A 144,179-nucleotide genomic window follows, 5' to 3' on the forward strand; every position below is an offset into this window, starting at 1 on the left:
CACTCCAGTGGTGAATGTGGAGCCAGAGAGGCCTCCTACACATGCCAGGTTCCCAGAAGTGGTGGTGTCCAAAAAAAGGCAGTGGAACCTAGGTTTGAAGCTGTGTGTGAAGCAAAAGAGCAAGGGGGCCAGTGAGGGCCATAGGCATGGTAAGGACCATGGGGACTGTGAAGACCATGGGGACAGTGAGGATCATGGGGCCAGTGAGGACCATGGGGACAGTGAAGATCATGGGGACAGTGAGGACCATGGAGATAGTGAGGACCATGGGGATTGTGAGGAACTTGGGGATTGTGAGGAACATGGGGACAGTGAGGACAATAGGGATGGTCATGATCATGGGGACTGTGAGGACCATGGAGATTGTGAGGACCATGGGGACAGTGAGAATCATGGGGTCAATGAGGACCATGGGACTAATGACACCCTTTGTTCTGGGATTTTTGAGTGTCTGGTTTTTTTTTTTTCACACATCAGCAATGGGTTATGTAGGGATATCTTGAGGTGAACTAATGATTGGGAACAATTTTACAATTAGGGGAATAGATTTTTCTGAATTAGTATGTAATCTTTACATAAAAAACACTGAACATGTTTCTCTTGCCCTTACTGTAAGCATTTCCTTCCATCTGTATTTTAAGATTCCATCTTGGTAAGTAGCAACCCCATTTAAAGTGTGGGGTGCAGGGGAGTGGGATTGTGTGGTGGCTATCAGATGTTTATGAGTAATTTAATGTCTAACCTTTAATGCCTCTGCCATTCTGCCATCACTGACAACTATGATTAAGTAAGGGTTTTAACTTAGATAAATGTGACAGGCATTCAGGAAAGACAAAGAGGTTTGCTGGTGAGCATTACTCAAAGCAAGACTTCAGTCAGAATCTATGCAAGTAAGCTCTTGGAGTAAAAATGATTTGCTTCTCTAAGGACTCGAAATAATTCACCTACAGAGGAAAATGGATGGGAGCTGTTGGGTGGTGCGCCCTGCTCTAAGCAAAGCATATTTCGCAAAGTTGGACTTTTACAAAGGATACGAAAGTGAAGGGTGCTTTTATATTTTAAACAGCTTTTGGTAGATAACAGCTCCCTAGAGAATTCATTCAAATTCCAAGTCTTTCTCCAGTCAGAACATAATTTGATTGTTAAAAATGTATCTCAGGCAACTGATTCCACCGGGCAGGCACAGTCTCAGTGCAAGAACGGGGCCTCCCTGGTTGCTGTGGAGCCATCCTCTTCCCAGGAAACCTGGCAGCAGGGGCTAGCAAGCATGCCAGGCAGCCCTGGTTTGTGTGGGGCCTTGGTCTTCGGTGGCTGGGCAGAGCAAGGCAGGACTCACTGGGGTCCTTCTGACTCAGTCTTGGCTACACTGCAGTGACTGGGGGAAGTGAGGGAGTAAGTGATTGATTGATTGAGTGAATGAATGAATGAATGAGTGAATGACCCTGAGGAGCTCACGAGGCAGGGGAAATTGTAAGAACAGGATCGTATGCTTCCCAGGGAGTCCCTCATGAATACTTTGGACCCTTTAAGTCAGCTAGGGTGTTTACTACCGGCACCCCAAAAGTACCCCTGGCAGGGCAGCTGTGCTGTAAGATCAGGGAAGAGGAGGTGGAATAGGGGTTGATGTGGGGTGGGGAGGTCAGTGGGGCCCTGCCCTTGGCCCGGAATTGTCACCCCACCTGGTTTGGTCTTCTCACCATGGCTTATAGGTCACCCCATGCCCTCCAGTCCAGAATTCTGCTATACCAAGACAAAAGAAAACACTCAAGAGTGGCCTAAAGCACCTGGTTTATTCTCACCTGTAGCTAAGTTGCATCTTTCCCTGTATCACTACTCATGCCTGCACCCAGGCTTGGAGAAAGCCTATGGAATGCAGGCCCTAGAGCAGGCCCTACCACAACCCAGCTTCACTCTTGGCAAATAATTGGGTCTGTGTTGTCAAAGAAAAAAAATTATTCGTTTACTTGCTAAAGCACAGATAGGCTTTAACCAGCACAATAGTGTAAGGTCCACTGCAATGGGGTCTTGCAGTGGGAAGAGAGATTGGGCCCAACTCCAAATACAAGGGAAAGTGGGAGTCTACAGCCAAGGGGCGAGGTGGGGAGGGGAGTAATCAGTGGATGGAAAATTATTAAGAGGAAATCTCAGGTGTGGGGGATTCTGGCTAACAGGCCTTTTGCTGAACGCAGGCCAGGGTGACCAGACACCACCGGGGGAGTAGCGGGGGATGGGGAACCCAGATACTGAGAGTGATCAGATATCAAGGGTGGGGTTTCTGACAATACCAATTTAGCAAGATTCTTGCTAAAATCAGACAATGCAGAGACAAGCATGAGAGTCCAAAAGTCAGGCCTAGTTGGAAAAGAGTTCAGCAGAGCCTGGGTAGAGTTTGGTCCAGGAGAGAATCTTTGCTGTGTTTTCTCACAAATAAAATGAGTTGAAGTAAATGATCTCTAACAATTCTATGATCATTTTGTTGTCCCTTTAAGGCTTCCTTGGAGCATTTCTTGTTTTCTCAACTAGAATATTGCTGTCTCAGGGCAACACCGTGAAACCCACATCATTCCACAGCCACCAACAGAGGCACTTAGTGGACGCTCGCCACGTGTGTCTTTACTGGATTGGGAGGTGGCATGGGTTCCGATCAATCCAGCTGCTGGGATGATGGGGAAGCTTCTGAAACATTTGCTTCTGTTTAAAAGAGAATATATGATAAGCGAGAAAACCTCAGCTGATGTGGGAAGGGCAGCAACAATCTGAAAAAAGCAGCTTGGGACTTGACTCAGTGCAGCAAGCTGGTTTGAATTCAACCTCTGCCTCCTACCATTGCTAATTCATTCCCTGGGGGAAATGTGTGTTGTTCCTGTAGCTCCTGCTTCAGTTCCCCATCCGTGTGGAGAAGTTTCAGTTATATACAGAAGTAGAAAGGATGACACAATGAATGCAGGTATTCCTGCTGTAGCAGAGGCCACTGTGCCCAGCCCACGCCCTTGGTCTTGGCAGGTCCCAGCACAGTTCTCTTGGGTGCTGATGGTCCTGCCCTGCTATGAAACAGCCTGAGCGCAAGGCTGGCCAGACACCCCAGGGGCTGCCATCAGCTGGTCAGAGGGGCAGAATTGGCTAACAAAAACCCCTGCCTCTTTGCCCTCGAGGAATGGCTCCTTGAGGTCCTGCAGTCTCTTAGAGTGTTCAGATGTCCACTCCTTAAACCCCCACATTTTGCTTTCTTTCCTCCCGTGACTCACTTCCTGTCTCCCTCATGTGTTTCTGGGTCACCTCCCAATTCCTGTGTCAGAGCTGGCTTCGGGGAACCCAAACCGACACACTCCCACTCAGGACTCAAAAGTTATCACGATTTTGCCACACTTACCTTATGCCTTCCCTTTCTTCTGAAATATTTTAAAACAAATTCTAGACATCATGAAATGATCTGGATCTACTCCAGGGGGGTAAAAAATAGAGCCACCTCCTGGATATGGCTCCCACACACAGGATTGCAGGTTCATTCACCTTTCCTACCCCTTCCCTCATCCGGCAAGTGGGCCCAGACTCTGTATGTGCCATCTGGAGACAAGTTGGGAACATGCCAATCCGTGTAGTGCTATTTTTCTTTTAACACATAAACCTAGAATCTTAAGTTGTGGGCGGGTGTGATAAAGTATGGGAAGAGTCACTTTTAAAAAGGTCATCTTTCATTAGACAAAAGATATGGAGTTGGGAAGAGGATCGGTCCTTAGTGAGCCAAGTCCAAACTGCAGCCTAAGTGGTAGAGGTTGGCTTGCTATAAAAGACCAGCAGAAAGACATCACTTGGCACCAATGTTGCTTCACAGGGCATTGTTTCATGAGGGCCAGTTCCCCTCAGTTACCTGCATTAATGCAGTGATGTGGTCTTGACACGTGGCCTTTCCCTAAAGCAGGCCTTTTCTCTTTCAGCCTCCAAAGAGGCTTGGTGAGGGTGAAACACCATGGCTTTCTCTCTTTCAGCAAAATCGAGAGGCCAGTTTGCAAAGAGAGGTAGGTTCTTTCCATGTTGTCTTGAGTTTCCTTTGCCGTTGGCGTTGGTAGTGAGAGACATAAGGGCGTCAGGACATTTCGACAGATGGCAGGGACAAGCCTCCTGTCAGCCCTGTCCTCTGAGTGGTGGAGTTGAACACAGCTCTCCTGCTCTTCACGATTGCATATGGCGTGTAATCTTTGGACTTTGAGCAGAAACCCTGTCTCGGTGTGTCTGTGACAGGTGAGCAAGCGGCTTTGCTCTGAGGATTTCATAATGCACATTCCCTTGTAGAGACAGGTCTTGTCTTCCTGTTAAACAAAATGCTGCTTACCTCCTGGGTCCAACCAGAAACCATGTGTTGCTGATCACTGCCCAACTTGGAGACAAGTTCTCCCTGGGGTGGGGGTGAGAGAAGGTGGTCAGTGTGGCGAGTAAACAAATGGGGATGCCCAGTGCCCGCTGGCTGTGGTGTCTGCCTGCTGTGAGTGCATGACAAATAATTTTTCATCTCTCAGAGAGCCACTGAAGGTGTCAGTAATAAAATAAGATGTATATTTTTATTTTACTTTCACCAGAAATCAAGGAGAAAGAGAGGGAAGGTAGATGTGCTTAGAATCTCCATTTTACAGTTGGGGAAACTGAGGCCAGGGCTGGGGTGCCTTGTTGATGGGGACGGACTTGGTTACAGTGCTGGGAGGCTGGGCATGGTATCTTTTTTTTTTTTTTTTTTTTTGAGACACATTCTCGCACTGTAGCCCAGGCTGGAGTGCAGTGGCGCGATCTCGGCTCACTGCAACCTTCGCTGCCTGGGTTCAAGTGATTCTCCTGCCTCAGCCTCCCACGTAGCTGGAATTACAGGTGCCCACCACCATGCCCAGCTAATTTTTTTTTTATTTTTAGTAGAGACGGGGTTTCACTATGTTGGCCAGGCTGGTCTCAAACTCCTGACCTCGTGATCAGCCCCCCTCGGCCTCCCAAAGTGCTGGGATTACAGGCATGAGCCACTGCGCCTGGCTGGGCATGGTATCTTTTAATCAGTTTTGAAATGCAAGCGCTTGGAAGCTAGGATAGTCATCCTGCCTCTTACTCACCTCTGTCCAGGCTTGGTGGCCCTTCTGCGGAGGTCACTGTGTGGCGGCCGGGAATGCCCCGCTCCTGCCCCGTCAGTGGACATCGGGGGATGTTCTCACGGCTGTGGGTGCCGTGCATTGGAGCTTTCCCAGTAGAGGCCTCTTCACAGCAATGCCCCTGGAGGTGAAGACGAAGCCAGGGCACTGTTGTGCGTTTGTGCTCCCAGCTGATTTATGAGCCTGGGTTGGGAACATTTCACATGATCCACAGTACAGCGTGGGAAGTGAATCACAGTACGGTTTCCTGACACAGAACAGCATTACTGACAAAGGCAAGCCAGGGTGTCCGCAGGCTGGCTGAGAATCTGGGAAGCCACCCCAGCACCAAACGAGGTGGGGGGCAGTGATGTCTGGGGCCCTAGTGGATGAGGGTGCTGGCTTCGGGGAGTGGGAAGCTGCCGTGAAGAGGCACAACCCTAAATGTACAGCACCTCCCCTCCTGCTGCCTGCTCCTGCCCCTTCCAGTTCCCCCAGAAGGTGCTGTCCTGCAAGAGCAACCGATCCAGGCCAAACGCTTATTTGGAACAACGTTTGAAAACAACGTAACAATACAAACCCACAAGACTGGAGAGAACCACAGGGCAAATTTAAATTTAAAAAACTTCTGTTACATCAGTTTTCATTCAAAACCTTTTGGTAGGAGGTTAGTTCTTTGAAAATAATAATAAAAAAGTAAATAAGGAAACAAGTTAAAGGTGGACCCATGGAAGAGGAAGAGAAACAAACACTTTTATCTCCTCTCTGCATCTACAAAAAGGTGCTGCCTCCCTCAATCTGTAGTCTATAGGCTGAGACTGAGGCCGAGAGGCCACACACAGTGCTTGAGGCCATGCGGCCCCAGCCTTGCTCTCTGAGAGTCGCTGGCTCTCTGCACTGTCTCTGGAGCCATCAGAGAAGCTGCAGATGGGAAAGGCCGCGGAGCCTCTCCTCCCGCAGCGTCGGGGCCCCGGGAGTCAGCGGTGCTCTGTTCTTTGAGGCTCAAATATATTACTCTGTAAACTGCCACTCTTTGACATCTTTTAGGGCCAGCTTCTCCAGATTGACAGATGCCATCTACTATAGGATGAACTGTATCTCCCCAAAATAAATTGAAGCCCTAGGCACCAGTGCCTCAGAATGGAGATGGGGTCTTTATGGAGGTGATTAAGTTAAAATGAGGTTATGAGGTTGTGGCTGGGTGCAGTGGCTCATGCCTATAATCCCAGTAGTTTGGGAGGCCGAGGCGGGCGGATCACCTGAGGTCAGGAATACGAGACCAGCCTGGCCAACATGGCAAAATCCTGTCTCTACTAAAAATACAAAAAATTAGCCAGGTGTGGTGGCACACACCTGTAATCCCAGCTACTTGGGAGGCTGAGGCAGGAGAACTGTTTGAACCTGGGAGGTGGAGGTTGCAGTGAGCAGACATTGTGCCACTGTACTCCAGCCTAGGCAACAGAGTGAGACTCTGTCTCAAAAAAAAAAAAAAAAAAGAGACAGGTTTTATGGGTGACCCTAATCCATCAGGACTAGTGTCCTATAAGGAGAGGAGATAAGGTCACAGACACACACAGAGCGATGACCATGTGGGGACGCAGAGAGAAGCTGCCTGCAAGCCAAGGAGAGAGGCCTCAGGGGAGCCAACCCTGCTGCCACCCTGTCTCAGACTTCCAGCCTCCAGCGCTGTGAGATAACGTGTTTCTGTTGTCTAACGCACCCTGTGGTGCTTTGCTTCGGCTGCCTGAGCTGACTGAGACATCAACCACGGTTGTGCAAGTGTGTTTTCTTGAGCCAGTTCTGCCTTCTCCACAAAGCAGAGAACTGGATTTCAGGACACCCACAGATCACTGAGCTGGCTGCGGGGTATTCACTCAGCCTGTCACTGATGAGTCCTTTCTATCATTCTCACTTACTATTATTACGCTGTGAAAGATGTATTAGTTAATACTTTTCCATTTTTTTAACCCATAAACAGAGCCTGTGAGTAGCACAGCAAGATTAGTTTTATATGCAACATTGATGGAATTTCAAAACGAAAACCAAATAGTTTTGTCAGCAACCTTGGTGGTCAATGTGTAAGTTCTACCAGGCTGCTTGAAAATAGCCTGTGGATGGGCGTGGTTGGCTTTTTGTCCCCTAGACCAGACATTTGGCAAATTTATGCCAGGAAAAGGAAAACCAGAGAAAAATCCAGGGCAGACACGCACATCTAGCTCTTGCTGAACCACGTGAAGTCACTGCTGAAAATGCTAACACTAAAGGAAAGTTGTTCAATGAAAAATATTTCCATGAATGTTAATGGGGAGACTTTTGAAGCGTTCCATCCCACCCAAGAGATCGAACAATTTTCAGATAGAAAAACAGGTCAATTGAACAATGAAAACAAGTTTATAAAAGCAATAGGTAATCCTTTGAAAGCAAATAATAGAGTCTGTACAAAATATACAGCTTAATGAAGCGTCATTGTTCTGGATGAAGGAGAAAGCTAAGACCCGCACGGGTGGGGGTGGAGCTGGAGGATGTGGGAGGATCTCCTGGTATGTGTCTCCTTCTGTGTCCGGAATTGGTGAGTTCTTCGTCTCACTGACTTCAAGAATGAAGCTGCGGACCCTCACGATGAGTGTTACAGTTCTTAAAGATGGTGTATCTGGAGTTTGTTCCTTCTGATGTTCGGACGTGTTCGGAGTTTCTTCCTTCTGGTGGGTTTGTGGTCTGGCTGGCTTCAACAGTGAAGCTGCAGACCTTTGCAGTGAATGTTACAGCTCATAAACACAGTGTGGACCCAAAAAGTGAGCAGCAGCAATATATATTGCAAACAGCAAAAGAACAAAACATCCACAGTCTGGAAGGGAACCAAGCTCATTGCCACTGCCGGCTTAGGGCAGCCTGCTTTTATTCCCTTATATGGCCCCACCCACATCCTGCTGATTGGTCCATTTTATAGAGAGCTGATTGGTCTGTTTTACAGAGAGCTGATTGGTCCGTTTTGACAGAGTGCTGATTAGTGCATTTACAATCCCTGAGCTAGACCCAAAAGTTCTCCAAGTCCCCAGTAGATTAGCTAGACACAGAGCACTGATTGGTGCATTTACAAACCTTGAGCTAGACACAGGGTGCTGATTGGTGTGTTTACAAACCTTGAGCTAGACACAGAGTGCCAACTGGTGTATTTACAATCCCTTAGCTAGACATAAAGGTTCTCCAAGTACCCACCAGACTCAGGAGCCCAGATGGTTTCACCTAGTGGATCCCTCACCAGGCCGCAGGTGGAGCTGCCTGCCAGGCCTGTGCAGTGTGCCTGCACTCCTCAGCCCTTGGGCAGTCGATGGGACCCGATACCACGGAACAGGGGGTAGCGCTTATTGGGGAGGCTCTGGTGAGCCCACAGCAGCGGGGAGGCTCGGGCATGGCAGGCTGCAGGTCCGGAGCCCTGCCCTGTGGGGCAGCAGCTGAGGCCCAGTGAGAATTTGAGTGCAGCGCTGGTGGGCCAGCACTGCTGGGGCACCCAGTGCACCCTCTGCAGCTGCTGGCTCGGGTGCTAAGCCCTTCACTGCCTGGGGCCAGTGGTGCCGGCGGGCTGCTCCGAGTGCAGAGTGACCCAGCCCACGCCTACCTGGAACTTCGCAGCCCCGGTTCCCGCCCACCCCTCTCCCTCCACACCTACCCGCAAGCAGAGGGAGCCAGCACCAGCCTCGGCCAGCCCAGAGAGGGGCTCCTACAGTGCAGCAGCGGGCTGAAGGGCTCCTCAAGTGCACCTAGAGCACTGAGGCCGAGGAGGCACCAAGAGCCAGCGAGGGCTGCCAGCATGCTGTCACCTCTCACTTCCTTATCCATTCTTTCATTCTTTTATTCCTTTACTTTCTTAATAAACTTGCTTTCACTTTGCTGTATGGACTTGCCCTGAATTCTGTCTTGCAAGAGATCCAAGAATCCTCTCTTGGGGTTTGGATTAAGATCCCTTTCCGGTAACATCTTTCTGGTGACCATGGAAGGGACAATACTGGGGAACACCCCTGCCCCCCATCACCCAAAGGCTAACTTTGGGTAAGTGGTGGGGTCTGGTAACATCTTCCTGGCACACCACCAAAGGGACAATACTGAAGAGGTCCTTTACCCAAAGGAAAATCATCTGCATCTTTAGCTTGTTTCTTTTTGGTATTTTTTTTTGTTTTTTGTTTTTTTGGAGATGGAGTCTCACTCTGTCACCCAGGCTGGAGTGCAGTGGTGTGATCTCAGCTCACTGCAACCTCTACCTCCTGGGTTCAAGTGATTCTCCTGCTTCAGCCTCCTGAGTAGCTGGGATTACAGGTGCGTGCCACCACGCCAGGCTAATTTTTGTATTTTTAGTATGGACGGGGTTTCACCGTGTTGGTCAGGCTGGTCTCAAACTCCTGATCTTGTGACCTGCCTGCCTCGGCCTCCCAAAGTGCTAGGGTTACAGGCATGAGCCACCTCACCCAGCCAGTTTGTTTCTTTATTGACTAAGTTTTTTAATTTTTATTTTCAAAGAGCTAACTTCCTTCTAAAAGGTTTTGAATGTAAACGGATGTAACAGAAGTTTTTTTAAAATTTTAATTTGCCTGCGGTTCTCTCCAGTCTTGTGGGTTTGTGTGGGCTTGTGGGTTCAATTGGCCAACTTCGGGTAAGTGGGGTGCATTTATCCTGGTAAAGGATGAGATTGGGTTAGAGGCCCTACTTAGGGTAGTTACAGCCTCTCCTAAGACAGAGTGGGTGAAAGGCCCCTCTTAATAAAAGGCAAGGATGCTTGACTGAATTTGGGTTTGAGGCCCACCTTAGGAAGGTTAGAATGATTCCTAAGATTTAAGGGGTTAGAGGCCCCTTTCAGTAAAGTCCCTCTCAGCTAAGAATGAGTTTGGCCTTATGGGATGTTAACAGATATTCTCTTTGGAATAATCTGCCTTAGACTCTTTGCTGATGGCTGTAGGTGATGGGACTAGGCATCTACAGGATCATGGGACATGGGGAGCTTTTTTCTCCCCAAAAGGGGAAACTTGAGAGCTGATGGAACTACTAGAAAAGATCCCCTCATGGCTGACAAATGTCCACCTGAACTTTCGATTCAGTGTTGCTGCAATGGGTGGGTTTTTCCCCTGGCCTCCCTGAACGCTTTGCCTTCCCACTCTGCCACAGGCAATGCTTTTCTCTCTCTCCATTCCCTTTCTTATCTTTTCTATTACTCAGGGGGACGATCTTGCCCAGAGACCACATGTTGAAATTTCTGGTCGGAGTTTGGATTAACGACGACGGGGCCCAGTGGAGTACAAGTTTGAGCCATAGCAGTTTGATATTGGGTACTAAGCAGGGCAGCTAGTGTCTGTTTTGTTGCATGTATTTTGTTCTCGCCAGAATGGAAAAAGATCATTTTTCTTTGTGTTGTGGCTTGGCCCCCAGGGCTGTGGTGCAGCTAGCTGGGTCACCAGGGCTGCTCAGGGAAAGGGATCCCAGAAGCCTGGCATGGCGGCCAAAGGGTAAGAATTTCTTACCAGCCAGACTTCTGGCCTCTCCCTCTCTCTTTCTGTGCAAACTGGTTGAATTAATGATAAAAATTACTGTTTATCCCCTCTGTAAGTTTTGATTAATGAAAAGAAAAGGATTTGTGAGGCTAGTCTTAACATATAGTGAATCTGATGTGCTCTGTGTGTCTTTCTGTATTGTTGTGTCATAAAGAGGATAGAACACGGGCCTAGGAACTTATAAGCCCAGTGTTAAAGAAGGTCTAGTAAACTGGTCAGGTATAAAATTTGCTGCAGGTCCCTGAAAACAAACTGGATGAGCTTCTCCTGTTGTCTTGTTCTATGTCCTTGGGAGCTTGACCTTGTAACCACGTGGCAGTATTTTCAATTGGTCTCCACCATAACAGTGGCAGCCTAGGTTCAGGATTCCATTCCTGGCTTAGGGAATGAGTCCCTCATTTTCTGTCTGTCTGTGTATTTACATGTGTTGTGTGTGTGAAATGAAAGAGCTTTGATTAATTGGTTTAAAAACAATAAGAGCTAGAATCAAATATTTTTGTGAGAAAAGTAAAAAGTGTAATGCCTTTCAGTTCATGAGACTTTAGTAATCTTGAGGAAATAAAGTCAGTTTTAAAGATTATCAGTTAAATAAAGCTATCTTAAAAAATGTAAACATTTGGTTGAAATGAGACAGATCAGATATTAAGTTTACTAAACACTTTAAGGTCACAAACTGCTTCTTCGACTTTTGAAAATTATTCAATTGGCTGACTTTGGAGCATTAGATTCTAGATAAGGCCTAGGGACATGTGGAGAGCCTTGCCCCTTAGCTATGCTGGAAAGAGTCAGCCCTTATCTGTACTTCTGTCTGATGTCCTAGGCTTCACACCTGGGACATAATTACCACCACTTACTAACCAAATTTTCACCAAAAGTAAAAGTTGCTAAGAGTTAACATTGTAACATGTAGTTGAGACTACTGAAGAAACAGTTTTATATGTAAGACATGTAAGGAAAGTAGAATATATTTTGGCCTAGAGTAAAAGGTTAAAGGATTGTTTTAAGTCAAATAGGGTAAAGCTGAAAGTTTGAGCAAGTTATGAAACATTCGTAGGAAAGTTAGGAAAAATTAAACTTGTGAAAAGAAATTCTGTGTGTGAATGTGTTGGCTAAAGTTAAAGGGGTATTCAGTTTTTCCATAAATTGAATATTGGAATGAAAGTACAACAGGTTTTTCTTAAAGAACTGATCTTCTCTTTAATGAAGAAATTTTCAAGGGTTGTAGAAGGTTTATGAGCAGGCATTAATGTTGGATACATTTGTCTGTAAGGTTTTATTAAAAATTGGATTTAACATTAATAGTATACTAACGTAAAGGTGACATTTGGCTTACTTGGTGTAAAAATCATACAGGAAGCACTGTCAAATATGAAATGGTATTTGGCTTTCTTTGGGCTGTATTTGTATAACTGTTATTGGTATGTGTTTCAAAATTATAGTAAGCTCCTATAATTCTGATATAATTAAGTGTATGTTATTAATAATTATAAATGTTACATAAAATTATTGTATACCACAGAGGTAACGAAATTTCTTTGTCAATCGTGTTTTCCATTATTACTGCCCTAAAACATTTTGTCATTCACAGGCATTTGTTGTCTGTTTTGGTCCTCTTCAAAAGGTGGTTTTATAATCAACTCTAAAACTCTTAACAGGTGTTCTTAAATGCAGGTTTCTGATAACTTTGGAGACTGTGACATTGGAATAGAGGAAAAACACTTTCCGAACTTTCATGGAGTGCTGCAATGTTCACGAATGTCAAGTAGAACAGGAGTTAACTGCACGGACTAAACTAATAAAAGCCTGACGTAATCTTTTTTAACCTTTTGCCTAAAACATTTCTGATCCTATTTTGTTTTTCAGAGATAAGGAAGGAAACTTTTCTTTCAAGCTATTTGTAGCTTAACAATTGAGTAAAGTGTACTTCTGTGAACAAAATCTGGACAATATTTGTTTTTCTCTACCTGATTTCTCCGGAATTTGGAAACTGTGAATATTCTTAACTTATGGCAATATAGTTATTTGCATAAGTGCGGTAAGAATCTGCTTTCTTTTCTAACAGGACACAATTGAAGAAACTGGTTATTTTACCAAGGCTTTGACTGGAATGGTGTACTTTCCTTTAAGGAATCAGACTTAACTTGTAAAGCCAATAAAAGTCCCTTGGGAAAACTGGCCTCATATTTTGTCTACAATAGTCCCTATACAGGGTTTCTGACTTGTAGTAAGTAAAGAATGCCATTTTTTTGACAGGTCCAAGAGCTCCACGTTATCTTGGGACCTCAAGAGGAGATGAATTTACCCCACTTATAGGTATTTGAGGGTACAAACAGGGCTGGGCTCAGCTTAAAAAAAAGTTTTATCTAAGATTCCTTCTATGGAACAGAGTTCCATCAAAGCCAATTTAGAAAGAGCTTATGTGAAAAATTATTCTTGCTGTATTTTATGCAAATAATCAGGCCAAGTATAATAAAGCAAATTGGTCATATCATAATTTGTCTTTAGTAAAAATGAGAAAATGGAGACAGAAATATTGTGTTTCAAAAACTGTGTACACCTCTTATTAGATTCTAGTCTCATCAGATTTTGTTTTTGTTTTTGTTTTTCTGTTTTTGTTTTTTCGAGACAGAGTCTCCCTCTGTCTCCCAGGCTGGAGTGCAGTGGCACAATCTCAGCTCATTGCGAGCTCCACCTCCCAGGTTCAAGCGATTCTCCTCCCTCAGCAACTCCTGAGTAGCTGAGACTACAGGTGTGTGCCACTATGCCTGGCTAACTTTTTTTGTATTTTTAGTAGAGACAGGGTTTCACCATGTTGGCCAGGCTAGTCTCAAACTCCTGACCTCAGATGATCCACCTGCCTCGGCCTCCCAAACTGCTGGGATTATAGGCGTGAGCAACTGTGCCTGGCCCTCATCAGTTATTTTTAAGTTTTTTTTTTTTTTCCTGCAATTTAGACTAACCCTGTTTGTTCTTGTGAACCAACCAGTGATCTATAACTCCAGCTCAGAAGAAACAAGAGGATTAGGTAATGTAAAAATCTGGATCAATATTCTAATTCTGGGCACATTGTAATCAGCTAGCAACCCTGTATCTGCTTTGTTCCAACAATTGTTCAGTTCATGGAAAGCCTTCTAATTTAGTTTACTTGGAATAATTTTACTTTATTTTGCTTTGTTGTGGAATATATTGCTGTTATACTCTTTGTGTAGGAATGCAGAATAAGCTTACTCAACATTTTCTTAAATTGAACACTTATTAATCTTCCAGATATCACCTTTTGTCAGAACTCAAGAGTCACGAATGACCCTCAGCATACCGACACTTTCTGACTGAGCTCCTCTCTACCTGGAATACAAGAGACTCCACTAGTTAGGCAGGAGTATCATCGTCCCTATTCAGCAAGAAGAAATTACAGAAGATGGATTGTCATCACTCTGTAACCTTTAGGATAAAGGGTTCCCTTGTAAAAGGGACGGGGGAAATGTCAGAGGCGTTTGAACCAGAGCAATTCCATCTTGAATAGGGGCTGGGTAAAATAAGGCTAAGGCCTACTGGGCTACATTCCCAGATGGTTAGGCATTCCATCACAGGATGAGCTAGGTCAGCACAAGATAAAATATATAAAGACCTTGCTGATATAACAGATTGCAGTCAAGAAGCTGGCTAAAGTCCACTAAAATCAAAATGGTGACGAGAGTGACCTCGGTTGTCCTCACTGCTACGCTCCCAACAATACCACGACAGTTTACAAATGCCATGGCCACATCAGGAAGTTACCCTATGTGGTCTAAAAAGGGGAGACATGAATAATCCACCCCCCACCTATTTTTTAGCATATAATCAAGAAATAACCATGAAAATGAGCAACCTCAGGGCTTCTCCGTCTATGGAGTGGGTAGCCACTGTTTTATTCCTTTACTTTCTTAATAAACTTGCTTTTACTTAAAAAAAAAAATAGTAAGATGGTAGCACAGAAAAACAAGGCAAAATAAAGGGTGCACCCAGAGTGCTTAAAAACAGGTGGAGATAGCATGGAGCACCCAACAAATGAAGGGGTCATGGGGACTCTGCCCCTTGGCCCTGGCCCCTGGTGCTCACATGCAAAGCAAAATGTTTGAGTTCAGCCATCAAGGCCCCACCACCCAAACTGATTTCACGTGATATTTTCTGATTGGACACTAATGTCAGCAAAAATTGGTGCATGTGTTGTGTCTTTGCTGGAAACTGTGGAGTCAAAACCTTTCATGTATTAATTTAATATGTTTTAAGGTGAAAAAAGTCATTATAGCAAAAAATAAGTCATCATCCGTAAAGCAGTCTTATGTTCTGAGTCATAGCTGAGCAGCTGTGTTGTGTTGGGAAGCACCACTGGGGTGGCAGACAGGTGAGTAAGTGTGCACAGGCTGAACAGATGTGAGTGTCCACCACAGGTAATATTGGGGTGGCAGCCACTGAACTTGGGGTTCTGACTTCAACTGGGGGTAATTGATTCTCATCTTTGGCAAAGTTGCTCTTCTCTTAAAGATCAGGTTGGTTTGCCTTGTGGACTCTATAATGCTTGTAATTAGTTGGTTTTCCTTGGCCAGTAGTCAGTTCAGAATCCATGTGTGTCTACTTGGTGACCAAAGGCAGGCCACCCAGGTCACCCACCCACCAGGCCACTCAGAACTTCACCTTCCCTGCTGCCTCCTTGCCTTGGACTTTCATTTTCCTGTCTTCCTGATTTCTCTATCTTTGGGTCTCTCCCATTATGATGAATATATTTCCTCAAGCCTTTTCACTTATTTTTAGAGTAAGGAAGAATACAAGTGATAGAAACATTTTGTTGCTGCTTTGCATGAGGAAAAAAACAGCAAAAGAAGACAATGTTTTATTTCTTTTTTGAGAGGCCTTCATTTTTTATTAGGTTTATAGATCAGCCTTCCTTTCAAATAATCACTTCATGTGTTTTTGTTGTTGTTGTTTTTCACTAACATTTGGCCAACTCATCAGTTATGATGTATCTAAAGACTGGAAGCCAGATTTCCTAAAGTTCAGAAGTGAAACTATGTGAACAAACATGGAGGGAGCTGAGTATATTGACCAGAGAGGAGGGGAAAATGCTGCCCTCTCCATCGAAGCCCCATTTCTTCTGCTCACATACCCAGGAAGGGTGGCAGGTGCAGTGAGGTTAGCAGTAGCCCTGAGGAAAAGGAGAAATTCTAGACTGCTTTATATCAGAGCCAGGGATTGCCTGCCAGAAATAACTGAGACTGTCACCCTGATTTGGCCTCTGAAAGCATGTTCATTCAAGCAAAGGTGGTGAAACTATGCAGCCAGAAAACACTTGCCTGGGGCTGTGGTTCTCAAACCTGAGACAGGAGAACCCCCTGCTTGGCTACAGCCAGGGGCTCCGCCACAGCAGGTGTGGGCTGGGCTGGATCATCTGCATGTGTAACAAGTTCCTGGATGATGCCATGTTGCTGGTCTGGTGTGTGGCTGTGCAGGACATGGTGACTCTGCTGGACAGAACATACATCCTTTCCCTGAGTGTCCAAACTCCTGACGTCAGCTGGTGGGTGGCTCAGGGGAAACAGTTCTCTCTGCTGCCTCCCAGCAGAGCCCCTCCGTACCCAACTCAAGCCAACCAGAAATATAGTTTTTTAAAAAAACTTAAAGGTTTGCAAAGAGGAGAATTCAGCTGTGAAGACTAGTAAAACAGACCAAAAGCTAGTTAAGAAGTCTGCTTCTAGAGAGAAAACTTGTCGTCAATTAACAAAAGCTATTTTTGCTTATATTGCTGATGCTTTTGTTGTATGTCCAAAAAATCATTACCAAGACCAATCTAAAGGAGCTTTTTCCCTGTTTTCTTCTAGGAGTTTTACAGTTTCAGGTTTTACATTTAAGTACTCAATCCATTTTTAGTTAATTTTTGTATATGATGTAAGGTAAAGGTACAATTTTATTCTTTTCTTATGTGGATAAACAGTTTTCCCAGTGCTATTTATTGAAGAGATTATCTTTTCTCGATTGTATTCCTGGCATCTTTGTCCAAGAGTAGTTGACCTTATATGGGTGGGTTTGTTTCTGGGCATTCAGTTTGGTTCCATTGGTCTATATGTCTGTTTTTATTGTTCCATTGGTCTATGTGTCTGTTTTAACAGTACCTTGCTGATTTGATTACTATAGCTTTGTTATATAGTTTGAAATCAGGTAGGTGATGACTTTAGTTTTGTTCTTTTTTCTTAAGATTGCTTTGGCTATTTGGGGTCTTTTGTGCTTCCATTTGAATGTTAGGATTGTTTTTCTTTTATTGCAGAATTATTCACAATAGCCAAGATATGGAACCAACCTAAGTATCTGTCAACAGATGAATGGATAAAGAAAATGTGTCATATATGTACAATGAAATATTTTTAAGCCATAAAAATAGAAGGAGATCCTGAAATTTGTAACAACACAGATGAACATGGAGGACATTATGCTAAGTAAAATAAGCCAGACACAGAAAGACAAATACCATATGATCTCACTTACAAGGAAAATCTTAAAAAGTTAAATTTATAGAAGCAGAGAGAAGAATGGTGGTTGCTAGATGCTGGGGGCTGGGAGAAATGGGGCGATGTTGGTCAAATTGTACAAACTTGTAGTTGTAAGATGAATAAGTTCTGAGGATCTAATGTACAGCATGGTAATATAGTTAGCAATACTATATTGTATATTTGAAATTTGCTAAGAGATTTGATCTTAAGTGTCCTCACTGCCCCCTATGCGCACACACCATGATAATTGTGTGAGGTGATAGATGTGTTCATTAATTGCATTATGATCATTTCACAATGTATGTGTATATCAAATCATCACATTGTATGCCTTAAATATATACAATTTTTACCTGGCAATTATACCTCAATAAGGCTGGGAAACAAAACCAAAAACAAACACCCCCCACCAAAAAAAAAAAAAAAAAACAAGTGAAATCAAGAGAAGTTCGCACTGTCCATGGCAAGCAGTGGTAACAGGAAGATTCAGCCTATTCCCTGGGGATGAGTAATAACCATGGGATGAGAAGTGACCAGAAATAGCAAAGCGCAGCCGCTTCTCCCAGCTGGTTTCAGGAAGCAGCAGACTCTGCGGTAGGGGCTTTAGAGCGCAGACCACGTCCCGCACGGAGCAGGGGAAATTGTCATTATTCAGGAGTGAAGGCTTCTCTGTACCATCTGTCTGTCCTTGACAGAGTATTCTAAATATTCCCCTTGATTTGAATATCTGCAGCATCCATTTCCCAGCCAACGAAGACAGCGTAGTGAGGAAGCAGACGTGTCACAGGCTTCCTGGAACTTGCCCAGAACCTGGGAACCTGTACGGGTTCGTCCAGGCAGCATCTCTGCTTGCCTTTCCCTCCACTTGATTTTTACCAACATCAGCCTTTTCTGTCCCCAGTAGAATGTGCAACATCCCCCTGAACTCTGCCCTGCTCCATCTTCCTTGGAGGATCGTGGTTGCTCTGGGCACCATAGAGCCCCATGGATCCAGAATACTGAATGAGAAGAGGGAAGGGCTTGGGAAGTCATGGGAATCTAATGGAGGAGCTGGGGATGTGTCCTGTAGAAAGGAGAGCTCTCATTTCAGGCCTGTCCTTCCTTTTGCTCTTAAGGGCTCACTCACGCACACCGTGCAGACTTTCAAGGGCCTCTGCAGAGTGAGAGATGTCATAGGCACAGGTTGCTCTTGTCCTGCATCGTGGCAGGTGGGGAGGCTTCTGTCTGGGAGTCAGGCGTCGTCCAGTCCAGGTGAGAAAAGCTCTCTCGAGGGACAGCCCCATGACAACGTGGGGCCGGTCAGGACCCCCTTGCATGCCTTTCTGAGAACACGTCCAGGTGGAGGCTGGTCACTGTCCGCCAGGGTCTTTGCTAAGGGACTTCCTTCTAATGGTAGAAGATAAAACTAAATTACCTTAACATTTCTTCTAACCTGGATTTAAAAACTTGATTTTGTGCAAATACTTACACTTACAAAAAATAAACCATTGAAATAGTTATTTTAATAGAAAAAGAGAGACCACTGGCATGACAAAACTTTGAGGATAGCAAACAAAAGCCGTAAAATATTTTTGTGAAGCAATGAAAAGATTCATACTTAAAAGATGAACTCTTTCCAAAGAAATAGCTAGACGTTTAGGGTATTGAAATGGAGAATATCTACCCTCCTACAAGTTTTGCCCAAGGGGATGTAACTTCTGACAGGGTTCCTAAACTTTTAATGCAGAGTGTACGCTTTGTGATTTAGTTTTGGTCAGTTTCTTGGGAAAATTATCATTTTTCTTCTAAAATAGCAACACTTGAAGTCTAATTTTTAATTATAACTTGTAGCTAAAGCTGTTTTCCATGGGAAAAAATGTCTGATTTTATCATAGAAATCAATGCAGAAATAGGGTTTAGTTTCCTGGAGCTTACTTTGCAGGCTATGGAGCAGAACTATTCTTAAAGCCAATTGGAGAACCCTGGACTGATGGCCTCAGTCCCTGGGCGTCATCTTTCAGACTGAGCATGTCTCACTTTGGCATGGCCTTCTCTGCAGCTGGGCTGGTGGTCCAGTCATGGACCCCTGTGTGTGGGGGCCTTGAAGCCCACACAGCTTCCTCCAGATGCAAACGCATCACCACCCTTACAAAGCAGCAAGAACAAACCTGGGGTTTCTTTCGGATAGTTTTGAGGGTCTTCATGGGGAAAAAAATAGGAGGAGAACAAGTAGGCTTCTAAGAGACTCTAAAACATATTGAATTAGTGCTTCCCTTGGACACACTTGTCAACCAAGATATGCAGGTACTTCTGGAAGGTGAATCCCATCAAACCTCCTTCCAAATTTAAGAATGGAGCTGGGTAGAGCTATGTGGGTGTGCAGTGCTTCCCACCAACCAAACCACTCAGGACGCTGCTTCCCCAGTGATCAGCACCAGAGTTTACCTGGCACTTTCCACCTGGCCATGTCTGCAACTCAGAGCAGAGGCTAAGGGAGTCCGCCTGCACAGGACATTCAGAAACATGGGAGGGTTTCAAGGTTCACGCCTCTTTGGCGTTTCTCAGGCTCCCCTCACGGTGTCGGCAGTGCCCACATCGCAAACTTCAGGAGATGGGAGCGAGAGGGGCCTGTTGGGCGACCAAGCTGTCATGGCTGCTGGGTTCCCTCTTCGCTGCCTGTCAGCCTCACCCCTGGGCATCCCCCACCTGCTGGTCACAGACTCCGCCTGCCTTAACTCTGGCTCTGAGGGGCAATAAATGAGCAGCATGGGTCCTTGGCCCGCAGGGAAGAGGGGGCAACCCTAGGGCTGCGATGTTATTTTATAACATTTATTTTTTTCTCGTTACAGAATGAATATGTGTTCATGGTGAAAAAATTGTAAGAATAGAACCAGGAAAAAAAATGGGCTATACCTATTCTGGCCCACTCAGGTCACCATCGTCTCCTTGCTTCTACTTCAAAGCCCCGTGGCTGCCTCCCACCCAGTGGTGGGGCGTCATTTAAAAGGGACCATTTTTCTACTGAAGCCCCTCCATGCACTTAGTATGAAATCCAAATCCTCTGGCCTGGTGGACGTGCCCTCCTTCTTTCGAATGTTGTTCTCACTGCCCTTTACCTCTGTGCCCCTCATTGTCTGTGCCGTCCCCATGTGGGAGACATCCCGTCCCCTCAATCGTTAGAGCTGTGGAGAGCTGGCCCCGTACCCTCCACTCCTTTCTCTACGTTGCACCTGCTTTACTCTCAGAACAGTCTTACCACCATCTGCAGTTATCGTTTTTAGTTACTTGTTCATGGCCCTTTCCCACTGAGAGGGTCAGCGTCATGAGATCAGAACTCGTCAAGTCGGTGCTTCGTCGGCGAGGTGAGGAGTGAGCTCCTCGAGGTCACCTGTGGGTTGGGGATGTGACAGTTTCTGAGCGGCAGTGTTAAGTTGTCCTCCAAAGAGTCTGCACCAATTTCCACGTCCACCAGCATGCTCGGGAGCGTGTCCATTTTCTCTACCCCTTGCGAGGCCTGTGGGGATCTTGGACCTGGTTCCTGTGAGCAGCCTCTTGCGACAGCCATAGGTTGATGTTCACTATGTCTGTGTGGGTTCTTGGTTACCCCTGCATCAAACATCAACTCTGTGATGAATCCACTCATTCCCAACCACTGCTTTTCAAAGTCACCCCGTCTTCCTTCCCCTTTCCTCTGAGTTTCCCTGAAAGAGATGAAATTTCTCAGAAGGATTCGGTTGCCTTTAAGGTGCCATGATGTGCCTGGTGGCCCTGAATTAAACACCACACCACATGGTTACACCCAGGCTGACTGGCTGCCCATGCGCCTCTCACGAACGGCACGTGCTCCATACTTGTGTGTGTTTTCTGCTTCCATCATCACTGCAACCCAGAGACAGAGTTTCTATATTTCCTGTTTTGCAGATGGAAACTGATTTTTAAGCTGCACAGCTACTAAATGCGTGAACCAGGATTTGAGTCTAATGTCTCCCTTGCATTTATGACTTCATTCATTCTGTGTCTATACCATGTGCAGCCCTGCTATGTGGGAGTGTGAGATGCACTGTGCCGAGTGCTGAGAATGCAATTCTGAACAAGACATACTTCCTGTCCTTGCAGAGTTTACACTTCAGTAGGGAGGACTGCTGTTAGACAAATAACTATAAGCTTTAAATCACAACTGTAATAAGTACAACAAAGAAGACATACAGAGAGCCATTAAAACATAAAACAGGGCTTGGGAACCATTCTAGGGGTTCAAGGAAGGTTTGGAGAGAGAGTCCTGTAAAGGGGAGCTGAGGTGCCCCAGCCACCCCAGTCCCCAGCCCCCAGCCCCAAGACCTTTCAGCCCAGCCCATCCTCAGCTCAATTTAGCCACATGAGTGACCCTGAGCAAAACCAACAGAGGTCAAACCACTATAAGAAACACACACGATTGTTTTTAAGCCACTAAGTTTTGGAGTGGTTTTATACACAATGATAGAAAACCAAAATAGAATTCAATGGCTAAACAGAAAATTACATCTTACATTTTTGCTTGTGGTCACTTGGACTGAAGTGCTCAGTAAAGTCAATGTTTTTGCAGCTCATTTGCTGCCATTATAAGACAGAATATAGCATATTAGCCATTGAAGCCCTCTAGGTCTTTAAGGGTAGAATGATTACTTTTACAGGCACTTGGATAAATGGAAGAAAAAGAAGTTCAAATCCCAACATATGTCCCCAAACCAAGGTCTTCTGAAGGTGTGTGTTAATAGAATCTCTTCTTCCCACAGGGTGATAGTGGCCAAGAATCAGAAGTAGAGTTGGATCCAGTGGCTTGCCAAGCTGGGGGATAGAGGCACTGAATGCTGGAGTAGGGAGATACGAGGGGGATGGGAAGCCTCAGAGCACCTGAACCCAGCCACTTGCAGGCATACACTCCCCATGTTTCTTTTTGAAGATGCTGTCATGTCCTGGCCAGAGAGAATTACCCTGAAAGAGGACAGATCTACAATTATGCTCAATCCTTGGGTGGGTGAATTTCAGAGTCAAATCACACGGGAGAAAGCGTTCTGTGGTAGTTTTAACACGTCTGCATTTCCATGTGGTCTCGCCTTGAACCTGGGTGGGCCTTTGTGATGCTCTGTGACTTCTGAGGCTTGGCGAGCTGAGCCCACAGAGCTGTGCCTGTTTCTCTTGGGACATTTGCTCTAGGGACCTCCAGCTGTCCTGTAAGAAGTCCAGCTATGCTGGGGCTGCTGGGTGACAGGAATACATAGATGAATGGGTGAGAGGCCTCACCAGTGGCAGCTTCCAGAAGTTTGAGTCTTTCAAGCCCAGGAGCCAGACATATGAATGAGGAAACCTCAAAGGCTTCTTGAAGATGTCCCTCCGTTGCTACCGTCTGACTGTAACCACATGAGAGACCTTGGTGAGAACTGTCCGGCTAAGCTCAGTCAAGCCACAGAATGAGGAGAGGTAATAATAGTGTGTGATTGTACTGTTCTGAGCCACTCTTTGGGGCTCAGAAAGCTGGAACACTCATTTACCAAATATACTGTGTGACAATGCTGGTTTACACAGGGGATATCTTGGTAATAGGTGTATAAACCTGTGCTAAGGGTTCAGAAAGCAGCAAGTGTCTTAAGGAGGAGGGAGGAGAAATATTACAAGACAGTGAGATGGCTGATTTTATGTGTCGACCTGGCTAGGCTATGGTACCCAGTTGTTTGGTCAAACACCAGTCTAGATGTTGTTGTGACGGTACTTTGTGGATGGCATTAACGTTTACAATCAGTTGATGTTAATTAAAATAGGGTACTCTCCCCATAGTGTAGGTGGGCCTCATCCAATCAGTGGGAAGCTGACTGCAACACAGAAATCTTGCCTGACTTCCCAGCCTTCAAACTCAGGACTGCAACATCAACTCTTAGCTGAGTGTCCAGCTCTGTCTTAGAGTTGCCAGGCTTGCCAGCCTCGCCAGCCTCGCCAGCCTCCACAATCATGCGAGTCATTTCCTTAAAACCTCTCTAGATACAGATAGAGATATAGAAATAAATTAGATATCAGATGTAGATATAGATACAGACATAGATATAGAAATAGATTAGATATACAGATGTAGATACAGATACAGACACAGATATAGAAATAGATATACAGATGTAGATACAGATACAGACAAAGATATAGATTAGAAATACAGATGTAGATACAGATACAGACATAAATGTAGAAATAGATTAGATATAGGTTAGACACAGATACAGATACAAATGCAGATATAGATCTAGATACCCTATTGGTTCTGTATCTCTGGAGAACCTTGACTGATAAAACAGTAAAAAGCTTGGCACATGTGTGAACTTGGCTGAGGGTAATGGCAGCACATCCTCTCCAAAGGGAAGGACATTTTACTTGTCCTCGCACCCGCATTGCTAAGAAGGAAATATGATTCTGGTTTGGCTTGTTTAAAATGCAGTGGCAGGCCAAGTGTGATGGCTCACACCTGAAATCCCAGTGCTTGGGGAGGCTGAGGCAGGAGGATGGCTTGAGGCCAGGAGGAGTTCAAGATCAGCCTGGGCACATAGTGAGATCTTGTCTCTACAAAAAAATGTTTAAAAAGGCAGCGGCAACAGACACAAAGTTTGGGTATGTCTGTGGGTTCACCAGGAGGCTGGCAGCTGTGGGTGAAGCTCAGAGACACAGCAGGCTCTCCAGCTGGACAGGGAAGCATAGCCATGGCTCTGCCATGGGCCTTGGAGACATTGCATGTCCAAGCGGCTTAGGGTCCTGTGTGGAGTCTCTGGCCATCCCATAGGGAATCACAGGGCAGCCCCATGGCATTTGAAGCACACCAGAACCATTGCAGCTTGATGGCAGGTGGTTCTATTGCTTCAAGGAACTTAATTCTGCCAACAACCACGAGAGCTTGGAGGAGGACCCCAAGCCTTGTGTGGGACCCAGCCCTGGCTAGTCCTTTGACTGCAATCTTGTGAGTCCCTATGCAGAGATTCCAGCCAAGCTTTACCCAGACCCCTGACCAACAGAAACTGTGACATAGTAAATGAGTGTTTTCTTTTTATTTATTTATTTATTTTTTGAGACAGGGTCTCACTCTATCGCTCAGGCTGGAGTGCAGTGGCATGATCTCTGCTTGCTGCAACCTCCACCTCCTGGGTTCAAGTGATTTTCCCATCTCAGCCATCTGAGTAGCTGGGACTATAGGCATGTGCCACCATGCCCGGCTAATTTTTGTATTTTTAATAGAAATGGGGTTTCACCATGTTAACCAGACTGATCTTGAGCTCCTGAGCTCAAGTTATCTGCCAGCCTCAGCCTCCCAAAGTGCTGGGATTACAGACGTGAGCCACTGTGCCTTGCCATAAGTGAGTGTGTTAAACCACCAACTTTGTAGAAGTATGTTATGCAGTAATATAAAAATGATACAAATCCTAATTAACCATACAGCCTTGGCTGCTGATTGAGATTCCAGCATCCTCTAATTCATTTTTTGTTAAAGTTGGGAGTATGCACAAGCACTTGTCACCTGGTGGCGTTGGTAAATACTGGATGGGGCTTGGCCATTCCCTGAAGGCATCAATTCTCACTCACTCTCTCTGTCTCTGCAAGCTAAAGGGGAGCCAGATTCTCTCTTGCCTGCCTCCTGAAAGCTGGCGTGGGGTTAAAAATCTAGGCCAGGGCAGCTGGAAGCCCCCACCAGGGGTTCTTTATTAATGATGCAAAGATGCTGGGTAACTTAGAGACCGTTCCTGGGGGAGGTGGCTGAGGCAGGAGGGTGGCCTGGGGGTGGAGGGAGACTGTGGTGGTGGCAGTGATTCCTCCTGGAGACAGGAGACTCCTCTCACTGCTTGTGCCCTCGGCTACCCACCCCTCTCTGCTCCTGTTCTGCTTCTGAGCCTGGCTCTCCTGATCTCCCCTCAATTCCATGAGTTGCCTACTAGTCTTCCAGTACACTGCTGAAGTTAGCATCTGTCTGCCTCTAAGAACCCTTCCCAATTCAGCTGAGAAGTGCTGGCTCCTCTGCCCTCCTTACTTTTTCTTATGTCTCCTTACTTGGATAAGTATTGGGTTACTCAGATTTGATCAATGACATCTCCATAAATCTATCCAGTTGTTGTGTCTAAAATGAAGGCCAACTCAAAGCAGAAACTGAGTGATTTAGTGCTGCTGGGATAGGCGGTTCTCTTGTCTTGGTCCCTGTGTGGCCTGGTACAGCTTGCCCAGACAGCCTGCTCTGATCATGCAGTGAGGGAAAGAAAAAGTCTTTTTTCTGCTTGAGAGAATCTTCTTCCTTCTTTCTGCTTGAACTGTCATTGCTTCTTCTCCCTCTGTGGGGCTATATCTGAAGAATAGGTGATATTTTATATATAGAACAGCATGAGATTTCTCCAGAAGCAGAAGAATAGGAATGTCCTTAGTGTGGAGTGAACTAGCACCTGAGTGATATTCATTACAGAAATGCGTTTCCAGAAGGGACCAGAAATGTCCCCTTAATGGAAAGAAATCGCTGCTACGTTAGGATCAAAGATGAAAGGGGAAGGTAATGCGTGCTTAGAAGGAGAGCTTTCCATCTCACACACTGTTCGTGTTGGCTGCAGAACTGGAGGGTGTCACAGGCATCTAATGGATATATGCTCCCTGGGCACCACACACTGGGCCCTTGACCACTGCTAGAGCATGGAGGAAGGGGTTTGCGGGGCATGATGAAGAAAACCTGACTTGTTGTATTCATTAGTGCTTCCATAAGTCAACTTTCTGTAAAAGGCTGCATAATAAATATGTTAAATGGACAAAAGATTTTTATGGGAGTATTTTATCACTGACATTATTTAGGTCTGTTGGCTCAGGATATTAATAAAAAGAAGACCCATACGAAGTCACAATTCTGGTGAGCGGAATGAGCAGCCCAGGGGATCAGAACCCACAGAAAATGTTCATTTTGACTGCGAGGTAGGTAATAGAGTTTATTGACTTCTAGGCTAGAAGCCAGAATGTAGACAAAAGGCATAACCCAGAAATGGACTTCGGAGTGGGTCATTAAGGTACAAATACAGCCCAGCCACTGAGTGAGGAAGAGCAAGGGCTGAAGCCTTGATGGCTGAAATAGAAAAGCCAGAGCTGGCAGAATTTAGCATCACCTGAAGTCCACCACTGGGAGGTGAGGCCCCCAGGCCCAGGTCAGCTGCCTAGGACATCAGCACTTTGTTTGAAGCTGAAATTTTCTCTTAACTGGAGCTTCGATTTTTGAATTGAAAAACTCAAGCCAAAAAAGAAATTTACTTTTTCAGATAAAAGAAAAAAGAATGGTTCAGAACTAGGTGTACACACTGTGTATAGATATTATAATAAAGCAGGAAGGTGAGTTTGACACAGTCATTTTCCCATTTAATTATTATTAAACACTGAATTCACACGAGAAAATTAATTCTGCAGAAAATTTTATTTGATTAAGTGAATACCGATGATAGAAAGAGTGATCAGCAGGCCAGGCATGGTGGTTCACACCTGTAATCCCAGCACTTTAGGAGGCTCAGGCAAGAGGATCACTTGAGGCCAGGAGTCTGAGACCACCCTGGCCAACATAGCAAGACCTGACCTCTACTGAAAATACAAAAAATTAGCTGGATGTGGTGGTGCATGCCTGTAATCCAGCTACTTGGGAGGCTGAGGCACAAGAATCGCTTGAATCTGGAAGGTGGAAGTTGCAGGGAGCCGAGATTGCTCTGCCGCACTCCAGCCTGAGTGACAGAGCAGGATTCTGTCTCAAAAACAAAAAACAAACAAACAAAAAACAGTGATTAGCATTTCAAGTGGGATTGTAAGGTAAGGAAGAATAAGAAATGGTTTGCACCTGGCTGGGGACCAGGCAGGGCCAGTGGCAGCATCTCAGTGTGTTCCTGCGCCCATCACAGAGCCTGGATGTGCTGCAAGTGAGCAAACATCCAGGATAGGATGTGAAAAATGCCAGAATGAGTGACTGGGATGCTAAGTGTAGTATTAGTTTAGAGAGGTGAGGAATAGGTTGGTGTTTTAAAAAAGATTGTATTCAAAGAATAGGTGGGAATTAAATCAGAATCTCAGAATATCTGGGAAGGAGCCCCGAAATGATATTTGTTCTGGGCCTTGTCTGGTGACTATTCAGTCTACTTTTTAAATAGTCCTTAATTTAAAATACAATCTTTTCTTTTGTAGCTGTCACCCTTGGGTCACAAGAGGCTCTGCTGCTTGGAATTCTATAAATAGAATGAAGGTTCTACATGGCAGCCATTTAAATAGTTGAACCCAGCAACTGTATCTCCCTTTCCCTCCCTGGAGGCCAACATCTCCGGTTTCTACAAACGTGTCCATGTGGCATGGTGCTCAAGACCTCCTTGTCCCTCTCTGGGTTCCTAGAACTGAACAGGTACTACAAGAGGTGTGAACTTCATCAAGCACAGAGGGACATTCACCTCTTGTGGCCAGATCAGTGGATTGCAATATGGCGGCCATCAGAATCAGCCCTGGGGGCCAACCTGGGGCTTCTGGGGTAACCGGTCTTGGGGGCAGGCACCTCCCATGATCCCAACGTGCAGCTTTATCAGCCCAGCTCGTGGATGGCTCCTCTGAGTTTACTGTTGATGAAATCGCCCTGGCCAGTACTTGAAGTATAAGCTGCAGTTGTTGTGTCTTTATTTTGTAATTTTGCAATTGATTGATTGGACTATAGGAGGTTTTTTTGGGGTGTCTTCTCAGAACAACTGTCCCTCCTCACTGCCTGATATGGCAGTGGATTTGACCACGCTGGGGGCCCATGGGTGAGCTGGTCAGAGGCCCAAGATGCATGTGACAGTGCTGAGAAGGACAAGTGAAGTCACTCCAACCCCTTCTCTTAGGATTTGTAGCAGGGTGTCTGGTGGTGGGTCTTGGAGCTGGGAGTTCACATAGATGCTGGTAGCCATTTGAGGCCTTGTGCAAAATGGATAAACAGAAAAATCCACAGGGTTGGCCATTTTAGTGGTCAGTATGGTGGCAAAAGTAATATGCATGTGTAATATTGTGTGACATAATGAAAAATTGTTGTTTCAAATGTATTCACTGACATTTGTCATTAATAGCTGCACTTGGAAATTTTTTCATGTCCTTTACAGTGGTTTCAAAAAAGTTCTTTTTAAACTGGTATATATGGCCTTGGGATTTATGTATCCACTCTTATTAATCTGTGCATCACATAAGTGCAATGATATGACAGCTTACTGCATTAGGGATCTCAAAATGTTGACCTCAAAGACAGGCGCTGTTAAATCAAAGATCAGAGCTTCTAGTGAAGTTGGCCCCAGATGGTCTCTCTTTTTTTTGTTTTTTTGAGACGGAGTTTCACTCTTGTTGCCCAGGCTGGAGTGCAATGGCATGATCTTGGCTCACCGCAACCTCCGCCTCCCGGGTTCAAGCTATGCTCCTACCTCAGCCTCCCAAGTAGCTGAGATTACAGGCATGCGCCACCACACCTGGCTAGTTTTTTGTATTTTTGGTAAAGACGGGGTTTCTCCATGTTTGTCAGGCTGGTCTCGAACTCCCAACCTCAGGTGATCTGCCTGCCTTGGCCTCCCAAAGTGCTGGGATTACAGGCGTGAGCCAACGCGTCCGGCCCCCAAATGGCCTCTTGAGGACCTTTGAGACTTGCTCCTGACGAAGGGGGAGTTTTTCCTAGAAACTGTAATCTCTGATCATTGAAACTACAAGTTATCAAGCATCTTGCTCCACCAACCCTTCTGCCAGGCCCTTCACATATATTAATCAATCTGGTGAGTTTTTAGCACAAATAATCATTATACTAAAAAAAATACGCATAGGAGGGATATACACTGAAAAAATGATTTGTTGTTTAAATTTGAACTTAACAATTTAACTGGGTGTCGTGTCTACTTATTTGTTAAGTCTGGCAGCCTTACGGGATGCAGGACAGAGTGCTAGCCTCACTGGGTTTTGTTAAGTTCTTCCTAGCAGAAAAAGACTAGCCCTTTGCTGCGATGATGCCTCCCCGTTGGGGTGCGGCTGGTCCGTTTGCGAGGGAGGTGGGAACACTCGACTCCCGGCTCATCTCATGCCTGGCACCAGGCAGGTCGCGCCAGCGCTCTGGGGCCCTTCACCTCCCCAAGTGCGTCTGACTCGCTCGGCCTCTCAGGGGATGAGAGGGGCTTTGTCAGAGCCGTGCCTCATTTGCCACTTCAGAGCTTCATGTCTGTTGACATTGCAAAATAGCAGAAGAATTCGACAACAGGCCTTTTCAGAATGTGCATCGCGACTGGACAAAGGACAGTCCTAAGTGGGTCAGTGGCTGCCCTGGAGAGTTTTCCGGGTGAGGAATCACATCTGTTTACTCAGCCTTCACATGACCTCCATTCTGCCCACCTCCGCTGCCCACTCGGCCGACTCAAAGGGACAAAGGCGCCGGGTGTGTCCCTCCCTCACTGCGTTGGCGTGCAGCTCCAGTCCCTGCACTGAAGGGCGCTGTGTGGGAGGCTCCCTGCATGGCCTCTGACACTTTCCAGTTCAGTGGCATTTAGTACCAAGTTAACGCATCAGTTGTCGGGGAGGTCCGGAGAGCCTCCGCCTTGTGTGTGGTGGACGCTCACCCGAGGCTGGAACGCGAAGGGAGGAGAGCCTTCAAAAGGCTTCTCAAGGCCCTCCTGCCACTGTCTGCGGGGAGTGGCCACATTCCGCGCTAAGCAGGCCTCTGCGTTAACACTGTCAGCTTGCGAGGGCCTAGCAGGGGACAGGACATCTGCAGAGGGTGTGCGGTGCCGGCATGGCGCCTCGCTGCGCTGTGGAGGCAGGATGGGCTGGCCACTGTAGGGTTGGTGTGGGGCCGGGGACAGTTCACAACCAACAATCAAAGGTCCCTGTTGGGGGAAGCTCCTGAAGGTTGGCACTGCGCCAGCCCAATGTTTTGTGTAGCAGAATCTTCCCCTAATTAATTTATCTAAAAGAGAGTGGCCCAGGAGGTTGAGATACTCCACAAATTTTCATATTAGTGACATGGGCAGCCTTCCATTATAGGACCATAGGACAAAGCTGTTGCTCTTGGATGATGAGTCACAAAAGCCACACTTTTTTTTACATCAAATTATTTATAATTAATGATCGTTTGCAATAAAGACATAAATAAGCAATTTATGCCAGAAAGAAAAACATCCAGTAACATAAAGCTAACCTTACTTGAAATCAAATAAATTCATATTAAAATAAAATATTTCACTTACTAAATATTACTTAAAGATCATAATACTCGGAACTGAGAACCACGTGGAGAAAAGAGCCATATCCTATATTGCTGGTGGGAAAATGTTTGGTATAATCATTTTAAAGCACAATTTGGTAGCCTATACCCAAAACCTTAAATATGTTTATATTCTTTGACCCAGCAGTTCCACTTCCAGAAATTACTCCGGGGAAATAAATATGGATATGAACAAAGTTTTAGATACAAAGAAGTTCATAGCAATAAAAAGGTTGTAAATTCCAGTGGTCAATAAATTATTGTATATCCATGTAATGGAATATTTAAATAACAATGCAGATGTAGAAAAGCAACTGTATATGAATAGCCAAGAAAATTCTGAGAAAGATAAAGGAAAGGAGTTTGTTATATGAGCACATACTACAAAGCCAGACATTAAAACAGTGTGATATTGATTCAGCAAGGATAGATAGATAAATGAAATAGAGAAGAGTTCATAAACAGAACCATTTATATATGTGTGTATGCAATTTTGTTTGATCACGAGGTGTATCAAAATACTAAGAAGAGGTTTTGGAATAAATAATTATCCATTGAGACTTTTACTATAGGCTCAAAAATAAATTCCAGGTGGATTTAGAGAACATCACCTGTAAACAGTAGAGAGGAATACAGAAGAGAGAAACATTTTTCACTCTTTGCAGCTGGGGAAGGATTTCTGAAGCAAGACACAAAGCCAGAAGCTGTGGCAGAGACTGCTACATCTTCATCAAATGGTGCCCCATTTCTACAGGCACACACGAAGACGGCATCTCCTACCCTTCCCTGTGTCTGGGTGAGAATATGTGAGTGAGTCCTGCCTGGTGGAAAGTAGGGGAAAGGGATATGTACCCTGCCTGGCACAGCTCTCACTGACTTCTAAGTAGTGTTGCCTGCTCTGTCTGTCTCCCATGGCCAGGGGGAACACCTCTGGGATGGCAGAGAAAGAGCTCAGATCCCCGAGTCACTGCCTAGAGGAGAGCAGCCAAGAATGGCTGCTGGAACAGAAACATCTGCATTAGAAATAAAAATAATGTGTGCATCTACTTACAATAGCAAAGACTTGGAACCAACCCAAATGCCCATCAATGATAGACTGGATAAAGAAAATGTGGCACATATACACCATGGAATACTATGCAGCCATAAAAAAGAATGAGTTCATGCCCTTTGCAGGGACATGGATGAAGCTGGAAGCCATCATCCTCAGCAAACTAACACAGGAAGAGAAAACCAAACACCACATGTTCTCATTCATAAGCGTGAGTTGAACAATGAGAACACCTGGACACAGGGAGGGGAACATCATACATTAGGGCTTATTAGGAGGTGGGGGGCAAGGGGAGGGAGAGCACTGGGACAAATACCTAATGCATGCAGGGCTTAAAACCTGGATGACAGGTTGATAGGTGCAGCAAACCACCATGGCACATGTATTCCTATGTAACAAACCTGCACATTCTGCACATGTATCCCAGAACTTAAAATGAAAAAAAAAAGTGTGTGTGTGTGTGTGTGCGCGTGTGTGTGTATTCATCAGGGTTCTCCAGAGAAATAGAACCAATAGGAGATACAAGGGGAAATTTATTATTCGGGGTATTGGCTCAGAGGATCACAGAGGTGGAGAGGTCCCACAATAGGCCATCTGCAATCTGCAGAACTGGAGCAGCAAAAACAGTAGCATGGCTCAGTTTGGAAGTCTCAGAACCAGGGAAGCAGGTGCTGTAGCCATCAGTTAGAGGCCGAAAGCCAGAAAGCCCCCAAGGGTGAGAGAGGGAGAGACAGAGAGAGAGAGACAGACAGACAGAGACAAACAGACAGCAAAGCAAGCTGAATACCCACTTCTCCCAGCTGCCTTGTCCTGGATGGTGCTCGCCCACATTGTGTGGGTTTTCCTCTCCAAGTCCACTGACTGACATGTCAATCTCTCCAGGAAACACCCTCGAACAATGCTTCACCAGCCGTCCAAGCCCTCCTCAATCCAGCCAAACTGACACCTAAAATTAGCCATCATTGTGTGTGTGCATGTGTGAAGTCACTGACAATGGAGTTTACAAATAAATCCACAGCTAGAACTAAGAAATAATAAAAAGAAAGATTGTCGGATTTGGTCGCATGAAAATTTAGATGGCCGGGCGTGGTGGCTCACACCTGTAATCCCAGCACTTTGGGAGGCCAAAGCAGGCAGATCTTTTGAGGTCAGGAGTTTGAGACCAGCCTGGGCAACATGGTGAAACCCCATCTCTAAAACAAAACAAAACAAAACAAAACAAAAAAATACAGAAATTAGCCAGGCGTTGTGGCACACACCTGTGGTCCCAGCTACTTGGGAGGCTGAGGCAAGAGAATCACTTGAGCCAGGGAGGCAGAGGTTGCAGTGAGCCGAGATTACACCACTGCACTCTAGCCTGGGCCACAGAGAGAGCCCATGTCTGAAAAAAAAAAAAGAAAAAAAAAAGGAAAAAAAGTTAGAACTTACATATAGCAAAATAGGAGATAAGCAAAGTTAAAAGACAAGTAATAGATTGGTAGAAAATATCTGCAACATATTTAAAAGATAAAATATTGGTAAAAGAAAAGTGCTCCTATAAACCAATAATAAAAGGTAAAACAATTAAATAAAAAATAGGTGAAGAATAAAACAAAGATATTCACAAAAACAATATAAAGGACAAATATGAAAATATGATCTACTTTATTTCTAATTGTAAAATGCAAATTAAAGCCACACTATACTCAGTAATTTGCTCATGCAATTGGGAAATTTTAAAACATGTCATTATATTCAAACATTTGCAAATTATGTGGGGAAAGAGGCATCTATATGCTGCTTAGCTTTTTTTCTGAATTGTTTTGGCGGTATGTTGCAAATAAAAAATGTTTTGACCTTGAACACATCAATTCCACTTTTCAGAGTCTCCAGTAAAGGAGAAGCTTAAATAGATTTGGACACCTTCCTATATGGCATATAATACAGTGGTATTAAAAAAAACTCAACTACAAGGAAAAAGGAGAGGCTTTTTTTTTTCCACACTGTTACGCAAAATGCCTTGCAATATTCTTTGTATTTCTTCTATTTATGTAAATTTTCCCCAAAATTTCTTTGGTGAAATATATAAGTATGTCAGCATGTGTGTAAGGGAGTACAGGGTGTGGAGGGAAGGGCCACCACCAGGGTGGAGACAGCTAGGGGTGGTGTAGGCAGTGGAGGACAGAGTAGCTGTGAGTCTGTAGGCTTCTGGATTGTTTGAGTCATGTTACAAGAATCTGCTAATGTATCATTTGTAAAATTTAAAAAGAAGAAGATCAGCTGAGGTCAGGAGTTCGAGACCACCCTGACCAAAATGGTGAAACCCCAACTCTACTAAAAATTCAAAAAATTAGCTGGGCGTGGTGGTGGGCACCTTTAATCCCAGCTACTCTGGAGGCTGAGGAGGAAAATCTCTTGAACCAGGGAGGCGGACATTGCAGTGAGCTGAGGTTGCACCACTGCACTCCAGCCTGGGCAACAAGACTGAAACTCTGTCTCAAAAAAAAAAAAAAAAATGCTGTAAGTTCTAAAAAGTTCATGGGAATGAAAATGAACAAGTAGAGGAACTGGCATTAGAATGATAGTAACAAAAGCTGTATAACAACAGGAAAAATGTCTATAACATGATATGAAAAAATTAAAATTATGGATATGCTACGATGGTTAAATAGAGAACATATTTGCCTGGGAACAAAAAACTGAGAGGAAATATTGCGGGACCCTGGCTGATTTTTAAGATCAATTTTCTAAGCTTTTATTTAAGTATTAAAATGCAGTTCCTCTCTCCCTACACCTTGTTTCTTGGAGGAAGACAAAGGTTTTTCTGGTCAATATTTAACAACCCTGGGAGGGCAGGTGGAGGAGCCGTGATTTGCAGTACCTGCCAGTTTCTGTGGTGTAACTATTCTCACAATAGCTGATTTCAAGCTAGCAACTCAATGTCAACCAGCTTCTAAAATTCCTGGCAAATTAAAAATTGGCTCTCACCAACTCATATGAGCTGGCTCCAGTACATCACTGAAGATGGGATGGGGGTGCATAAGGCATGTCTTCTCTTGAATTTCTTGTTTAAGAAGATGTTTCAGGATGACTTGGGATGTTTCAGGATGTTTTTGGATGACTTACAGTAGTTAATTGAGTATGTGTGTGGTTTGGGATGTCAACTGTTGTGGGGGCTGGAGTACTTGGGCATGTAACAGAGATAATATTTAAGAGAAGATTTTCGGGCCTATCTTGTGTAAGTTTTTGCTCTGAAATTTTCCACCCTTCAGAACAATGGGTTTCAGTGTGCTGGAGACAGGCAGTGATGAGCTAGACTGAGACATGGCTCAGTTGAGACTGTAGGTGATGATAGTGATGGTGATGGTGATAATGGTGATGGTGGTGGTGGTGGTGATGATGGTGATGATGATGATGATGGTGGTGGTGGTGGCAATGATGGTGATGACGGTGGTGATGATGGTGATAATAGTTATGATGATAGGTGATGATGGTGGTGGTGATGATGGTGGTGATGATGATGGTGGCAATAATGGCAAGGATGATGGTGGTGATGATGATGATGATGGGAATGATGGTTGTGATTATCATAGTAATGGTGGTGAAGATGATTTTGACTTCACATCCAGATAATGGGTCCAGAGCTAACTATTTTTGAGAAAAAAAGGATTTTGAAAATTTACTGGCTATGTCAAGAGATAAACTTGGTGGAGTAGATCACAAAGATCCATGTTTGAGAGGTTCCAACTAGAAAGAAGAAGAGGGCAAGGCCCTCCTTCTGGCACGTTGTGGGAAGAAGAAAAGAGACAGAGGCAAATGGATGAGTTTGAGCACAAATGGAACTTCAACTGTGAAAGATACGTAGCAAGTATGACAAAATTTATGAAGTTTGGGTTGTGAGTGCATGGATGTCCATTATAGTTCAGTGTGTTTTAAATATTTTCTAATTTACAAGTGGATCACATAAAAGCAAGTCCTGTCTGCAAAATCACTATATTTATTCAATATATTCAAGAAGGCCATATCTCATATTCATAATTTTGAAGATCTCATTATCACTGTACTTGCAGCTGAATTCTGTTGCAGTGAAATGAGGACAAGTGGGTGAGCAGCTAGGAGAAATGAAGGCAGGCCTAATTGATGGTTCAGTATCTGTTTGCCAAAGAATTTTGAACCCGAACTTTATAACTCCCGACATTGTTCAAGCATAGTTTGCATGGGCTGGAAGTGACAAGGAGTTGAATATAGAGCTTTGACCACAACTGCTGAGGCTGGATGCTCAGTTTTGGCCACGTCCACAGAAAAGGGGAGCCATGTGGGGTGCTTTGATGGGGTCCAGGTACCCAACTTTTGAGGTAAAATCTCTATGAGATGAAAGCTGATCAGTATTCATAGCAAACAACTGGAGTCTACAGAACATGGTTGGGGGGCAAAGGCAATTTGGAAATCTCTATATGGCTAATGGGGATCTGCTCAAGCACTCTTTTGGTAATTTGTGTGTAGTTAAAAAAAAATCCATATTGATTATTTAGTTGCCAAAGCCTCAACACACAGAATTGGCACAGATGAAGAGGGAAAGGTACATGCATTTGTGTGGGTATGTGGGTGTGTGTGCACGCATGCATATGCATATATATGTGTGTATATTGGTATGTGGGTATTGTATGTGGTATGTGCCTGTGTGTTTGGGGTGTGTGTGATGCATATGGTATGTGCATGTGTGTGAGCACACCCACAGGCAACTGTGCAGATTGAGAAGTCATTTCCCTTCTTGTACCCTGCCCAGTGGTTTGGACATAAACCCCAGTCTCCCTACTGTTTACACCTCACCTTTCCAGTTAGGAAAATTCCAATGTGAGTGGCAATCAGAGAGTTAGGAAACATGAAGCTGAGTTTTCTGTCATGGATTTGGCTATAGTTAAAAATGATCACAAGGTGATTGGAGATTTTTTTTTTCGTGGTAGTTTCCATTTGAGGTTAAGTAAATACAGGTATTTGGATTGGACTGGATTTTGTTTTGGGCTCAGCAATTTAGGTGAGATAAGAATCAGGGGTTACTTCTGTAATGAGGAGAAAAGAAAAGATACCAATTTTTAGGGGTCTGTGGCCCCTGTTATCAGCATCCCCACTACAAGGGTGGGTGCAAGGCAGGTGGTGGGATAGGGAGAGTGAGAAAAGAAAGATTTCTGGGTCACATGGCTGGCCTTACTCTTTAATTTTTTTCCGATAGACTCCAGGGAATGTCGGAACAGAACAATGGGGAAAAATCCCCAAATAACACAAAACAAAACAAAATACCAACCTCAAACAAAAACAGAAAAGTTAAAAAACCAAGGAGGGAGGAGGGAGAAACAGGGGCCTGTGTAAGCTGGATTTGTATGTGTTTGGGGAGCTTGGAAGACAAAGGACGAAATGTCTGGGGAGATCCGTGTGTGAGAGAGACATTTCAAATGAGAGAGATGTGGAATTTTAAAGAGGTGTTTTTTTGCGTACTATGACAACACTTTCTTTTTGGAAATCTTAATAGGTTGTAGTAAAATGTTGAACCTTTAAAAATTTTTGATGGGGCTGAATTGATGTTTAAAATGCTACCTTCTGCTGAGACGGGGCCACAGGATGGCTGGAATGCATTTAAGTTTACTTTGAATTGTCAGCATTTACTGAGCACTCTCTACAGACAGGAGAAGGAACTAGGTGTTGAAAAGATTTACAAACTCCTTTTAAAAACATCACCATTGGCTGTTGTAGACAATCCCTAAGTCCTGCCTTGCCCTCAACCCTCATGTCCAGGTATCCAGACTTGCCTCCAAGCCCCCAGGTCTCTTTTGGCCTGGCCTACATTTCTGGATCCTCCCTGTGTCCTCACTGTGACTCTGCAAGGGCTGGTCCCATCAACCCTTGCCTGGACCAGTGCCTCTACCCTCTCCCTGTGCTGGTCACCATGGACACAGACTCAGGACATAATTGCCCTAAATGGTCACTCCATGCCTTTTATCCTCTCTCCCTGTGTTCTCCTGTAGTGTCTGATTATCTGCAGAATAAGAACAAGTACCAATGATAGTAATCATCATAGTAGGAAAGATAACTGATGTCCAGAGTCCCTAGTACGTGTGTGCTCCTACCCCAAGACAGGTACTGGCTGGGCACAGTGGCTCATACCTGTAATCCCAGCACTATGGGAGGCTGAAGTGGGTGGATCACTTGAGGTCAGGAGTTTGAGACCAGCCTGGCCAACATGTTGAAACCCCATCTCTACTAAAAATACAAAAGTTAGCTGGGCCTGGTGGTGAATACCTATAATCCTAGCTACTCAGAAGGCTGAGGCATGGGAATCACTTGAACCCAGGAGGCAGAAGTTGCAGTGAGCTGAAACCACATCACTGCACTCCATCCTGGACAATAGAGTGAGGCTCTGTCTCCAAAAAAAAAAAAAAAAAAAGACAGGTACTATTGTCATTCCACTTACAGCAGGACGATAAGGCACAGTATGGTGAAATAACTTGCCTGGTATCAAGGAGGAAGAGCCAGACTTTGAAACTGGATACTGTGGCCCCCAGAGTCCTCTATCTTAACCACTTCCGTTGCTAGATTCCTTTATTTTATCTCATGTGTCCCCCACAGAAGCCCTTTGATTTTCTTATTAGTCCCCAAACATGCTAAACACTTTTTGTGTGTGTGTGTGATCACTTGTTCACACTCTTTGTACATTCCTTTCTTTCTATTTATCTGAGGCTGGCCTTCAAGCTTTGTTCAATACTTTCAATTGCCTCTGGTTGGTTATTTAATAATATCCCCTCTTCAAGACAATCTGCCTTGAGCATACATTTTCTTATACGCATTTCTCTTCCAGGTCTACATGTTTTCCCACCTAGTAGAGTGTGAGATCTTTGAGACCCACACCCATAGTCTTATATCCTATTTTATCTCCAGCATCTAATGCAGAATCTCTCATAGAGCTATGGTTGCACAAAGCACTGGTTTCACAGGGAGTTGTTCTTTAGTTCTATAATGCCCATTATCTCTCTGCCAATCTTTGAAATTGAATACTTTTCTCAAGCTTATTGACAAGTGACTGGAATTCTCTCTCTGGCTTTTTTGCATATTTACCTTGATGAAGAGGCCCTGTCAAGGAACTGAGGGTATCCTGTGGTCAGCAGCCAGAGAGAAACAGAGGACCTTGGAATAACAGCCTTCAAGAAGCATTATTTTGCCAACAGCCATGTGAGTTAGCTTGGATGCAGATCATTTCCCAGTTGAACCTTCTGATGAGACTGCAGACCCAGTTTCCACTTGATTGCAGCCTTACAAAAGACTGAAGCTGAGGACCTAAATAAGTCATACCCAGATTTCTCCTCCAAAGAGACTGTGAGATAATATGTGTGCATATTTTAAACTGACAAACTTCAGGGTACTGTGATTCATAGCAACAGATCAGCAAAGCACACACTAAGTGTCTCAAATGTTCATGATATAATAGCATAAAAGTAATAAAACAAGTGGACAAACAAATCTATGATCAATGAATGTCATGAAATGTCTCAGAGACAACTGGGTAACCACGTGAAGAAGTTGTCCCATGTACATGTGAGGGCCAATGAGTTAAAGGGGCCCTAGTTAACTAGTTTGATTTCATGGGGGTTACTCTTGGTTGCATAAATTTAATTATTTATTTATTTATTTTTTGAGATGGAGTCTTACTTTGTCACCCAGGCTGGAGTGCAGTGGCACAATCTTGGCTCCCTGCAACCTCTGCCTCCCAGGTTCAAGCAATTCTGCTGCCTCAGCCTCAAGAGCAGCTGGGACTACAGGCACATGCCACCATGCCTGCCTAACTTTTGTATTTTTAGTAGAGACAGGGTTTCACCATGCTGGCCAGACTGGTCTCGAACTCCTGACCTCATGATCTGCCTGCCTCAGCCTCCAAAAGTGCTGTGATTAGAGGCATGAGTCACCATACCTGGCTGGTTGCATAAATTTATACAGTATATTTTACTTCTTTGTCTGACTTCCTGCTATTTCCCTCCCTACTGATCGTTTTCTGGGCTGATTTTTTTTTCTAATTTTAATTGAATCATGTTATGCTGTATATGAAGTGAAACCTTTAATGGGATAAATCAAACTAAATAAAATGTTTACTTATAAGGAACTCATTTTTGAGGACTCATTTGGACCCAATTCTCTTCCTGGATCTGGTAGCAAATTGAAAAATGTGCCATCTTGGTCCAATTCCCAGTTGTTACAGTCTTTTTGATATGATTTAAATGCCAGTGTAGAGTTCTGAAAAGAATTTGGTCTCCTCTTTGCCTGCAGTTTATCATTCTGTCTCCTTTTGGATGAATTGTGTGTCATTCCTATAAAAATACCACAGTTGAAAACAAGCATTTCCCAGCCATGAGCAGTATGCTTCCTGAAAGCATATTCCCTGGAAGGGAATGACATTGCCTATTTTTTCTATTAATCTGAGACATAGTGGGTAGGACAGAGAGCAATTAAAGAATTGGCATAATATAGGGTTTCTCTGTCTCAGCACTTGTGGCATTTTGGACCAAATAGTCATTTATTGTGAAGGGCTGTCCTGTGCACTGTAGGATACTTACCAGCATCCCTGACCTTTACCCACTCATTGCTAGTAGCACTCTCAGGTCATGACAACCAAAAATGTCCCCTGGGGGTTGAGAACCATTCACATTATTCCACCACACGAACAGTCTGCCTCTACTCTGATTTATTCGACAATCAATAATAGCAATGGCTATAATCTAATAATACATCTACAAATTCATCTACAAATACAACTACAAATTATTTACTATATGTCTTATTTATAGATATTTGAGAATTCATATTTCCACTTTAGGGGGCAAGGGTAGTATGTTTCTCTGGCATATTAAGTTGATGTTCACATTTCAAACAAAATTATAATGAACAAATATTCCAAATACTGCTTTAAAAGAGAAGATACAAATCTCTTTATTAAGTGATATTTTAGACCTTTTTTCAGTGTTTTAAGAATCCTGTACTCTCTTATCTAGTGAGGAGGCAAACAGTCTGTGTGTGACTTTGTCATTTTTGGTTGTATTCAATAAAAATATTCTGGGAGCCTCCATTCAGTAAATGAACTCCATTTGCTTGAAATCATTTGGCAAGAAAACAGTTTTCACTTTACAGCTTTAAAAGCTCATAGTTTTATTTTTAAAAGTTAGTCATTTCCATTAGCAGGCAAGTAGCAAGTAAATAAATACAAGAAAACAAAAATAAATGTTTAGTATATTTTCCCCCTAGTTTTTGATTATTGATTTGGTTCATTTTTGGTTTGTGGAAGCAAAAGAGCACGTTAGAAATTTTATCCTTTCTGATTTGCCTCGTGAAAAAATTTTAAGATGCATTATATGGATTTAGTATCCTACTGAAGAGACATGGAGGGGGTGGTCATGGAAAATCACAGTCTTCCATGTCACATGGACCTGAAATTCAGTCTTCAACTCCCTTAGCTGTAAAATGGGACAGTATCATCCTCCTCATGATGTTCCTGGGAACATTCAGTGATGGACCCAACCTTTGTGAAGTTATTTCTGATTTTGTCCTGCTTTGATTTTTGTGGCAAAAAACACATTACCTAAATTTAACCTCATAATCATTTTAAAGTGTATAATACAGTGTTGCTAACTACAGCACATCATTGTACAATAGATCACTAGAACTTTTTCATCTTGCAAAAATGAAACTCTATATTCATTAAACAACTCTTCATTTTCCCTTAACCCCTGGCAACCATCATTCTACTTTCTGTCTCCATGAGTTTGACTATTTTAGATCCCTAACATAAGTGGGGTAATACAGTATTTGTCTTTTTGTAACCACTTATTTCACTTAGCATAACGTCCTCAAGGTTCATAATTTACTTCCTATACCACATTTTCTTCATCCATTCATTTGACAATGGACATTTAGGTTGCCTCCATACCTTGGCTATCGTGAATAATACTGCGACAAAAATGAATGTGCAAATACCTCTTTGTGAGTCTCTTCAATTCTTCTAATATAAACCCCGCTTGTTCTACTTTTTAACTTCCTAGTCTTGTGAACATAATTTTATGATTAGAATAATAGAATCTTCTGTAGTATTTTTGGGCCCTTTTTTGGTATCTCTCTTTTAAAAACATGCCTATCTTCTCCTACTGGTCAGAGTCATCTGATGTCAGGGACTGTGTCTTATTCATCTTTGTGTCCCCAGCACTTAACTAGTCCTCAGTAAAGAATGTTGCTTGTCTGACTAATTGGATCAACACATTATTTAATTGATGAGTGTAAATGGAGATTGTGGCATAGAGAAACCTCTTGATAAATGTAATGTTTTCTCCTTCTACAAGTTAGAGTCATGAAGATGGGATTGTAACAAATGCAGTGCAAAAACATCATTCAATAACATATTCTCCATTGCATGTAAGTGACAGAGAACCTTCTGTCCAAATACGGGATTTTGAAACATAGCAATACATATTCTGGTAAAAATCAACACTGTAGTTTGAAGGATACATGATTAGTGCCTTTTTTCAATGCATTGAATAGCACAGCAAACAAAGTAGAACCAGTTAAACACCAATATTTAGTTAAAGGAAGACAGGCCACACACTAAACTGAGATATTCTTATTAAAGTAAGGAGAAATTCCTGTTATCACCTTCTTGGTTGAGTTTCCACATGCAGACTTCCCTGCGGTTAAGTCAGAGAAGGTCTGCATCTATTTACTTGTTCATTCATTCACCCCTGTGTTAGACAAATTTTTGTCCTGCACTTCCAACATTTTCCCCCAGTCTCTGTGTCTTTGTGGGATTTAAATATCAATGGATATGAACAATGTCCAAATGATTTCCAGAAGTTTTAATGACATTGATTGATAATGTATATGGAATTCCCATCATATGGAATTGACTTTTTCTTTGAATGGAATCAGAACAGTCATGTCAGAATCCAGTATTTGAGAAAAGGGGAACATTAAACATCTTGCTTTGTTTTCTGTTTTGTCTTTATTTGGTTGTTTTATGTAACGTGGCGCTGGTTGGTATACCATCTAGTGCTCTGCCAATCTGGTATTTATTTCAAATGTTTTAGCTTGTCCTGAATTAGCTGTGGTTTCTAACATATGTAATTAAAGGACATCAGTACTGGTCTCTACCTGACCAGAGGCATGCCACAGACAGATGATTCTTTGCAAATTGCAACCTTGAAACCAAGGAACTCTGTTGGGCTCCCTCGCTGGTGGCGTAGAAGCAGTGTGGAAGTCTACCATGGGTGTATCATGAGAAACTGATGCTGATAAATTTTATAACAAAAATAATACGATTATAATAAACATACTTTACAAGTGGACACGGACTTATATTTTACAAAATGATTTCCCAGTCTTACCTGACACTCATGACCTCCTTAGGAAGCAGGTTTAGACTTCAGAGGAGGTAAGTGACCAAACCCATGCTCCTTCCATGCTTGTTAAAGTAGAGCTGTTGGAAATGTTTGGGTAATTGCCCAGCATCACCTGCTAATATGAGGGCTGCCTGGTTTGTGAGGAGAACAAGGAAGGCTTTGGATTCAAATATACCCAAGTCCAAATCCTTGTTTAGGTGCTTATTAGCTTTGTAACTTTGGCAACTTCTTAGTCTCTTTGCTTCAATTTCTTCATCTACAAATTTGTAATATAATAGTTAACCTGAAGGGTTGATTTAAGTTTGAAATTTTCATGTTTTTTCCCTGACCTCAAGTAGTTGTATCTTTTTCAATATTACTCCCCCAACTCTATGGACACCAACTGGGTGTCCTACAATTTATCTCATCCTGTCACTAACTCCTAGAGTTATTGCAGACCCAAAGGTAAAGGGCTCAGACCCACAAGACTGCCCCTACTTTGGATGCCAGCCACAGTGGAGTGCTCGGATTATCCACACTTCTGCTTAGATGGCTACAGATTCAGGGGTTCCCTTGATATCCTCCCTCCCGCCACCACCTGGTTTGAGAATTTGCAGAATAACTCACAGAACTCAGAAAAACAGTTTACTTATGTTTACCAGCTTATTATAAAGGATACAACTTAAGAATGGCCAGATGGGGCCTCGGGCAGTGGCTCATGCCTGAAATCCCAGCACTTTGGGAGGCTGAGGTGGGCAGATCACCTGAGGTCAGGAGTTCGAGACCAGCCTGGCCAACATGATGAAACCCCATTTCTACTAAAAATACAGAAAAAGTAGCCGGTCATGGTGGCGTGTGCCTGTAATTTCAGCTACTCAGGAGGCTGAGACAGGACAATCGCTTGAACCTGTGAGGCGGAGGTTGCATGAGCCGAGATCACACCACTGCAGTCCAGCCAGGGCAACAGAGTGGGACTTCCTCAAAAAAAAAAAAAAAAAAAGAAGAAGAAAAAGAAAAAAAAAGAATGGCCAGATGAAAGAGATGCATAAGGCAAGGTATGGGGAGTAAGGAACATGGTACTTTCGTGCCCTCTCCAAGGCACCTCATCTCCCAGCACATTGAGCATTTACCAACCCATAATTTCTCTGAGCCCCATCATTAAGGGGTTTTGTAGAGGTTTGGTTACATAGGCATGGTTGATTAAGTCGTTGGCCATTGGTGGCTGAACTCAATTTCCAGCCCCACTCTCCTCCCCCAGAGTGGGTGGGACTGAAAGTTCTAACCCTCTAATTCCAGGGTTGTTTTTTCTGGCAACCGGACGCCTATCCTGAAGCTATCCAGGGCCACACCCACCAGTCATCTTACATCAGCATATAAAAGACACTCATCACTCAGGAGACTCCGTGGGTTTTAGGAGCTATGTGCCAGGAGCCAGGAACAAAAGCCAATGTATATATTTTATTATGCTTGCAGAAATGGAATAACATCCCAAAATCCTGCCTCCAATGAGGACTTAACAGCACTGTTCCTTTTTTGTAGTACAAGGTTGTTACCAAAAAGGGGCCCCTATCCAGACCCCAAGAGAGGGTTCTTGAATCTCATGCAAGAAAGAATTCAGGGTGAGTCCATAGAGTAAAGTGAAATCAAGTTTGTTAAGAAAGTAAAGAAATAAAGAATGATTACCCCATAGGCAGAGCAGTGGCATGAGCTACTCAAGCTGCTTAACTTACCATTACTTCTTGATTATATGCTAAACAAGGGGTGGACTGTTCATGAGTTTTCTGATTAAGGAGTGGAAAATTCCTAGTACTGAGGGTTCCTCCCCCTTTTAGACCATATAGGGTAACTTCCTCCCTTTTTCATGGTATTTGTAAACTGCCATGGCACTGGTGGGAGTGTTTCTTAGCATGCTAATGCATTATAATTAGTGTATAATGAGCAGTGAGGATGACCGGAGGTCACTCTGGTCACCATCTTGGTTTTGGTGGGTTTTGTCTGACTTCTTTACTGCAAGCTGTTTTATCAGCAAGGTCTTTGTGACCTGTATCTTGTGCTGACCTCCTATCTCATCCTATGACTAAGAATGCCTTAACCTCCTGGAAATGCAGCCCAGTAGGTCTCAGCCTTATTGTACCCAGCCTGTATTCAAGATGGAGTTGCTCTGGTTTAAATGCCTCTGACAGGATAGAGCCAGTACTGGGCCCCAGGCCATCTAGCTGACCTCATATTTCCACCTACAGCAAAGTCCTACATCACAGGATTGACAAGGTAGAATAAAGGAGTCCTACATTCCCACTCTGTGGAGCTCTGGCTCTAACACCATTTCTAACACATGCTAAACAGAGTAATGGAATCTTCATTGACAAATATTGAGGGCACAGCATTAAGAGGGATTTTCCTGTTATGACTCCTTATTTCCGCAAGATGTGGAAGGTTGTGCAAAACAAAGCCAACACACACACACGCTTAGGTCCTTCCTGAGAGCCTAGATTAATTTTATTGCAAACAGAAAGTAGGGAGATATGAAGGTCCATGGCAAGTAGGATAGTATAACACAACACAGTACAATATGACATAATCACAGAATATTTTTCATTAATGGATAAAGAAAATATAGTGTCATATACACAATGGAATACTATTCAGCCTAAGACAATGAAATATTATCATTTGGGACAATATAGATGAACCTGGAGGACATTACGCAAAGTGAAATAAGCCAGGCATAGAAAGATACATGCCACATGATCTTACTCATCTGTGGAATCTAAGAAAGTCCAACTCAGAGGAGTGTAAGGGAGTACCCCCATTTTTCTAAGAGGTGGTTTATTTTTTTTTCCCTCTATCACTTTTTTTCTCACTTCCCTGGCTCCCTATTTCCTACCTAGCCCTTCAGAAATGCAGATGTAACCTTTCACCTCCCCCCTCACCAGACATTCCTTACAGGGCAAGTTCATCTAACTATGCACTCCAAGATGGATCTCTCCTGGAGAGCTGACAGTTGATTTGCAGACCAAAGCACACCCCATGGAACTTTCACTTGTAGGGGGTTGCCTCAGAACTTTGATCCACTAGAGGGCATATGGAAAGCATGCCTACTTGGCCACTTTTACAACTTACATCTGCCCAGGAAGGTGCCAACTCAACTGTAGATAGACAAGGCACCAACCTAACAGGGGGAACCCTGCCCTTGATCATTCCCCACCCCGCCACCTTATAAAAGTGCCCGCTTTCTGCTCCAAAGGTGAAGCAGTACAGTAGGACATTTGTGCCTCTTCCCCAAGCTAGCTTCGGAAGAAATTCACTTTTTTAGGTATCAGATCTTACTTTTTTTAACTGGACTCTAAATGCAGCAAGCAACTAAGCTGCATTTTAGTTACAGAAGCAGAGAGTTGAATGGTAGTTACCAGAGGCTGGGTGTTTTGTGAGGGATGGGGAGATCTTGGTCAAAGGGTACAACTTTCAGTTATGGAGGATAAATAAGTTCTGGAGATTTACTGTACAGTTTGGTGACAATGGTTAGTAATGCTTCATTGTATATTTGAAATTGACTAAGAGAGTAGGTCTTCAATGTTTTCACCACCCCAAAAAAAAGTATATAAAGTGATGTATATGTTAATTTTCTTGATTTGATAATTTCATTATATATACATATATTAAAAACATCAGGTAAATATATGTAATTTCTAATATTAATTTTAAAAATTTTATTTTTAATTGACATAATAGTTCTATATATTTACAGGGCACAAAGTGATATTTTGATATATGTTTACAATGTGGAATGATTAATTCAGGCTCATTAACAAATTCATTACATGGTTTTCATTTTTGTGGTGAAAATATTTTAAATCTACTCTCTTGGCAATTTTAAAATATATAATGCATTATAAATATAGTCACCATTCTGTGCAATAGGTCACTAACACTTATTCCTCCCTATTTAACTGCAACTTTGTACCTTTTGATCAACATCTCTCATTTCTTCATATACTCCTCTCCCCCAGCTTTTGGTAACCACATTCTATTTCCACTTCTATGAGTTCAACTTTTTTAGATTCCACATATAAGTGATATCATGCAATACTTGCCTTTCTGTGCCTGGCTTATTTCATGCTGCATAATGTACTCCAGGTTTATCATGTTGTCTCAAATAACAAGATTTCCATCTTTTTAAAGGCTAAACGGTACTCCCTTGAGTATATAGATCACACATTCCTTATCCATCCATCTGATGGTGGACACCTGGGCTGCTTCCATATCTTATCGATTGTGAATAATGCTGCAATGAACATTGGAGTGCCAACATCTCTTCAACATGCTGATTTCAATATATTTCTATTTGTTAACTATACCTCAATAAAGCTGGGGTGAGGAAAAATATATCAGCCACTTGGCAAATTAAAAAAAAGAATATTTCCCATGTTCTTTGTCCTAAAGCAAGAATAAATGTAATCAGTTATTTCTGGGAGTACACAAGAACTGTCTGGGATGTGAGAACAGTCCTCTGTCACATATCAGCACTTATTTTCCTCATCAGCTCAGGGCTCACTAGCTGTGACAGGCACAAGCACGTTCCTGCCAAGTCCTTCATCAGAAAATGTTTTCCTAACTCAGGCAGATGGAGATTATCATCAACTTCAAGACCGTCCAAAAGAAAATCCGAGTGCTTCAGTCACTGGGACTGCATGGAGAAGTGTTCAGACAGAGGGAACCTTGAGCAACTGGATGCTGTGTGAGCCAGCGGAGACGGCCAGGGGAGGGTTCCATGGAATCAAGCCAGAAATGCTCTGTCCAGACCCTTCTTGCCATGGGCTTAAAGGACAGAGCTTCCTTATTGGGCAACTCCCTTCATCTTAACTCCTTCTATGTATTAATACATGTTGAAAGTAAATTTATTTCCCTGGCTGTTTTTTTTTTTTTTTTTTTTTTTTTTTGAGACGGAGTCTCGCTGTGTCGCCCAGGCTGGAGTGCAGTGGCTGATCTCGGCTCACTGCAAGCTCCGCCTCCCGGGTTCACGCCATTCTCCTGCCTCAGCCTCCCGAGTAGCTGGGACCACAGCCACACATCCACCACCACGCTTGGCTAATTTTTTGTATTTTTAGTAGAGACGGGGTTTCACCGTGTTAGCCAGGATGGTCTCGATCTCCTGACTTTGTGATCCGCCTGCCTCGGCCTCCCAAAGAGCTGGGATTACAGGCGTGAGCCAACGCGCCTGGCCTTCCCTGGCTGTTTTGAAATATAGTGCAGTGGGAGAAAATTTGAGGCATAGTAACGCCAACAGGTAAGAATATGACTGCCATTGAAAAGATAGTTTCTCACAGTTCCCAAGAAGAAAGCCCACACCATGCCACCAGGTATATATGGAAATACCAAGATAGGCCATAGGCAGAGGAATCGAGGGTAATGTGGGCAAGAGCCTTTATTTTGTTTTGTTTTTGTGGGAAGGGACTGGTGAGGCAGGGTAAGCAGGCTTGGGATTGGCTAGTATGAATCATTTCAGTGGGCTCTGGGGTGGAGGGACTCTCCCTGGTTGTCTGGTACCTGCCCTGGGGTGATTGGGGTAAGGGGATAGTGGCCCAGAGTATGAGAGCCCCATAGAGGGGGCAGTGGGGTGTGGGCTCTGGGTTGGTTGTTTTACATATGAAAGGTGTACTCACAGGGGTCCTTTACTCCCTCTAGGAATCAGCTGGTCCTTGGGGCTGGGGTGGGGAGAACAGTTCCTCCAGGGCCAGCAGCCCCCAAGATGTCAAAGCATCAGAATACAAAAAATAAAATACTTGGTAATACACTGGCCAAATTTTTATATTATTATTGCAAAACCATCCCAGATTCACACTGGACAGAAACGAGTAGCCTTGTCAATGTCTAGATTGGGCTTTGTAAGAAGCCTGGTCATCAAAGGCTCAGCCCAGGCATGGCTTTCTAGGGAACATGCAGTTGGGCTCAGTAGTTATGTGTGGGGCTGATCAAGGAGCCCAAATCTTAGGGGTCCCTTTGGTGAGGGAGGCTCAGCTGAGCAGCACAGAGAGGGCTTGGTGGCAGTTCTGACCTTTTAGATTTAATTGAGTCTTGGATCAGTAAACTTTATGAAATATGTCACATACAACCCAATTTCAGAAGCATTTCTATGTCCATTTTATGAAGATATTAAATCACTTTTTGAAACTGAGATTTTTATCTGGAAACCTTTTCATGACTTTGTTAATCCAGAGCTGCCTTTTGATTTCTTCTTTTCTTCCTTTTCTTTTTTGAGTAGAAGAGTGATAACAGGACCTGAATAGTAAACACTGTTTTGTTTTGTTTTTTAACTTGAGAAACACTAGCCCAAATAATAATTTAAAATCTTCAAGAAAAATAGAGATTTTTTTTCTCCCTCATCTAAAATTCACACGGCTGGAGCTGTACCTTTAAGTATTAAGGCTTGATTCTTTGTAAATTGGCAGGGAATTGACCTGCAGTTTTAAAAAGAAGCCTGTTTTTTCCTTATATGGACGTAGAATGTTCATGTACATGTTTAAGGCAACTGCAAATAGTCTCCAGGTGATATAAAATAAAGGGTGTCTGAAATCTAAAGTAATTATAGGGATATAGTATGAAGAAAGGGTCATATGTAAAAATCAGGATTATACTCTTGTGCTTATCAAAATTCTCCAGATAATAATGTTTAAAGATAATTCAAAAACATCTACTAGGCAATTTTATAACTTAAAAAACTCTTAAAATAAATGGTTTTAACCAGATCAATATAAATCTCTGAATCAAATTTAACTTTTAAATTGTGCCTCCTGTAAAACCTTCCAGGTAAGATATAAAGTATTTGAATATTCAGTAATAATCACGGCAACGCTACCTGAAAAGTCAGAGCAGGGCCTCAATCTCCTCTCTAAGATTAGAAAAAATGCCCCTTTGTTCTCTCTCCAGATATTCTTCTGATTTCTGCTAGGACCCAATTTTGTCTCGCTTTCCCTCATCTACTTTTCTTTAACCAATAAACATTTATTATGTACCTACCTATTGTTGACAAAAAGAGTCAAACTGTAAAATATTTGAAGACATTTATTCTGAGCCAAATATAAGTGACTAATGGCTTGTCACACAGACCTCAAGAGATCCTGAGAGCATGTGCCCATGGTGGTTGGGACACAGCCTAGTATTATACATTTTAGGGAGACAAGAGACAGCAATCAAATACATGTAAGATATACATTGGTTCGGTCCAAAAAGGTGGGACAACTTTAAGAGGGAGAGGGCTTCCAGGTTTTGGGTAGGTGTTATAAAGAATTTCTGATTGGCAATTGGTTGAAAGAATTATTATCAATAGAGATGAGTGTCTGGGTTACAGTAAGGGATTATGGAGACCAAAGTTTTATCATGCACATGAAACCTCCAGGTAGCAGCTATCAGAGAGAACAGATTCTAAATGTTTCTTAACAGTCTTAAGGTCTGTGTTGATGTTAATGCTGGTTGGCTTTTCCTGAATTCCAAGAGGAAGGAGGGCATAATGAGGCATGTTTGACCCTGCCTTCCCGTCATGGCCTAAACCAGTTTTCAGGTTAACTTTGGAATATCCTAGCTGAGAGGAGGGCTTGATTCCAATGGTTAGGGGGGCCTTAGAATTTTATTTTTGGTTTAGTCTATGCAAAGCCTTCATTACACTAGGTCCTGGACATACAGCATTAAACAGGGCAGACACAGTTCCCAACCTCATATCCTTAGCATCAAATGAAAGAAAGATAATTACAGGAGCAATTTCAGGTTATTCATATGATAAGTGTTATGATAGGGAAGTACAGTGGATGATAGACCAAAATGTTTGAAAACATTTTGAGAGATGATTTAATAAAATTTAATGTAATTTAATTTTTATGTTTTAAATAAAATTTAATTTAATAAAAAGAGAGTAATCTATTGTGGACTTTTGAGGATCAAAGCTATTGATCATCAGTGGTAGGTGGTCTACCGATGTACTCCTTTCTGAGGGAAACCCTGGTCTTTTGTGCAATATATGAGAAGAAAGACTGAACCATCTGGCATGAGAAGGAAGTGATACCCTGGTTTGCTGACATGCATCCCACCATCATTAAGGGAGCTGGCCTTATGATAGATCCTATTCTGCAGAAAACAGAAGGGATGGTAGAATGAAAAGAACATTCTAGAGGTAGTGAACATATGTGCAAAGGCCCATGGCTGGGGATTGAGAAGGAAGAGAGGGAAGTTTGCAGGGTTGTAGAGGACCCTGCCTGTTGTCTATCCTCAGGGCAGTGGGAACCCTCTCAAGGGTTTTATTAGCTGTTGTTGTTTAATGACATTGCCCTGCAGGAGAGTCACTTTGGCTGCAGGGTGAGTTCAACAGGGGTGAAGGAGACTGGTCACAAGGCTGTTCTGGTAAATCAAAGAAAGGTTCTCAAACATTTTGGTCTTAGGGCTTCTTTACACACACAAAGTATTGAGGATACTAAAGAGTTTTTGTTTTGTGGTTGTACCTACCAATATTTGCCAAATTAGAAATTGAAACAGAAAATTTAAAAAGTATTTAACTCATTAAAAATAACATTAATTAAACCATTACATGTTAACTTGACTTTTTTTTATAAAACAGAACTCTATTTCAAAAACCAAAAATCTAGGCTAATAGGATGCCATTGCTTTACATTTTTGCAAATCTCTTTAAAGTATAGTCTAATGGAAGCCTGATAGAGTCTCATTTGCTTTCACTGTCAGTCTGCTGTGAGTGCTTTTTAGTTTAAGTACACAAAGAAAATCCGGACTTATGCAGATGTATACTTGGAAAATGGAGAAATATTTTAATGGTCTTTTCAGATAATTGTGCATATTATTCTTTGATACTACACCAATATTCAACAGATGGTAGTTTCTTAAATGTTAGTTGCAAAGGGGAATCTGAAACCATATCAGTACACTTAAATTCTGTACATTGAAAACCATTAATTTCTCTTGAACTTTGAACGGGTTTTATTCATGCATGATATGATCTTGTAGATACCTGCAAGGACCTTGGAGATAGATCCCTAGGGGTCCCTGAATCATCTCTTGAGAACAGCTTCAGAAAATCAAAGAAGCTATGATAGGAACCTGAATGAGGGAGGTAAAAGGAACAGTAGAGATGTAATGAGAGATGGATAAACACAGCATTGCTGGAGAATTGAAGATGGATCTCATTTAGGGAAAAAGGAAGAGATGCCTCCCAGGTTCTGGCCTGGGTGAATGATGGTGCATTCACTGATAAGAGAGCACAGGTTGAGAATCAGGTTTGGGCAAAATGAGGTGAATTCTTTTGGGCGTATTAGAATTAGAGTGCTTTCAGACATTCTAGAAGTGATGCACACTTGAGCCTGAAGCTCATGAGAGTCCTCGCTCAAGGACAGATTTGGGTTGAAAATCTTAAGTGTATGCGACAATAAATAAAGCCAGAGAGCAGGCAGGGTAACCAGCAGAGAGTTCTCCACAAGCTCAAAGAGAGGTGACTGAGGGCGGAAATCTATAAAGTACTGACATTTATGGGACAAGAAGGAGGAAGAGGAAATCTAAGAGAAGACTGAGATGAAGAAGAAAAACCAAAAAGATGTCATGCTGTGGAAAGCAAGGAAGGAAAGGGAGTGCTTCCAGAAGAAGGAAGTGGCCCATGGGGGTACGTGCTGCAGTGGTTCAGGAATATACAAACTGATGTGCTGCTGAGCTCAGAGCATAGGCCTGCAGTAGCAGCGCATTGGGGAGGGAAGTGCAGGGGTCAGGATACTTCATCCTTCACTCCACGCTTCATACCACTTGCCTTTGTTGAACACCTGCTCAGGTGTAGGCATAGAATTTTTCTAACATGTCCCTCACTTTTATGATGGTTATAGTTAATACTGTGGGGAAAGTAGAGAATAAACAAGTCAACCAATATGTGCTTTTAATCTTACAGGAATCCCCAAACAAGCTCTAAAATGTAGAGAAGACAAATTCACATTTCCTTACATTCAATGCTAAGATCCAAAATGCTCTGGAAACTAAAAGGTTGGTCATATCTCATTTGGTGGCAAAACCAAACTGAGAAGACTTTAGGATGGTTACAGTCTCTTTTTAGCCCATTAAGTTACTATTTACACTACTCAATAAAAATAGTCAGTGTTCTTGTTTTGTGGTGCTGCCTCAGACCCAGCTGGAGGTATATATAAATTACATCACCCCTTTGAAATCTGACAATGTCTGAATCCCTAACAAATCCACAAGGATTGCATATAAGAGATCATGGACCTGTTCTGTCTCTGTTTTACAAATGAGTTAAAAAAGAAACAAAGGTTAAATAACTTCTTCATATTTACACAGCCACACTAGGCTACTGCACCAAGCTGTCTCTTAAGTAGGATATCCAACATCAAGTAAAGTAGCTCATATATCCATCCACCTATCCATATGTCCATCCATCCACCCACCAACTCACCAACCCATCCATCCATCCATCCACCTGTGCATCTACCCATCCATGCATCCATCCATCCATCCATCCATCCATCCATCCATCCACCCAACTGTCCATTCATCCATCTACTCATCCATCCACCCATCCTTCCACCTATCCATGCATCTATCCATCCATCCATCCATCCATCCATCCATCCATCCATCCATCCATCTATCCATCCATCCACCTGTCCATTCATCCATCCACTCATCCACCCACCCATCCTTCCACCTATCCATGCATCTATTCATCCATCCATCCACGCATCCATCTACATCTACCCATTCATCCATCCACTCATTCATCCACCCATCCATCTACATCTACCCATTCATCCATCCACTCATTCATCCACCCATCCATCCACCCATCCTTCCACCCATCCATGCATCAATTCATCCATCCATCCATCTACCCATCCACCTGTCCATTCATCCATCCACCCATCCATTTACTCATCCTTCCACCCATTCATGCATCCATTCATCCATCCATCCACCAATCCATCCACCCATTCATCAATCCACTCATCCATCAGCCTAGCCATCCACCCATCCATCTATCCATCGACCTGTCCATTCAGCCATCCACCCATCCTTCCACCCATCCATGCATCCATTCATCCATCCATCCGTCCACCCATCCATCCACCCATTCATCCATCCACTCATCCATCCACCCACCCATCCATCCATCCATCTACCCATCCACCTATCATCCGCCCATCCTTCCACCCATCCATTCATCCATCCATCCATCCATCCATTCATCCATCCATCCATCCATCCATCCATCCATCCATCCATCCATCCACCTACCCATCCACCCATCCATCCATCCATTCATCCATCCACCCATTCATCCATCCACTCATCAATCCACCTATCAATCCACCCATCTATGCATCCATCCGTCTACCTATCCATGTATTTATGGATAAGTATCCATTCATCCATCTATCTATCCACCCACCCATTTGTTTGTCCAAAACATTTACTTGAGACTCTGTTATGTTTCAGACTGTTGAGGCAATGGTTCAAAGTTACTGGAAAAGTGGTGAAAACTCCTTTTTTAAAAAATAGGAGCTGCAGAAAGCATTCTTCTATAGATGCTACTCAAGGGCTCTGGGAACGGAAGGAATGATTGTTTGTTTGTTTGTTTGTTTATTTATTTCAAGACAGTCTCACTCTGTCGCCCAGGCTGGAGTGCAGTGGTGTGATCTCGGTTCACTGTAACCTCCACCTCCTGGGTTCAAGCAATTCTCGTGCCTCAGTCTCCCGAGTAGCTGGGATTACAGGCACTCGCCATTATGCCTGGCTAATTTTTTTGTATTTTTAGTAGAGATGGGGTTTCACCATGTTGGCCAGGCTGGTCTCAAACTCTTGGCCTCAGGTGATCCACCCACCTTGGCCTCCCAAAGTGCTGGGATTACAGACATGAGCCACTGAGCCCAGCCTGAAGGAATGATTTAATAGTGAGCTGCATCCTGGCTGTATCCGGTATCGATCAACAGAGTTCTTCCAGCTCTCTTACCATTTACTCAAGGGCAAGGACCACATCTCATCTCCTGTGTCCTTTATATTATCCTTACGGGGCCTATTTTAGTGTTTGGAGACTGTGGTCTCTCAAAAAACAACTGGGAGGAATCGAATGATTGATTTTCTATGTGCTGTAGGAGGCAGAAGGATAAAAACAGGGCAGTACAAATGCATTTCAGACGGCAGCCTCCAAAGGAATTGCAGAACTATTTTCTGAAAAACAGAATAAAGAAAGCATGCCTTCAAATGTCATTAGAGAAAACTACTCTCCAAGGGAGACGAAAGGCTATGGGAAAACAAAATAGAAAAGCAGTACAACTAAGTGCATATTCTTGCAATTGTGGGGAGGCCTGTGGGGAAAGGTATATGTAAGAGTCACAGAGGGAACAACACACTCAAGAGGTTGTAACATCACAACAGAAGTGCTTCACAGGCTCAGAGCCAAGAAACACATCCCTAAGTTCGTGGAGGGAACAGTAGATGAGGACATTCAGTGTGGAGAAATTGAGGGCAAGGGTAAAGTTGCATTCCACGACAGAGAACAGAATGACATCTACTCTGGAGAGCTGGGCACAGGATCCAGTTGCCTGGGAAGTACCCGCATCATTTCTGGGAATTTGGCTGAATCAGATGCAGAGACCTCGAACTGAAACTTCCCACAGCTGTTGCCTGGAATGGAGTGGCGAGCTTTGGATTTGAATAACTCCATGGATTTAACCTGCAGGTTCTGGAGAAGACCAGGACATTTTGCAAAAGCATAACGCAAACCACTCTTGAAGGAAATGACTCAGACAAACGAAGTCTTTGCTCCAATGCTGGTATCATGTCCATTTTTGACTCTTGACCAGGGGCTCACCCATAGATCTGGTGCTGGGACATGCCCTGCTTCCACATTGAGGTCTCTTGCCCATGTTGGACCCTGTGTTCACCCTGGAGCCCCACCTGCCACCTGGTCTTGGCTTAGCATCTTTGTCTTGGGACAGCACGTCCCACGTCCTGAGCTATGAACAGGAAGGAACCCTGAATCTCAGGATGAGATTGTTAACTTTAAAACTATTTTTTTTTACATGAGAACCTCACCTTTTCCCACAAGAAAATCTAGTGCCCGACCCCAATCCTTAAAACAGATAAAAGTAGAGGCTTTTGGGTGGAGGTAAGCAGTGGTGAGGTGGAAGGGGGTTAGCAGAATGAAACCCATGCCCCTCAGCTTTCCAGGCCCTGGGACCTGAAGATACAGTAATGTGGTAGGTTACTATTTTAATGATTTACATGGAATTTTCATTGAGAAAATCATCAAGGGTGTACTTGTATACACATACACAGTTTTGATATGTATATTTTCTGTATTCTGCATCATGCTTCCATAAAAGATGGAAATACTTCACCAATGAAAAGATAAAAAGGAAAGAGCCAGATCCTAAGTATGCATTATCTAGTTGAATAAAATTAGAACTTAGATTTTCCATATCACATTTCAGATGACATGCTGTTTAGAGAAATTAGAATCACAAAGTTGAATCTAATCCTTGTATGTGTTGCCTATCAGTTTCTGAAAAAGGTTATTTTAAAAATCATATAATGTTTCTCTGGATTCTGTAGTGATTCCAAGGAAATTAAAATGAACTTTAGAGAACCCTTTAACCTCCTCTCCCCAAGAATAGTTCTTGAAAGGTTTGCTTAAGAATTCACCACCACTGCTCCCCACTCTCAGCTTTAATTCATTTTTCCTGATTGTGGGGGAAGAAATGGAGCTTTAGGGATGGGGCAAGGGATGAAAGAACCAGAAACCCAAAGCCAGAACTGGGCTTTACTTTCATGTGACTGCACCAGATTACTCAGGAAGAGGGGGAAGCTCAGTTTTCAAACAGACATGCTCACTCTGCAGAGGTTGAAGTGGGGAGATGTTAGAGATCCCAGGAAGCAGGGGGTGCCCGGGATTACTCAGTGTTCCCTGAGGGTGAAGACATTTCACAAAGTGGGGTTGCTTAACAACCTTTCTTCCCTTCCTTTCCCAATTTTACAAACCATCTGTTGCTGTCTGGGACACATCGACCCTGTTCAAAGCGCGGCTGTCCCAGGGGAGCAGGCCTTGTAACAGTGGGCATGCCTTGTCATGGGTGTCGTCAGCTCGTTACTGATGGTGTATGTTTGCCAAAGAACTTGCTTTTTCTGCTAGTATTGCCAAGTTTTATTGGAAACATGTGGGTCCTATGTCTTTTGGAGAAAACAGAATCTCCACTGTGCCAAGAATTTTACATGCATGATCTCATATATGTCTCACAAATTCCTAGGAATGGCTATGATTGTCCTCTGTGAAATCAAGGTTTGGAGACATGAAGTTGCCTGAGATCACACAGTGAGTAGGCGGTGGAGGCAGGATTCCTACTCAGACAGCCTTAATTAAAATTCTGGGACTCTTAATGATTTCACTAGCCATGCAAATGAAATACTTTAGTGTGGCAGGAAGAAAGAAACTATATACCACTCTAATTAGTCACTGGAATATGTAGTTAATGTAGGCAATGACCTCATTCATTTGTAAGCGTTTGATGGGAGGAAAGTTCCACTAATAAAATATAGTTTTAAAAAATGAGATTGAAGACTTCATTAGGAAAACATATTAACTTATTTTCTTGGAATTAGAATACATGTAATGCTTTATCTCAGTTACGTAAGCAGAACAAAAAATTAATAGGCAGTAAAGATCCAAAAAGGTGAAAACAGAAAAATAAAAACTCCCACTAAAGCAGTATAAGTAATTGATAGACAACCAGGGGTTTATTTTTCTTTTGTGGAAGTAAACAGCCTCAGATCTCTCTTCTCCTGCTTGCTTATCCTGTACAGACATTTCCTTTCAGGACTGTGAAGATGTCATGCCATTATCTTCTGTTTTTACTGTTTCTGCTGGGAAATCAGCTGTGTATATGTCTTACTGTTGCCCCTTTGAAGTTAATATGCCCTTTAAATTTTTTCTGGATGCTCTAAAGGTTTTTATCACTGTTGTTGGTTTCCAGCATTTTACCATGATGTTCTCTAGGTATGGTTTTCTTTGTATTTACCCTGCTTGTGGTTCACTGAACCTCCTGCTTCTATGGGTTTCTGATATTTGAGAAATCTTCAAATATTGTTTCCACCATAATCTCTTTCTCCTTCCCTTGTAGCACTTCAATTGTATATATATTAAACCACTTCATCATGTCACATTTGTTTCTTATATACTTTTTTGGTATTTTATACCCTTTTAAATTCTCTATTCTTTATTCTGGATTTTTCTATTGGCCAATCTTTCAGTTTCCTAATCTTTTATTTGACTGTGACTAATCTCCTGTTAAATCTATTTATTCAGCTCTTAATTTCAGTTATCGCATTTTTCAGTTCTAGAATTTTCATTTGGTTTATTGATTTGAGTTTTCTGCTAAATTCACATTTGTCTTCTAATTTCTTGAATATATGAATCTTAGTTATTTAAAAATCTATTTTTGATCATTCTCATATCTGGATCTGTTTCTATTACCTATTTTTTTTCTTTTGGTCCTACTTTCTTGTATGCCTGGAAAGTTTTCATTGCATAGTAGATATTGTATATAGGAAACTGTAGAAGCTCTATCTCTGCTGTCTGGTAGAGTAGCTGTAGGTGGCGATTGAACACTTGCAATGTGGGTTGCTTTTGTGTCAAGTACCCACTGGTTCATATCAATGTGCTCCTCTTTCCTTGAGACATTGGCCAAGTTCTAGCTACCAGGTGTCTTCAGACAGATCCTTTGGCATTTTGTCCAACTTTCCAATCGGGCATCAGCAGGATCAGGCTGCTACAAACCAGACTCTTGGAGCCAGAAGTGGGCTTCCATGGCCATCTCCTGCACTACTTCCTCCCTCATAAATACTAATCTACTTGCTTTTCCTCTTCTCTGTTTATCACTTGGATTCAAAAAAATCTACTAGAATATGTCCTCCATGGGGAAGTTTTCCAAAGTGAGACTGGACTGCCCTGTATTCCTCTGAAGGTGAAGCTGCTTAAACAGAACCTGACCAGTCAGGTCCCCAAAGAGGATCAGGCTTGGACTCTGTTGGGAAAAAATATAGGAATTCCGACATCAGCAGCTGCACTCTTGACTTTTGTTACACTTGCTTTAAAAACTTAGAAGCGATAACAGTAGCTGGGTGGTGCATACTTGTAATCCTATCTACTCAAGAGGCTGAGGCAGGAGGATTGTTTGAGCCCAGGAGTTTGAGACCCGACTGGGCAACATAGCAAGATCTCATTTCTATTTAAAAGATTAATTTTTAAAAAGTAAATAAAAAGATATTTTGAGGCTAACCTCCAGATCATCTCTTATGTTATAGAACTTTGGGAGCTGGAGTGAGTCCAGAATTACTTGTTTGCTGTCTCTAGAACGTTCTTTCCACTCCAACATCCCTTCTAATGTGACAGTGGTGACCAGTCTGTCTGCCCAGGTTGACACTTAGATGTTCACAGACAAGCAGTGCCCTCCAGCTCCAGCCAAGGAGTATGGCCTTGAACTTAGTGCTGCTCAACACGGGAAAAGCTAAGTGAAGAATGGGCATGTAGCCCAACTTTCCTCTTACATACCCAACATCTGTGCTTGGATTAAATCAACCACATACTACCCTGAGTGTACCATAGTGCAACCAACCAAAGAATCTTTATTGAATTTCACTTTGGATGAATGCCATTGGCAATGATGGAAGATGGCAAAAGAAAGCTTATTTCGCTTGTGGGAATTTTTTGTTTTGTTTTGTTTTTTAACTGAGACAAGGTCTTGCTCTATCGCTCAGGCTGGAGTGCAGTGGCATGATCTCAGCTCACTGCAACCTTGACTTTCTGGACTCAAGCGATCCTTCCACCTCAGTCTCCCAAGCAGCTGGGAGTACAGGTGTTTGCCACCATGTCTGGCTGGTTTTTGTAGTTTTTGTAGAGATGGTGTTTCAGCCTGCTGCCCAGGCTGGTCTTGAACTCCTAGGCTCAAGCAATGTACCTGCCTCAGACTCCCGAAATGCTGGGATTTTAGACATGAGCCACCACACCCAGTCCACACTCTTACTGCTATGGCTACTAATTTTCTCATAGAGTTATAGCTACTGCAGCTCTTTCCAGTCTTACCTCCTCTCCCCAATGTATTATCTACACTAGCCAGAGTAATTGTATTAGTTTTCTAGTGCTGCATAACAAATTAGCTCCAAACTTAGTGGCTTAAAACAACAAACGTTCATTTTACCATGTTTGTGGATCAGGAATCTGAGCAAGGCTTCACTGGTGCCTGACTCAGGATCTCTCACAAGGATGCAGCAAAGGGGTTGGCTGGGGCTGAGTGATCTGCGGGCTCAACTCGGATAGGATGCGCTTCCAAGCTCACTCACGTGGCTGTTGGCAGCCCTGAGGTCTTGGCTGGCTGTTGGCTGGAAACATCAATTTCTTGACCCATGGATCTCTACACAGGGCAGCTCACCACATGGCAGCTGCCTTCCTTTGGAGTGAGCAAGGGGTAGAGTGAGAGAGAGAAGCCAAGACAGAAGCCACAGGCCTTTTGTAACCTAATCTCAGAAGGGCCATCCCATTCTTTTGCTTGTATTTTATTCATCACAAGCAAGTCGCTAAGTCTAGTCTGCACTAAAAGGAGAGGATCACACAAAGGCATGAATTCCAGGATCTGCGGATCACCAGGGGCCATCCTGGAGGCTTTCTGCCACATCCCCTGACTACACAAAGCCAGCACGCCTCTGCTGGAAATCCTCCAGGGGGTCCACCGTGCTCTTCAGATGGAGTGCAGACCCTGTTGCATGGCTGGCAGGGCCATCCAACCACGCCACTCACCACTCTGGGCTTATTTTGAGAGGCTTCATTCCTGGCCCATTTGTTTTTTCTACAAAGAAGAAAAATGGATTCCATTAAGTTTCATTTTTTTCTCTGTCCCAGATGATATTTTCAAAAAGTAGCAAACTTACCTAAAAAGCCCAAAACAGGATGCTGAAAATGTCACCAGACTAATGTACAATCCAAGAATGGGTCCCTGAATAATTTACAGTTCCCTGTAACTGAACAGAAATGGGTAAAAGCAGTCAGCGGCTAGCACTTGCTACTGTGTCAGGTACTGCCCAGACACCTTTCCACGGATTGACCCATTTACCCTCCGAAAGCCCTAAGCAGTGTCCTCATTTCACAGATGATGTGCAGGCAGGTCAGAGGCGGGGGGCTGGCTTGGAGCCTGCCCCTGTGCCACGTGTGCTGCCCTGGCCCATGGATGCTCCCAGACCAGGCAGGCGACTGCGTGGAGTCTACAGCTGCTTCCTGTGCATTTCACAATGCCCAGTACAGCACTCAGGATGGGATTTGATTCCTGAAAATAGCCTTTGTTAACTACTTCAGCCTATACACAATATTTTAAGTGAAGGGGTGGAAACAGGTTTTTGAAATATTTTTAATGTGTATTAGGATTTCATCAATTTGATAACAGAAAAAGCCTTTTTGTAGTTGTTTTTTGTTTTACCTTTTTTCCTAAGTAATCCTTTGAAATGTGGGCATTTAAAGAAGAAATTAGAGTTTCTCTGGACACAAGATTCTGCTTTAGAAGAATTTCTCCAGAGAGTTCTCAAATCGATTCTTTTCTTTCCTAGAAAAATGTAAACAACCACAATTGTTGGGAACCATCCTGTGTTGGAAGGTTTTGCCATTGATGGTCTGTCCAGGTGATTTTAACTTTCTCTTATCTGTTTCTTCATTCATCTTTTAGCACCTGTGATGATATTTTTGGGATTAAGTAGCAGATAATTTTTCAATCGAAGGAGTGAGTGACATGAAGACGAGGCTGGTTTGGGCTCAACTTCAAGAACTCTCCTGTAGCAGGGCATGGTTTATTTACAATGGAAGGAGCCTGACTGCTGGATGGCACCAGCAGAGAGAGGTTGCCCCCTCTGATGCAAAAGCTGGAACTCCTTTCCCAGCTCTAATTCTAAACCACTTACTTTAAAATGACTTCCATGTGGTATGGACAGAAATGCAAATGGAGCAATCACATTTCCTTTGCAAGTATTAGCCTGCACATTTTTTTTTTAACAGAAAGAATGTCAATAAAAGATCTAGGTCTCTGATAACAACACATGGGCCCAATTATTTCAGAAACCAGTTTTATCCTACATGATTCAGAGCACTGGGGACTTTCCAGCATTTTCCATTGTGCAGTCTCTCAAAGTTCAGACTTCGGATTCTTACGTAAAAGATCACTTTTTCACTTAACCCATCCTATTCCCCTGCCCCAAATTCCAAATGTCTGTTTTTATTTCACATTTTTAAGCTTACTTAATTGAAAATAATAATTGTATATATTTGGGTACAGTGTAATGTTTTGATATATTTTTACATTATGGAATGTTTTAATGTATGTTTCATTAACGGTGAAATGATTTCTGCTAACTATCCCTCATTTTGCAATCCCGAGCAGTTAATGGGAGAAAACAAAAACAACAATTTATGCATCTCTAAGTAGCATGAGTTCAAACGGGCCTTGTCGGAATCTAAGTGAGCCATCTTCCAGTTAAAAGTCGGACTTTCTGTCTTTTTTAACCATGGAAGAGAGTTTATTTTCCAGCTGAACACATTTTTAAAAGGGCTTTTAAGAAGCTAATCATATTAGAGGTCATCCAGATATCATTGTCTGGGGCACAGGGGGCCACCCAGCCTCCTGTCTAGAGAGAGATAGCTTCTCTCTGGAATCTCTTTGTCTTACCCCTTTCTGATGGCCACACCCCAGGGTGCTCTAGGACCAAGATCTCTGAAGCACTGGCCCTCCCTCCTGGCTATCTTGACATTTCTCTCCTCTCTCTTCACCAATTTCTCACTGTTGCTCTACCCAGAAACAAATTTGCTAATAATCATTTTAAAAATGCACATTTTTGCACACCTCCCCACAGTTGGAAAAACAACCCTTCATGTCAAATGCACATGTGAGCTTCCAAAGCACAGTCATATTTTGTTCTCACTTAATCTTCACCCAAACCCAATGAAGCTACTTACAGTCACTGCCTGCTTTCCAGAAATAAAGAAACGAGGCTCCCAGGACAATGAGATCAGCCCAGGGATGTGCCCTTTGTATGTGGTAGAGCCATCTGTGGACACAAGGTGCAAATAGTATTCAGGATGCATAAGTCACTCGGTTCAGGGGCCTTGCCACATCTGGCTGAGTCTTCCTTGTGCTGTGGTCTCTTGCCCCCAGTCTGTTCCAGCTCCTGCCACTCCCTGGACCCCAGTCACATGGTTGATCCCCAAATGTAGGGAGGACATTACATCCTTGAAATACATGGTTACTAAGGATGTGGAATTGTAATGTGCCAGGTGGGGGCAGATCCAGGACATAACATTATAAAGGCAAACTCACCTGAGAAAGGTTACTTAGAATGAGAAAAGAAATCACAGTAAATTATGTATTTTTGAACAAATACCATGGATTTCACAGTATCATAAAAATAACATTTTTATAAGTTGACACACCTCTGAAATACTTGCTTCTTGAGGAATTTTACTGCATTGGTGGTGATTTGCGTGTTTCATCAGGAACTGTCTACTTCTTGAGGACAAGATTCATTAGAATTCCTAATTTGCCAATTGCTACTCTGTGGTGGGTAAGATGTGCCTTTTAAAAGTAATGCTATGGTGCTTTGCCTGACAAAAGAGGAGTTCTGATAAGTTTTATTGCACGTGACTTTCATCAAAATGGAGAAAAATATGTTGTGTTTGTAATTAAATTTACTGCACTTTAAGCATTTTCCTGACCAGAAAACTTTGCTTTTGCCTAGACATCAGTGAGAACTGCTTACTCCTTATAAGTGTAAAGACTGAGATAATTTTCTATAGACTAGCTCCTGGCCCTTTGAAGCCTGTTTCTCTTCCACCACCCACATGTATGGAGCTGTAGGAAATAAGAGTACCTTCACCCTGAGACACGAGAGGACTGGCACAGTCTGCAGGGTACCATTCCACGAAGTCGTTCCTCTGGATTGGCTAGCAGTAAGTTACTTATACATGGAAGTGACTAAGCTGTGAAAATATCCCCAACAGTCCAATTAAGCATGTCCCTTGAACCTTCCCATTAGCTGGATCTCGAAATGCCTGCAGCCACTCTGATGTCCCCCAACATGAGGGACAGTGTGAGTGAAGGGCAGTGGGAATGAGCATTGGAAACCAGTTGCCATGACAACACTGCTCTTTTCAAATCTCACAGAAGCAAGAACACGCAAACACGTTGTTGGGGGTCCCACCTATGGCCTTAGAAGGGTCCTGTGCAAGTGATGGGTTGGGAGTGAACACCTCATCAGCTTCAGAGTTGGAGGGGGATGCTCTATGCAGGGGGCGGGGGTTATGGGTGAATTGTGACTTCCCCACACATTCATTTGTTGGACACCTAACCCCAGTACCTCAGAATATGACTGGAGTTGGAGATAGGATAAAGAGGTGATTAAAATGAGACTGTCAGGGTGGACCCTAATGCAATACGACTGGTGTCCTTGTCAAGAAGAGGGGATGAGGACACATGCGTGGAAGGATGACCATGTGAGGGCACAGGGAGAAGACTGCCACCTGCAAGGCAAGGAGTGAGGCCTGAGCCCATTGTTCTTCACAGTCCTTAGCAGAACCAACCCTGCTGACACCTTGCTCATGGGGTTCCAGCCTCCAGAACTGTGGGATGAGATTTCTGTTGTTTTAGCGCCCCCTTGTGTGGTTCTTTGTTGTGGCAGCCCCAGGAAGCAAATCAGTGGGACACCTGGGATGCTGTGTTGGATATTTGCCGTTGAGTTGTAGGCGAGTGTTTAGTTTTTCAAAAGTATTTTGTGTGTCTATCTATATACTCTTTTACATACCAGCAATTAGAGTTTGCACAAGATATAAAAGAAATCTCTGCCTCTTGTACTGACAGTCTAGTGGAAGACATAGACACACATAAATTTGTTATCATAATTATAAATAAAATATGTGCACAACAACAAAAATACATTAGTACAGTGTGGATGCATCATAATTTTTATGTCAATCTTATTCACGATTCAGGCCAAGTGGTATGCCAAGATCACATCCTTTTCTCTGTGGGAGTCTGTGTGCCGCTAGAAGAAAAACCTTCCTTTTCAGAAACAAATGCATTGCTTTTGTTATCCTCCCAGAAGGTGAACTCTGGATTGTGACTATCTGCAGAGCTTTTGCTCTCGTTCCTGGAATTTCTGTTGTCTTTGTCCTTTTCTAAGAGAATAATGCGTTTCATTCATTTATTTGTTTATTCCTCATTTATTGGACACCTATTTTGCCAGATGGTATTCTAGATTCTCAGAATAAAGGCATAAATAAAACAGGCCCACGCCCCTGCCTCTCTGGGTACATCCGTTCATTTCGGTGGAGGTCAAGGTAGCCAGAACCTCATGAGGAGGTAGAGGCGTGTGGGCAAGGAGGCGATCGTAGTGGGGAAGCTGGAGCTGGGAAGCACCTGCCGGGCGGGAGTCTGCAGTTTCGAATATGGTGATCACTGAAGGTCTTTCAGGGATGAGGTGCTGTCCATTCTTACTGCAGTTAGGGGTTTGGTGCTTCTCCTGATTTCTGAGGGGTCAGGAGCGGAGATGAGCCACTGTTACCTTGAGCCCACTGCCTGACCCTGGAAGCCTTGCTCAGGCTGATTATGGGTCAGTGTCCCGTCTCAATCTGTCTGGCCCTCTGGGTCACTCTGCTTGCAGAACTGAATGTCTCACACCGGCCTCCCTGCCCACATCTGAAGGGTGGGAGTGCCAAGCAGCTCTTCATGCCTGGTGCTGGGATTAAGTGAAACTTTTGCTAAAGATTCAGCTGAGACCAAGCTGGCAGTTTCCCGAGAAAAAGAGGGTGAGTGTAGCAATTTGGGCATGGAATCAAATTCATATAAAGTGCTGTTCATCTCTCCTCTTTCATGACCAGAAACACAGTGTCAATGCCAGAAAACACTTAAAGCCCCACCCTCTGGATGCTGCAGATGACTCGGACTGGGGGTTTCACAGAGATTCCGAGTTTTCTTTCAAGCAGTCAAGATTTCTTTTAGAAAAAAATAGATACGATGGGGTTATCACAAGTGATTTCTATTCTTGTATTTGATACCTTTCATATTCTCCAGGTTTTATTTTATAACCTGGTTAGCTTTTATAATAAGAGAAAAATTAAGCTTAAACAAACAAAAAACCACACTGGATTTGGATAAACTTGAGACTCCCCTAAGTCATCCTTGGTTGATTCCAAAGCCCATCTGATGGAGTTGGAATTTTATGTTTAATTCCGTCAAGCAGCACACTTCTGCTTCTGCACATTTTCCCCAGGAAGTCACCAGAGGAAAGTAACAAAATTAAAGACAGATAGACTTCTTTAACTGCTAGGAAACATTTTATAAAATCCTATCTGGGCAAACTGGCCTCTTATTTTTTATTTTTATTTTTATTTTTTTGAGACGGAGTCTCGCTCTGTTGCCCAGGCTGGAGTGCAGTGGCGTGATCTTGGCTCACTGCAAGCTCCGCCTCCCGGGTTCACACCATTCTCCTGCCTCAGCCTCCAATAGCTGGGACTACGGGCGCCCGCCACCACAACTGGCTAACTTTTTATATTTTTAGTAGAGACAGGGTTTCAACGTGTTAGCCAGGATAGTCTCGATCTCCTGACCTTGTGATCCGCCCTCCTCGGCCTCCCAGAGTGCTGGGATTATAAGCATGAGCCACTGCACCTGGCCCTGTACTCTAATTTGTTTGAGTTCAGACAATTAAGAAATAAGAGTATTGTTTTTGTTTTTAAAGAAAGGATAAGAAGAAACGTGGGCCTCTAAAGATCATCATGGCAAAAGGTAGCCCTGCTTGCCTTCCAGTCAAGCCTTCCCGGCTGGTTTGTGCAAAGCTCCAGAGCCGCCTGCTGCTCCTCCCCTGAAATGCTTTGCTTGTTTTCAGAAGTGCTGCATGGAGGCAAGAGGCTCTCTTCTTGGTTTTCTAAATTCGCATCTATCTTAGGAAGGGGGTGGAACTGCACACCCTGGGCTTCGCTGTTAGTGGGAGATGATGCGGCCATCCCTCATCCCTAGGGATTGTGGACAGGGTGCTGGCCTGCAGAAAAGGACATACTGGGGCTTTATTGCTTCTGGGCTGGGAAGTGTTTCAGGGCTCCGAAGCCCACACCCATCTGAGGAAGCGCTGCTGCACTGGCCTGGGCCTTGGGCAGGTGGCATCAAATCCGATGCTGGGCTCTCACACGATGGGGCATTATGGACCATCTTTGCAGTTTGGCATGTTCCAAATTAACAAGGGCTCTGCTCTGTGGCCTCTTCCTAGCTGTTGATTCTGAGTGAGTGATCATTTTAGTAGAATTTAGATGTTCCAGCCTGGCATTCTGAGGGCAGCTGTCCTTAAGTAGAGCAGAGACAGAGATGAAGCTACAGCTGCAGTCTGTGATCAGAGCCAAAGCATGTGGACCTCCTGCAGCCCCTAACCCTTCTGCGTCACGAGCACCCTAAATTGCAGAAGGAAGCTGAAGGGGCAGAGGGGATATGGTGATTTTAAACTGTAAGGAACTTCATGGCAAGTTTTGCACTGATTGTGTCTTTGCAATGTAATTTTTCTTAAAAAGCTTGTTGTAAAAGCATAATTAGAATGTTTTGCACATTTCTTTCTATTCAATGGAGAAATTGCACTTGGTAGATATCACTCAGAATCCAGGTCTGGCCCTTTCAGGGAGTGAGACTTTAAAACAAGTGCACCACGTCCCATTACTCTTCGTGAAACTAAATGGGGCTGCTCAACTCCATTCCCAATCCCCATGGAAAGTGTGTGGTGAGCTTTCTCAAGTAGCAGCAGCCGACAGTATTAACAGCATCTCTACATTGTAAATACATCCATGGAGGGAAAAGGGAGGAGCTCTGTATAAACAGGAAAGTATAGAAGAGGCAATCAGGGCTGGGCTGCACCTGGGTCAGTAAGGTGGCTGCTCCCTGAGTGCAGAGACACAGCCTGTCCTGCCAGGAGCATGAAACCTATTCAATCAACATTTTTGTATGAATGTGCATCAGTGATCCTCAAGATATTAATAGGAGTTTCAGGGGACAAAGGCATTCTAGCGGCCCAATGAGGAAACCCCACAGTAAACAGGCTTAAATTCTTGTAGCATCTGTAATGTTCTGTGGGCATCCAAAATCCCACATGTGTGTTCAGGGACACTTCCTCAGTGTCCCTAAACACACACTCTTTGGAGAGGGGTCAAAGGACTTATTAGTCGCTCCCAACAGAAGTGTCCGAGGAACACAAATTCAGAAAATAGCAATTCAGCTGCACTTCCTTATTTTGCAGGTGAAAGCGGCCATTTGGTTTAATGGGAGGAGGTGGTTTTAGAGTCAGAAGATTGAGACTGGGATCTGCCTCCTAAGGATGACGGGTATTGGAAAGTCATGCCTATGTATCCATTTGTACATCTGAATAGGGGTGTAGTTGTGGCAATGATCTGTAGCTTTTACTGAGCACAAGGTAGGGTGCCTAGAACTCAGGAAGTGTTTAATAAATGATAGCTCTTGAAATTACCAATGGAAAACTGAGTCCTGTTGAGAACCAACTGGCCCAAGGCCAGCCAGTAAGGGAGGTACAGGGCGGAGCTGGGTCTGGGTTTCTTGCCTCCCCATCAACATTCTTTTTACTGTAGTACACTAACTGAGAATAGAAGTTGTACATAGTTGTATTTCTTTCATAAGGATAACAAATCAAATAGATGTTGCCAGATGTTTCTGTTTCACAGAAGAATGAAATTAATGGTTGTATATCAGGGCTCAAACCTAAGATTTAAAGAGAGATTGCTGAGCAAGAGCAGCCATAAAAGACGTCTATGTTGGTATTTCAGCATTCCTGGGCAGCATAAAGCACCATTTGGTCACATCTGGTCTCCATCAGGCCTGAAGTGTTACATAAATACATGCATGGTTTATAGGGTAAGGAGGCCCTATTGAGACGGGCTAGATGTGATCTGTTTAGGCTCTGCAGACAGGGCCCAGGAAACTGCCTGATAGCCCTGCACAATGCCCTCCCAAGGGACAGAGCTCTCTGCTGCCATCAGTGCATCTAGGGCAGAGATACCATGCTAGCTGCTGTCACTCATGTCCAACATGCTTGGGTGTTCAACCTCCCTCTGTAAAAGCTCTTATTATAGACAACCAGTGGAGTTCAGTTCAGAAGTTAGAGAACAAAATGCTTTAATGACCTTGTGGGCTCCATCCATCCATCCATCCACCCATCCACTCATCCACTCATCCATTCATCCATTCATCTACCCATCCACTTCACCCACCCATTCATCTATCTACTCATTCATTTATGCATTTCTGCAATCATTTACCCACATGCCCGTTCATCCATCTACTCATCTATCTCCATCTATATTCATCCATCTTTCTATCCATCTATCCATCCACCTGCCTGTCTGTTCAATCTGTCCATCCACCTATCCAACCATTCATTCTTATCCATGCACCCACCCATCCACCCTCCCATCCAGTTATTCAATGAATATGAGCTCCTTGCATGTGCAAAGGCCTAGTCTAGGCGCAGGGAATCCCGCAGCAAACAAGTCAGGCATGGAGCTGACATTTGTATCATGTTCTAGAGGGGGAGACAACATTGAGTAATTCCACAATTATTCATTGGCTAGGGTAATAAATTCTCAGAAGAATTACAAAATGCTCCAAGAGTGTGTAATAGGAGATGCCTCCTAACTAGGAGGCCAGAAAAGGCTTCCCTGACGCAGTGGGAGTGCCGTGGGGCAGCCTGGAGCTCTGGCTACAGCCCTGCACCCACCCTGGCTACTGCTTGGTTGGTTTTGTTTTCCCCAGGCCTACCGATTTTACAGTTAACTCTTTCCTCCATATCATAAGCTTCCAAAACAAGGTTATCCCTTGTTTAGGTAAAACCATTAAAATTTTCCTAGTATCAAGTCCCCCAAGCAATCTAACTAAAAGATTGAATCTCACAATAGAAAAGTCCCTTCTACCACAGCTAATGCTGGAGGAGAATTCCAGGGATCCCTGCATACCAGTCTCAGGGCAGCATGCCTTCCTCCCCAGGCCACCCGGGGCTCTGAGGAAGGCTGTCAGACTTCGGCCCCTTCCTGTGTACTGAGCTCCTGACCACAGTCTTGTGCAGGTTTTGCTTTTTTAAAAGGGACAAGCAAACACGAATCTTCCCCATGCATACCCTCACTCGTGCACACAAAGTGGGCCTGGCTGTCATTTCCTCCTGGGGTCTGATCTCTGTTTTACGCTCCTGCTTGTTGATTCTGACCCAGGTAAGCCACACAGGGAAAAGCCATCTCCCTGCTCCTTGCTTCGGGGCAGCAGAGCCATTTCACACACACAAACACCCTGCACCCCAGCTGCCTGGTTTCAGTGGCTGCTTGCTTGTGGCCAGACAGCCGAAGGCCAGGCAGGGCCCGGCCTCTGTTCTCAGGTCTCAGCAGTGATTATGCATGCGAGGTAATTACACTGGTCTTGTTTCCGTGCTCTAGGGCTAAGCCTGGATATTCAAGGAAGGGAGCCTCTGGTTTTTTGCTACGTTATAATTTCTTTGTAGGGACAGGGCTCTAGGCGACTCCCAAATGGGCTACCTGTGCCGTGGCCACTCATTTCCTATTGTGCAGAGTAGCAATTACACAGCCAGAGGCTGGCCATGGGTGGGCTTGTTCTTCTCTGTGACATGTATTTTGTGAAACAGAAGAGAGGTCCTCTGTTTCTGAAAGCAACTCTTAAAATAAATACACCAGGTTCCTCCAAGGAATATCTGCATGAGAAGAAGAAGTAAGCTACTATGTCTAGTGGCTCTCAAAGTGTTTTGGAGGGTTGGTCAGTCGGTCCACACAGGGAGAGAGGGGCAGGACAAAGGCCTCACCTCCCACTCAACACTTAACCCTGGTCTTGGGAAAGTTAGCGTTTGCCCACAGGTGACATGTTCTCAGGGCCTGACTACCTGCGGGTGGACACCAAGGATAAGCTGTGTCCTGAATTTTTTTAAAGCTTAAAAAGCAATTACTTCCAGCTGTGCATCATGAGAAGACACTGGTTGGTGTGTGTGAACTGATTTGCAGCACAAAGGACCCCAGAGTACTTGGCTGGGCCAGATAGTGATGATGACTCATGCTGTCTTTACAAGATACTGCATAAACCGAGAGCAAGACAGAAGTTCCTCCCTCCTGACTCCACCCCCTGGCTTTATTGAGATGTAATTGACAAATAAAGCTTGTATACAGTTAATTGTACAATGTGATGATTTGATGCATGTGCATATCGTGAAGTGACTGCCAAGATGAAGCTAATCAGCACTTCCACTGCCTCACATGGTTACCATTATTTTTGTGTGTGTGAGGACACTTCAGTTCTACTCTCTTAGCACATTTTCAACATACAGTACAGTATTATTAACTATAGTTACCATGCAGTTCATGGATCCTCAGAACTTAAGTATCTTATCACTGGATATTTGTACCCTTTGACCAAAATCCACACAGTTTTTTCCTACTCCCCAGTCCCTGGTAACTGCCCTTCTACTTTCTGCTTCTAAGAGGTCAACTTCATTAGAGTCTGGTGCATATGTCTGTACTATGGAGTAGTATTCAGCCTTAAAAAAGAAGGACATCCTGCCGTTTGTGACAACAGGGGTGAATTCAGAGGACAGTGTGCTAAGTGAAAGATGCCAGACAAGAAGGACAAATACCAGAGGGCTGTTCTGAGAATCGAAGCAGGAAGAAGTTGCCCTTGACACTGAGCCCTTCCTGTGGCCAGAGGAAGCTGAAGGCAAAGAGGGAGGCTGGACCGTCCAGGTGAGAGGCACCTGACTGCCCGGTGTCCAGCATGCTTGGCCTGGGGCAGCAGGGCTGATTGTGCAACCCAGCCTTTGGCTTCTCAGAGGCCCTGGAACAGCACACATTCCCTGGTGGTTTGAAATCTGAGAGCCGGAAAGAGCTTTCTGCCTTTCCTTTTGTGTCAGCTCACTTACTTGAAGAAAGCCCATCATCACAATGTTTTCTTTGGGTCCTGCTTACAGGATCTGGGCTTGTTTTGTTTTTCTTCTTGTTGTGTAGGGAGGGACCAGGGTGGGAAAGCAATGTCCCTTGTAATTGTTGGGGTTTGTGCTTCTCTTGTAAAGCCTTGGGCTCAAGACTAGTGATCTGCAGTATAATGAGACTCAGCCAGGCCCTGCTCCCTGGAGGAGACAGAGGGACCATGCTGGTAACTTCCTTAACATCATTCAAAGGAAAGCCCAGTTTTTGTTTTCTCCTAAGGTGAAACTGCAGCCCTAGGTAAAAGGTACCTTGTAACCCCACGGATGTCTGTCTTCTACCTTCTCATTTCCCTTCTTCCTCTTCCTTTCTTTTGCCTTTTTCCCTTTCCCTATTTCTATGTTCCATAATCTGGAAGACCCATATATTTTCCAACTTTACTAATGTTTCCAAGAATTTGCATTAAAAGTAGCTGCTACAGTTCCTCATTAACTTGGACCCCATCTCTGGGAGTAAAGTGGGCAATTATTTCTCTGATTAACAAGGGAGGAGACAATGGCCACAGGGGCTCCTTCAAACCCAGACAGTGTTGTTTGTATCTAGATACTGCTTGACCACTTATGTCATTTTGGTTTGGTTCCCACATTTAATATCTTCCCCAAGTCATGTTGACCAACTCTGACTCAAAGGCCAGGATTCTTGGTTGTCCCAAGGCCCTGTTTCCCCACTGTTGAGTTGACAAGCCCATGGGAATTTCCCAGGGGTATGTGTAGCTCTGAGTTCTGAATAGTGTTTGCCACACGATGGGGCTTCTGATGACACCAGGAGCACACACTCATTGCTTAGCAAGAGTGTGCAGCTTACAGAATGGCCAGGCAGAAAGTAGAAAAGAGAGAGAGAGAAAAAAGCAAAACTCGAGCTCAATCCAGAGACTCAAGCAGGGAAAAGATGCAGTGATTCTAGAGTGGCATGCGGGCCTTCAGAGGTGAACTCATGGAGGAGATGTGCAAAGTTTTGTGTCTGCACCATGTGGCACTCCACTGCTTATGACAGTGAAGTTTCAACCACCAACAAATGGCCCAGGGCAGGGGATTGTGACTTTTGGATTGCATAGATCACCAATATTTTAAAAGGAGATTCAAACAACACAACTGCTCCTTATCATCTCCTCAATTCATAAGAGAAATGGCAGCTGAACACTCCAAAAGTGTAAGAAGTACATAATCTCAGAACAATGGACAATCTTTAAATAGGATAAAGTTGTCTTTATGAAAAATGTATTACACCGTTTATATTTATCTGGTTTTATTATGGACTTATAGGAACTTGGTTTCTGAGAGCACTGGTCCTGTGCTGTCTTGGGCCATTAGCCTAGAGCAAGGGTGTTAGATGGGCGTTAACTTCAGGGCCAGCTCCAGCAATGGCCAGTGGATGACTGGGAACACTGTTGGGAAGGATTCTGAAGTGGAGTCCAGGCTCAATCATTAATTAGCAATATCTGACATGGGCATCATGGTCATTTTGAAGCACGTTCACAAATCCTTTTGCACTACTTTCATTGAAAGGGGGAAATCTAGCTTTTAGATATGGGCTGGCTTGCTTCTGACAGACAGAATGTGACTTTTGAGCACTCGCACTTGGAACCCAGCCACCACTGTGTGAAGAAGCCCACAGTATACGAGGTAGTCGGCAACACATGGGTGCCCAGAACAAGAGCCCAGCTGAGGTCCCAGCAGACAGTCAGCGTCCCCCACCAGGCACCTGAGCTAGCCTACCGGTGATCCCATCAGCAGTCATCAAGCTTCCCCAGACAGAAGTGTGTGAAGCAGTGGGAAATTGCTCCTGCCAAGTCCCTGTCAATGTTACAGATTTGTGGTGAAAAAAATATTGCCATTATCATAAACTATGAGTTTTGGGGTGGTTTGTTATGCAGCAGAAGATAACCAGAGCAATCCCAGGATGGAAATGCGGCAGCAAACATTCACTATCCCTATCCAGAGCATTCTCAGCTATTATTCTTCCACCAATGTACCCCTGATTTTATTTGAAAATTTAAAAACGAAATGTGTCTTGCCTAAGTTGATGAAAAAGGCCAAGGTCACATTGATTTCAGTAGGTTACACTCAAATGGACCAATCCTCCATGTTGAATTCAACTTCTGCTCACTCCTCTGAAAGATACTGCAGGGTTACCATGACAACCTGAACACATGCTGGGTGAGAAACACGAAGAACAGAGAACAGGGGAGCACAGGGCCATTTTTTGCTGGGAGAATGTTTTCTAAAAAATATATTTTTTTCCAGGCCAAATTATTTGCAGCTGGTCTTCTCTTGGCAAGAACACTTCATCTGGCAATGTATTTTCTGTCCTATAGAAGTGAAACATTCCCTGTAAATAGCAGGGAAATTAAAAATATTCTCTTTGTATCACTTTTAAAAACCTCCCACAACTGCTATGGGCAGAACAGATGTCTCCAGGGACCTTGAGGTGCCCTCGCTGCCCCTGAAGTCTCGGGCCCACCTGTCCACTCAGGATGGGTCTCTCCAGAGTGCTTGCCCACTCACCAAAGCCCTCTATGTAAAAGGTTGTTGGTGCCAACTGTATTCTGCTTTCTAAAGTGGTTGCACCAGAAGAATTCAGTCTGAGGTTAAATTAGGGCATAAGAATTTCAGAATTCAGAAGAGAGAAGTCCTGCACCCCAACACTCAGAAACATGCTCCTGGGCTGAACTTTCAGGCAGCTGAAGGACACATTCCCATGCTTGGGTCATTCATTAGAGACTCCCTTTCTCCAGTAACTCCAGTGAGCAAATGTGAAATGTTTTGTGCTGCAGGTGATGCAGCATCTGTATTAGGTGCTGCCTGTGTGATGATGATGAAGGCCTTTGAAGGCTCAAACAGCATAGACACATGGTGAGTCATAAAACTGCCTAATTTTAGTGCAATTAGGGGGAACAAAGGAGCAGCGAGGTCAGCTTTCTGGAACATGTGTCCTCTGTGCTCCTTCCTGGGGATGGGTTGGGTGAGCCAGGCAGAAGCCCGGGAGGCCCAGGTCTGGTTGGGCCCAGGGTGGGCACGGGCACAGGGCTGGAGGCAGTACGCTGCTCCCTAGGTGGTGGGTCACTTGACATAGCCAGGGCATCTGCATGGCAGGAGCAGCCCCATGACCACCACGCTGGGAGGGAGGGCCCAGAGGCTCCTGCGGGGAGGCCAAAACGGCTCACCAGCAGGGAAGAAGGGCTCGCTGAGGCTGGGGGCGTATCCCCACCTCCTCCTGCTGGAACTCCCACTCCTGTCCCAGAACCTTCTCAAGAGAAGAGAGGTTGAAAGACAGCAAAAAGAAGGCCCCAACTCTGCAGTGTTTAATTATTTACAGACACTTAGACTCCTTAGTGGAACTCTCAAAGGCTTCTGGACCTGAGCCTGGAATCCCCCCCTCACAGGCCGGGGACTGGGCCCTGGAGCCTCCACTTCCACCTGCACAGCCACAGCCTCCACTCTGTGCTGCAACCCCTGAGGTCAGTGGGTGAGGAGGCTGGGATGAGGTGGGGTGAGGACCTATTAGTGCAGGCCTTGGCCCCAAGAGGGCCCACTACCATGGGGGTGGCTAGACCCCTCAAGTCCCCAAGTGCATTCCTTCATCCCTTCCTGAAAGTTTTGGGGTCTGGACTGCACCATCCCTGACTTCTTCCTTCCCCTTGACACCCATTTGCAGCTCCTGCTCAGGCATGACATCAAAGATCACTGCTTGAGGGGGCTCTCCTGGACCCCCAGGGATATGCACGCATAGCACCTTGTACCTCATACACATCTCAATTTAAAATGAATGTTTATTTGTTCACATTGAAGTTACAGCTCTAGAATGCCTGCCTAACACATGGAAGGAGCCTGGCCCAGGGGACAAGAGGGGCAGGAACCATTCACAGAGGAGCCATCCCTTTAGAGCTGGAGTGGGGAGAGGGAGAGAGAAACAGAGGCAGAGAGAAAGGGAGAGACAGAGAAAGAGAGAGAGAGAGATGGAGAGAAAAGGAGAAAGAAGGAGAGAAGGAGAGAGAGAGAAAGGGAGGGACAAAGTAGGAGAGAGAGGAGAGAGAGAGAGAGAGAGAGGACCAGGTGGACTTGAGTTTTGCCCGTTGTGACCTCTCTTTGGAGGCCACACAGCATCACTTCCACTGCATTCCACCCCTACCCCACCCCAGGCAGTCACCAACATCCAAGAAAAGGAAAATAAACTCTCCCTACTCCTTTAAAAAAATTGTGTCACGGTTCACATAACATTTACCATCTTAACCATTTAAAAATGTACACTTCAGTGGTACTAAGCACATTCACCTTCAAAAAAACTGAAAAGAGGTACAGTTTTATTTAAAATAATAGCCTACAGACTATACTATCATTTAAAATATGGTCATTTGTGTGAAATTTATAAGGTTAATAATAAATAATAATATAATATTATGTATTATATAATATATATTATAATAAATAACATTATAATAAATGATACCCATGGGGGAAAAAAGTACATTCACGCTGTTGCATAACCATCACCACCATCCATCTCCAGAACCATCCTTTGAATTAACCATATTTAGAGGACCTAGATCTGCCACTTTCTGCGGAAGAAAAATTTGCTGCAAGAAAACTGGATCCAGCCCTCAGGAAGGCAGCCCCCTGGTCAGCACACATAACCCTGGATTAAGCTGGCTCTGTGTGGTTCCTATTCTTTCTGGGGTCCAGATAGAAAGATGGGGGCTCGCAGCAAGTTCCCAGCACCCACGCCTCTGGGCTCGGACAGCTCGAGAAAGGTCAACGTTCGAAAGTCCCTCAGATCCTGAAACATAAACACTGCATAATAAGAACGTTTGGAAAAAAAAGATGGTTTCCATCATTTCCCAGCTGTCTGGGTTAATGGGCCGCTTCTCTGAGAACTACAGAGATTAGCCATAATAAGGGACACAGATGGCCAAGTGTGAACCCCGGGGGACACAGCCCTGGCCCTTCGCACAGCTGTTTCCTGATTCACTTTTCTTCTTCAGTAAACACTTTCCTGCACTCTGGTTTGGAAGCAGAGCCAGACCATCTGAGGCCCTTTGATGTTGAGGAAGAATGAAGCTGGATGTAAATTTCAATGGATGCAGGAATGAGGCCAAGAGACTTAAAGGAACTTCTCCAGCCCTCTGGAGCTGGAGCCCTCCGGAGCTGGAGCCCTCCGGAGCTGGAGCCCTCCGAAAGCAGGAATTCCGCCATGCAGAGAAGCTTGGGGTGTTGCGTGGGAAGGCTGCAGATGCTGCATCCAGCCCACCTCATCCCTTGCCAAATAATGTTGACCTAAAAGAGTAGGTGGTTTATCTGGGGCCAATATTAATAGAAACATGTCCATTCTTGGTTTCCATAATTACAGGTCAGGGTTTCCCAGCAAGCTCTGTTGAAATATTCCCATGCTGGGATTGGGATAGAGACATGAAAAAGGCATCCCAGAGGTGCCTGGGAACCAGGACTCGTGACAAAAGTGAAGTGGATGTGTCTGTCTAGGCCCTTCCCATTGGAAGCACGTGTTGGAAAATGGCAAGCAGTCACTGCTGAAACAGCAACAGGCTTCAGGTGAGCACCGCACGTCAGAACCTGGCACTATGATCCAGACTGCAAAAGGGTGCCTCGCTCTGCAAGTCTGACCCATGGTGCTGTCACGTTGCGTGTTGTGGAAAAGTGCACATAGGTAGAGGCAGAGCAGGCCTGCACCTTGCCAGGAAACAGCCTAGTGTGTTGTCCGTGTGCCTGAGCGCCAGGTCCGCGTGTGCAAACTGGCAGGGATGGCTCTACCTAGTGGGGCTGCTGAAGGATTGCGCACATGTACGGTAAGCCGTCCCCCGGGCATCCAATCAATGCCTGTTCCCTTCCAGCTTTTTTATCTCCTCTAACTCTGGGGTGTCAGATATAACCTAGCATAAACATGCAAAAAACAGAACACGGTTTCCTGCTATTTTGTGTTCTTGCTATATCATGTTCTCAGAAGTCTCTTCTCATTCCTGAGCACGCTATACAAGATCAAGGAGCCCATCCTCACATTACTCCTGCTTTCCAAGAGCTAAGAGCTCAAGGCCTCTTTTAGCAAGCTTGGCCCTGGCGTGTAGCTAGAGACCACCCTCCCAGACACCGACTCCAGCAGGCTGTAAATTGCAGCACTCACGAGCTGTAGGACTTTGCTGGTGGGAAGAGGACCTAACCGCTCTAATTCCAACACAACTTATAAAACACGAACAGAAGCCTAGTCCAATCATTTGTAATCATTTTTAGGACAGATAACATTCCATTTCAGGGAAGTACATGGAATATGACTTTTCTTTTACACTTCTTATTTTAGAAAATTATAACGCGAAGTTTCAAAAGCATTATAAAGATGTCTGTTTGCAGCCAGGCATGGTGGCTCAAGCCTGTAATCCCAGCACTTTGGGAGGCCGAGGAGGGCAGATCATGAGGTCAGGAGTTGGAGACCAGCCTGACCAACGTGGTGAAACACCGTCTCTACTAAAAATACAAAAATTAGCTGGGCTTGGTGGCACACGCCTGTAGTCCCAGCTACCCTGGAGGCTGAGGCAGGAGAATCGCTGGAACCTGGAAAGCAGAGGTTGCAGTGAGCCGAGGTGGCACCATTGGACTCCAGCCTGGGCGACAGAGAGACTCTGTCTGAAAAAAAAAAAAGATGTCTTTTCGCTGTCTACCCAGTCTCGCTCAAAGCTTACATCCTGTAAAACTAAAGTCTGATACCGAAACTGGGGTGCTGATGTTGGTGCAGCGTGTGTGCATAGCTCTGTGCCGTTTGGTCACCTGTGGGAATTTCTGCAGTGACTGCCGCAATTTAAGTAGCAGAGATGTTCCTCTACCACAAACACCCTCTCCTGCACAGTCCCTTTGTTGTCTGCCCACCCCTCCCTAGCCCTCCCCTCCTAACACTGGACACCACTAATCTGTTCTTTATCTCTATAACTTAGTCATTTTGAGAATGTCTTATAGATGGAATGTTTTGAGACTTGCATTTTTTCGCTCAGCATAATGCCCAGCCGACTCATCAAAGCTGTGCATAGGTAGTTCATTTCTCTTCCCTGCTGAGGAATATTCTATGGTACAATGTAGCACAGTGGCACAGTTGTTTCAGTTTACCCCTTGAGGTTGCTTCCAGTTTTTAGCTATTACAAATAAAGCTGCTATGAACATTCGTCTAGAGGTTTTTGTGTGATTAATTTGTATTTCCCTGAGATCAATGCCCAGGAACATAATTGCTGGTTTCACGGTAAGCAGGGTAAGGGTATGCATGGTAAGTGTATGTATTATTATTATTTTTTCTCTTTTTTGAGACAGGGTCTTGGTTCTGTCACCCAGGCTGGAATGCAGTAGCATGATCATAGTTCACAGCTGCCTCGACCTCCATGGCTCACTCAATCCTCCTGCCTCAGCCTCCCAAGTAGCTGGGACTACAGGTGTGTGCCACCACGCCCAGCTATTTTTTTTTTTAAATTATTTGTAGAGACGGGGTCTTGCTCTGTTGACCAGGCTGGTCTTGAACTCCTGGCTTCAAACTGCTAGGACTATAGGCATGAGCTACTATGACTGGCCTGTTGCGGTTTTTAAGAAGCTGCCACACTGTTTTTGGGGGTGGCTATACCATTACATGAGCATCCCAGCAACGGATGAGAAATTCAATTTCTTTGCATCATCACCAGTATTAGGTCCATCACTATTTTCTTGTAGTTGTTCTAATAAGTATGCAATGATATTTCATCATGGCCTTAATCTGCATTTCCCAGATGGTTAACGAATGATGTTTAACATCTTTTCAGGGGCTTATTTGCCATCTGCATTCTCCTCTCTTAAATATCTGTTCGTGTCTCTTGTCCACGTTCTAACTGGATTGCTGTTTTTGTTTTAACTGCTGAGCTTTGAGAGCTCTCATAGTCTATATTCAAGCCTTTGTCAGATTTGTGGTTTGGAATTAGGTATCACAGTCTGTCATCGCGTCTTCCATCCTTTCACCTGGGCTTTCTCAAACCGAACATCTTTAATGTTGTTGATGAAATCCAACTTCTTGATTCTTTTCTTGGATGGACTATGTTTTTGGTGTCATGTCTATTCACCACCCTTGGGCCTCCGAGATTTTCTCCTACATATTCTTCTAAAAGCATTATAGCTTTATATTTTACATTTAAATCTATAACTTATTATGAATTAATTTTGTCAAAAATGTGAGGTGTATGTCAAGCTTCTTTTTTTTTTTTTTGCCTGTGGACATCCAATTGCTCCAGCACTGTTTGTTAAAACTGAAATGTAAGATTTGAAAAGAGTTTTTAAAATGCCATTTTGTTTGTGAATATATATGTGACATTACATTTCTTTGAGGGAGGGACTGATAGGGAGAATTCTCTTCAAGAAGGCTTTCAGACTCCAAAATGGAGACACAAAAGCCTTGTGTCTGTGCCTCCTGGGCCAACCCTCCTTGAGGGTAGGGCCTGGTTTGGTGGGTGGATGGGTTACCTGTTGTGAGTAATGTACAGCTGGATGGCTATCTGCTGTGGGTACCACCTCAGCGGGGTGCTGTCTGTTGGTGATGTCACAATGAAATCTGTCCCTGTGCTTGATGTTACCAGCTCTCCACCTGCTTCTTCAATTAGCACAGGGCCTACAGCCTGCCTCAGTGGGTGGGGTCGGCGTGCACAGGGCACATGTCAGGCATGGGACCGTGTGACTGCTGCTTGTAGCACTGGCCTTGTGCCAAGGTAGGAAAAAAAGTTTTTTTTTTTTCAGAGATGAAATGTCACTCTGACACCTAGGCCGGAGCGTAGGGGTACAATCATGGCTCACTGCGCCTTGAGCTGTTAGGCTCAAGCGATCCTCTCCTCTCGACGTCCTGAGTAGCTAGGGCCACAGGCATGAGCCAAATGTCTGGCAGATTTTTTTTTTTAAATAAACACATTAAATGAATGAATAGTTAAATGGTAGTTGAATCTATAAAACATTGTCAACATGGCCTTTTTTCTGGCGGATGACTTAATTTGATAAAGCAGCACATTTTACTGCATACTTAATACAGAGATTTAATTAAATTCAGTGTTCCTCTCTCCCCATCCAAACAAGACTGATTTTGTATTTGTGTCTGGAAGCACTCACACCTGGGCGCTCGTTTCACACATGGGGCTGGTCTAGGTGGAAGCAGTGGGGCAGAGGCTTTCCTTTTCCTGTCCTAGCAGGCTCTCTGGGGGTCTCACTTGTGAAGGCGGGGGCTCTGTTTACTTGTTACTTGGGGGACATCTTGATGTGATCATTCCATTCAGTTGTTATTGGATTTTTGGTTTGTTTGTTTATTTTTGCGTTTCTGCCCTTTGGGGGTGGATCCTCTGGGGGCTGAGTGGATGAGCTCCAAGGCAGACAACCAGTGACAGAAAGAAAATGATCCCTGTGGCGGTGGCTCTTGCCTGTAATCCTAGCACTTTGGGAGGCCGAGGTGAGCAGATCACCTGAGGTCAGGAGTTCAAGACCAGCCTGACCAGCATGGTGAAACCCCATCTCTATTAAAAATACAAAAATTAGCCAGACGTGGTGGCGCACCCCTTTAGTCCCAGCTACTCAGGAGGCTGAGGCTGGAGAATCGCTTGAACCCGGGAAGCAGAGGTTGCGGTGAGCTGAGATCAAGCCACTGCACTCCAGCCTGAGCGACAGAGTGAAACTGTGTCTCAAAAGAAAAAAAAAGGAAACAATCTCTGTGGCTGCTTTGTTGACGCTGGTGTCTGCCCTCTGGACTTCCCTCTGGTCTCCACTTTAGGCCCCACATGCAGGCTGGGAGGACTTGAAGCACTGCCCCTGCCCTGGAAGGTGGGCTGGGGTAAAAGACACCTGGATAGAATCCTCCAAAGGACACTGATGCTGGCTGCTTTTCAGCACATCACTTGGTATGATTCTGTTATGAGAGCAGTGGGGATAGTGAAAGAAGAGTGTGAAATCTTCCTGTTCTACCTACCTCCGCATGGCTCGTTATTGCTGTTGAATAACCTGAGTGCTGTTAGGTGTCTGAAACTGCAAGAAATTCAAGGATACTGCCAATGGGCTCTTTCCTTCTTGTAATCCGTCCACAATCAGAACTTCTAACAGAGTACCAATAACCCAGAGGGCTTTTAATGAATCATTCTTAATTTTTAAAAATACTCAAGCAAGTCGTGGAAATGAATATTGCCAGACTTGAGAGAAGGGAGAGATAGTCCCAGAGTGGTGTGAGCAGGGAAGCCATTATGGATCAGGGGCATTTAAAAGGGGTCATAAAGCGAATGTGTAAATTAAACAACGAGTCCCCCTTTTCCTTAGTGCCCTTGTAAGTCTCCAGAGGCCTCTTCATAGTACTGGCTCTGCATCAGTATCATGTGTGAGCCAGCACTCAAGGATTCAACAGCAGGCAGCCTGGTTGTATAAACTGAGTTTCAGGAAGAAACTGAGTTGATACATCCCAGGTTCTATTCCTTGGGAAAATAAAGAGAAAAAAGTAAATCCCAGATGGTGGTGCTAGAGAAAATCCCAAGAGAGGCCAATATACAGGGATTGGAGAGGGGGCTGGGCAAAGAGGTGGATACCGTGACATTTCAAACTTGCAGTTCCAAATCCAGAGCAGATGGGGAGTGTTGAGTTGCATTTCTGAGCTGGGTTATAAATGGCACTAATCAGCACAAGGTGGACTTGGCATTTCCTGAAAGCTCCACAGCGGCCTTTTTTGGGGGTTGGGGGACATTCAACATTCCACTGCGGAGAGCTGCAGCAGACCATGCCGTTTGGAATAATCACAATGAAAAGACACAGATTGGCAGAATGGATAAAAAACCATAGCCCTACTGTGTGCTCTTTATGAGACACTTACTTCACATTCAATTACACAGATAGGGTGAAAGTAAAAAGAGGGAAAAAGGTATACTATGAGAACATTAATTTTAAAAAAGACAGAAATGGCTACATTAGTATCCAATAATATAGATTACAGAAGAAAGAAAATACCTAAAGACACAGAGGGATATTACATAAAGATGAAAGGGTCAATCTACCAGAAAGACATAACAATTCTTAATGTGTATACAAACAACAACAGAGACTAAAATACATGAAGCAAAAAACTGACAGAGCTGAAACGAGAAATAGACAAACTCACAATTATGGTTGGGGACTTCAATGCAACCTTCTGATCAACTAACAGAAGTACTAGAAGAAGATCAGCAAAGATACAGAAGATTTGAAAAGCATAATCAACCAATAAGATCTAATTGGCACATAGATTATACTTCACCCAACAGTAGCTGAATACACATTTTTAAGTGCTCATGACCATTCACAGACCATATCCTGACCAAAAACAAGTATCAAAAAAAAATTTTTTTTTAATTTTAAATTTTACTTTAAGTTCTGGGATACATGTGCAGAATGTGCAGGTTTGTTACATAGGTATACATGTGTCATAGTGGTTTGCTGCCCCTATCCACCCGTCATCTAGGTTTTAAGCCCCATGTGCATTAGGTATTTGTCCTAATGCTCTCCCTCCTCTTGCCTCCCACCCCCTGACAACCCCTGGTGTGTGACATTCCCTCCCTGTGTCCATGTGTTCTCATTGCTCAACTCCCACTTATAAGTGAGAACATGCAGTGTTTGGTTTTCTGTTCCTGTGTTAGCTTGCTGAGAATCATGGTTTCCAGCTTCATCCATGTCCCTGCAAAGGACATGAACTCACTCTTTTTTTATGGGTGCATAGTATTCCATGATGTGTATGTGCCACATTTTCTTTATCCAGTCTATCATTGATGGGGATTTGAGTTGGTTCCAAGTCTTTGCTATTGTAAATAGTGCTGCAATAAACATATGTGTGCACGTGTCTTTTTAGTAGAATGATTTATAATCCTTTGGGTATACACCCAGTAATGGGATTGCTGGGTCAAATGGTGTTTCTGATTCTAGATCCTTGAGGAATTGCCACACTGTCTTCCACAATGGTTGAACTAATTTACACTCCCATCACCAGTGTAAAAGCATTGCTATTTTTCCACAGTCTCGCCGGCATCTGTTATTTTCTGACTTTTTAATGAGCATCAAAATTTTTTAAAGAATTAAAGAGTATGATTATCTGAGCATAGTGGAATCAAGCTAGAAATTAATGACAATAAATGAAGGAAAATCTGTAAACATGTGGAAATTAAACAATATGTTTCTAAATAACCCATAAATTAAAGAGAAAGTCTCAAAGAAAATTAAAAAATGGTAGAATGGAATGACATATTCATGTGAAAATACAGCAAATAAAAATATGTGAGATGTAGCTAAAGCAGTGTGGGAGGAAAATTTATATCACTAAATGCTTACGTTAGAAAAAAGAAAGTCTCATGTCATAAATCTAAGTTCCTACCTCAAGAAACTGAAAAGAAGAGCAAAATAAACTAAAAGCAAACAGAGGAAGGAAACAATAAAGATCAAAGCAGAAATGAATGAAATTGAAAATAGGAAAACAATAGAAAAAGCTAATAAGACCACAAGCTATTTTAAAACAAATAATAAAATTGATAAATCTCCAGCAAGAGGTTTCACTAATATCAGGAATGAAATGGAGGAATAACCCTGAAGATCCTACAACCATGAAAAGGATTATAAAGATAATAAGACAATACTATGAACAACTTGATGTTCATGTAAATATGAATATTTAGGAGAAATGGACCAATTCCTTGAAAATCTAAACTCAGCTAACATGAAACAGATAATCTGAGGAGTCCTATAATGATTACATGAATTCTTAATTGAAAACCTCCTGAAAAAGGCTGGTCCAGGTGCTTTCACGGGATACTTCTCCTAAATATTTTAAGGTGAATTAACAACATTTTAATACAATTTCTTCCAGAAGACAGAAGAGTAGGGAACACTTATTTTATTAGGTCAATATTACTCTATTACCAAAACCAGAGAAAGACATTTCTAAAATAGAAAACTACAAAACAATATCTCTTGTGAATTTACCTCAACAAAATATTAGCAAATAAAATCCAACAATGTATAAAAGAAATTATATACTGTGACCAAATGGGATTTAATCCAGGTACACAAGGCAGGTTCAATGTTCTAAAGTAAATATAATCTACCATATCAACAAGGCAAAAAAGAAAAATCATATGATCATATCAGTTGATACAGAAAAGGTATTTGACAAAATCCAACATCTATTTTTTGATAAAACTCTCTCTCAGCAAGATTAGAATGGAGTGGAACTACCTGAACTGGATAAAGACTATTAACAAAGAACCTATAGGGAACATCATACTTTGTAGTGAAAGACTAACTTCTTTTTCCCTAAGACTGGGAGCAAGGCAAGACTGTCGATTCTGACTACTTTTATTCAGTATAGTACTGGAAATTTTAGATGGTGAAAGAAGGCAATAAATAGATAAATAAACAAATAAATAAATAAATAAATAAATAAATGGCATACCAATTCTAAAGGAAGAAATGAAATCATCCCTACTTGTGAGTGACATGATTATCTATGTAGACAACATAAAGGAATCTACAAAATAAATAAATAAAAAGACAACGTCCTGGAATTATTGTAAGTTCAGTAACTTTGTGTGTTACAGGATCAACATGCAAAAATCAATTTCATTTTTATATAATAGCAATGAAAATACAGAACCTATAATTTAAAAATAGGACACCATTTAAAATAGGAGAGATGAAAATGGGGCTATCACTAGGACCCTACAGAAATTAAAAGGAAAATAAGAGAATATTATGAACAGCTTTATGCCAGTAAATTCAATAATTTAGATGAAATGAACAAATTCCTTAAAACATACAAACTAATAAAGCTTATTCAAGAAGTAATAGATGGTTTGAATGACCCTATGACTGTAAAAGAAATGAAACTTGTAGTTAAAAAGCTTTCTCACAAATAAAACTTTAAGCCAAGATGGCTTTGCTCATAAATTTTACTAAACATTTAAGGAAGATATAATGTCAGTTTCACATAAACTCTTCCTGAAAACTAAAGAGGTGGGGATTCTTCCTGACTCATTCTATGAGGAGAGCATAGAGCATTACCTTGATACCAAAACTGGATAAAGATACTACAAGATAACTACAGACCAATGTTCCTTATGAACATACAGGTAAAAATTCTCAACAAGAATTTAGCAAATTGAATCTTACCAAAGAAAAAGGATAACACCTTATGGAATGCAAGATTGGTTACCATTAGAAAATAATCAGTATAATTCAGTAAATCAACAGATTAAAGAAGAAAAACCATATAATCATCTCTATAAATGCAAAAAAAGCATTTGACAGAACCCCAAATCCATTCTTAATTTTTGCAATGGGGAAACTTCATTAACTGCATAAAGAGAGTTTAAAAAAAGATATGCAGCTTACATTATGTTTAGTGTAAAAGACAAGATCCTTTCTTCCTAAGATCAGTATCAAAGCAAGGATGTGTTCTCTCAGCATTTTAATTCACCATTGTACTGGGAGATGCTATCCAGTACCCTAAGGTGAATGGAAGAGAAGGAAGGAAGGAAGGAAGGAAGGAAGGCAAAGAGAGAGAGAGAGAGACAGAGAAAGACTAAAATTAGACAGATTGAAAAAGTAGAAATAGAACTATCTCTATTAGCAGCTGACATGCTTGTCTATACAGGAAATTCCAAAGAATCATTAAAAAAATTACCAACTCTAGTGAGTTTAGGACATTTGCAGTATTAAAAAATGAATCATATTTCTATATAGTAACAGAGTAAAATTAAAGTTAAAAAGTAAAATATCATGTAATGTTGTAAGAAAAATCATAAAATACTTAGGTAAAAATCTAACAAAATACGTTCCATATCTGTATGCTGAAACTACAAGTCACTGATGAAAGAAATCTTAAAAAGCCTTAAATAAACAGAGAAATATACCATGCTTATTGATTGGATTGTTAAGCTGTCAGTTCCCCACAATCTAATTTATAAATTCCTTGCTTTTCCATTCAAATCTCATCAGAAACTTTTTTTGTAGAAATTGACTAGCTAATTCTAAAATTTATAAATAAAACTAAAAAATTTTTGAAAAAGAACAAAGAACTCAGACTACTTGATTTCAAGATTTCATTAGTAGCTATAGTAATCAAGGCAGAGAGGTATTGGCAAAAAGTCAAGAGTGAGTCTAAAAATAGACCCACATGTATATGATCACCTGACTTTTAAAATAAAGGCACAAATGCAATTTAATGGAGAAAGTACAGTGTTTTCAACACATGGTGCTGAAAGGATTAGATCTTCACATGTAATAAAAAATATAGATTCATACTTTTCACCATATACAAAAATTAACTCCATGTTAGCCATAGACTGTAGACCTAAATATAAAATTAAAACTATAAAATTTTAGAAGAAAACATAGAAGAAAAATTTTGTTACCTCAAATGAGGCAAGATTTAGATAAAATAGCAAAAGCATGATTCATAGAAGAAAAAAATTGATCAATTAGATATCATCAAACATAAAAACTTCTCTTTAAAAATCACTGTTAAGAAAATGAAAAGACAAGAATGGCAGAAAAGATTACCCAAATGGCAAAAACACATAAAATGATGGACAATATTAGTCATTAGTGAAACCACAAGTGAGATAACAATACACACTTATTCGACTAGCTCAAATTAAAAGAAAGAAAGAAACTGACAATCTTAAATACTGGTAAGAATGTGGAGCCACTAGAACTCTTATGTTTTGTTTGTGGAAATGCAAAGCGGTATGACTTCCTTGAGAAACAGTTCTGCAGTTTCTCTTAAACTTAAAAATAAAATTACCATAAACCTCTCAATTTCACTACTAGATTTTTACCCATTTGAAATGGTAACTTACATTAACATAAAAACCTGTAGGCAAATGTTTAAGTTTATAATGGCATTATTTATAATCTTTCAAATCTGGAAAAATCCAAATGACCATGTCCTTCAACTGGCAAGCGGGTAAAAAAACCATGGTACGATAACACCCTACTAAGCAATTAAAGGGAATAAACTGCTGGTATGTGCAACAGTGTGGATAAATCTCAGATAGATTATGTTAAGTATAAGAAGCCAGAATCAAAGTCTACACACTATGTGGTTCCATTTATATCACATTCCAGAAAAGGCAAACCCAGAGAGACAGAAAACAAAGCAGTGGTTAACAGCAGCTGAGGATGGGGATGGGGGTGGTCACTACAAAGGACCACAGAGAATTTTTTGGCTGATGACACTTCTTGAATTTAGTGACTTTATATTTGTCCAAATTTACAGAAGTGTATAATTATATGGGTTAATTATAGTGCATGTAAATTATACCTTAATAGAAAATAGAAAAAAGTCAAAGATAACATTAAAAATAGTATCAAGTAAGACTAAATCTCAGACAATTATGCCTGCTGTCTAGAAAAATAACTACAAAATGTTTTTGAGAGAAATTAATGATGAAACTAAATAAATGCAGAAATAGACCATATTCATGGATTAGAAAACCAACATTATAAAGATTTAAGTCTCCCCAAATTGAATTATAGGTTAAATACAATAACAACCAAAATTCTAGCATGAAAATTTGTAAAAATTGACAATCTTATTTGGCATCTATATAAAAATGCCAAAATAAAACAAGGCAAAACAGGCAATACCCTCTCAAAAGTAATATACCAAGATGGAAGAACTTACACTATAATAAAAGAAGACTTTTAATAAATTTACTACAATTAAGACAGAATTCCAATGACTGAAGAATAGACAATTGTACCAAGTGATCAAAATGTGGGGTCCAGAAACAGAAATTTGTATGCATACTTGATTTATGGCAAGGTGGCACTGCAGAATAGTGAGAAGAGGAGGTTCATTTTAAGAAATGTTGCTGGGCCAGTGGGATATCCATACAGAAAAAACTAAGCAGGTCTACTAGACACTGTTCACCAAAGCTTAATTCCAGGTGCACACTCCAAGAATGTGAATGTGAAAGTATGAACAAGAAAACTTCTAGAAGACAAAGTAGAAGAATATCTTTATGATATTGTGCTAGGCCGAGAATGCTTAAATTGATCAAATAAAGCTCAACCATAAAATAAAAATAATGCTGAGTTGTACTACATTAAATCAAAAAGTGTCTGTTAATTAAAAACACCACTAGGAACATTCAAAAGGTCAACCATAAATTTAGAGAAAATACTTGAAAACCCGCAACTGATAAAGCCTCATATCCAGAAAATATGGATTTTTTCCAAATCAAGAAAATGACACGTAAGCCTATTTTAAAAATGAATATAAGACTTGAACAGACACCTCACAAAATGTACTATCTAATAACATATAAACGTATTTAAAAATGGTGAACCACATTGGACATAGGGAAATAAAAACTTAAAATTGTAAAGAGATACCACTACAAATTATAAATTAGACAATGGCAAGTGATGAAAAGGTATGGAACAATACAACCTCTTACATAATACTGGATAGGAGTGTAAAATGAGTACAATCAATTTGTAAGACTGTTGACAGTATCACTATAGCTGAAACTAAAGTTAGCTGTGACCCAGCAATTTACCTAGATATAAATTCAATACAACTATATGTACCAAAAGGCATGTATAAAAATCTTCACGGCAGTAATTTTTCGTAATAGCCTCAAATTAGAAACACGCTGAACACCAACAATATTAGTATCTGTCAACACTAACATTGGTAAATAAATTGTGGTACATTCACACAATGAAAATGAATGTTCTGTAGCCATATGTAACAATTTGGATGCATCTCATAAACATAATTCCGAATGAAATAAACCAGACAAAAGGAATATATATTATACGGTTCCATTTATATAAAGCTGTTCAGTAGGCCAAGTTAATCTATAGGTTTTAGAAGTCAGGGTAATGTTTAATTTTGGGGTGAAGCGGGGTAGCAATCAGCGTGGGCATGAAGGAATCTTCCTGGAGGCTAGTTAAGTTTCCGTTTCTTTACGTGGGTGGTGATTACAAGGATGTGATCATTTGTAGATGATTCACTGAGAATTTCTTGCTCTCAACACATACTATAAAGAGGGCAAAAAGCCACAAGCAAGAAATATGTGCTGTATCTATAACCAACAAAGGGTTAGAATCCCAAGATGATAAAGAACTAAAAACGAATAACAAGGAGAAAAATGGCAAAATACATGAATAGGCACTTTCCAAGAAAAAGAGAGATGACTGATCCAAAACTGTATGAAAAGATTTTACATTTTGTTGTCATCAGTGAGACACAAATATTTAAAACTATAATGCAATGCCTTATTATATAAGGACTAGATTGAGAAACATTTGAAAATCAGAAAACTCCATGCTTAGGGTAGGCTGTTGAACGCTGGGAACTCTCAGACACAGCTAAAGGTGTAAAGAATTGGTGCAACTATTTGGAAAACCTTTGGTATTACCTAGTAAAGTTGAACACATACTCAGTACATAGCACAGCAGTTTCACCCCAAAGAACATACCCTAGAAAAAACTCTTACATAGGCAGGAGACATGTTCCTAGTAGCATAGTAATGTCAAAAACCTGATAAAACCTAAATGCCCACCAGTGTTAGAAGGTATGAATAAGTTGTGGTTTATTCCACTTCCTTGAGGATGGAGTAACTACATAAATTATTTGGAAATCTACATGAGAGATTTGTTCATTCTTCCCCCACTTATTTATTTATTCAGTCATTTATATCTGCATGAGCTCATGGATATTTATTTAATACTTTCAGTTATAATGGACAATTTAATTTATTTTGTTGCTCAAATCTTTCCAGTTTTGGCCATTGGGAGCTCTTTCAGTTTGCTGTTTTTGACATAACCTGTTCATTGTGGAGTTTTTGTTGTTGTTGTTATTCATTTGTTTTGAATACTTTTTTTTTTTTTTCTGACTGTAAGACACTCCGTGTTCATCTTGTTTATTTCCTGCTGCAGTCCAGGAGTCATTCATTTTTGGAAGGAGTCCTGGCACCTTTTGTTGGAGAATGTTATTAGAGATTAGGATCTGGGCACTGGTGTGCTCATTGTTACTGGGGTATCATTGCTTCTGGGCTCATTCAGCTGGCAGGAAAAAGAAACGTCTGAGTGTATACTAACCTGTGTATATATGCATCTATATATATTTCCATATATAACATTGTATTTACAATAAGCTAAACATGAATTCGTGTTGAGGTCTCCAACTCTAAGGCCTTACTACACAGACCATTTCAGCCTCCTCCCTTTGCTTATCTGGAACTTCTTCCTCCAATAGTGAGAAATCTGGCTTCCACCATCCACCATCCATTTACTTGAATTCCAGTACACATGTGTAGCAGAATCGGAATTGCCAATCCATGTTCCCAAGGAAAACAACTTTATCAACTGGAGTATAGGGCTTATGAACACTTTCTTTTGTCTTACAAGCACCACTAATTTCCAAAGTTACTTAACTCAGCACATTTCTCCTTCACCCCTTCAATGAGATTGTTACATATATTTGTAATACAGTTAGATTGTTGTTGTCATGTTTGACATTCCACCTGGAATTCTCCCAGCTTTCTAAGTGATTTTGTAGAAATTTGCAGACATTAAGGTTTGCACACAGAACTTTGTGTTATAAAGTCCTACAGGTTTTGTTGAATGTGTAATGTCATGTATCCACCATTATAGAACCATGCAGAATGATTTTGCCACTCCAAAATATCCTGTGCTCACATATTCAACCCTTTCTTCTCCCTTGAACCGTTGTCAGTGACTGATCTTTGCATCATCTTTTTAGTTTTTCTTTTTCCAGAATGTCATATAATTAGAATCATATGGCATGTAGCTTTTTCAAATTGGCTCCTTTCACTTAGCAATAAACATTTAAGATACGTATATATCTTTTTGTGACTTAATAGTTCATTTATTTTTATTACTGAATATTTCATTTTATGGATGTGCCACAGTTTATCAACTTACTTATTAGTGGATATCTTGGCTGTAGATAATTTCTGGTGATTATGAATAAACATTCACATGACTTTTTTAATTGGTTGGATAAATACCTAGGAGTATGATTGCTGGATTTTATTGTAAAGCTATGTTTAGTTTTATAAAAAAACTGACAAATTATCTTCCAAAGTGGCTGTGCTATTTTGCATTTTCTGTAGCAATGAATGACAGTTCTTGTTGCTCTGCATCTTCAACAGTATTTGGTATTGTCAGATTTTAAGTTTTAGTCATTCAAATAAGTGCTTAGTTTTGTTTCAGGGTGCAATTGCCTAACAACAAATGACACTGAGCATCTTTTAAAACGCTTATTTCCCATATGTATATTTTCTTTGGTGAATTGTCTGTTCAGATCTTTTGCGCATTTTAAATTGGGTTGTTTGTTTACTTGTTGAGTATTAAGAATTCTCTGCATATTTTGATACAAGGCCTCTATTAGATATGTGTTTTTCACACAAGGCCTCTGTAGATATGTGTTTTGCACCTGTCTCCCAATCTGTGACTTGTATTTTTGGTCTCTTAGCAGTGTCTTTCAGATAGAGGAAGATTCTAATTTTAATAAATGTCACATTAATTTTTTCTCTTATGAATTGTGATTTTGCTGTTGTATCTAAAATCTCATCACCAAACTCAAGTTGACTTAGATTTTTCTCTTATATTTTCTTTTAAAAATTTTAAAGCTTTCCATTTTGGTCTGTGGTCTACTTTGAGTTAATTTTTGTGAAAGGCATAACGTCTGGGTGCAGGTTCTTTTGCTTTTTCTGGAGGGAGGAGATGGAGTCTTGCTCTGCCACCAGGCTGGAGTGCAGTGGCGTGATCTTGGCTCACTGCAACCTCTGCCTCCAGCCCGATTCCCCTGCCTCAGCCTCCAAAGTAGCTGGGACTACAGGCCTGTGCCACCATGCCTGGCTAATTTTTTTGTATTTTAGTAGAGACAGGGTTTTCCATGTTGGCCAGGATGGTCTCGATCTCCTGACCTCGTGATCCACCCGCTTCGGCCTCCCAAAGTGTTGGGATTACAGGCATGAGCCATCGTGCCTGGCCCAGGTTCATTTTTTAACATATGGATGTTCCAGCACCATTTTTAGAAAATACTATTCTTTCTCCATTCAATTGCTTTTGCTTTTTTGTCTAAAACCAGTTACATGTATGTGGGCCTATTTCTGGACTTCCTGTTCTGTTCTATTGATCTGTGTGTTTGTTCTTTCACCAATACCACACCATCTTGATTATTAGAGCTTTATAGGAAGTTGTGGAATTGAGTAGTGTGAGCCCTCCAATTTTGCTATTCTTCTGTATTGTGTTTGACTTTCTAGGTCTTTTGCCTTCTCTGTAGACTGTGCAATTACTTTGTGGATATCCAAAAAATAGTTTTCTGGGATTTTGACTCCGTTGCATTGAATTTAGGAAGAATTGACATCTTAAAAAAATTGAGTCTTCCATTCCTTGAACATGGACTATCTCCCTATTTATATAGATCTGTTGTTTATATCTTTCGTCAGGAGAGTATTGTATTTTACACATATAGATCCTATATATATTTTGTTATATTTATACTTAATGATTTCACTTTTTGGTACTATTGTGTGTTTTTTAAAATCTAAATTTCCAATTATTTATTGCTGGTGTATAGGAAAGAAATTGACTTTTGTATATTAGTCTGATATCCCACAATTTGTTATACTTGCTTATTAGTTTCAGAAGTATTTTTGTCAATTCTTTGGAATTATCTACATAGACAAACATGACATCTGCAACAGAAAATAGTTTTATATTTTTCTTTCCAATATGTATGTCTTTTATTCCCCTTTTTGATATTTTGTTGAATAAGAGTGTTGAGAGAAGACATTCTTACCTTGTTTCCAATCTTAGTGGGGAAAGAATCTAGTTTCTCACCATTAAGTATGATGTTAGCTTTAGGTGTTTTGTTGATCTTTGTTATCAAGTTAAGGAATTTTCCTTTTATTCCTCGTTTGCTGAGTCTTTTTAATCATAAACAGGTGATGGATTCTACTAAATTTTTTTGAATCTTTTGATATTGTCATATGATTTTTATATTCCAGTCTTTTGATGTGGTGATTAATTTATTCCCAGTGTTAAACCAGAGTTACAAATCCTGCTTAGTGATGGTATAAAATTCTTTCTATGCATTGTTAAATTTAGTTTGCCAATATTTTGTTGATTTTTATATCTATTTTAATAAAACATATTTCCCTTTAGTTTTTCTTTATTGTAACATCTTTATCTGAGGTTGGTGTTAGAGTAATGCTTGACAAATAGAATGAGTGAGGAAGTATTCTGCTTATTTTTTCTGGAAGAGATTATAGGAAATTGGCATCATTTTCCTTAAATCTTTGATAATATTCACCAGCAAGCCCATTTGGACTTGGTGTTCCCTTTAAAAAAAGTTATTGATTATTAATGCATTTTCTTTACTAGATAGGGGCCTATTTAGGTTGTCAATTTCTCCATGTGTGAGTTTTTGGCCATTTTTTTTCTTTTGAAAAATTGGTCCACTTTATCAAAATTATCAAATTTATGGGCACAGAGTTGTTCATAATGTTCCTTTATTATCTTTATTATCTTTTTAATGTACATGGTAGTAGTGATGGTCTTTCCTTCATTTCTGATATTGGTCACTTGTGTCTTCTCTCTTTTTCTCTTGGTTAGCCTGAATAAAGGTTTATAAGTTTTATTGTTCTTTTTAAACAACCAGCTTTTGATTTCAATGATTTTTCTTAATTTCTTCCTAAGTTTAATTTTCTTGGTTTCTGCCCTAATTTTTATTTTATCCTTTTCTGCTTGCTTTAGATTTTAATTGTTCTTTTTTCTTTAGTTTCCTAAGATGAAGGCTTAGCTTATTGCTTTTAGATTACGCCTTTTTTAATATATGTATTTAGTGGTGTAAAATCCTTCCAAGCACTGCTTTCACTGTGTATCACAAATTTTGATATATTCTGCTTTCACTTTCTTTTACTTCAGAATATTTTAAATTTCTCTTAGTTGATTTCTTATTTGACTCATGTGTTATTTAGAAGTGTGTTGCTTAGCTTCCAAATAATAAGAATTTTCCAGCTATCTTTCTACTATCAATTTCTAATTTGATTACATTGTGGCCTGAGCACATACTTTGTATAAATTCTGTTTTTTTAAGTTAATAAAGTGTGTCTTATGGCACAAAATATTGTTTATCATGATGAATGTTCTATGTTCCAGAAAGCAAATAATAAAATGGCAGATGTAACTCCTAATATATCAATGATTACTTTAAATATAAATGTTCTCAATACACCAGTTAAAAAGTAGAGCTTGACCAAGTAGATAAGTGCACACATACACACACACACACACCAATTATATCCTGTTTATGAGAAACTCACTTCAAATTCAATAACATAAGTGGTTGAAAGTAAAAGGATTGCAAAAGATATTCAATGCAAACAGTAATTTGAAAAAGCAGGAGTTGCTTTATTAATATCTAACAATGTAGACTTCAGAGCAAAGAGCATGACTAAAGGCAAAGAGGACATTACATAGAGATGGAAAGATCGATCCACCAGAAAGACATAACAAACCTAAACCTGTATACAAATAATAAAAGGGCCTAAGATACACGAAAGGAAAGTGATAAAGCTGAAAGCAGAAATAGGCAAATCCACAGTTATGGCTGGAGACTTCAATTTTTTCCTCTCAGCAACTGATAGAATGATAAACTGAAAATCAGTGTGGATACAGAAGATCTGATTAACACAATCAACCAACAGGATCTAATTGGCATTTACACGACATTCCACACACAACTGCATAATATGCATTTTGTTGATGCACCCATGGAACATTCACCAAGACTGACTATATTCTTGGTATATAGTCATTCTTGGTTGGCAAGTAACAACAACTTTTTAAAAACTGAAATAATACAGTGTGTTCTCTGACCACAATAGAATCAAACTAGAGATCCATGACAGATGGGTAACATGAAAATTTCTAAATACTTGCAAATAAAATAACACACTTCTAAATAACTCATGGGTCAAAGAATAAGTCTTGAAGGAAAAATTTTAAAAATAGAACTGAATGATAAATGAAAATGAAAATGCAGCATAGGAAGCTATACAGAACACAGCTGAAAGAGTATTGAGAAGAAAATTTTTAGCAATTAATGATTACATTAGAAATAAGAAAATCTCTAAAATCAGTCATCTTTCTACCTCAAAAAGCTAAAAAAAAGGAAAAGCAAAATAAACCCAAAGGAAGCAGAAGAAAACAAGACAGTCATTTCGAAATCGAAAAGAGGAAAACAAAAAGAAAACTAATAAAACAAAGCTGGCTGCTTGAAAAATCAATAAAATCGATGTCTTTAGCAAGAATAACAAAAATAAGAAGAGAGAAGATGCAAATCATCAATGTCAGGAGTGAAATGTGATATGTCACCACAGATCCTGCAGCCATTAAAAAGATAATAAAAGAATACTGTGAACAACTTTGTGCTCATAAATTTGATAACTTAAAGGAAAGAAATTTCTTTACCCGAAATGACATAGATAATCTAAATAGTTCTACAATCATTAAAATAATTGACATTGTTATTTAAAATCTCCTAAAAGTAGAATTACCCATTTTTTAAAAATATAGATATATTTTATTACCCATTTAATTGTGGTTTTTCAGGGGCAAGAGATCTCAGATGTTGACTGTAATTTTTTTCCCATAAGTTAAGGAAATCGGGCTTTCAGTTTACTAAATTTTTGAGTGAATTTCATTGGTAAACATAGTGATGGCTGTTTAAAGACAGCCATGACTCACTTCACCAGTTACAGTAACATAATTTCCCTTTCTGCACTTAGTTTTTTACATTATGTAAAAGTCAAACATGCTATTTTTAATTTCACTTTTTTTCACAATGATACTTTCGCAGATTTTCTCATCACCCACTGCCTTAATTCTTCACATGACCCTTCTATGTCACTCTCTTTAACCTCCTCTTTAATTCTCCTCAGGCAGAATTAATTACTCCCCTATCTAGGTCCCCCGAGGACTGAATGCACAGTGTGAGAATTACTTGTCTTCAGGACACCCTTCCCTTTACATGCCTTTGCAGCCTGCCTCCTTGCCGGAGATCTGGTGCATGGCAGGCATGCAATGATTTTTGCTGACTTGAAATCTAAATACAGAAGATTGTTTAGGAGTAAGCCAACAACAAAACAGAAAGTGACATCCTCCCCTGATTTTCACCAAGTTGGCTTTTGATTACCAACAGAGAACAAATGAACATCATTCTCTTCAAAAGCAGTTTGTAGGGGAAGGTTATCAATCTTCATAATAATAAAAGCATTTGTTTCGTGAGATTGATGAAAGATTTTGTAAGCAGTTTTGTCACCATGGGGTAAAAATGATCGGTTTCATGGGAATTATATCTGTTGAGCTTATAAAATCTTACTCATTTTTGCACAGGTAGTCCCACTTATATGTTGCTAAAATAATAAAGTTTGTAGATAGGAAATTGAGTAAATTGTGAGTTTGGCCATGGCTGAAATGGAATTGTGGTATTAAATCGTGTGGTTTCAATCCTACCATATTTATTCATTTCCAAACAGTTTTGGGGATTATTTGTTGACAGTCACATAATTAATTATTGGCTGTTATAGTGGCATGCGTTTCTTTGACAAACGAGTTTAGTTTAATTCAGAGGGTTAAATCTGCTTTAATATCCAGACACTTGTGGCTGTAGGGTCTCTATTGGAGACTGAATTACTTAATAATTGGCTCTTGACTTTTTGCAACTGTAATGTCCTCGAAGTATATAATAGCTCCAAACAGTAAGCTTGGGTCCCCAGTACTTGATTTTTAACTGGGTCTACGAGGCAGTCAAGAAGGAGGTGCTGAGGAGAGCCACATCACACACTCAAGGAACCGTTGTGATTGTCCCATCTTGCCCATCCCATGGAAAGAAGGGTCCTCCCTTTTTCGTCTCACTGCTTGAGGTAATGACACCAATTCTATAGTCTAGGATAGACAAAAACTCCCAGAGAAAACAGAAAGAAATAAATGAAACACTTTCTGAAATTTTCCCTCCTGAAATAATATTTTGTTTGTACTTAAGAAAAAGAGAGATGATAACTTATTGCTAAACCTTTAGTGTGTCTACATGGGAGAAGTGACTCAGCAGATCTTTGGCCAAACTGCGTATTTGTTTAACTTCAATCTCAGGAGAGCCAAGGAATAAAACCATGGCACTATCTTTGTTGCAACAAAGACTTCTTGCTTGATGAGCATTCTTGGCAAGGGAGCCTTCATATTTTAAAAGGCTGTAACTGTTTATGGCTATCAGCTTATCACTCTAAAACCAAAGGAGGCCTGAGGACAAAGAGTGAGCCAGACGGGATGTTAAGGGAGGGAGGGTTCCCCAGGAAGCAGAGTCCTAGGCAGTCTGCAGTCTGGGCCCATCACACTGCAGAACTGGGCAGGGTGACCAGGCGTCTGCAGCTTTCTTGTCTCTGAGCAAGTGAGAGTGCCGGTCCTTGGATACCAGCATCAGAAATGAGAGCAGACAATGGAGGAGGGTGAATGCAAAGGGTGCTCAGGAAGAAGCACAAACAACATCCTACAGGGGTTGAAGGGAGACCATTTTCTGGGTGGGAATAAGTAGAGATTTATGAAAGAGCAGATATTCACACGTGGCCACAAGATTTTGACAGAGTGGTGGCAGGACCTCCAGGTGGAAGGAACCAGTGAGCCAAGGTGTTGAGTCCTTAGGCAGAGACGATGTCACCCAATGTGTATTTTGTAGCAAAATACATATTTGTCCTTTTTGCTTAATGTATGCTGAGTCATTTAACCCTCACGGCGACTCTTACCCCCGCTTCCTTTATTCTCACTCTTCTCCTCTTTTCCCTCTCAAGATCATCTCCTCTCTTCTTCCCTTCCTGTTGGGAAGTCAAGTGGATGGGGTGGATAGGGAGGAAGGAACTGAACAGCTCTACATGGAATGTTCGGGGAAGGACTCTCTGAGGTGGAAATGTTTAAACTCAAACCTGAAGGGTGAGAAAGAACAAGCCAAGCATGTGGATTGGGAGACAGAGCATATCGCACTTGGGGAGCAGAGAGCCACTGGGGGAGTGAGTGCACGTGGTGAGGTCAGAGAGGGCCAGGGCGTCTTGTAGGCCATGTGAGGATTCTCCCAAACTGTCTGGGGGTCCCTGGCTTCATGCTAAAAGGGAAGACAAAACCCAGGCAAGTCCCAGGCTGAGAAGGGCAGAGTCAGAAGACAGAGGGCGAAGCTGCCCCTCAGGGGCTGGATGGGGGCTGATGGGTGCCCTTGGAGCTGCCTCTCTCAGGGGTCAGAACTTCCACAGAAGAATTTGGGGGTGGGATACAACTCAGCCCACAGCCGTGTCAAATTGATTGGCATTGGTCATCTGCCTTCTTCAGTTGCTTTTATTTTTCTCTTCTGGAGAGCCAAGAGCCTGAAAGGCAGAATTGAGAGCCTAGAGAATCGAGCTCACAACACAGTGAGGATAATTCCTTAAACTTAATTGCATCTCTCAGATGGATTGAAACTGCCTGAACTGGTGCCCCCCATTTTCCCCTTTTGGAACCAGAATGTCTATAATGGCTCTCCTACACTTATACCATCATTGAATTTGGTGGTCAGATTACTTGTTTTCTAGTTTTACAGGGCCACAGATAGACAGGGTCTGTGGCTCAGGGTGTATCATAGCAGAGCCTCACCTGATTGCTCAAGGCGACCAAAATGATGAGATTTTGGACTTGAAGTGGTTGTTCTAATGAGACAGGATAGATGCATTTTGCAGATGAGAGAGAGGAATGTGGTCAGAGGGTAAACTATAGCAGACAAAATTTTTGCCTCCCCCCCATTTTAGACCTGCCTTATAATGGACTCACTTAGTCATTGGGGCTAACTATGAGCAAGCACAGTCCCCAGTACAGCAGAACAGAGAAACAACAATGTACCAGGTTAGATCAGAGCAAAGGAATGTTTGAAAACTGGAAACATCTCATATTTAGAAAACAAGAAGTGGGCAAGAAACCAGAGTGTCTGGGGAGCCTATAAGTGCATATGAAAAAGTATGGGCCCACATTGGGCATGGTGGCGCATGCCTATAATCCCAGGAGGCTGAGGTGGGAGATCAGGTGAATCCAGGAGTTCAAGGCTGAAGTGAGCTCTGATTGTGCCACTGCACTCCTGCCTGGATGACAGAGTGAGACCCTGCCTCAAAAAAAAAAAAAAAAAAAAAAAAAAAAAGGCACAAACGGAAGGTGTTTGTATCAACAGGGCCAGGGCCATGGGCTCTTGGAGTGCCAAGTGTCTCAGACGCAGCATCAATCGTCAGCAGTGGTTGTGGTTCCTCCTTCTGCGTGGTCACCTGTGGAGGGCCTGCAGTGAGTGTGCATGTGTGTGTGTGCATGTGTAAGGGGCATAACACTGGTGGCAAAACATCAGGGAAAATTTGGGGCTTCTGTGTTCAAGAAATTAGTTTTATTGTAATTGTACAGAGATAAAATCCCTACTTTCACAGAGTATTCTTATGCACTACTTTCTCTTCTTGGAAATTTGGGGGGAAAGACTAACAATACATGTTTCTTAGCTGTGGCCTTTCCTAATTTCCAAAGAGCTGAATCTCATCCTGCTAAGGTCTCCCTGAAACCAGACTGCTCTGCACCCTCCTCCACACTCCTCCCCACGGCATGACAGTTACTGCCCATCTTCTGAGATAACTTCAAGGCAACTATGGCAGCTTGTTTTATTTTCTCTTCCTGCAACTCTCTCTGATTCTCTCTTTCAGCATTTAAGGATTGTCTTACTCTAATCAGCAACTCCACCAGGAACCTTTTGTGTTTTTTCGCTCTGTTTCTCCCCCACTATTTGGGGCCAGAGCCTTCTGAGCCTCACGTAGTGAAATTCAGGTCACTGTGCAGAAAATATTGAGCACAGAGAAACAAACCCCAGGAGGCAAACTCTGAGGCCGGAAGGTAGAATTAGGAGCAGCCAAAAAGGACAGCAGGCGAGTTCAACCGGATGCATGATCATTTCCTGTTCTTAAAATTCCCTTTAATATCCCCAGCCCGGCCCGCTGAGTCGGTGAGAAGCTGGGGAGGAAGAGCCCTGGCTGGGGTCAGGGGCCCAGGCTGCAGGCCCAGCTGGTGGCTCACTAGTGAGGCCCTGGGGAGACCTCTCAGGCCTGTCTTCAAGTCAGTAAGGAGGGGCCAGTCCTGCAGCTCTACCCTCAGAGCATGGGTGGTGGTGGTGGGGTGTGTGTGTGTGTAAGGCAGGTCTGGCTCCAAGCATCAGGAGTGAGAACTGGGGAGAGATGTCTTTTGTGGGGTTCACACCCTCCCCAGCCGGGTTCTCCCACTCTCCTTGGGAAGGAACGGGCAGCTAACACCTCAGTGCTCCTGGAACAGGCAGGGGATGCCCACCTCCTTATCTCAGGGAGTAACCTGTGCACAGTCCTGGGAACAGGCACAGTCATCTTAGTGATAGTGACAGTGTGGCCTGGCCTGCAGCAGTGAGTTCTGCACACTTCATCGCGGGGAAGCTGGATGGTAGAAAGTGGAGACATTCAACCAAGATGACGCAGTTGTTTGCAGCCACATGTAGAATTGACGCCTGTCTGAAAACCTCCCCACCGTTTGGCCACGATCAGTGCTGACCCTCACTCTGTCCCTGGGCTGTGGCTGACACACACAGGGTCACTGCCAATTGCTCAGGGCTCCTGTCTCTCAATACATGTATTTTCACAAAAAGGACACTCACTAAAGTGATGTTGAGAGCCATCTTGAAGAGGAAGAATAAAAGACAAATAGGCCGGGCGTGGTGGCTCACGCTTGTAATCCCAGCACTTTGGGAGGTTGAGGCAAGCAGATCACGAGGTCAGGAGATTGAGACCATCCTGGCCAACATGATGAAATGCTGTCTCTACTAAAAATACAAAAAATTAGCTGGGTGTGGTGGCGGGCACCTGTAGTCCCAGCTACTTGGGAGGTTGAGGCAGGAGAATTGCTTGAACCTGGGAAGCAGAGCTTGCAGTGAGCAGAGATTGCAGCACTGCACTCCAGCCTGGGCGACAGAGTGAGACTCTGTCTCAAAAAAAAAAAAAAAAAAAAAAAAAAAAAAAGACAAATAGTGGAATAGTGGAGTAGAACATGGGTAAAGGGAAGTCCTAACCTGTGCCTCTTAATATCTGGTGTCACTGAGAATATTCGTCCTCAGGCTTCTTTTGAACCTATCTCCTTGGCCACATGGAATAGACAAATGAGAGATCAGAGGCTTCTGCTGGACTATGAGTCCACCCCTCTCCCAGGCTTGCTCCCTCCAGCCCTGGGCCTGGATGCCAAGTTCCCTGGGGACATGGATGCCACCCACCAGGATGGGACCATTGGGAGTTTCCTCCAAGAGGGTGGAATATGACCATTGTTCCTGACATTGCTCACTTTAATTAGTCCACTAGATGCTCCAATCCTTGAAGGAAACCATGTTTCATCTCCAGTTTACACACAAGGAACCTGAGGCTTAGAGAGCTCTGACTTTAGGAAGTTACAGGTAAACTTTAGAGCCCACGTTCCCTAACTTTGAGCCCATGGACTCCTCATTTGGAGTTCTCAGGCATAGGGTGGAGAGAGGTGTAGACAAAACCCCAGGGTCATGCTTGATCTGCTGTGCAACATGTTCAGCTGCTCCTGGATAAGTGCAAGGTGTTTATTTATTTATTTATTTTTGAGATGGAGTCTCTCTCTGTCGCCCAGGCTGGAGTGCAGTGGCGTGATCTCGGCTCACTGCAAGCTCCGCCTCCCAGGTTCAAGCGATTCTCCTGCCTCAGCCTCCTGAGTAGCTGGGACTACAGGTGCCCACCACCACGCCTGGCTAATTTTTTGTATTTTTAGTAGAGACAGGGTTTCACCGTGTTAGCCAGGATGGTCTCGATCTCCTGACCTCGTGATCCACCCGCCTCGGCCTCCCAAAGTGCTGGGATTACAGGCGTGAGCCACTGCGCCCGGCTGCAAGGTGTTTATTAAAAGGATTCCTGCCTATTAATGAAGACTTATTTTTCACACTTTTATTTCAAAACTTGTTTTTGTCCTTTTTATGTTTCCTAATTGTTAAGAAATGGCTTTATTTCTCAATTTGAGACATCTTTCTCAACCACAGTGTTTCTTTTTGATATTGATAATTAAGTTTTTTTGGCCTGTATTTAATGTTGGAAGGCAAATACTACATCCCAAACTACACTTTAGAAAATGATGATGGTAAACTTCATCTTTTCACATTTATTGATTACCCAATTATCACTTCGACGCTGCTTTACAGTTCAGATCTTATAATTTCACTTACTCCTCGTAAGGACCTCATAAGTGGCTATTATTATTATTATTATTTCCATGAGGGCTCAAGAGCTGATAAGTAATTTGTCCCAAAACCATAGAGCTGGCCCCTAAGCCCAGAATTACAGGCCTGTGTCCATCTCTTTCAGCCAGTGTCCCCAAGAACAACCTGCAACTGTCTGCATCAGAACCACCAGAGGTGCTGACTAAAGAATGATGCATATTTACCACTCCACCTGCCTCAGCTACGAAGGACCACCACTCTTATAACTTCAGATCTCCAGGGAGGGGGCTGGAGGAGGCTTTTTAAAAACCTTCACCTCATTTATTTACTTGAAGTACACAAAACAGTAGAGAGAACAATACAATCAAGTGCGTTTTACCTAGCAAACTGCCAGCTTTACCAAATAGAAATGCAGGACATTCAGTTAAGTTTGAATTTCAGGTAAAAAGTGGATGACTTTTTAATAAAAATATAACGTCACGTGGGACATACTTATACCGAAACATCACTGTTTTCCTGGCCATCCAATTTTCACCCTCACTCTGCTCTCTCCCCAGTCCTGGCTTATTTTGAAGCCAATCTCGAAATTCCCAGCATTTCATCTTAAACATGTCAGAATACCAGTCTAAAATGTAAGACAATTTTTTTTTAAGAAACACAAACACAGTACCATTACTGCACCTGAAAAACACAACAATAATTCCTTAATACCTAGTCAATGTCTAGTTATCTGGATAAAATAAAATGGTATTTTATAGGTTGTTTGTTGAATCAAAATCCAAATAAGGCTCTTTCATTGTTAATCTATAGTTCTTCTCTCTGCCTGTCTCTGCATACACTTGTTGAGACAACAGGTCATTTATCCTCTCAGGATAGAGTAGCTCTCAGGGTGAATCATGCTTTCTTTTATCAGTTTTGCATCCAGATGTTGTCATTATCATGTTCCTCTGTCCCAGTATTTCCTGTTAGTTCATAGTTAGATCCAATTAGATAGATCTAGTTAGATCTAGAGGCTTCATCTCCTTCAGGTTTCAATTTTTATTAAGAATATAACCTGGGGGGGTGTGTCCATTTAGCAAGAGATACAGAATGGTTGTCTCTTTTTTAGAGATATTAGCAACTGTTGATAATCAATATCTACAGTCATAGTTCTTTAGGTGATCCTGATACATAGTGAGAATAAAAACCATTGCACTTTTCCACATTGCTCAGAGCAGGGCGGCTATGCCTATTGCTTTTTTTTTTTTTTTTAATTTACTTTTTTAAATGAGCAGCTTCCGTGCTAAGAGGAACTATCTCTGGTCCACAGCCTCACAGGGTTCCCAGAATGAAGTATCCACCCTCCATCGTTCCTGAGCCTGGCCTTTCTCCTGGAGCACTGGCAATAACAGACTCCCTTACTCCTTGCAGAACTGTCCAGATGGTTGATAGCCAGATGTTGAGTGGATTTCTTTTTGAATGGATTTCTCTTCAAATGACAGGGGATTCCTGCTAGTTCAGCATTCTGTTGTATTCAGATGCTCAGTTGACACCTCCCGTCATAGTGTGTGGTAAACTGTTATGAGCCCTCCCTAGCTGTTGAGTGATAACTATATAACCTATGGCCTGAAGTTGGGTTGGCCCAAGGACAAAACTGCTGGATGAGTCACAGTGAGGCCTTATCTTAAATGTGTCCCAAAAAAGAGAAGAAATGGGGACAGGCGGAAACTGTGTGAGTGGGATGGAGACAGGGCACAGCTGAGGGGCAAAGGCGGCAGGCAGTAAGAAGCAACAGAAGAGGGATGAAAGAAGACAGTTACCCAGAAGACTTTTTGGCCTATTTTCTTATGTGTGGGTAAAACACAGCAAGTGGGGCTTGCAAAACAATATTGCCACTGAAAACAGGACCCTGTCTCCATGTGTATGCACAAGGAACCAGATTGCATGTTCTATCTGCCAGCAGGAGGCCCCCTCCACAGGCTCCTGCTGTCTCAGCATTGTTCAGTGAGTCCTTGGAGTAAGCTGCATGGGAAACAGGAGGCTTTGGCAGACCAGAGCTGGATGGCTGCTGATCAAAGAGGACTTGTGAAGCTACATCTTGTGTGTTATCCTCACTGTGAAGGTCATGGCAGGTTGCACCCAGCATTAGACTGCCCAGGACAATAGAGGAGACTTTATAAAACGTGTGGGTGGGCCAGGTGTGGTGGCTCACGCCTGTAATCCCAGCACTTTGGGAGGCTGAGGTGGGTGGATCACGAGGTCAGGAGTTCAAAACCAGCCTGGCCAAGATGATGAAACCTGGTCTCTACTAAAAATACAGAAAATTAGCCAGGCGTGGTGGCAGGGACCTGTAATCCCAGCTACTCAGGAGGGTGAGGCAGAGAATTGCTTGAACCCAGGAGGTGGAGGTTGCAGTGGGCCAAGTTTGCTCCATTGCACTCCAGCCTGGGCAACAAGAGTGAAACTCCTTCTCAAAACAAAAAAACAAAAAACAAAAAAGTGTGTGAGTGAAGGAGCAGTGCAGCAAGGGGCAGCTGCTGGAAATGAAGAATGGGGAAGGGAAGAGTGGAGGGGAAGACCCCAACCACTGGCTGAGCAAGTCCAGCTTCCTTCTGCTGTGTGGTCTGCAAGATGCACTCTCCTTTTTAAATCCCAGCAAAACGCCCGTCCCTTTCCAGCATGGTCCGGCTGGCTCATTCTTGTTTGGAGGATGAGACCCAGGCGCGACTGGATTTACAGTGGGCCTGGGGGCAGGAAGAGGCTAGCCCTGTTTTCACAAATGGACAAGAGCGCAAAGAGGCATGAATGGCCACCAACAGTGAACAATGTTTCTGTGCGGATGGTTTCCATCAAAAGGTAGCTTCATTGGGGAATGCCTGCACAGAGGTACCTAATTAGGGATTCCGAGTACTTTTGTGTTTTCATGTCTTTCAAATTAGACTCAGAGAGCAAACCGATGACTCTGAACACAATTGACTGCTTTGCTGACACAACAAATAATGGCTTGAATAGTGAAAATTCCAAACCAGGTCTGTGGCCAACCTTTTTGTAACAAAAAGATGACTCAAGTTTGGAAATAGTCACAGCGTCAGTTTTCTGATTGATGGCTGAAGAATGGGAGACAGCAAGGGGTGCTTCACATGCTATTTTCCTCTTTACTTTTCCCTAATTCTTTGATTTTTCTCTCCCAAATAGGAGATTTGCTGGGCTTGATATTTTTACAAAAGAAGAAAATGGAGGAGGAGGGAGAGGTTTAAAGGGGCCACTGTCATTTCACACCCCCATCCTGACCTGCAGCCCTATTTGTCTCCCCTAAGCCCCTTTTCTTACTTCAGTAGGAGGCTGTTTCTCTTCTCTATAAGGGGCTTTTCCTGTTATAACTAAAAGCGAAGGTCCCACGTTCACCACATTCTCCAGTGAGCTGCCAGTGACCAGGGTCTGCTGTGCGGCTCCTGGAGGAGGCAGGACTGGCCTGTTGTCATAGACCCCGACCGCTCCCCAGGCAAAAGAGGTAGTGTGGGAGGGGAGTCACTGGTGTGTGTAGTTAGCAGTGGTGGGGAAAGACTTTCCCTCCCATGGGGGAGTAAAGGGGGATTTGGTTTTAATCTCCTCCTCCTCAATCAGTTGGTGAAGGAGGGATTCCCTCCACTTGGTTAGGCAGATGGACGAATACAGCACACCCAGTGCTGGGCTGGTCAGATGAACAGCATGTAGAATCAAGCCCAGGGGAGGAGGATGCCACAGGCCATGTGGGGCCACATGGGGGCTGCACTTGGGAACAGCATGAATAGCCAGGGGCTGTGGAAGGCAAGCTCTGTAGTAACAAGAGAGGGAGCTGCCTCTTGGTTCCAGGGTGAAGTTGTGATTGGTTTTTGTAATAATTCTTCAGGCTGGCAGAGAACCAAAATCTGCTATTCAGGGATAGGCAGGTCACCTGCCATTTGATGAGAAGGTTGTTTGCCAGGAGGTAAGCTGGACACCTCACTGCTGACCTGGAGACTTGTGGTGGTGAGTCCTCAGGCCCTGCCGGAGCTACCATCCTGGGAGGATGCAGACAGGGAGCCTTGGGGAGCCTGAGTGCTGTCTCTGCACAGCTCTGCGCTGCTCTCAGAAAGTGCAGAAGAGACCCCAGTGGTTCCTGTCACCTCACATGAAGGGACACAGAAGTCAGCAGAGCACTGTAGGCCAAGGGACTGCCCAGTGGCCAGAGCAAGTCACAGCCCAACCAATGTGGAATAGGACTGAAGAGAGACGTGAGTGTCCCCGAAGGGGCCCGGTCCTCAGTGACTGCGGGTCAGGATGGCGTGGATGGTTTGTATTATGCAAGGGCTCCATGCAGATCCTAGATCCTAGTAACAGACGCAAATGTACCAGCTTGAGTCGTAGATCTTCTTTTTCTTTTGCATGTCATGAAGTCCAGGGGTAGATTGCTCAGGGTAAGAGTGTGGCTCCAGGATGTTGGCAGAGAGCCACAAGATGGCTGAACCTTCTCCACGGCCCATGCCCCCTCAAAGAAGGAGGAAACGGCAAAGTGCAAAGGCCAGTGCCAGCAGAAGACTCCTTTGTAGTAACAAGACGGAAAATAGTCATGGAGTCCCCATACGTATTATTGGTCACATATAGTCACATGGCTGCTCTTATCTGCAAAGAAGGCTATAAAATATTGTTTCAAGTTCATACACTGCCAACTCCTACAGGACTAAGGTTCTGTAATTAAGGAAGAAGGAGAACAAGACATACGCAGAACTGCAACTGGGCCTTTGCCAGTGGGGAGAAATGCTGCTGGGTGGTGCTCAGAGAAACAGGATGCTGATGGCAAGGAGAACATCCCTCCCCATCCACCAGCCCTGCAGGTAGCCTGAGGTTGCAGGACCAAGGACAGAGGGATCCACAGTGGAACCTAGGTATGGTAATGGTAACTGACCTCTATTTCAGATAGAATAAGAGAGGAAATGGTGGCCATCTTGGAACGTGGGATGACATCCCCTCCTCTGCTATGGTGTTGGGAATGACTTGTGGGGTGCAGCCGCCAACTGAATAGTGAACAGGGAGCTTCTACCAATGGCTAACCCCGTCAATTTCCAGAGCACCAGGGAGCAAATGGCCTCACAAAGCCCCTGGAAACTCGTGCCTGGAAATACAGAAAGTGGTAGTTTTTATGCCAACATCAAATCAAGCAAATTGAGAGTTATGATTAGATAAGAGAAATGGTGGGGCCTAATTCACACACTATCACATGCCGCCACATCTTGCATGTGGATACAGCAAATGGGTTTTGCAGACTGAGCCCGGCTGGTGGTAGCACCCAATGTTTATGCTCTGAGTACTGCATATAATGTTGTGTAATCATTTCTGCTAACGTTCCGACCAAAACTTTGTAATAAGACGGCTTCTGCGTATGTTATACACTACAGAAATGCTGGAAAGGTGGAGGTGAGGAGATATGAGGAACTTGGACATATTTCATTTAAATAATTACCTGGGAGAATAAAAATCTGTAAAAATTGTGATGTTGTATGATTAATCAGTCAACTCCCCACCCCCCACATCTGAGTGGTTTTGCCTCTGGGATTCTGTTAGCACCAGGAAGTCCAAGTCGTCCTCTCCATCTAAAGTGAGCTAAAAACCTAGTAGAGATGTGCTGCCCACTAGAAAAAGACTATGAAACAAACATCCTAGAGACTCAAATAAGTAAATACTACTAAAAGTACAACTCGTGGTATGTTTTTTCTATTCATCCCCAGATCTTTCTTAAGAAATGAAAGAAAAAAAACACACCGACAATTGAGATCAAGTACAACCCTACGGTTTGGAAGTAACACAAAGGGGTCATTGCTGAACAGCTCTGAATGCTCTGAACAGGCACCCAGACTGGGTGAGCACAGTGTGAAACAGCCCATCAGGCTCAACCTGCCCCAAAGGGTGGGGTTCCAAGGGCCCCATGGCTATGTTGCTCAGGGACTGACCACTGTCCCTGATGCTGGTGAGTCTCAGGAGGTGAGGACAGACACTGAAGGTGGGAGTGGGCAGACGGGAAACGGGTGGTCCTAGGAAAGCAAGCTGTATGATCGCCCTGGATGTTTCTGAATCCTGGTTTTCAGTTCCATCTCAGTAACTCAGCACGTCCACATGACATCCACAGAACCTTCTGTTTTGTCAGAGGGCTGCCTGTCTCTGCTCTTGTGTCTTCACTGACATGGCAAAGCTGCCTTCCAGGCCCAAATGAGCAGGTTCTTAGGGGGTCTCCCATCTTACCATGGGTGATGCTTCCTTCCATTTAAATAAATTTGCATATCTGAACTACATTTAAAATCCTCTGGACCTAAACCCACTTGTGCATGTGGGCATGTGTGTTTTCTCTCCCCCTCTCTTTTTACCCCTTGGTCTGACCTCCCTCTCGTGGGGTCAAACACGTCTTTGGAAAGTCCAGTGAAGCCCTGCCCTGACTTGCTCCCTTTCATATCCGAGTGACATCAGCTAATGACATTTCAGATAAATGGATGGCTTCTCAGCAGAAGGGTGGCATTCTGAGTGAGCTCGAGCTGAAGTGTGAGGATGAAATACTTTGTGAAGGGCAGCATACTTGGCTAGTTTCTAGTTTTCTCCTCCAAACTGACAGGCTTGGCTAAGCTCCTGTGAGAGCCTGTCTTAAAGGCAAAGGAAAAAAGTGGTGTACGGAAAGCGTGGCTGCAGAGTGGCCCCCTCACACGTGACAGGTCAGCAACGGACATGGGGAAACGTGCCTACATTTAATAGCAACTTGTTTTCAAAATCAAAAATGAGTTGATACGTAATTGGTCAATATGGAAACTTCAGGACTTGCTGCAGTCTTCCTAACCACCATTTAAAATTCTGTATTTTTAACTCAGGCTGATAGTAATCAAGCATCTCTCTCTGTGCACCGTTTGCATACACACCCCAGCCCTGTGCTACAGCAGCAGCAGTCAGCCCCCTCTTCCAGGCTTTTTCTTTCTTTTATCTAAAGAGAAAGCTGTGGCTGTCAGTGAGTGGGAAGGTGGCTCCCTACTCTGAGAGCCAGGTAGGAAGTGGAGCTCACCTTCCTGATAGCACGCTGGGGAAGGGCTAGGAAACATTTCCTACGTTTTGTTGAATATTGTTTATATTTGTTGCCCCCATTTTTTTCTCTACTCCTTTTTTTTCTCTATCTGTTACACCAACTCCATCTTGGCTTTGTCTCCACCTCGTCACCAGACTCTTCTTGTCAAGGTTATCCGAGATCTCCACTTTGCTCAATCCAGTGTCCAAGTCCTGGCTGCTATGGGCTCGACCTGTCACATGTATGATGGAGCTGACTGCTCTGTGCTTGAGGCACCCCTCCCTTTTTCCTGTGCACAGCTCTCCTCTCTCAGGGGCTGCTCTTGGATGGTCCAGAGCTTGCCCTTAGAGGGTTATTTTTCTCTTCTATTCACCCTCACTCCCTAGGTCCTTGCTTCTGATCTCACAGCTTTTCACACCAACTGTATGCTGATGATGTCCAAATCTTTATTTACAGCCCAGCCTCTCTCCTAAACTTCCTCCTTGATGGCTCCGCCAGGAAGTCTGCCAGGGGCCTCAAGCTTAGTCCATCCAGACTGATCCCATTTATTCATCTGATTATCCTGCAGTGCCATCATCTTAGGAAACTGCTACTCCCTCCTTCCAGTAACCAAGGCAAATACACAGCAAGGCTTGTCTTTCTCTCATATCCCACCACCAAAGCTTTAGCAAAGTCTTTGAGTCTACCTTGAAAATATACACAGAATCTGACCACTTGTCACCACCTGCACGTCAATAGCCATGTCCAAGGCGCTACCACCTCTTGCTGGGATTATTTCTACAGCTCCTAATTGGCATCCCAATTCCTGCCACGGACCTTCCATAGACCATTCTCAATACAGCCTCCGAAGACAATCTTTTAAAGCCTAAGTCAGACCACATAACCTCCCCCCCGAGGCTTTCCCATGATGCTCCATTTCACTCTGAGTAAAAGCCAAAACCTACAAAGTGGCATCCAGGACAACCCGTGCTTGTCCCTGTTACTGCTTCCAACTCATGTCCAGCTACTTGCACCCTCACCCAATTCTCCCTGCCTATTGGCCCCTCTCTGTTCCTTGGGCACATGAGATCCAAGCCTACTTCCAGAACTTCACCCTTGCTGACCCCTCTCCCTGGAAGATTCTTCCACCAGTTGATCTCAAGTCCTCCAGTCTCTCCTTAAATGGCACTGCATCAGCAGAACCTTCCCTGGTGCTAACGGAAAGCACCCCACCACCTCCCATAAACACACACACTCAGCAGTCTTGTCCCCTTCATCCCATTTAGTTTTTCCATTTGCATATCACCACTTGTCATCTGCATGTGAACTTGCTCAGTTTTTTTAAATGGTCATTTTATCTCCTGATTTCCACAAAGACAAGGACTTTGATTTGTTCACTCATCTGTCTCTAGTACCCAGAACAATGCTTTACAAAGATCAGACTCAGAAATATTTTTTGAATGAATTAGCTAATTCGAACCTTGATCAATATTCTTTTGGGGCCAGGCATGGTGGCTCACGAGTATAATCCCAGCACTTTGGGAGGCCGAGGTGGGTGGATCACTTGAGGTCAGGAGTTCAAGACCAGCCTGGCCAATATGGCAAAACCCCATTTCTACTAAAAATATAAAAATTAGCTGGGCAAGGTGGCACACGTCTGTAATCCCAGATACTTGGGAGGCTGAGGCAGGAGAATGGCTAGAACCCAGGAGGCAGAGGTTGCAGTGAGCTGAGATTGTATGCCACTGCACTCCAGCCTGGGCAACAGAGTGAGACTCTGTCTTAAAAAAAAAATTTTTTTTGGTAGCATGCATATTTTTATGTGACCAATTTTGTTACTACAAAGTTTAAAAAGAGCTAGAGAACAGCCTTCAAGAGGAGACTGCTGTCCATATATTGCCAGGTCCTATGCTTGGCATGGACACTGTGGGTGGGAAAGAGGTAGATCTTCCGAGTGTCTCCCGACAATGATACCCTGTACATCACCCACATCAGGGCTGGTCCTTTGCTCTATTTGGGCCTGAAATGACCTGGAGGCCACACTGGGCAGGCTACTTATGGGTGGACAGCTGGTCTACCAGAGGAATCTGGTAGCCTCCTTAATGATCAGGTTTAGATCTCCAATCTCCCAAATCCTACATTAATGAGAAGTAACTTTTGGCAATTGAGATCCTGAAAGTGTAAGTTAGAAAAACCAATAGTTTATTGGCCCCAATTCCCACTTCAACCTTTCCTATTTACAAAAAGAAGGCTAGAGAATTGATCATTCATGATGTGAGTACTTTTCACTTTTTAGAGAACAAGAACAAAATTGCTGAGGGGGTTTTCAGAGCTTTTTAATGATGAAGTTGTGTTAAAAAGATACAGGATTAAAGTTGTGGAGGTCTCTACTGGTCTTATCTTGGGCATTTTGGGCATCAAGATAAATTATCATAGTAGTAGACTATAGCCCATTGAAGGAAATAGGCCCCCGTGAGTCCACCCTGATATAAATGAATGAGTAAATGGAAAAAAGAGAAGCCTCTCCCTTAAAGTAGAATGCTGACTAATGCATGCAAAAGGAATGATGGAATTACAAAATTATCACTTGGAAATCACCAAAAGGGTGGTGATTCAGGGAGAAGTCATTACTAGGTGTTGTGGCTAGTAAGTGGGAGTTGATGAGAAAAGGGTAGAGTTGTAGTCTCAGTACATCATCCACAACATAATCATCAACTGCAAAGGAGGAATGCTGACTTTGCTGAGGAGAGGACTGGCAGGCTCTGAGGTGATGAAGGCGACCCTCTGCAGGAGTGGGAAGGGCCCGCATCATGTGCACTGAGCACTGCATGGTTTCCATCATGGAGACCTGGCCTGAGTCTGTTGTGAGGACATACCATGCCTCAGTTTCTCTAAAACTACCAAGGACATGAGAGACAGAGAAGGGGCAAGGAACTGCTCCAGACTGAAGGAGACTGAAAAGACAGGACAACTGCATATGGCGTGCAAGCCTGGATTGAATTATAGGCCAGAAAGGAAGTAGAGATGGTGCTGGGAAAGCTGGCACAATGGGGATGGTGTCTGTGGGTTGGATGCAAACGTATTGGTGTGGGTTTCTCAATTAGAGGAGTTGTGCAGTGTTTATGTAGGAGAGCGTCTTTGGGGAAAACACACTGCAGTATCTAGGGGTATCTGCAGCATGCTCACAAATGGTTCCAAAAGAGATGAGTGATTTATGATTATAGGTGGATAGAAGAAAGTGTGACGGTGAAAATGATGGTAAAATTTAAGCCATCATAGGAGAAATGGGATTTTTAAAAAATATTATTCTGTTAACTTTTTTGTAAGTTTGATCTATTCCAAAATATGTCATTAAAAGTACAGAAATGCTGGGATAAATAGTATCCTGATAGAATGAGATAATGAGCTTTCTATCATTATTAGGCAAAAATTTAATTAGCCACTAGCAGAATCTACTCTCTCAGGTTAATTATAGTGGAAGTATCCCAGAAATGGAAATGAGAGTTACTCAGTTTTCAATCAGGGTCACAGAGTCACAAAACTCTATGACCCACGGCAAAGCAGTGTTCGTTCACCAGGAATTTCCCAGGGAGACCTGAACATCTCTTTATTTCATTTTAAATTTTAAAATAAACATCTTTTCACCTTGAAAGTCCTTAAAGAAAACTTAAAATATACTGAAAAGTAGGGAAAAAGCACAGAGAAAACCTAAATACAGCTCTTGTTAATATTTTGGTCCATTTTCTTCCAATTTTTTTGAAGCAGAATTTTGCTTTTTTCTCTTTAAGGACAAGTCTAATTGTATTTATGTACATTTTTATCCTCTGTGTCTTTCTCTTAGCATCTCAAGCATTTTCCCATGTTGTTATGTAGTCTTTTTCAACAACTTTATTGGCCAATAATACTCCATCATGTACAGGTGCCTGCTGGGAGTCTCTTAGCCCTGCCCTGTGGATGGCAGAGGAGGAAGTGGTCAGGCCTTTGTCAAGCTTTTGAGTCAGCCCACCTGGGCCTTCTGGGTCCAAGACAATCCCTTTTGCAACTAAGTCAACTTTTCTAGAATTTCCCTGTTACTTACAACCCAAAGCATTCTATCTGCTTCAGTGGGCTCCTGAATTTTTGAATTTTGTCTGGAGTGATAAAAGAGCTCACAGTTCAGAAGTTGTAAGTAATTTGTCAGTGACAGAAGAACTCATGGCTTGGAGAAGACAGGAAAGCATTACCCTGCCAGGAAATGTTCTTATTCATACCACAGTGTGAGGCAATGGAAGCAAACATTCTCATTTGACTTGGGAAAGCTTTCAACTTTCATCCACCCACACCCAGGACCTTTCACTTATGAATAACAAGTGCCTTTGGGGTTGGTTTGGGTGTGTGGATTTTGAGGATGCTCTGTGCTCCTTTAGGCAGCAGGGAGTTTTTCCAGATGAGGAAGGCTGCAGACTTTCCCTCCTGAATGTTCTCCCTTCAAGATGCAGACAACTAATGACACCTTCCTCACGCCTGTTGCTCATATGGCTTCCACAGTGCCTTGACTTATCTTATCTCATGGGGTTCGGGCAACCACTCTTGGAAGCAGGTAACTCTCATTATTAACTTCACTTTGCAGATTTAGAAATTAGGGCCTAAAAAGGTTAAATGACCTGCCTGATGTTACACATGCAGAAAGTGTGGGGTTATTTGTACATCTGATTTTCTAAGAATGAAAACATTCATGTTTGATGATCAGTAGTGGTTAAGAATACAACACTGGGCTTTGTTGTCAATAGACAACAGAGTCAAGTAAAATAAAAAAACAAAGTAAGCTAAAGTACTGTCAGTAATTTACTTCAAAAATTCTTAAGTTTTTAGAATGGTGTGTGTGTGTGTGATGTGTGTGTGTATGTGATGTGTGTGTGATGTGTGTGTGTGTGATGTGTGTGTGTGTGTGTTTATGTGAACATTGATCTAAACTCCCAGGGCTTTTAGTTACCATGTGGAGGACACTAATGAGGAATCCTAACTGCCTTAATTTAGACCTTAATTTGGAATCAGTTTTCCAGAAACAACTAAGGCAAACCTTTAAATATTACCATCAGAATCAGCAGTAATAGGTCCATTGATCAGTGTAAGGACTGTTGGATAATTTATTTTGATGAAATAAGTGGCACAATTATATGTGATTGGTTGGAAGACTGGCAAAGCTGCCTCCACCCGTGTATGAATGAAGTAAAAGCATCCAGCAAACCCAGTAGTCTCCCCACTTTGGAGTGGTGCTCAGGATGTGGAAATCTGTTTCATCCTTCACTTGATCGGACTGACAGACCAGCTGTTCCCGCCTTCCCATAATGGTTGCAATTGCCAGGGGTGAATTCTTCTATACTTAATGTGCTTCCCAGGGGGCCTAAAAGAATGCAGCAGCATAGAAGCTTAAGAGATCACGTTTTATGAAGGATTCTGCATCAGCTGGTTCATACATAGAGCTAATAAATGTCTGTATGAGTTCAGTCTGAGACCTGCTTTCCACACAACCCCTGGTAAGGAGGATTGGGAGAAGAGACATGGTTTCTGACCACCTCTAATGTTCAGAGGCTCTCAGTATGTCAGTATTTCCCCCAAATTATTTGGTATTTGGGAACAACCAAAGGGTCTTAGATTGGAACACAACAATCAGGGTTCTCAGATTTCACTTGGATTTTTGTAGTTAAGGCCCTAATATCAGCCCTAAACCCTGTCTTCTCATATTTAAACTACAAGTGCATCTCAGTCACACAGTCTCTGGCTCCAGCATGGCCTCAGGCAGGGAACGGTCCAATCATGCCCAGTATGTCTGGGTCTCCGTAACCTGGAATCATTGTGGGATTCCAAGGAGCTCCCCATGTGTTGAGGAATAGAGAAGAGATTGGGATCTAAAGACATTGAATTCTGTAGGGGCATTCCAATATATAGATCCAAATCACAGGCCCACAGGGAGCATGCAAAGTGGTCATGCTGGATGGAGGATGAATGATTTAATCAGTGCAATCAGTCCACAGCAATTCCTCCAGACTCAATAGGAGGTCCATTATGGTTTACTTTTTAATGGAGCTGGACTTCCTTTAGCATGGGACATGTCCCTAAAAAATAAAAAGAAAATTAATCAGACTTCTGGGTTCAGCTTTGACATGTGAAGAGATCAGAAGTCATCAATAAGAAAAAGCTTCCCAACACTTTGGGAGGCCGAGACAGGCAGATCATCTGAGGTCAAGAGTTTGAGACCAGCCTGGCCAACATGGTGAAACCCTGTCTCTATTAAAAATACAAAAGAATTAGCTGGGTGTGGTGGTGCGCGCCTGTAATTCCAGCTACTTGGGGGACTGAGGCAGGAGAATCACTTGAACCTGGTAGACGGAGGTTGCAGTGAGCCGAGATTGTGCCATTGCATGCCAGCCTGGGTGACAAGAGCGAAACTCCATCTCAAAAAAAAAAAAAAAAAAAAAAAAAGGAAAAAGAAAAAGCTGAAAAAAACCTGAAAATCAATGACTGTTTCTAGACCCAGCAGAGAACTGAGATTACAAGCCACACCCTGAAGTCTGTCGAGACAGATGAATCCAGAGACACAGCCAAGATCTACTGGCCTGGGGAAGAAGCTGCTGGAGCAGTAACTGGCAGGAAGTCTTAAACATGAATTTTGATGACTTGCTGGAGGCTGAGTATGGACTAGTGTGAAAGTGGGTATCTCCTATGGGCTGCAGTCCTAGAGGGACCCACTGTTACGGTTTTTACCTTCAGAAATCCCAACAGCTTCTCACAATGAAGAGAAAAGCAAGATCTCCTCCTGTTTCTGGTGAGGGGTGGGGAAGAATAATTCTCATGAAGCTCCCCTGGAGCCTTCTCCGTAACAGAGACCTGCTCGTCAGGGAAAAACACTTTATTACAGTCTTCCCCCAGCTGGAGAAAAGGCATTGCTCCCACTCCAGCCCACTCTAGACTTCCTGTCTCACCAAAAAGGAAGGAAGCGATACGACTAGAGAAACACTTGTGAGGGTCACAGCCTTGAGACAGAGGCCCATGAAAAAAACTACAATTTAATCATAAGATTATAGAATAATGCCCCCCCCCAACCCCAAGCACACTCCTCTTAGCACCACACCAACAGAGCTGTGGTAGAATAAGAGTGAATTACAGCTGGAAGAGCTGCAAGTCACAGACTCTCTCTGAGGAAGAGCACTTAGGGAAGTCCAAAGTTAAAAATAGAGCAAAAGCCAGGAGAAATTTGGGGCCTGTGGCATATACGGCTACAGCAAATACTAATCAAAGTTCAACTCCTAGCCAAATTAACGTAAAATTTCAAACTAAAGACTAATTTGCCTTAGACCCCATTATTCAATAAAACATGTCCACCTTTCTTTCTTTTTTTTTTTTTTTTGTGAGATGGGGTATTGCTATGTTGCTGAGGCTGGTCTCAAACACCTGGTCTCAAGCGATCCTCCTGCCTCGGCCTCCCAAAGTTCTGAGATTACAGTCATGAGCCACTATATCCAGACAACGTATTAACCTTTCAACAAGGCAATGCTAAAAGACAAGCAAACCAACCAACCCCCCCCAAAAAACCCACCAAACTTGAAACCCAAAGTCTGAAAAGACAGAGCAAGCATTAGAAGCAGACTCTCCTATGATACACATGTTGGAATTATCACACAGGGAATTTAAAATAGCTATTATTAATATGTTGAGAGCTCTAATGCAAAAAGTAGATAACCTGCAAGAAGACATGGATAATAAAAGCAGAGTGATGGAAACTCTAAAAAAGTCAAAAGCACTGTGACAGAAATAAAGAATGCTTTTTATGGGCTCATGAGTAGACTGAATATGGTCATGGCCAAGAAAAGGATCAGTGAGCTTTTTTTATTTTTTATTTTTTATTTTTGGAAACAAAGGTTGGAGTACAGTGCTATGATCATGGCTCATTGCAGCCTTGACCTCCTAGGCTCCAGTGATCCTCCCATCTCAGCCTTCCAAGTAGCTGGTACTACAGGTGTGCACTAGCATGCCTAGCTAAATTTCTTTACTCTTTGTAGAGATGAGGTCTCACTATGTGGCCCAGGCTGTCAGTGAGCTTTAAGGTAGGTCAATAGACACTTGCAATACACACACACACACGCACACACACACAATTCAAGAAAGTACTGTGGGGCAATTACAAGAGATATAACTAAGTGCAGTTGCAATAACAGGAGAAGAGAGAATGAAGCAAAATAAATATTTGAAGTAATAATGACCAAAAACTTTCCCAAATTGATAGAGTACAAATCACAGATCCATGAAATTGAAAGAACATAAAAAATCTAGGCTTGTAGGGAAAACATTTATACCATATCATGTTCAAACTGCAGAAAACTAAAGACAAAGATCAAATTTTGAAAGTAGCCAGAGAGGAAGAAAAAACTTTACTTATTAAAAAAATAAGGATAAGGACTACAGCAGACTTCTCATAAGAAACCAGCAAGAAAAGAATGGAGTGAAATATTTAAAGTGTGAAAGAAAAAATCCCCACCAAACTAGAATTCTATATTTAGCCAAATTTGTTGTTCAAAAGGGAGGAGAAACAAAGATTTTTAACAAAAACTGCACATCATCCTCAGCACATCTTCCCTGTAAGAAAAGTTAAAGAAGCTTTTCAGGGGGAAGAAATGTTACATAGGTCAAAAACCCAGATCCATGTAAAGAAAGGAAGAGCACCAGAGAAGAAAGAAGTGAAAGTAAAATAAAATATTATATTTTCCTTAATCATATTTGTATTCATCTGTTCTCACACTGCTAGTAAAGACATACCCAAGACTGGGTAATTTATAAAGAGAAGAGGTTTAATGGACTCACAGTTCCACGTGCCTGGGGAGGCCTCACAATCATGGCAGAAGGCAAATGAGGAGTAAAGTCACATCTTACATGGTGGCAGGCAAGAGCATGTGTGTAGGGGAACTCCCCTTTATAAAACCATCAGATCTTGTGAGACTTATTCACTATCAGGAGAACAGCACAAGAAAAACCCATCCCCATGATTCAGTTACCTCCAACCGGTTTCTCCCACAACACATGGGAATTATGGGAGCTATAATTCAAGATGAGATTTAGGTGGGGACACTGCCAAACCATATCAGTATTAATGTAAAGTGTAACAATTTTCTGTTCATTTCTTGTTTCTAGTTCATTATTTTGCTTCTGTGGCAAAAAAGAAACACTTGAATTTTTTTTAGGTTTTCATTCTGTGTTTTTGAGAATATCTCGTGTTTTTCGAGTATATCATGTTGTGTCACTGTCTTGGTGGCTGGTCTAAATATTAAAATATACATGTGACAACATAGTCTACTGGTGTCAGCATTTCATCACTTTCAGCAAAGTGTGGAAGCCTTAATTTTATTTAGGTCCTTTTAGCTCCTTATTTTTAAATATTGTCGTGTATCAGATGGTGTGATGACATTTTTCAGCCATCATATAAGATTTAGAGAGTTCATGACAAGAAGGATAACCTATTGCATTTACTCACCTTATTCCCTTTACACTGGTCTTTCTTCCTTCTTGATCGTCCAAGATTCCTTCCTTTACTTTGTCTTTCTGTTTAAAGCGTTACTTTTAACGACGCTTTAAGGGTAGGCCTGCTAACAACACAATATTTTGGTTTTCCTTCTTCTGGGAGTGTCTTTATTTCTCTCATCATTTCTGGGGAATATTTTCATAATAGAATTCATTATTGACAGTTCTTTTTCTTTTCAGTGCTTGAAAAATGCAGTGCCATTTCCTTCTGGCCTCCACAGTTTCAGATGAAAAATCCTCTGTCCTTTGAATTGGTGTTTGTTCCTTTATATATAATGTGCCATTTCTCTCTGGCTGTTTTCTATTATTATCTATTTCTAATTGGTAAAAACTAATTGTGTGTTTTTGTGAGGTACAATGTGATGTTTTGATTTATGTATACATTATAGAAAGATTAAATCAAGCTAATTAACATCCATCTCCTCACCAACTTGTTATTTTTTGTGGTGAGAATGTTAAAAATGTATTATTTTAGAAATTTTGAAATAGTGATTTTTTTCTTTGTCTTCTGTTTTCAGAAGTTTAATGAATGATATACTTTGGTATGAGTTTCTTTGGGTTTTTGCTATCTGTGGGTTGCCCGGCTTCTTAAGCCTGTATTTCACCAAGTCTGGATATTTACAGCCACTATTGCTTCAGCTACTCTTTTATGTCCATTCTCTTTTTCATCTCCTTCTGGGATTCCAATGATACAAATGTTGTCTCATTTGTTACAGTCACACAGGTTGTGAAGTCTCTGTTCATTTTTTAGGTCCATATTCTCTCTGTTAAGATTGGGTAAATTCTGTCGATCTGTCATCAAGTTCACCAATTCTGTCCTCTGTCATCTCCACTCTACTGTTGAGCCTACTCAGAGTATTTAATTTCTGCTATTGTATTTTTCAGTTTTACAGTACCCATTTGTTTTTTTGATTCAATTTTTTATGAGATTTTCTGTCTTTTAAAATTTTTCAAGAGAATTTGTAATTGCTTGTTAAGTCACTATTAAGATCGTTGCTTTAAACTTTTTGTCTGATAATTCTAACACCTGATTTGTCTCAGTGCTGGCATCAGTGGATTATCTTTTCTCATTAAAGTTTGTTATGTTCTTGGTTCTTGGTAGGATGGATGATTTTTTAATTGTAAACTGGACATTTTGCCTATTATTTAGGAGACTATGGGTTCTGTTAAATTATTTTATTTTATTTATCACTAAAGTATATGTATATATTTGAGACAGAGTTTCACTCTTGTCGCCCAGGCTGGAGTGCAATGGCACAATCTCGGCTTATTACAACCTCCACCTCCCAGGTTTAAGCGATTCTCATGCCTCAGCTTCCCAAGTAGCTGGGACTACAGGTGTGTGCCACCACATCTGACTAATTTTTGTATTTTTAGTAGAGATGAGGTTTCATCATGTTGGCCAGGCTGGTCTCAAACTCCTGACCTCAGGTGATCCACCCGCCTTGGCCTCCCAAAGTGCTGGGATTACAGGTGTGAGCCACCGTGCCCAGTCACTAAAGTCAATATTTTAAGTATTTTATTTATTTTCACTTTTAACTTGTTAAGGTGTAGCACACAGGTCCTGGCCTACTTTTGTGGCACTCTAATTTGCAGAGCCCTAGTGGTGCTAATGTGAACTGGGGGGTATATCTCATGCTGCTGGGCTCCCATCAGGCACCTCAGGTGTTGTCTGAGAAGGCAGATGAAGCTTCCCCTGGCTGGGTCTCTATGGAAGAGGGGCATCGGCAGACGGTGGGGACAATGAGGCCTCCCAGTCAAGGCCCTTGCTGTGGCAGGATGGTTCCTGCTTGTGGGGGCCAGGCACATGTAGGGGCAGGATCCCCATTAGTGGTGCCCCAAGGTGGGTGGTGAGGGGGGTTCTCCGCCCCTGTGTTAAAGGAAAAGAGCACCTCCCCTGGTGGCCTGTTGTCAGCAGGGGTCCAACTATGCTTAGATGGTTGCTTGGCCCACCTGGTGTTGCTGCAGGACTCTGTTTGATTAGAGGGACAAATGAGCCTACCTGGGTTACCTTCCATAGCTAGGTTGGGTATTGGAAACACTGGGTCTGGTGGCCTGCATCCGTCGAGTAAGGGCTGTAAAGCACTCTGCCACTGCGTTGTCCAGTCCCAGGCTCACAAACCAGTTCACGTTTCTCTTTTCATCTTTCGTTGTTTCTTATGTTATTTACAGGGTTTATGGTTGTGTTTTCCAGTGGGGAGGTGAGACAAGTCCAGAGTAGATATTTGCTGGATTTATTTTAAATAGCAAATTCTATAATCTTTTCTTTTCTTTTTTTGGAGACAGTCTCACTCTGTTGCCCAGGCTGGAGTGCAGTGACACAATCAGCTCACCGCAGCCTCCGCCTCCCGGGTTCAAGCTATTCCTCTGCCTCTGGGATTACAGGTGTATGCCACCATGCCCCGCTAATTTTTTGTATTTTTAGTAGAGACAGGGTTTCACCATGTTGCCCAGGTTGTTCTCGAACTCCTGAGCTCAGGCAATCTACCCGCCTCAGCCTCTCAATGTAATAATTCTTTTCATCGTAAAATTATTCAAATAAATGTCCTTTTAGCACTTTGTGCTGTGAATAAACAGCTTCATTTGCCAACTTTGTAAAGTTTCTTCTCAAACATTTAACAGTCCCAGAAATTTAAGAGAATTCCACCAGCCATGGTTTAAATTTGTGACCTTCAAAGTAACAAAAAAGTAAACTAAGATCTGTTTGCCATCTGTGGTTCGTTTCCATCTGATGAAGTGAAATTAGGTGAGAAGACATTCTCTTCCAAAATAGATAACATTCAGCAATGCTGGAATCCTTTAATGAATATTTCTGAAGTTTCCAAGGAAAAAATCATTGGCAGCCTCAAAAGGCTTAGTTTGAGACTAAAAAGAGGGGCGCTGTTCTTGAATTTCCAAAAGGTCCACAACTACCCTGGCATTTCAACACCTCCTTACTTGCATTCCATTCTTCCCTTGATTCCTTCTAGAATCACGTGGCTCTGGGCGATGAGAGGACCTGGCTTCTTCTCCCTTCCATGTAGCTCTGCACCCAGGGTGACTTGAGCATCCCCAGCTTCCACACAGGAGCTCCCCCAGATTCAGAAACAGTGCATTAATTCAAAGTGCTAACAGCACCAGTCTCTTAGCCCTTTTTTTTACTGGTTTGTGGGAACATAATGCTGCAAGTGACAGGGCAAAAGAGAATCCAGATCAGGTCCCGTGCCTGTCAGGAGTGCTCTTCAATGTGCGTGGCACCTCCTACCTCTCACACCCATCCTAGCTCCCAACATCTTTGCAACTGGCTACTTCAACAGGAACAGGGGCCAGCCCAGGGATTCGTCTGTCAGAGGATCACAGAACATACCATTGTCTCATAAAGACTGCTTTTAGTAAAAAAGTGAAAAAGAACTTACATAGACAAATAGGCATAAATATAGACTCCTCGTAAAGTTGAAATTCTATAAATCAAGGAGTGGGCAACGGATAAGTGTGCATGGGTCAGAGGAAAAGACAGAGAAATGAGTGGCGGGAGACTTAAGGAAGGCAAATGAATGAGTCAGGGGCTCTGAGGGGCAGGGGAGCACTCCATACACTAACTGCTTTCTGAGTGGAAAAATAAGAGCAGCAGGAATTTTGTCACCTGATAAAGCTCTTGAATCCTTGAGATGGGGGAGGCCAGAGGAAATTAGGCCAAGATTAAATAGTAACATAAAAAAGGGCAAGATAAACTCCCACCAAGGCTAGTGTTTAAACAAATTATGTTGCTTCCCCGAGTTATATGCAGTTATTAAAAGTCATTTTTGAAGAATATTTAATGATAAGAGGAAATAGCATATATCAATAATAATTACAATCTTCTTTCAAAAAAGTATATGAACTTCAGTTTGGACAATAAGGTAAACTAAATAACTTAGAAACTATTACCTAGAAATATAAAATAACAAATATTGTTTTCAATGCATAAGTGAGCAGAAAAAAATGGCACAAAGTGAGAGTTCAGAAAGAGTGCTAGTACATTTGGAAATATGTGACCCACGTGGGGTTCTCGTGCTGGGAAATACAGATTATTAATTAAATGGACTGGTCCCTTTGCTATTCACGGGCTGAAAATACAAAACTCAATCCCAGATCTCCACATAGAGAAATTTGATGATGTAAAGACCTACAAGAAAACAAGGAAGATCTTATGCCCTCGGGGTGGAAAAGCATTTCTAAGACAAGTGTCAAAAGCATAAACCAAGAAAGGAAAAAAAAAACCAAAAACCATACCTTCTTTTAAGTGAAAGCTTCTGAATGACAAAGCATACTTTAAGAGTTCCAAGAGATAGCCCTCAGTTTAGGAAGAATATTGGCAATGCTATAACTGAAGTTGGATTAGTGAAAAAATATGAGTGTTTCCTACATATCAGTGAGAAGGAGATAAAGAAACCATATTGGAACAAAGAGCACCTGTGCATATCCAACTCTTCCTCTATTCACAGCCTCCCTTCCTAGACTGGCCATGTGCCAAAATTTGGCCAATGACATTTGAACAAAGAGCTGTCCTTCATTTATAGGTCTGGTCTCTAAGATGTCCCTCCCATGTAATCTTCCATGGGCTCTGTCTTCCCCATCTTCATGGCTGGAAGTGAAGGCTTCAGAGAGTCCCCCAGTGGAATATTCCTGGGTCTCTGGGTCCCCTTGGAGAGGAGCCATGGTCTGGGCTAGATCCACATCAGGCTAGCATGTGAAGAGGAGATAAATATTTACTGTGTTACATCACCAAGATGAGTTGTTTATTGGAGCAGCCAGTCTTAATTACCTTTATCTATTCAAAAACTAGTGCCAGGGGTGGAGTGCTTACACATAAAAAACCTGAGCTATATGGTATTTTCTTAGTTTTGGTGGTAGGCGTCAAAGAAACAAAAACCTAAGCCTGGAAACACGGAAATCCATGTTATGAACTGGTACATATTTGGTAAAACATGTTAGGAGGCATGTCATATGCCTAATTAAGCTGGCAGCTTGAGGAGAAGTGAATCAGAAAGATTCAAGGTGTATCTGGGCTCCTTTTGGAAAGGTGTTCCAACAATGAGGTGAGCCCAAGAAAAAACTGGGCTGTTTATAGGGAGAAATATAATGGGACTGGGATAGTCCAAACATTCTAGTCACTGCAGGGTTGGAAGAGCCAACTGCTTTCAGATCACAAACAATAAGATGAGACTTGAAAAGAATTTGTTCAACAACAGCTATAAATCTTTTTCAGTGATTAAAGAGAAAGATCATAGTGAGGTTATGCCATTCCCACACAAGCCTGAGAGCCTCCAGAAAGTTGAGAAGAAGAGGAATAAGGGTGAGTACACATTATAATACAGAAAGGTTTGAGTCTATATTCAGGAAAACACACACACACACACACACACACACACACACACACACACACGTTATGGGCATAGTGACTGAGGTTTGAACCTGAATGGAAGCTAATGGACCAGAAATCAATAGGTTTTTGGGGAAATCATGTTCCAAAGACGCCATTAACAGGAGCAACAGCAACAAAAATGTTGACTATTTGAGGTCCAAAGACTTCTGTGGAAGATTACATTTTCCAAAATGATCACACTACTACCTCTCACACCATCTGCTCTTTTGAGAAGTGACCAATACACCTCTCACTGAGGCATAAAGTGGAGGTTGTCTATGTTCTCTCCCCTTAACTATAGGTGTGCTTGTGACTGTGGCAGAATTGGCACTATGTGATTTCCACGGTAACTCATAAAGGATGATGAATCGTCTATCTGGTTCTCATGGGACATTTGCTCTTAGGACCCAGTCACCATGCTGTGGGGAAGCCCAACAGCCCTGGGGGGAGCCCTACATGGAAAGAACCAAGTCTTCTGGTCCTTAGCTCCAAATGAACTCCCAGCCATGGCCAGCACCAACTTGTCTGCCTTGTGAGTGAGCTGTTTTGGAAACGGATTCTCCAGCTCCCATTGACACCACTAAGCCCTGCCCTATTGCAGATTTGTGAACTAAATAATTTTTGCTTTTTAAGCCACTAACTTTTGGAAGTGTTTATTACACAAAAATAGATGACCAGAACAGCCTCAAGAGCAAGACTCAGGCTTCAAAGCCTGTACATTCTCAAGGAGGAATGTACATGTTCCTGCCCTACCCATGTTTCCCATATGACCAATAAAATATACAAGGAAAGGCACCTAGATATTGAATCCATGGGTCCTGAAAACCAGTGGAGCCCACTGTATGCAGTGGAAACCCATTAAAACTTTGAACTCATCATTGCAATGTGTCTTCTGTTCTTCCCTTTCTTGAACAAGGGTTTTACCGCAGGCATACAGCCCTGCTCTGCTGTTGTCTGTAGGATCTATGGGAAGGAGAGGTGGATGGCTTACTTTTTAGCCCACAGAGAGATTTTCCATCTGGTCCTGGTGGAGAGAAATATGCATCACCTGGACCTTCCAGACTTTGAGCTGAGCTGAGTGCAGACACTCAAGGGCATTTTGTAAGGTTTCCTTGGGAGGACATGAGTATGCTGTATGGATGGGCAGAGGGGAGTAACCTGATATTTCTTGAGCAGCAGGGCAGAATTCACAGAGGTCATTAGTGCTCACCTGGATCCATATGCACCTTTACCTTCCCAGACTCCTGCAGTTAGGGTGATCAAGCGACTGACTTCTGGCCAGTGAAATGTAGGCAGCCCTTTCCCCATCCAGGCTTGGCTCCTAAAATGTCCCACATCATCTTCCGTGTTTTTTCTCACTCCTCTATCTTCATGACTAAAGGCAAAACTCTAAGATGATTGAGTCACTTGATCCCAGTCTAATCCCGGATTAGAGAGAGGGAGTTCCAAAAAGAACTGGTTCATATCACACGTGTTGAGCAAAATTAACCTTTTTTGATGTTAAGCCGCTAGGATTTGTGGTTATGCATTACACTATGTAGGGTTAATTAGCCTGTTGATTATAACAAGCAAAGAATATGAATAGATATATAAAAGAGGAAATGAAAAGGCGCTCAGCATGATGCAAATCAAAACAGCATTTAAATACCATTTCCTCACCATCAGATTGGCAAAAACCAGTCTGCTAATACCAAGGAAAATATAAAGTCTTCAATACTGCTGGTGGGAGTGTATGGAGGTTGGAGTTCAGGGTTGGAAACAGAAATCAATCTAGTTTAAGCAGGAAGAGATTTCCTGCAGATAGTGGTGTGCTGGCTGGATCAGGGGAGGGGTGTGTTTCCAGGAATGTCCCAAGAATATGCAGAACTCCACTTGGGCAGCTGCCAACCCTGCCATATGTGGGCGGTGGGAAGTTGGGAGGCTCTGTTAAAATCATTAGGTTTGAGAGCAAACTCCTTTACCTGTGTGTCAGAGATAAGTGAGCTGGAATGGAGTGGCCATGGCTGCCACATGGTGGGGTAGGCAGCTGAAGGCAGCAAGTGATGTCGTCCTCTGGTTCTACAATCACTTATATGAGCACTCTGCCAGTATGATCACAGGTGAAATGACACATAGCCTATGACTAGAAATCCTACTTCCTGGTGAGCACACGACGATGTGGTAAGAGGATTTCTCAGTAATGTTTGTAACAGTGAAAATGTTGGAAACAACAAACTATCTCTCAGCATAGGAATGGATAAATGAATTGTTTCTTGACTGGATGGAATATTACAGAGCAGTCAAAATAAATGAACTATATCTACATACATCAACAAAGGTCAATAGCAAAAACATGATAATTCAAGGAAAAGACATGACAAAAAGATGCATGAATATGTCAATGAGTCATATTCTAAAAAGCATCAAAGCAACTGCCTATCTTATTTTTAAGTACACACGTTGTAGTGATTGCTCATGACATATATAAACCTAATTCAACTGAGGGGTCACCTCTACAGAAAGAGGGATCGCTGGCAGATGATGAAGGGATTTTAACTCAAATATTTTATCTTAAATAGTTGTTTATTTTATTTATAAGAATTTATTAAATTCTTACTTATTTATCTCAAATATTTTATTTATTTATTTATTTTTGGGGGGGCCTGGAGCAATGATGACACAACACACACAGGTATCAATTCTTGGTGGTAGATGCGCAAGTGGCCAGTATATAATTCCATGGATTGTTTGGCTTTGAACTATTTCTTAATTAAAAAGAAAATTAGAAAGTGTATTCAGTAGAATTATATAAATATAAAGAAAACTGAAAGTAACTGAGATTGCTCACACCTGGGAAAATGATAAACTATGATTATAATCTTAGTTTCATGCAATTTTGTATTTTTCATATATGCATATATAACATTTATAACCCATGTTGGTATCTACCAGCTAAGGACCAGTAGGGACACATCTGTGGCTGACAAAGTTAGATTTCTTAATTGCTATAACAAGAGGGCTCACACACCATGGGGAACCACGTGTGACCTGGGGTGAGGAGTGGACTTTATTAGTGGTTTAGTGAGTATGAGGGCTGGAGTCAGCTGCAGGGTGGTCTTGCAGGCGTTGGTCAGACTCTGTAAATGAGGAGATGCTGGAAGAGTCAGTGGCCTTATTTTTAGAGTACTTGTTTCCAAATAAAGTTTTATCTTGGAATGCAGTCAGAGAACATTTAAGAGAAGGGCCACTGGTTACCAATCAGTTGATGACAATGAATTCAGCTCCAGTTTCTCGAGGAAGACCTTTGAGAACATGAACACCTTAAATTTCTCTGGCTTTCCCAATGTAAAATATGGAGTCATACTGGAAGTTCTTTACAAAATAGAACCATATTTAACATTTCTCCTTATACCTTGATGACTGTACTTCTTTACAACTTGCCTACTTGGGTATTTTTAAAACAGTGATTAGATGTACTAGCCTTTGCTTCGAGTTCTATTTCTGGTTTTTCTTTTTAAAGAAAAGAATGGTAGAGTGCGAAAAGATGACTGCTTTCGTCTCACTTCATTTTGCTTTGGAAAGACATGGCTGACCGTGTGGTGGTCACTTGTCTTCATGATAAAGAATGTATTCAGGACAAAATAAATAGCTTTGACGTATCTGGTCTGAAAAACTTATATAGTGATAGCAATGGACACAAGCAAAGGTCTCATGTAGTACAGGAGCCAGATAATTTCTAGAGCCAACCAGCAGCCCCAAAACATGTGTAATTATGGCCACAAACTTATGGCCCTTTCTCCTTTCAGCTTTTGGCTTTGTCACTCTGAAAAATTATCCACTGAGAATACCAAGCTCTGAATTTGTTTTTTAAAAATATTATTTATTTCATTATTTTATTTTTTTACTTTTTGATTTTTTGTAGAGATGGGGTCTCACAATGCTGCCCAGGCTGATCTGGAACTCCTGGCCTCAAGTGGTCCTCCTGCCTCAGCCTCCCAAAGTGTTGGGATTACCCATGGGAGCTGCCATGCCTGGCCTTATTTCCGTATTTTATGCTGAGAATATAGCCTTGAAAAGCTTGCCTCTCATCAGATGTTTGGAGAGATCTTTTCCAGCAAGTTCACCTTTTCCTCTTGTCGTCTGTCTTACAGAATAATCATCCCAGCACACTGCAAGGATTTGTATGCCCGGAGAAGCACTGTCTTCAACAAGGGACATGGAAAAATTTCAGTTTATGTTTGAAGAGAACATGGATTCATTTGAAGAGGGATGTTGGAGGAAGAGGAGGCTGAGGCGGGGAAACACCGCCTCTGTGGTCCGCGTTTGAGAGGTTACAGGGCCATCTGCTCAGCCTCCACCCAGTGCCGCTGGGTTCTCCTGTATGGGGGCCTTCAGTGTCACAGATATTTGGGGATTACCTCCTGACTCAGTAAAGAGTAAGGCAAGATTAGAGTATCCCAAGTTTGAGAGTAAGAAGCACTACCGTGGTGGGTTCCTGCTTTCTCCCTGTCAGTGCCTCCTCTTTCCTGGACGTGCAGTTTGGGAGCAGTTGGCCCCACCTCCCAAACCAATTTCTAAGAGCCCGTTGGGATTGCCTTAAACCAATCAAGACATGAACCCCACCATGATTGGTTCAGGGATAATCATACGACTCAAATCAGTCCAATCAGGTTCAGTAGCACTCAAGTGCAAGACATTTGGGTCCCAGAGAAGCAAAACACTTTCCTCCTGATTGGAAGCTGGCAGCGAGAGAGGAAGCTGCTGAGCACCATTTTGAGATGGTGGAGGGAAAGCCAGTGCTGAAGAGACAATTTTGAGAAACTGAGGGAAGAAATCAGTGCACAACATTTGAACACCTGGGTCACCTGTTGCCCGAAGCCAGGCTTGCCTTTAGACCTTTGTGCCCAATAAGCCAACACATGTCCTTTCTTTTTTTTAATGCCACTTTAAGTTATGTTCTCCATTACAACCAAAGCTCTAGGATAGGAGTGTGGCTATCCTGGGGCCTGCTCTTTGGACAGAGTCCTTATGGCCGTGACAGAATCACCATGAAAGGAGTTCTTGACTTGGTGTTGGGGCATCCAAGCTCTGATCTCATTTAGACTGAACTGGTTGGCTTTCTCTGAGACTCCAGTCCTCATGTGTGATAGAGATGATCCTTCCTGGCCTGTTTAACACAGAACTGATGTGAAGTCACCTGAGACAGAGAAGAGGAGAGCACACTGAAGAGTCTGAAGCTAGTGAGGCCGCTGTGCTCCTGGGAGCAGGCTGGACACTCCCTGGGGAGGCATGGTTGGGGCCAGCCTTCTGGAACCAGGCAGGCATGAGGCCAGGAGGCACTGTGCCCATGAAGGGAGAGACATGCTGGAAGGAGGGGATGAACGAGGGAATGTCCAGCCTGTGCCAACACCTGTGGGCAGGTGAAGGTCCTGTTCTCATTACACGTCCACCTATATTTCTGTCTATATTTCTGCTTACCATGACACAGGAGAATGGCAGAGTTTGGGGCAGAAAGTCCTTTGACCTTGCTGCTGTGAGCCATGCAGAAGGTAGCCACCTGGCAGGTCATTAAAAAAGATTCAAGGATGTGATTCTATAGAACAGCTATGCATGCCCAGGAGATTCCTTTCTCCCCACTTTTGAGAAATTCTTTGAGAGCAAAATTAATTCATGTAGTATCTGTAGGAAGCAAATTATTTTCTTTACTTGGAAAGAATTCAAAAGACATGAAAGGGCAAGCAGTTGGTGGCAAGCACATGGCCAGTGAGAGACACAGGTGCTCCTCCTGCTGCAGACCAGCTTGGTGTTGCCTTGTGCTGAGCTAGCTGCCTTGCTAGAGGCCCAGGTTGCCTCTGGACTGCCCATGGGCAAACCATCCTTGCCAAACTCCCTGAGGTCAGCTCCTCCCAGCCTTGGGGGTCTGTACTGTGGGAGAAGCCCCTTGTGGTTCATCCCTCAGCCACGCTTGTGGCACCACAGCCACCCTCTATAGCTGCTCCGATGAACAGAGCTCTACAAGGCAGCTTTTCTCACCTCTCCAGCCCAGGGTGGGTTGTGTTAACCATGTCTTCTATTTTCTATATTTCCTAATGCTTTTGTAACCATGAGACTAGCTTAAACCCACTAACAATTGCCTAAGCTGTTATACATGGCACAGAGCCAAAATTGCAAGACATGTATCCTGGGCAAGACATGTATCCTTCAGCCTCCTAATTCGTAACAGGACCAGCCTGGCAGTCTGGCTGCACTGGCATCATCTGGGACTAGTTAGAAATGCCATAAAAACTTGACCCACTCCCAGATAGGCCTAGATGGCTTGAGGTAGAGAATGCTACAATTTTAAAACGTCATTTTGTGTCAGAGCACGGGAGACAGATTGGAGAATTGCCACCTATCTCCTTGCCAGTAGACTCACAATGGCATTGGCTTTTGCCTTTCTCAAAAGCCGGTGCCATAATATTGGCTCCTGTGTTCACTGGATTACGAGACCATTGCTCAGTGACACTTTGACAACTAGGGCCTTGCTGGCCCTGTATGGACTGCCCCTCCCAGGGTTCATCAATTTGTAAAAGTAGTAAACAACTCATACAAGAGATGCTTCTCGCATACAAACCAACCAAACCAGCGCCCACACCCCATCACCTTCCTTACTGGATTCTCACACTCTGGGCCCCAGGGGCACCCCTTATGCCCCAGAGCCTGTTGAAGTTAGGATTGTTGCAAGCCAATCCTAAGCTTGCTTACCCTACATCATTTATTCCTTCCCCTACATCCCTTATTCCTTCCCACAGAAACCACAATAAAGGCTCTTGGCCATGTTTTCCTCCAGTTCCCTCTGCTCCCTGACCAGCCCTAGTGCTTCCCCACACACCCCGGCATGAGGCAGGGTGTCCCCTCCTCTCGGAGTCTGAGTGACTGAATTATCTTTTCAATGGCACCCCTCTCCCTCCCCCCTCTCCTGCTCTGTTGGCCTTACTATACCTCCAGTTTTCTATCAACCCACTATATTTCGAAATCTGGGCCCAGTGACAACGGTCCTCACTCAGAAGGTTCCAGTCATACTTTCTAGGAGAAGCTCAAAGTTACACACCTTGCATTTCACAAGTGCCAGTTCATTGTTTTAAGCCTCAAATTTCTCAACAGAGCAGGAAGCCATTGTTGTTGTTGTTCTTTCCGTGCCTCCACAACCCGAGATAAACATCAGCCTAGAGTTTGGACAGGGAGTTGTTTATTATTCTTGGAAAAATAAGGAGAGAGGACGCAAGTCTTGCATCAGTGTGCTCGCCCCTAGAGAGCTGTTATCATGACACAAACCCCAGGAGGAGGCCATCTTGTGAACAGTGATAGCTTCTAGCTCCTTCCACTGTGCACTGGATGGGTCTCTTCAGACATGGAAGTGAGACAGGCAGCTGTGCCCAGACTGTGGGGCTCATCAGCTTGGAAACTTCTGCCCTTAGGAACATAAACCTCCGGCCCTAAGTGGTTCAGAACTTACTGCCACTCAATCCCCCTGGCATGGGGCTTTTAATTTATTTGCAACAGTTTGGAAAAACATGATTTAAATGGATAAAGTTCAAATATGAGCCAGCCAGTCTTGTCATCTTCATCACTGTACATTATTTACGTCAACAACAATCATGAACTTGTATGAACTGTCAGGAACAGAACCCAAATGAAGTTTCCCCTCATCTATCATGTTTATTTTTCTTTGTTAGTACAGCCAGCACGTTTTGCATTTTTATTATCCAGTCTGCAACAACGCCAACATTCAGCATGGCAGACTTCCACAGTACGTTAGGGGAGCTGATGACTTAGGAACAACATCAAAAGGCAATGAAGCAAATGAAGATGAATTGGTGCTCATTTGCTTGCTTGCTGCTGTGCTATGAAGTAGGAGAGATAGGGCAGGTTTTATGTATGTTGAAAAATAATTTTGTGTCATTTCAATTAACTAGAGCATGCTGCTGAAATAATAAGCTTGAAATGGGAATTTTTCCACTCCTGGCTTCTGCAAGGACAGACATGGGCCAGTTCTGTGGGGATGGTAAGCCCCTACAACCCCTCTACTCAACCCCTCGGTAAAAATTCAGAGTGCTAATGATGATGTCCTACAAAACTACAAATGAAAACCATATGACATCCCATGGTCCACCGTTTTTATGATCTATGAAAGGGAATCTCATTGCAAGAGGCATCTGAGGGCCACTTTCCGTGTTTGTGGGTAATGTGTCCACGTGGAGACAGGCTGTGGATACCTCCCCAGTGTGGGTCTCCCAACAAAGCAAGGGGAAGACAGTTTGCTCTTAAACGTCTCCCCACACTCCTTTTATGGATTCACTCCCCTTAGCCTCTCCCATATGCTTCCGGACTGCCTCATGTCAAGAAACGGCTGGTTGTCTACCCAGCTCCCATTACGCCTTTATTCTTTAAGAGGAGTCTGATTTTATTCTTGGAGTTAGCGTTCCCAGGTATGAAATGAAACTTTCCATCCTCCATTACAGCCAGGGGTGGGCAGCAGACCCAGTTCTAGCCCATAAACCCAGTTGGAAGAGCTTCCAGGAATGATGTATAAAGACAGCAGATGCCTCTGTTTCACCCCTTCCCCTTCCTCCTTGTTTTTTTCTTTCTTAACCTGACCTCCACTATCCTTAGACATGGCCTCCACCCTCAGGCTTTCTCTCCTTAGACATGGCCTCTGACCTCAGGCTCCCTTCTTCCTTAGAAGTTCCTTCTACCCTCAGGCTCCCTCCTCCTTATACGTGGCCTTTGCCCTCCGGCTTTCTCTCCTTAGATGTTGCCTCTGCCCTCAAGCTCCTTCCTCTTTAAATGTGGCTTCTGCCCTCGGGCTCCCTCCTCCTTAGATGTGGCCTCTACTTGGAAAGTTTAGGGACAGTGTTCATCCTTCCAGCCCCTGCCCAGTTCCTGGGTCTCTAACATGCTTGTTAAATGAAAAAATCAGTGGTTGTGGAATGCCCTTCAAATTTAGCTGGACGGATCTGTTGCAATGTTGTATGGTATTTGCTTAGATACCCTAAAAATGCCTGAATCTTGCTCTGGCCCAGTGACTCCTTGTTTCTCTGAGGAGATGGTAGAACATGGAATCAACATTTCCAGCTGAATGGTGAGGTGAGCTGAAAAACTGCCCCGTCAACCCATAGAACCAGGAGAAACAACAGCATTGCTGTATACAGCCACTAAATTTTGGACAAGTTTGTTATGCAGACACAGACAACTGATACATGATCCTTTCTCCTTAATTCCTTATTCCCCCACTAATGAGGCAACTTGAGCGTGTTTCTTACACCCTAATAGAGTGGATAAGAGATCAAAGACTTGAACAAGATCTGTGCATTGCCTTGAAACAATACCTGCAGCAATGATTTCAGAGCAAAGATGGAGCCTTTGTGCCCCCCTGCAATGGATACAGTGACAGTGGCCTCAGGCCAAGCGCGAAGACGCTGGTGCTGCTTCCAGCCTGGCTCCCCTGGGCCAGTCTGCTTTGCCACACAAGCAGACTAAGTTGGCAAGGTGTTTTCTTTTTTCTTTATTTTATTTATTTATTTATTTATTTATTTATTTATTTATTTATTTATTTTGAGATGGAGTTTCAGTCTTGTTGCCCAGGCTGGAGTACAATGGCTCTATCTCAGATCACCACAACCTCTGCCCCCGCCTGCCCCCACCCCACGTTCAAGCGATTCTTCTGCCTCAGTCTCCCAAGTAGCTGGGATTACAGGCATGCGCCACCATGCCCGGCTAATTTTGTAGTTTTAGTAGAGATGGGGTTTCTCCATGTAGGTCAGGCGGGTCTTGAACTCCCGACCTCAGGTGATCCACCTGCCTTGGCCTCCCAAAGTGCTGGGATTACAGGCATGAGTCACCGCACCCAGCGGCAGCACAGTGTTTTCAAAATATGCTCTGAGAAACAGTAGGGTTTCCACTAAGGTGCCATGGGGCAAGGCCAAGGGCATCCCCAGAACCTGGACTGTGGGACCTTCCCCTTTTGAGGGACAGGGATTTCTTGCTCTTGCCTGGGTTTTATATGTTGGGCTTCTATATACAATTTTATTTAAAGAAGGTATTTTTTTAACATGTGAACATCACTGAAAAAGATTATTTCTAGGGGCCTTTGGGGATCTAACACTGAGTAAGCCTGAAAAGTCTGTGGAGCTGCGATTGGCACTCACAGCATCTGAAGAGCCACAGGGACTTGCAACGCCAGCATCATAAACCATGATCCTGGGGATTCAATATGGAAAACACACCCTTTTTCATAGAAAATTACTCCAAGACAATTGCCCATCCAAATGAAGCAGAGGCTGTTCTGAATGGAGGAATGAAGACAGATAGTGAAAAACAGGTAAGGACAGTCCACCCTGAATCCTGCCCAGTGCGGGGCCCCAACCAGGTGCTGGCCTGTTCGCTCTCTGTTTCCTATTTTGAGTGGTTTTTTTTTCTCTCTCTTTCTGTTTCTGGTTTCCATTGTTGGGTTTTCTAAATTTGCATTGCTCATGGAAGTATTTCCAACTCCTCCTCTTTGTCTTTGGCGTATCATCAAACTGTTTGTTGCTAATAAGAAATAAAATCCGCATACCTGCACTTTAGCTGGTTTAGACTTGCGTGGCACAATCAGAAAATATTCTCTTTGTCTCTCTAAGAAAGTCTTCAGTGGAGGGAATCTTTCTCTTGCCCGGGGATGGCAATGCAGCAGGCCTTATACTTCTCTTACTATTTTTTAAAAAACTCTTGATGGAAGTATTCTGTCTACTCAAGCCATCAAAACACAGTCTTAGAATATAGTCTCAATTTGGTCATTTGTGTTGAATCCTGTGTTGACCTGAATTGAGCGTCCCCTGCAGGCACATGTGGGCAGGCAGGCCAGTTCAGGGCCAGTCAGTCTGTCTGAGCCTGGTCTCTCCTGTTGTCCAGGGCCTCTCCACTTATGGCTGAGAGCTCACTGCTCCACATGAAGGTTTGGAGGAGGGACCACAGGAGGAGGAGAGCCCTGAGGACCTGCCTTCTGGGCCCAGGAAGGGCCTCCTGCTGACCCTCTGATAGTGCATTCTGGCTTGCCAAGCTCTCCTCTCACTGGGTGGGCGGGGAGGGTCTGTGACCGCAGCCCCTTCACCTGCAGTCGGGTTCACTTCTGTGGGTCGCTTACTCAGGGAGCCAGAGGTGGAGGAGCTGAGCTGGCCTTTGATGCTGCTACCTCCCGCACCAGGCCCGCATCCCATCAGGCCTCCTGCACCCTGAGCTGCAGCCGGCTCTGACAGGGCATCACTCCCAGCACAGTGGGTCTCCCATTCCCCATGATCCTCACAGCCACAAGAAGCAGTTCCTCACACGGAAGCGGGCAGGATGAGCTCTCGACTTGAGCTAAAAGGGAAAACACCTTCCACACCTACAGGGGGCTTCGATACACCCTCCAAATAATCCTTTTCACAGTCTCCCAGCCTCCCCCACATGAGGCCTAGATGCTCCAACAGGTCCTCAGAGAGCAAAACCAATTTTTAATGAATTCCGTTGTAAATGTTGCATAAGCTCCGGCACCTCGTTTGAAATGCAGCCAGTCCTGTGCCCTGTTTTCCAAGCAGCGCCTTCATGTTAACATCTTTTCATCTCTGGGAAGAAATTGCTTTCCATCAAAAGATTTAGAAAGCATGGGATTTATAATTCTCTTTAATAAGCAAAACATGCATGCAGAAACTCTAAGAAATGAGCGTGTGGGGTTTCCCCACTCAGACCCAGGTCAAGGTCAGAGCCTCCAGGGTCCCTCTGTGCCTTAGTCATTTATGTAAACAGTCCTTTACTTTAGGGCACTTTCTGGTGATCTATTGGCCATATACTTTTTTTTTTTTTTGAGCTGGAGTTTCACTCTTGTTGTCCAGGATGGAGTGCAATGGCATGATCTTGGCTCAGTGCAACCTCCAACTCCTGGGTTCAAGCAATTCTCTTGCCTCAGCTTCCCGAGTAGCTGGGATTACAGGTGCCCGCCACAACACCTGGCTAATTTTTGTATTTTTGGTAGAGACAGGGCTTCACCACGTTGGTCAGGCTGTTCTCCAATTCCTGACTTCAGGTGATCCACCCGCGTTGGCCATTCAAAGTGCTGGGATTACAGGCATGAGCCAGCGCGGCTGGCCATACACTTTGAAAGGAGGGGTCTGCTTTAAGATTTGGATGAAAAATAAATAAAATTAACTGCATGATAAAGGAATTTGCAAATGGGTGGTCCAAGCCCCTCTTAAAGTTTGATACATCTTTCAAGCTGAGAGGAAGTCTACGTACCTCCACCATCTCCAGAGTTTGTTCCCTGCAAAAGTGATTTTAATCTAGAGCAATGAATTCTGCAAACTCACATCTCAGGCATGTTCCTAATAATAGACTGCCTCCCTGCCCCCACGCTGGCAGCCGAATGTTGCCAGTCCCAAGGAATGCTCCATCATGATGCCATTTGCCTGTCAGGACTCTATCCCAGCAGCAGCTGCAGCTGATTATGGCTTGGCTGTGGGCTGTGTTTTTTTATGATCCACCTCCTCCCTTTCAAAATCAGTCAGGGCACACTCATGGAAGTAAAATTAGAGGCCCTGGCCAGGGCTTCAGCTTGAGAAATGCACTTTCCCCTCCTTTTCAGGGCAGTGGTGTCCAAGGAGGCCAACAGAGGGGTGGACACTCCGCAAGAAGCCCTGTGACAGCCTCCACCCGGCGTGTCTCCATCTATAGGGAGATGCTAAGAGACTCAACATGCTTTTATTCCTGAAGTTTCTTCTTCTTTCCCCTCCTAACCACCCTGGTGTGGCCCTCAACTCTCAGTAGATATTTCATGTTCTGCACTTACCTTCCAACCATGTTTATTTCTGCTTTGGGATACTTGTTGGAAATAGCATGCCATTCAAAGTCACAGACTGTCACCTTGTCCTTAGTTGCTGCCTGCATTTCAGTCCTTTTTTCTACCTATCGAGACTCATTGGCAACCACCATGTGGTCCCTCCCCAATTATCCCACTGCTCTCTGGGGGCATCAACTGAGCTCGGTTGTCCCTCAGCAGCCTGGGCCAGAGCTGTCCTGTTTGGTTGATTCTTGAACAATCCATCACCTTCACATCCCAACATGACATTTCCATAAGATCAAACTGCATTCTTGATCCATCACTGAAGATACATATTCATTTTCAAAAGCTTTGGCTCTCAATTAAAACAGAGAGAGTCATTTGGTCGAGGGCTCTATGGAAAAGACATTATTAGCTGGAGTATTCTTCTCTTCCCTGTGGTAAATGAGAGAGCATTTTCCAATTAAGGCTCTCATTCACTTTCAAGAGGCATGTGCAGGGTGCTCAGATGCGGTATAAAGGAGAGCCAGGCAGATCAGTAGCAAATGAGAGGAAGAACTGATGGAAAATTAAGAAGAAATGAGAGTATTCAGATGCCAGAAGAGAAAATGAAAAACTGATACAGTGATGTACTCCTGCCCCAGAAGCGGAGTGTCTGCTCAAAAGTGCGAATTTGCGCAAAAGGGTGTGCACCAAAGCAGAAGGGATTCTGTTTGCACAAATGCATGTTTCTATGGATGTGCACGAGGTCTGTTGTTCTAACAAGAATTGCTGAGCATTTCCAGCAGGTCACTTAGGGGAGAAAGGACTCTGCAGCCCTCCTGGCCCATCTTCTTCCTAGGTATCCCTGGGGAGGGGCATTTCTGATCTGCCTGCTCCAAAGCTGGGACTAGTACTGGGCCATCTGCTATTGCCTCCCAGGTGATGTGCCATAAAGACAGAACTTATGAAACACCTCCTGGGCAGCCTCCTTCACTTTCCACGCCTGTAACGAGTGGAGAAATTTAGGCCTGGGTCTCTCTTTCTCTCACTCTCTCTGCCCCATCTTCATCATACCAGATATTCCAAGCATGCTGGTCCCAAAATAAAAGTAGTGTAGGGGAGGGCTGGAGAGAGTGAGGCAGGAGCTCAAGTTGTCCCAGAGCCTTGCGTGGGAGCTGGTTGTTGCTTTCCTGGCCACTGACAAAGCGCTTCACTGACCTCCAGTCTATTCTCATTTCCTGCCTTTGACTCCTCGGTAGAGTGCCACGCATCATGACTGATGACTGACTCTCTGGCCGGCTCCCTGTGGTCAGTCCCTGGGTTGGGTTGAGGCAGACACTCCATCTTCATGGAGTGTGGTGTACTGTGGAATTTCCTGCTGTGTTGGTCTCTGCATCGGTCACTGTGATGGTCCCTGCTCTGGAATAGTGTAGACAACAACTGAGTCTGAAAGGAGAAGGATGGACAGGATCCAGATCCAGGGCTTTTCAAGTTGGGATTCCCCTGGGGCCAGGTAATCTATGTGCTCCAACAGCTCACTTTTTGAGTGGGCAATGTCACAGGCCAACTTCTTTGCTTCAGGTATACCAGGTGTACTAGGGTGTGCCAGAGTACCAGGTGTGCCAGAGGGATCAGACGTGCCAAGGGTGCCAGTTGTGCCAGGAGACCAGGTGTGCCAGGAACAAGGTGTGCCAGGTACAAGGTATGCCAGAGAACCAAGTGTGCCATGGGTACCAGGTGTGCCAGGGGACCAGGTATGCCAGAGAACCAGGTGTGCCAGGGGACCAGTTATGCCAGAGAACCAAGTGTGCCATGCGTACCAGGTGCATCCAGGGACCAGGCGTGCCGGGGTACCAGGTGTGCCACAGGACCAAGTGTGCTATGGGTACCAGGTGTGCCCAGGGACTATTCACATCAGGGGTACCTACAAGGCACCAGGTGTGCCAGGGGACCAGGTGTAGCAGGGATACCAGGTGTACCAGAAGTACCAAAGGTAGCTCAGCTCTTCTCCAGCTGATGATGCAGTGTTAACTCTATTTTTCTTTGAAATAAGAATTTTGTTGTCTCCTTCTCACACACGAAAATTATAAGGAAATTTATTTATATTTATTTATTTATTATAAGGAAATTTAAGGAAAAATTGTATTTATAGTAAATACAAATAGATAAAAAATTAAAACTATCTAAACTACCCCATTCAGGAATAACCACTTTAAATTCTTTAATGTCAGTCATTCCAATAATTTTTTGATTTTACATGTAATGTTTTCAATACACTCTACTTAAAAACAGCATCGTGATTTCAAAGCCTGTTAGTTCAAGAAACCTGACATTTTCAACATCTTTCTGTATCATTAACACACTCCTACAACATCATTGTTAATGGCCTTCTGGGATTCCATTACTTTGAATGTAACAAAACTTTTTCAACCAATCTCTTCATTTTGGACTTTCAAATTATTCCTCCCTTATTTATCTAACCTACTACTGATAGATGTTTGCTTGGGTAGTACCAACATAAAATAGCCTTGCCAGGTGCCAAGTGTGGTGGCTCAAGCCTGTAATCCCAGCACTTCGGGAGGCCTAGGTGGGCAAATCATTTGAGGTCAGGGGTTCGAGACCAGCCTGGCCAACATGGTGAAACCCAGTCTCTACTAAACATTCAAGAAAATTAGCCAGGCGTGGTGGTGGGTGCCTGTAATCCCAGCTACTGGGAGGCTGAGGCAGGAGAATCGCTTGAACCTGGGAGGCAGAGGTCACACTGAGCCGAGATGACGCCGCTGCACTCTAGCCTGGGCGACTGAGTGAGACTCAAAAAAAAAAAAAAAAAAAAAAGCCTTTCAGGTTGCACGGTGGAAGATATCAGCTATCAGCTCCTCGGTTTTAATTTGCATTTTTGCATGTGAATCATCCTTTGGTATTCTTTGCCCAATTCCTTTAGTGTCTCAGTATTAGGCTTTAAGATTTAAGGTATAAAATCTTCATCATACAGAGTGAAAAATATGGTTCTTTTTTGTCATCCATCTCTCTAGTTTGTTAGGGGTGTTTAATCTAACACTGTATTTTCTTATTTGTTATGTTTTGGGTGGAAGGAGAGAGGTCAGATCCCTTATTTTTTAACCTTGTGGTCTCTGCCTTGAGGCCCTATGTAGAGGGCCCTTTTCACATCGAGATGTATCTACAGGCTCACCTGTATTTTCTTTCATTACTTTTATGTTTTTTAAAAATAATTGTCTTACATCCATTTATTCATATGGCATAAGGTCTTTAATATTTTTCTCAAATGATTAGTGCAGTTACCATTTTTTATAAAAACAAAAGTTTACATGCTCCCTTTCTCCTACATTAAATTTTTATATATGCTTAGATCTGTTCCTGAAATGTATGATCTGTCTTACTCATCTATCTATCCATTCCTGAGCCATGGTCACAGTTTTAAATTATTGTAGTTTTCAAATATAATTTTATTTCTATTTTTCAAATGTAATTTTCTTTCTTGTATACTAGATGGCCCCTTCTTTAATTACTTAAATAAAATTTATTATCTCCTCTGAAACATTTTTTTCTCCCAGTTAAAATTTAAAGTGGAAAAAAAGCATTGCGGTTGCTGTTTTCCAGCAAACTCCTGCTGTGTTCTTGCCGCACACCCCCGCTAGCCCTGGGAGAGCCATAGGGAATGTCTCATATGTGCTGTAATCCTGCAACACTGTCACTGTGCCAATCCTGAGTGCAAATGACAGGTCCTGCCTTCTCTTTTGAGTGTGTGCTTTCCCCCATCTACCTACAGAACTGCAGCAACACAAAGAATGGAAGGGCAGAAGTTGCCTAACGTTGCCTAGTGCAAGCCTGGCCTGCGAGTCTGCTCAGAGCACAATTGCAGTTTGTAGAAGGCAGCCCCAGGGGACTCCTGGGCAGAGAGAGCTAATACCAGCTAGGTGATCACAACTCCCCAGGAATGCTGACTACGGAGGGAGGCTGTCCAAGGGTCTACGAGATGGCATCCCTCTGTAGACGGCCTCCCTCTGTGGATGGCATTCTATGGGTGAATTGATACAATTCATTCATCTTATTCAGATTTCCCTATTATCACATTACGAGTCCTCCATGGGGACTCATCAGGATTCCTTTGTGGTCTGAAATGCAGGAAATTGAGCTCTTTGGGTCATAAGCCAAGTTAAACAAGACAGACTCCAGATGCTCTGCAAGATGGATGCAGATGCCAGCGGCACCAAGGTTAAGGTGGGAGGCATCCACTCCACTTCCTCCCATGGGAGTCTGGTTCTTCCAGGGCCGGTGGGCACCGTTCTTCCCCATGCTGCAATGGTGCTGAACAATTCCTGGGGTAAAATAAAGTTAGTAAAGACAACAACTTTCTTATGTGATAAAAATTAGCACCAAGAACAGAGAACAAGTAAGAGCAGCTTCATGGGCAAGCAACCCAGGCAGGTACACAGGTCTCCACTGTCAGAAGGGCCCTGTGCTTGGCTTAATGCTCTCCTGTCACCATCTTCAAATTCTAAATAATTGTGAATGAAGGCTCTTTCATTTTGCATCATGAAGCGGGTCCTAATTAGCAGTATAGGAGAAAGTAGAATCTTTAATTGCAGTCAACTGGCTTGGAGTCTTCTCAAACTCAGCCCCCACTTGTACATTATGCAGCAGTGAGGGTTGGGTCTGCATTTTGGCACCTAAAATGTGTACGTTTCCATTCAGTGAATGAGTCTCCCATTCCTAACATGGATGAGGTTCCAAGATGCCTGAGGAGTTGACCTATTCCACTGTGCAATTTATCAAGCCTGAAACAAGGAACATCTGATTTGGGATTTAACAATATTGTTTTGTTTTAATTCAACAAAACAGGTTGTAGGAGGACAACATGCAAGATTCTCATGGAAGTCTAGTCCTTCCAGGGCAGAAAGGTAGCCACTTCTACCTTTCTCCCTATGCCCATCCCTAGCTCCAGCAATCACTAATTAGTACCCCCATCTTATAGTTCTGTTATTTCAAAAATGTCATACAAGAGAAATCATAAAGTATGTAGCCTTTTACAATTGACTTTCAATCAGTATAATTCCCATGAGATTCATCAGAGTTGTGGTGTGTTTCAATGCTTAATTTCTTTTTTACTGCTGAGGAATGTTTCATGGTAAAGGTATGCCAAGGTATGCAGGCCACCTGGGGGCTTTCGTTTCCATGTGGAGGAGTCAGTGGATAGGTTATGACCAGGCCACAGCTGCCAGGTGACAAGGGCATTGTGTTCTGCAGCTGTGGCTTGGGGCAGCCTCTATCAGATGTCCCCACACAGCTAATCCTACCCACAGCCAAGATTAGAAATGTCAAAACCCTTATCCTTCTGCAAAGTCCCTCCAGCACTCTGTACTAAGAAAGCACAGCATGGGACATAGGAGAAAAGCTTAATGGAACTCTGGGATTTATCGTACAGCACATACGGAAGTGTTCTTTGGAGCTGAGAGGCAATAAATTGATAACTGACATGATATACACAAGCAGGCTTATTTCTAAGTCTGTCTTCTGCTCAATTTATCTGTGTATCTATCTCTTCATTGATATGACACTGTCTTCATTACTTTAGCTTAATAGAGAAAGTCTTGATATTGGGTAGAGTGATGGCTTATACTTCTTTCTTCTTCAAATTGTTTTAGGTATTCTAGCACGTGTATTTTTCCATATAATTTATTTTTTATTTTTTTATTACTATACTTTAAGTTCTAGGATACATGTACAGAACGTGTAGGTTTGTTACATAGATATACACATGCCGTGGTGGTTTGCTGCACGCATCAACCCGTCATCTACATTAGGTATTTCTCCTCATGCTATCCCTCCCCTATCCCCCCAACCCCCGACAGGCCCCGGTGTGTGATGGTCCCCTCCCTGTGGCCATGTGTTCTCACTTTTCAACTCCCACTTATGAGTGAGAACATGCAGTGTTTGGTTTTCTGTTCTTGTGTTAGTTTGCTGAGAATGATGGTTTCCAGCTTTATCCATGTCCTGCAAAGGACGTGAACTCATCCTTCTTTATGGCTGCACAGTATTCCATGGTGTATACGTGTCACATTTTCTTTATCCATTCTATCCATCTAATTTTATAATAAGCTTGCCAATGGCTGCAAAAAAAAACCTTGCTGGGACACTTAGAGAAATTGTATTAAACCTATATAGGAAAAAATTATC

The sequence above is a fragment of the Gorilla gorilla genome, chromosome 13 (genome assembly GCF_029281585.2).
Source record: "Gorilla gorilla gorilla isolate KB3781 chromosome 13, NHGRI_mGorGor1-v2.1_pri, whole genome shotgun sequence".
Taxonomy (NCBI): domain Eukaryota; kingdom Metazoa; phylum Chordata; class Mammalia; order Primates; family Hominidae; genus Gorilla; species Gorilla gorilla.